Source organism: Coregonus clupeaformis, chromosome 35, assembly GCF_020615455.1.
Source record: "Coregonus clupeaformis isolate EN_2021a chromosome 35, ASM2061545v1, whole genome shotgun sequence".
In the NCBI taxonomy this organism is placed as follows: domain Eukaryota; kingdom Metazoa; phylum Chordata; class Actinopteri; order Salmoniformes; family Salmonidae; genus Coregonus; species Coregonus clupeaformis.
In genome coordinates this window covers 15383353-15505758 of record NC_059226.1, presented here as the reverse complement: position 1 = coordinate 15505758, position 122406 = coordinate 15383353, and the positions used below count along the sequence as shown (strand labels likewise).

Here is a 122406-nt window from a genome sequence, read left to right as displayed (position 1 = left end):
AGGGAGGGAATGGGAGGGTGGGGGATAGGGGCAGGGTGAGGGTGAGGAGATTTGATTTAAAAATATGGGTTTTTGACTGGTTTTCTCTGTTGACTTTTGAGAGGCGTGTTTCTCCGAGTGTGTGTGTGTGTGTGTGTGTGTCTGCTACTGTGTCACTCTCTTGTTGTATCAATTTAACATATTTTGTTTAACCGAATTGAACTTTTCCATTCCATGTCAGTTGATCTTGGAAACAATCCCAGTTGTCAAGATGTGACGGGATGTTGACACTAGCTGAGAGCGGCGACAATGCTTTGTATATTATGCAGCAGCTCTAGCGGGCTCAGATTGGATTCTGAAACCAAACGTCTGGCCTATCTGTCCATCAATGGAGAGGAAGTGCCGGTTATCTCACCTATTAGATATAGAAAGGAAAACCCCTCCTGGGACTCTATGGGGTTTGAGGTACAGTCTAGAGTTTACTTTTATGCTTTCAACTTGTGTTATCCACTATCTTGCCAATTCCAATGTCATCACTGTTGTCATTACCGTCACTGTGATCATTACCGACATTCGCACACAGTCGTCAGTGTTCCAGCATATGTATATCATCACAGCTTTGACCATAAACTATTTTACTGTAGGAACATCATCATCATGATTTATTGCGGTATTGATACAGCTCAATAACCCACAATTTGAAACAGGAAGTGGCTATTTAGCTAAGTGGAAAAGAGGGTCCATTCTATAATATGACTGAATGGGTGATCCACTGGGCAGGGCCTGGAGGTATTGAAGGGAAATAGAATAGTAATAAAATAGAAAATACGTCACTGCCAATCGATAAAGGATGCTATGAATTCGTTAGCTCAGTAGGTAGAGCATGGCACTTGCAATGCCAGGGTTGTGGGTTTGATTCCCACGGGGGGCCAGTATGAAAAAGATATGCACTCACTAACTGTAAGTCGCTCTGGATAAGAGCGTCTGCTAAATGACTAAAATGTAAATGTTGTGTCAAACATGTTACAGACAGGACAATCATTGCAAGAGGAGCATAGAAACCGGGGTGTAGTCTGATACATTACCCTCACCCAGGTACACTCTATCCCACACTCCCATTGTAACCGGTAACACTGGTGCATATTGGACATGACTGGAGAGGAAGTGGCTATTAAAGCACAGGTTACACTTTGTCTGTTAGTGTGTGTATGCATACATGTGGGTGGGGGTGTATTTGTGAGTCAGGTGTGTGTATGTGTGTGTGTAGGACAGAGGGTGGTGGTGGGGTTCTAATGGATGGCTCCCATCACTCACTGTGCCTCCTCCGCCGCCCTCGATAACGAGCGACTGGAGTGATGGGGTGGGCATGAAGAGAGGGAAGGAGGGATAGAGGGTTGGAGGGAAGCAGGAGGATGTAACGGTGCTTTGAGTGTCCTGCTTGAGAGACAGAGATAGAGAGAGAGAGAGAGAGAGAGAAGAGAGAGAGAGAGAGAGAGAGAGAGAGAGAGAGAGAGAGAGGGAGAGAGAGAGAGAGAGAGAGAGAGGAGGGGTGCTTTGAGGTGCTTTGAGTGTCCTGCTTGAGAGACAGCGAGAGAGAGAGAGAGAGAGAGAGAGAGAGAGAGAGAGAGAGAGAGAGAGAGAGAGAGAGAGAGAGAGAGAGAGAGAGAGAGAGGAGGGGTGCTTTGAGGTGCTTTGAGTGTCCTGCTTGAGAGACAGAGAGAGAGAGAGAGAGAGAGAGAGAGAGGGAGAGAGAGAGAGAGATAGAGAGAGACAGAGAGATAGAGAGAGAGAGAGAGAGAGAGAGAGAGGAGGGGTGCTTTGAGGTGCTTTGAGTGTCCTGCTTGAGAGACAGAGAGAGAGAGAGAGAGAGAGAGAGAGAGAGAGAGAGAGATAGAGAGAGAGAGAGAGAGAGAGGAGGGGAGCTACCTTTTGCTTAAGGGTACAGCCCTCCTTCAGACTCACATTTACAGAGCACCTCTCTCTCTCAATTCAATTCAAAGGGCTTTATATGTTAACATTTCCAAAGCAAGTGAAATAGATTATAAACAAAAGTGAAATAAAAAATAAAAAATGAACAGGAAAAATTATACTCACAAAAGTTTAAAAGGAATAGAGACATTTCAAATATCATATTATGGCTATATACAGTGCTGTAACGATGTGCAAATAGTTCAAGTACAAAAGGGAAAATAAATAAACATCACTCTCCCTCTCCTCTTTCTTTCACACTCCCTCTTCATTATTCTACCAATGATCAACCCCTTGTTCTTCACTGCTCTTTCCTCTGATTGAGTAGAATCATGTATTTCTAAACTGTGTGCCTGAATCCTAAAATATACAGAACATTCTCGATTGTTTTTATGAAATCATGAGGTTTTGAGAGTAAATAATGATGCTCAACTGCCACCTGGTGTCCTATCACCATACTACTGCAAACAAAGACAGTACAAAAACCTTTCAAACCATTGTACCAATCTGATCAGCTTCCCTGCAATGATAGGGTGAGACCACAGAGCGGCAGTGTTACTTAAGACTCTCTTTGAACTTCAACCAACTCGTGTGAGTAGACAACAGCTATTGGTAAGAAAAAAAACACCCAACATATTCAACCTGGCTCATCTCCTGACATCAGTCATTTCAGTGGCGTCGTGGTACAACAAGCCCCACTAGCAACCAGTGGGCTGTAGTCTGTAAGTCTGTAGGATGCTCCCCAGGACTTGGTGCAGGACCCAGAGTTTCTAGCTGTGCTGGACTGACCCAGTGGACCCACAGCCAACGTGCCACATGGAAGAGCAGCACGGAGGTGCCATGGAGGTTTCCTAGTGCCAGAGAGCAGGGCGGCCTAATCGCTTTAGAGGTCTGCCACCAGCAGGACAGCATGAGTGAAGTTACTGCCATGGCAGAGTGCCAGCCCGGTGTGTGATGGCAGAGAGCCCAGCAGTGCCCAGTGATGTCATGTAAAATGCAGGTGGATGCCCTCTGCCGGGTAATGTGAGTACTACATCAGGTGACATGCTATTTGATAGTCTCAATTGTTTTAAGGAATTATTTGACCCAAATGCCCTGACCTAAATGCCTAGTCTGGCATCAGTAGTAGATTATAAAGACTATTACAGTTTTTTTTAGAGAGGTCACATTGCTTTTAAATGGATGGCCAAGGTGATGGAATTCTTGCATGTCTCTTCTGTCATTTGGTGTATGTGCATTTCTAGTCTCTGTCCACAAGGGGGTACTGTTGCAAAAACCACTTCAACTCAATAAACTATATATACCCACTGGCTGATTATTGACAGACAACACCTAACAACATAATACATGCATAACCAACAACATTTCAAAATCAAAACACTACAGACACTCACACAAGCAAAACAACAATAATAACATCTATCTAGTGTAAAGCACAGTGCATATTGTGTTGACATGCCTTTACAGTGCGATGTGATAGTGCTAGTTTCTCTAGTAGATTGACAGGTAGATTATACTGTACTAGAATCAGTTTGACAGGAAATAATCTTCTATCTGGCTCGGTGGCACGGCTTTCCTTTATCTGCGAGCCAGTTGTGATTGATGCCGGGACATATTTGCTTATCTACGTCGCTACAGTTCTGTGTGGGGTGCCTGCTTTGAATGAACATTTCATTGCGTGTTTACTATATTTTTACATAGGGTTGATACTCCAGTCTCAGCAAACAGTCATGTCAAATTGCCATCAATGAACGGTAGCATTACTGTCGATTACAAACGATATTTAATCAGATCTTCTCTCACATGTGAATGATTTTGTGTCTACTTTTTCTCTCTCTCTGTTATCCACCAAGTAAACCAAACCAACTAATAATATAATATACTTATATTATTATAATTGTAATATACATATAATCAACTAGAACCCAGTCGTAGAGATACATTTCACTCCCATTTTCCCCACCCAGGTACAGACCAGAGCAGAAATGTTCGGTGCATTCTGTGATCGACCGTCAGAAACAAGGCTCCATTTGTAGGGCCACTTGCTGCTCTCTGTCTAAGGCCCGTCACCTTGAAGTTCAAATCAAATCAAATCAAATTGTATTTGTCACATGTGCCGAATACAACAGGTGTAGACCTTACCGTGAAATGCGTACTTACGAGCACTTAACCAACAATGCAGTTCAAGAAATAGAGTTAAGAAAATATTTACTAAATAAACTAAAGTAAAAAATAAAATAAAAAGTAACACAATAAAATAACAATAACGAGGCTATATACAGGGGGTGCCGGTACCGAGTCAATGTGCGGGGGTACAGGTTAGTCGAGGTAATTTGTATATATAAGTTGGGGTAAAGTGACTATGCATAGATAATAATTATCCTCCTCGCTGCCCCTCTCTGTCACACACTAACACACACGTGACCTTTGGCCCTTTCTCCTTCTCCACACCTATGTGTTTGAAGTACTGAAACACTCATTTGGGGTCAGAGGTCAGAAGGAACAGTATGTGTAGAGCCGTGTGAACTCTTGTGCATTGCTGGTAAAAGATAGCGTTGTTGGGTGTTGGATGGTGTGTCCCTTTCAATTGTGTTTGTTGTCCAGGCATCTGCCATGCATCTGCCAATAAAACACTCATGCTGAAACACACACGCCCAGCCTATCCCAGAAAGGGGGGGAGAGAGAGAGAGGGAGAGGGAGAGGGAGAGGGAGAGGGAGGGAGAGGGAGGGAGAGAGAGCGAGAGAGAGAGAGAGAGAGAGAGAGAGAGAGAGAGAGAGAGAGAGAGAGAGAGAGAGAGAGAGAGAGAGAGAGAGAGAGAGAGAGAGAGAGATGAGATGAGATCAGACAGAGGGAGGGAGGGAGGTATTATAGAGCTGAAGGCTTCACACAACATAGTTTGAAAGAGTTTGGTGCATGTGCTGATAAAAATGGCCTTAGCCTTTTAAATAAGGTTTACAAGCCATCCTGAACTATAATGTGTTTTAACTGTACTGTGCTGTCAAGCTTGCCCATCGGTCTCACTATAAAGCAGTGGCTCTTATTCCAACTCAGAGCTCATCACCAGATCAAATCTCACATGACCGCTTCTGCCCAGAACATGCAAACTGATATGAAGCTGAGATATGCTTGAGATATAAGGATGGCATTGTTGAGAGTTTTGTGCCTGTGGCAGAGATTGATAGGACAGGGGCGCTGCTCTGGCAGTTTCCTCCTTCTTCAATCTGATCTTTCATAATGCTCATAGCATTATATAAAATAAATGTATTATTATTATTATAGAGTTCAGATAGTCATAACATGATATTATGATATAGGACAATGGGTTCATATCTGTGTTAGTTAAAGTTGTAGCCTACATAATGTAGGTAGTCAGAAAAACTGTACGTGCCCACTGTCGCATGTTGCTTCAGGGAAAGTCACTGGCAAAACATGTATATGAAACAACAAAATGTTCACCCAAAAGACACGCCTTCACCATTTTCTGCTCGTTGATTGTGTTGTTTGTCCATATCACCCTTCTAGAGACACTTATCACATGATCACAGGTTTATAGGCCTTAGCAAACAGATGGTTGACTACTTGGGGCTGGACACAAGGAACCACGCTATCTAGACTTGTGGGGACAGGACCAATCTACAGGGAGAGATGAGCTGGGTTATATAGGCCTCTTTGGTTTTATGGCAGCCATTTTGGGTGATAAGGATTTTTTCAACTGACACGTGATCGGCCAGTTTTGGTTACATATTAACCAACGTCCTACTTCTGAGGGAGTATTAAAAACTATAACGCCAGGCGTGATGAAAATCAACATGAATACAACATGATATCTAATTGCACACAGATCTATAACCATAAATAATGTTAATCCTCTCTAACCACTAAAGGCTTTAGATAGCTGGTATTAACAACCCTGTCTGACTGAACCAATAGTGCATTTGCATTGCAGACACAGTGAAAGTGTTGTCAGAGTGATTTGTCAGAACATGTAATATGTTATTTATTATTATTATTATTATTAAGTTGAGCGGATCTATTGAGCGTCTATCTACGCTCTTCTCTCATCTCACTGTCACCCTGGTTATGTTTACCCAAGTCCCCGTGGGCGGAGTCTATAGTGTTCAACTCAGCTGAGTGTGTGTGTGACAGGAGGAGGGACAAAACTTGCACCTGTAGCTCTACACCTGACTATCAGAGAGAGAGAGAGAGAGAGGGAGAGAGAGAGAGACCTGTAGGTCTACACCTGACTATCAGAGAGAGAGAGAGAGAGAGAGAGAGAGAGAGAGAGAGAGAGACCTGTAGCTCTACACCTGACTATCAGAGAGAGAGAGAGAGAGAGAGAGAGAGAGAGAGACCTGTAGCTCTACACCTGACTATCAGAGAGAGAGAGAGAGAGAGAGAGAGAGAGAGAGAGAGAGAGAGAGAGAGAGAGAGAGAGAGAGAGAGAGAATAGACAGAACAGGGGAGAACGAAGAAGACGAAGGAAAGGATAGCAGTGGAAGAGGATTCTGGAGTGGATATTGGAGGAATGATCTGATATTTGAATCGATGAATTTGGCTTTCCTAGCAGGGTTTCTCCCATAAACTATTAAGCTTTGGGAGGAAGGTCGCCTCCAGATCTCTACACATACACAGGTGAGGTTATTGCACACGCAAACATGCACTCGCACACACACACATACACACACACAAGCAGACACGCAAACACAGACATGCATTCACGCACACACACACACACACACACACACACACAATCTTGTACAACTAACCTTGCGGGGACAGAGAATTCAGCCCCATTCAAAATCCTATTTTCCCTAACCCCTAACCCTAAACCTAACCCTAGCTCCTAACCCTTAAACTAACCCTAGCTCCTAACCCTAAACCTAATTCTAACCCTAACACTAATTCTAACCAACAAAATGTCCAAAGTTGGTCAAATATGTTGGGGACTTCTGGTGCCCACAAGTATTGTTAAACACGTCCACACACATACACACACACACACAAACACACAAAATACCGTACCTTGACAATGTACACTAAACAACATTTTGGCAGATGTATAGCAAGATAGTAATGATGAAATATGGATGATCAAAATGTAGGAGGTTTTTGTATCTTTCTCCACAATGTCAAATATTGTGCTTAGGTAACATACCTAATTCAGATGAACACCTCTTAAACTGACTGAAAGTGTACTTCAGACACAATGGGCTTCCTTGGGCCCCTCATACCAGTTAGCAATAAGGACCTTTGAACACTGAGCTTTTTGACCTTACACACACTGAGTCAACACTAAGCTGTTAGCACACACTGCACCTAACTGATTACACTGTACCTTGGTGACCGTATACGTCTACATTTATATGGATTCAATGTTAGCTGTAAAATACCAGCGTGACACCCTAATTAGTCACGACACCAATGTAACATATACCAAAACATGTATAGTATATCCTTAGAGGGAATGACCACTGCTCTAATGGCCAGCATATTGGCCTGCTTAATGCAATAGTTTGACAGATGCATGAGAAGTTAGGTTGTAATTTTAAAGGACTTTCCCCTCATATTTGACCATGCTCCACATTTCGTAAATATTTGATGCGTGAATTCCCAGATAAGAGTCTAACGTTACCATGGGAATGGGGCTATAGGCTTTACTGCAGACCGAGTTATCACCAAGGGTGACTTTTCTATCAGTGGTGGATGTTTACTATAGCATAGACTTTCCTATGGCTGGAAGGATTGCTACAGAGTGTACAGTGATATGGTCTCACTAGAAATCTGGGCTCTAAGTGCAGGTTTAGAGCCCAGAGCCCCTGTAGCTTAGTTGGTAGAGCATGGCGCTTGCAACGCCAGGGTTGTGGGTTCATTTCCCACGAGGGTTGTGGGTTCGTTTGCACTCACTAACTGTAAGTCGCTCTGGATAAGAGCGTCTGCTAAATGACGTAAATGTAATTTCAGAAATAATAATAATGTTGTGATTTTGATTGATTTACTGGATGAAGAATATGGACATTGTCATTGTTACCTTGAAGGGATGGCCTTTGGCCTTTCCGAATAGTCACACAACACAGCCACAGCCATAAAATGAATGATTCTCTCAAATTTAGATTTCATGTTTCCTTATGGCATTCCTAATGACATCATGTAAACCATCTCAGTACTTGGAGCTTTACTGGAAGTAACTTTTTCTGCTGACCGGGACAACTGTCTGTGCCAACGACTAGTCCAGGACATGGTCCAGCTACTTGACCGATGTTCTGCTCTGAGAAGGATGTGAAATGGTCAATCTAGGTTACTGATGACTAAAGGACAATAGGTAGATGGATGGAATGACAGACAGGCAGGCAGACAGACAGACAGGGTGGATGACCTGAGAATGAGCTATGTTGAATGTCACTGACTGACTGGCATTCCAATGGGCAATAGAACTAATAAGGAAAACCAAGAACTTCCGCTTTAGAAAGATCATAAAATGGGTTACATGTAAGATAACCAACCACAAGTATTACAAAGTCAGGTGACTGACCATTATGCTGAGGCAGATAAAAAGATGCCCAGACTAGCTTTGCCTCTGAACGTTTCACCCTGGCAGGAAACCAGTCAAAGGAAATCAAACGTTAACATGTTGGCCAAGCGTATCCGCTGTTTTGTCATGAGAGAAAAAAATCTGTCTTGGCTTCTGTTTGCTCATCTAAAAACCCAAACCCAACCCTCAGCTATCAGGCCAAAAGTCACTAGCACCCAAACAGATCATCAAAAGAACATTAGCATATTGTATGGAAATGTCCACAGCGTTGCTAGGCGACCGGCGGGTAACAGCCTACTCCCTTCTTCTGGGGGGAGAGTGGCACAAAGCCGAGGCTTTATCTGTTTGCAGCGAGAGCAGTGTGTGTGTGTGTGTGTGTGTGCGCACGTGTCTATTTTTTACGTTTACTACATGTGTTTGTTATATGTGTGTCCCTCCACCTGCAAGCGTGTGTTCGCCTTTGTCTGTGTATTACATAGGTAGTCTGGTCTTCATGTTCTAGATCTCCATTTGTATTGATATAGTATATGTGCTGGTAAATCAGTATATATTTGCTTATGTGAAAGGTTTACTTGTGTAGAAACCCACAGTACAGACAATACAACCTGCTCTGCCGGTATTACACAATGAGCAGCCAAACTCTCCCACGACTGTTACAGTCCGAGCAGGAGCACTTAAACCACGCTGACACACTACAGAACACATGATTTCCGGAAGTCCCTTTGATATTTGTTTGCAGAACGGTTTACCTGGAGTTTAAAAAGCTTCTGACTGTCTAACACTAGGGTACTTTTCTCTCTAGTCCTAATAGGGAAACTACCATTGTGGTGAAACACTAAACAGAAACTCCCAGTTTAATGAATTACTCTAATGAGTGGTTGGTTTTGAACCAAGGCCAGGGGATTTTCAGCTGGAAAAATAATTAAATTAATTCCCAGAAATGACTGCATCAGAATGGAACTAACCCCAAACTCAGGTTTGCATTAGCAGTAGTCATTGTTGTAGTAGTAGTAGTCATATCTATTGTGACAGTGGTGGCAACAATGGTAGAGGGATTGATAATGGCAGTAGTAGCAGACAAGTAGTGACAATGGTAGTTTGCAATTCAAAGAGCAGCATCTCAGTACCAGAGATTGGGCAACCCGTGAGTGTTATCCCCTCCTAGAAAGGGTTTGGCTGAAATAGGAGGCACTATATTAGCATCCAGCACGTTTAGCTTGGCCAACACACACTAGGAGTAACCCAATCACCAGTGGTGCCCTGTCATCCCTCCACCATATGGTGCCTATTGAGTTCCCCTGAAATATTCAGGAGGGCTCAGTCCCCCTGACACAGATCTATCTGACACAGATCTATCTGAGCTGGGCATTGTTGGGAGTCAGGTTACTGTGGTTAGGGCTTATGGTAAGAGGTGTGGCAGGAGTTTGAATGGGGAATGGGAAAGGAATAGTGGGGGGACTTATGTAACTCACCCTCTCTCTCCCACCATCATCTCTGAGAGGTCATGACTCATGTCTGATCCATCTTCATTGTAAACATTGTGGAGCTATAAAGCTACAGTTATTAACTAACTTATTACTAAACTTCTCTCGCTTTATCTCCCCTCTTTCTCTCCCTACATCAACCCAAAGCCCCTCCGGTCTTCCATCCCACCCTCCCTCCTCTCTGTGTGTGATGGCTGACCCATCGCCTGGCTGGTGGAAGTTGACCTTCCTACGTAAGAAGAAGTCGGAGCCCAAGGTTCTGTACGAGATCCCAGCGGAGTACGGCAGCAATACCACACCCCACAGTGGAGCCCCCGGGCCAGTAGAGGGCGCCACAGAGGACAGCCAGTTCAACGCCCGTCTGGAGAGGATAGTGGATAAGACGGCCACCAAGGGACGCCATGTTAAAGTGTCCCACTCGGGCCGTTTTAAAGAGAAGAAGAAGATCAGGCCCACGTTAGCAGAAACCCCCGATCTGTTCCCTGGTCACGAGCCTAGCGACGAAAACCTCCAAGCTGGGAAATGAGTTCATACACACATAGACCTACACACACACATACACACACACATACACACAAAATGCATGTCTTTCTCTTTCAAACAAATTCATGCACACTGAAACACAGAAGACATTCTTTGCCTTACCCTCAAACACATACATTGGTCACACCATTTCACACAGTCCCCCTATCACACTCAGTAACACACACAGAGATGAAAGGCAGTGCATCCCATTGGGACATGACATTTGTGTCAATCCAGCCAGAGATCTCTATTCTTTATTCCCTATAAGTGTGGGACTGACTGGGAGTCTTTGTATGCATCTTAGTTTCACATTCTCTCTCTTCCTATCATAATCAATGGAGCAGTGGAAGAATGGAACACCTGATTCTCCCCTGTCTGTCTGCTTCATACCTAGGCCATGGATACATAAACAGACTACCTTTAATAAGGTGCTATTAGTCATCTCAGACTTTAAACATTCAACAGATCACAGGAACAGGGAGGAATTTCAGTTCATGGATATTACACTGTACAGTCAGTGGATGGTACATAATGTGTACTTTACTGGTGTTGCTAAGTTTCTCATCTGTACAAAGCAAAAAGGTAATGTGTGAAGCAGACGTTGTTGTTTGAATAACAGCTTTATGACCTAGAGGGCATGGTTACCGACTGTTGGAGGTTGACAGGTTTCCATAGTGACAGACTGTGTCATGTGTCATTCATAAACATGTCACATCAAAAATCAATTGTTCTAAAATTAATTGTTCTAAAACTAACCTACGTTTTTAAAACCTGAGTATGTTTTATTCTTTTTTTGTTGCTTTTAAAAAAAAATACCGGTAGGCCTCTCTATCACTTGATAACTTAACCTCAAACTAGACATTTCTGTTATTTTGAGGAATTTTTCTTCCAATTGCACTTTCTAATGTAATAGTGAAGGACTGCTTCATAGACTGCAAGGTTTCAACATAACTTCTATGCATTTCTCCAGTGTTTTCAAGATATTAGAAGACACTGAAGCCAAACTAAAACCAGAAATGGAAGAGGAAGCAAGACACCCCACTCGCTGTTTTTTTCTAGTTCAATGAAAGTCAACGAAGAAAGGAGACCAGACCCAGCTGCTATTGCATTGGTGGCTATGGGAGACACACCCAGTTAAGTAGACCGGAACTGACTATTTATTTTAGATGAACGGCCTCAGTGAACTATCTTCATTTATCCACCATCTTCGCTAAAACTACACACCAGATCCCTCCTCTACAAAGACTGAAAAAGCATCTTTAATTTAATTTTCACCTTCTACTCTTAATGACAAAAATCCCTTTCATTGAAATTGTGCTGTACATTTTGAATAATTTTGTAAAATGCAGACTGGTTCAATTGGTTTATAAATAAAATATATGTGAGATTTTATTGAAATGCTTAAGGTTATTTATTGTGGACTCATTACATTGCCTCTTATAGGATGATGCCCTCTAGTGGGAACAAGCCCATTGTTTATCTCGAAGTTGGCACATTCAATCTAGGCAGCAGGGTTGGGGTCAATCCATTTGAATTCCAGTCAATCAAACTCAAATTCCAATTCGACATTTTCCTCATTGAAAATATTTTAAATTGGAATTTCAGTTTACTTCCTGAATTGACATGGAATTGAGCCCAACCCTGCCTATTATTCCACATTTTTAGTCATTTAGCAGACGCTTTTATCCAGAGCGATTTAGAGTTAGTGAATGCATACATGTTTTTGTTTTTTTCATACTGAAACGAATCCACATCCCTGCCAGCCAAACCCTCCCCTATCTTGGACGAATTGTGCGCCGGCCATGGGTCTCCCGGTCGCGCCCGGCTGCGACGGAGCCTGGACTCGAACCAGGATCTCTAGTGGCACGGCTAGCACTGCATATACATATACTCGGGAGTCATGGCAGTGGATCCCAAAATGTTTATTCCCATGACCCTTCAGGAACATGAAACAATACATAACATCCTATACGATTTATCAGTTATAAAATAATAATCCATGCCATTTGGATGATTATACTGTCCTTTGGACCTGCATATCCGGGTTTATCAGGTGTGCAGATAGGCCTAGTCCTACTGTGATTGAAATTGTATTTGTAAATCATATTAGGGATTATAAGGGATGGGATATCCTGTATATTAAAATATCATGTCATAAATTGAATACACTTACTTATACAATAAAATATCCCATGGCTATGATCCAACATTGAGGGTGTTTTGCAAGTCTGCAATGGCAATCGACTAACACCAGAGGGCAGTGATAAGGCAGGGAAATCAGAGCCATACGCAAAACTCATTTGACAGAGAGATAAAGAGAGAGAGAGAGAGAGAGAGAGAGAGAGAGAGAGAGAGAGAGAGAGAGAGAGAGAGAGAGAGAGAGAGAGAGAGAGAGAGAGAGAGAGAGAGAGAGAGAGAGAGAGAGAGAGAGAGAGAGAGAGAGATAAACAGAGATAAGGGGAGAAGTTAATTCGAGGAGAAGCAAGGGATGAAAAAATAGACTGAATGACACTGAAGAGGCACATTGACAAAACATAAAACGAACATGTACCTTTGTGAAAGAGGCTATGACAGAGGAGCAGAGGCACACAAGGTCTTATCTGATGACATGGAGTCTGCGCTTGTACTTCACCCTAATTGCGCCATGTTGATAATGGCAGACCCTGGCTGTGAACCCACTCTCCGGGGGTGTCTCAGGGAGAGTTGGGAAATGCAAAAAAACACATTTTCAATTCACACATCCATACACTCTTGTATATGTGTGAAAGAGGACAAATATAAGCACCCACTCCCCTGAATGTAATGTGGGGTAAATACACATAAATATTTCATTCCTGTGCCGTAATATGCCACCTGGTTTAAAGACGTGAGGTCCTCTGGTAAATAACTAAACAATTCTAAGGCAAAACAGGTTCATTAACATAAGGGGTAGAGCATGGGTATAAAACATGGGTATAAAAGGCAAAGATTCATAAGGCACAATAAACTCCAGGCCTACAGAAGGTCCATACACTATCTTCAGCTCCAGGAGCTCCATACAACTGTCCCATTGTTGTCTATTCCACGTTGTGTCTTTTTTGTGAAGCTGAAAACTGAAAATTAAATACTGTTGTTGCATCTTATCTTTGTCTTTTATTCCCATGCTCCACCCCTGATGTTTAAGAACCTGTTTTGCTCCATCCCTGATGTTTAAGAACCTGTTTTGCTCCATCTCTGATGTTTAAGAACCTGTTTTGCCCCACCCCTGATGTTTAAGAACCTGTTTTGCTCCATCCCTGATGTTTAAGAACCTGTTTTGCTCCACCCCTGATGTTTAAGAACCTGATTTGCTCCACCCCTGATGTTTAAGAACCTGATTTGCTCCATCCCTGATGTTTAAGAACCTGTTTTGCCCCACCCCTGATGTTTAAGAACCTGTTTTGCTCCATCCCTGATGTTTAAGAACCTGTTTTGCCCCACCCCGGATGTTTAATAACCTGTTTTGCTCCATCCCTGATGTTTAAGAACCTGTTTTGCTCCACCCCTGATGTTTAAGAACCTGATTTGCTCCATCCCTGATGTTTAAGAACCTGTTTTGCCCCACCCCTGATGTTTAAGAACCTGTTTTGCTCCATCCCTGATGTTTAAGAACCTGTTTTGCTCCACCCCTGATGTTTAAGAACCTGTTTTGCTCCACCCCTGATGTTTAAGAACCTGATTTGCCTTGGAATTGTTTAGTTGTATTTAGTTATTTACCAGAGGACCTCATATCTTTAAACCAGGTGGTATAGTCTGGCTACAGGAATTCCACGTTGGTGGAAACAGCGTTTATTCAACCAGTGTGTGCCCAGTGGGGTCTTACAAGACAGACTTCAACTGTTAGCAATATCAGATTTCTCTCACAACCAAACATTACTGTAAATACGTTTTTCATATAATACATGTATACAACTTCTAAGATCACCTCTTCTGAAATGTTTAACTCAGATGGGACTTTTACCTCACCTGTCCTGTTAAATTGGCTACTGTACACATGTGTGTGTATTTCTGTAAATGTGCTTTAAGTGTTTGTTTCCACATAATATATGTATGTCATTGAGTTGTAAATCTGTGTGTATTTCGATATAAAACTTAGCAAAAAAAAGTATATTTTCAGCAAACTTAACATGTGTAAATATTTGTATGAACATAAAAAGATTCAACAACTGAGACATAAACTGAACAAGTTCCACAGACATGTGACTAACAGAAATGGAATAATGTGTCCCTGAACAAAGGGGGGTCAAAATCAAAAGTAACAGTCAGTATCTGGTGTGGCCATCAGCTGCATTAAGTACTGCTGTGCATCTCCTCCTCATGGACTGCACCAGATTTGCCAGTTCTTGCTGTGAGATGTTACCCCACTCTTCCACCAAGGCACCTGCAAGTTCCCGGACATTTCTGGGGGTAATGGCCCTAGCCCTCACCCTCCGATCCAACAGGTCCCAGATGTGCTCAATGGGATTGAGATCCGGGCTCTTAACTGGCCATGGCAGAACACTGACATTCCTGTCTTGCAGGAAATCACGCACAGAACGAGCAGTATGGCTGGTGGCATTGTCATGCTGGAGGGTCATGTCAGGATGAGCCTGCAGGAAGGGTACCACATGTGGGAGGAGGAGGTCTTCCCTGTAACGCATACCGCTGAGATTGCCTGCAATGACAACAATCTCAGTCCGATGATGCTGTGACACACCGCCCCAGACCATGACGGACCCTCCACCTCCAAATCGATTCCACTCCAGAGTACAGGCCTCGGTGTAACGCTCATTCCTTCGACGATAAACGCGAATCCGACCATCACCCCTGGTGAGACAAAACCTTGACTCGTCAGTGAAGAGCACTTTTTGCCAGTCCTGTCTGGTCTAGCGACGGTGGGTTTGTGCCCATAGGTGACGTTGTTGCCGGTGATGTCTGGTGAGGACCTGCCTTACAACAGGTCTACAAGCCCTCAGTCCAGCCTCTCTCAGCCTATTGTGGACAGTCTGAGCACTGATGGAGGGATTGTGTGTTCCTGGTGAAACTTGGGCAGTTGTTGTTGCCATCCTGTACCTGTCCCGCAGGTGTGATGTTCGGATGTACCGATCCTGTGCAGGTGTTGTTACACGTGGTCTGCCACTGCGAGGACGAACAGCTGTCTGTCCTGTCTCCCTGTAGCGCTGTCTTAGGCGTCTCACAGTACGGACATTGCAATTTATTTCCCTGGCCACATCTGCAGTCCTCATGTCTCCTTGCAGCATGCCTAAGGCACGTTCACGCAGATGAACAGGGACCCTGGGCATCTTTCTTTTGGTGTTTTTCAGAGTCAGTAGAAAGGCCTCTTTATTGTCCTAAGTTTTCATAACTGTGACCTTAATTGCCTACCGTCTGTAAGCTGTTAGTGTCTTAACGACCGTTCCACAGGTGCATGTTCATTAATTGTTTATGGTTCATTGAACAAGCATTGGAAACAGTGTTTAAACCCTTTACCATGAAGATCTGTGAAGTTATTTGGATTTTTACGAATTATCTTTTTTTGCTGAGTTTATATACATACATTTTGTCCATGAATGTGTAAAGCCTGTGTGTATCAAACACGTGACCACATACTCAGCAGTACTACATGTTGTAGATTTTGCCAAAGAGCAGAGCGTGATCCTAAACATCGATACTCCTGTCAACGGCTGAGAGAGAGATGAGAGAGAGAATACCTCACATTCCTTCACATTGCTAGGGCAACTCTCATTGGCCCATTCTAGGCCCTGCGCTTGGTGGCAGTGACAGTGACATGGGCTTATGATTGAGGTGTCGGTCATACCGGTTTAGCAAGGCCCAGGCACCCTCTTAACAGTCATAGCCTCGGGAAGTAGTTTGTGGGTGTGGTTACTAGGTGAAGAGTCACTGCCTATCTTGTATGCAGATACATTTACATTTTAGTTCTTTAGCAGACGCTCTTATCCAGAGCGACTTACAGTTAGTGAGTGCATACATTTTCATACTGGCCCCCCGTGGGATACACACCCACAACCCTGGCGTTGCAAGCGCCATGCTCTACCAACTGAGCTACACGGGACATCATACAGATGTGATTGATGATAGGGTTGAAATGCTAATAACAAATAATAATAATAATAATAATAATAATAATAATAATAATAATAATAATAATAATAATAATAATAATAACACATTGGACTGTCTCCTCTATTTATTTATTTATTTATTTTTGTTTATAGGGAAAAGTTTGGTGGTTTATTTTCTCCATAAACAACACCAAACAAACGCTATCTTTTTACAAAAGAAAAAAATACTATTCTGTGTGTTACTTCATTTTGCTAACGTGGTTTATTAGGCCTACTCTTGTAAACAATTGTCATTTAAAACACATTACTAGTGAATATAACCTGCTGTACAATTCATAAAATTATTAGGCCAATAGCCTAATAGGCTAATTGTACTGGCTAATCGATGCAAAGCCAATCAAATAATGTTTCAAGTTTACAAATTAGTGCATTATGGCACAACATTGATGACCTATTCAGTTCCTGTCATCTTTCTCTGAAGCGTCAGGAGTTTGGAGTAGTGGGGGTGAACAACTAGTCCGCTTTGGCATCAGGGATTTTTTATTGATTTTTTAAACGAGGTCAGTGATCTTCATGTCGGAGCATTAGAAAAATGCCTGAATTTCCATCTTGAAATTCCCGAGTTGGATGACCGTTCAAAAGATTTTTCCCAGTCGGAGCTCGTTTTTTTTCTCGAATTCCCAGTTATCATGAACGCACTGAAGTCGGAGATTTCCGAGTTCTCAGTTGTTTTGAACGCTGCATATGGATCGGGCACACCTTTCTCAGCTGCGACACTCGGATTTTGACGATTGAGTGACGTGGTGCTACGATATGACAAATGGGAGGAAACAAATTGGAAGTTTGCTAGAGATTTGGCATGTGAAAAGTCACTCCTTTCACGCTGGCCACCGACTTGGATTATCCACGGTTTTCAGGTGAGTTGTTTGTTATTTTATTGACAATGGGGAATACATTAACATAATGCAAATAACTTCGATTGGTTGAAACGAATTAGTAGGATAATTGTTTGCTTTTTCTCGGCTACAGTAACGTTAGGTATGTTTGTTTTGAGTTTGATATTGCAGTAGGCTATGTTTGATCAATTACGGATCGAATTTCGAGTGTTTGTTTGTTTCCTTTGCTTTAAATTACTTAGGCCTATGTTTTAAAGTAAAACAATTAATATTTTGTTGGAGATTTGACACCTGGAACTTCAAATGTGCCGCCATATGAGATTGATCAAATTTAAGCGACTGCTACCTTTATCTTTCTCAACATTTGAGGCCAAACTTTTCCTATGGCACAAAAGTCACAACAGTACTGTAATTAGGGCTACTGTTCTGAGCACCAATTGGCCCCCGTGTCGTGACATTATTAGCCATCTGTGGCTTTGAAACGTTTGTGTGTTGACACGAGTGTGCACAAATCCAGGTGCCAAACTAGTTTTTCCATCAATGTGCGTAATACAGTGAGGATCTTGTGATCCAATGTTTGTTGTTCTTGCTATACATTGTTGCTTATTCTCGCGATACTCCTGAGATAGTGAAAATTAGGCTATGTTTATTTTCAAGACATCTCCATCACTGCTTTTCACTCACCTGTGTGTTTTCTGCTTACCATCTTTATAGAAATGTATGTATCCAGGGCCGTCTTAATGCAGGGGTTTAACGGGGCTTAAGCCCCTGGACCCAGGCCCATGGGAGGGGAGGGGAGGGGAGGGGAGGGGAGGGGGGGAAGAGATAGAAAAACGAGTGTAATCTAATAAATGAAAGGTGTGTGTGGGGGGGGTATATATATATATATATATAGATAGATAGATATCTAGATTTTTATTTTTTACTGCAATCACCAACCACAGGAGGATTCAGGAGCCCGCTCTTAATGAGTGTACATAAACAGCCTGCTGCTGCCGCACTGCTGCTCCTCAGATGAGAGGAGGTAGGGGCCCACGTGGGTAACTGGGGGGCCCTGCATTGATTGGGTAACTGATTAATACAAAATAAACTTCATAACTCTTTAGACCCCAATAAAATTCTAGAATGCTGCTGTAGATTACTGAGGATTTTCAAGATAAAGCTCATTTTCTCACATTTCAAAAGGACATAGCTCAAAAACAAAGAACAAATTACAACTACAAGTTAACTTAGTTTAAAAGAGCACAACCTCTTCTTTAATATGACACCACATTCATGTCAATAGGAATAACCCTCATTTTGTCTTCCATTGTGTAAAGACGCTCACTATCAAAAAACTAACACTAGTATTTAACATTTTCACGGGTATGTTCCAAATATCTCTAACGGTCGCCCCAGCCCATTTCACTGTTGCGGACAATTTATGTTTGAGGCTTTACTGAGCCGGACAAACTTCTCTCTGAGGAGAGCCCAAGTACTTTCCCAGTGTTTCCGCAGATCAAGTATGCAGACATTTGTGCAGTCTTGCGCAATCTTTTCCCCCTGGCACATTTCCTGTCTTGCGCTCGCATTGCCTTTGTTGTTTTCCTTACAAATAAAAACTTTGGACGTGTGTACGTTCCTATTACAGTAAGTGCCTTATTTTCTGTATATCGTGTTGTTTCCTACTGTAGCTTAATGTATTTGCAGTTTTATTCACACGTTTTCAAGTACTGGTGACAATTCATGCATTCCGATTATTGCATAGATTGATGTGTGTAAAATACATTTTTGAAGGTTGTACTGATTATGATGAGCTAAGCTGTGTGGTGCCATGTTTGTTGACATTATACAATGCATTCTGGGTATCACGTAAACGTCCGTCAGACCAAAGATGTTATAACAAAATGAGGTGACTGAATGGTTCACTCATCTTTCAAGTAAATTTACCGGTAATGAATGAAGGGAAGTGAATGATCGTAGACAACATACCCCCTTCATCATGCATACTGCAAACAGACCAAACTCATCTTGTCTCCTCTTATCTTTGGTTGAAGCGGGGGGGAAAAAATAAAACATGGTGGCGCGCACAAACTACACACCTTCGGATTACTTTCAATTTGTAGAAAGTGTTTTACTCTATTTAGATCAATGGTGAGTTCCCCCGTGATGTGATGAATTGTAAATAGTAATTGCTATTAGCTCATTCATATGAGTGGTTTCTGTCAATCTTTACTCAGTTAGCGCTAGGACTAATGTAACCTATGTTGTCGCTACTTCTGTGAATGTCTGAACAGTGCATCCAAAAATAAACTGGTCACATTCAGGACATAACTTTGTAAGGACGGTGTTTGTGCAGAATGTTTCTGTGAAAAAGTGTGGCCAGCTCAAACGCTGACTGTTGCGTCAATTGAAGCTGGACGTTCTAAATAAGCGTTCTAATCACACCGGTTTGAGTGTACACTTCAGGGACCACTGTAGAATGATCACACTTTTGTTGGTACGTGTCAAAAGGGTTCAATTGTAGTAAATGTTACTAAATTACTCTCAAAATATACCAAGTATAATATATTATACTTCTAAATATTTAAAAAACATGAATAAATAAAAGGATCCAAAATGTTACGAGGACAATTTTCAGAAAGTATTTCAAAACCCACACAAAGTAGGCTATTTGATCGACAACGATTCTTACTTCTGTAAAAATGCAAACAACTATTCAGAGACCATTTCAAAATTTAGATAACCCCTCTCAATAACATTTAGTACAGACTAAGCCTGACATAAAATGTAGAAATAGTAGGCTACTTTGACAACAATTCAGTGAATTGCCACGGGGGGCCAGTATGAAAAATTTATGCACTCACTAATTGTAAGTCGCTCTGGATAAGAGCGTCTGCTAAATGACTAAAATGTCAAAAAAGTGTGGGATGTGGTGGCGGACAGGTTGGTGTTAAACACCAGATTTAAAAAGAGTCTGTTACCACTTCTAAAAACAACTCCAAAACCCCTGCCACTGTCACTTTAGGCCCTGGCTGTGTGGTACAAGGGTGAATGGTGGGACTTGGCGCAGACGCACTCCATGGAAACGTAGGCTCCCCTCTCAGGTGTGCTCTCCCTCTTCCTCTCCATGTTCCTTTTTCCTCTCCCTCCACTCTCCTCTCCTCCTTGCGCCACATCTCTATGCCTCATATCATCTCTAACTATTCCTCCCTGCCTTCTGTTGCTGACCCTTGACCCTCCACATCACTTCCTTCACTTTCACTGACCTAGAGGAACAGACGGAGAGGGAGGAGTGGAGCAACAAAGAGGATCAAACTGTAGTCAGGAACATCTCACGCTCTCCCACTCTCTTTCATTCCTCTTGTTCTCAACCATACATACTCTCTAACTAATAATCCCCTATTTGGGGTTTCCATAATAGACTGAAATAGACTACATTTTCTTCATATTATGCTTCTTTAGACCTGTCTAAAATAAATAATAGATTTATTGTGAAGGTGTAGGCTATATTACATGGATTTATTACACTTTTTAAATGTAGATGTTCCAAAGGTCTGCATCAGTGGTTTGGAGGCTATGTGTGGAAGCCAGGAGATGCTAAATGTGTTTGTTAATTAACGGTCAATTACCGTGAGACCGACAGTTATTTGCTTGACAATCAATGGCTGAAGAAATGTCGTGACCGCCACAGACCTACATAACACAAACGTTGTATCCCTCATTTACTCAAGCGTTTCCTTTATTTTCTCGGTTGCCTACAGTCGGGAAGGCCGCAATTTGGATTATGGCCATAGACATATAATCCATAGAAGGGTTTTGGACCTCCAAGAGGTCACCTCTTACCATTGGCAATTTGAGTGTTAAACTCATGGGTACATACGCTAGCAATGGCTGCCAGTCCTGACATGAATGGAAACTGCCATCTATGGATTATATTTCTATGGTTGGTTGCGGCTGTCTGTCTTTTGCAAATAAAAAAATAAAATTGCGGGAAAAACGTACAGTTTCAAAAGCAAATGCCTACCGCTGAAAAGAGAAGACTAATCTGTCTGTAGAACCAATATATTTTTTTCCCCCCTCAACTCCCAATGTTTGGCGAACAGCAGCGCTGTTTTTCAAAGTAGCTAATCTTGAGATAGGCTAATGCCAAGAGTAGCGCATCGGCCGTCACCGTGAGTAGTAGCCTATGGCTTCATCTTCATCATTAGGTGAGTCAGTGTGCCACTGGAAACTGTATTCAGTAGCCTATAAAAAAAAAATATATATATATGGATAGAAAGGTGTGTGTGTGTGTGTGTGTGTGTGTAGATATATCTGTCCTCCTGATATTGTACAATCTGTGTCGCTTCATTGGCCTGAGCTATTGTTTTATTTTTATTCAAGACCAGATTGATCTGTCAGTTGCCACTCATTTCGGTCATTTGTGTGGTATTAAAATAGATTAAGCTAATGTATTCTGTCATGTAAATGACAGAATTGCATTTAAATGCATATTAAAAGGCCTCCCAAAAATGTTGACCCTTCTAACAAATGTTCCCCATGTGTGGAAATCCTAAAAACGCCTCTGGTCAACTGTAACCTCTGCCACATTGCAAATGTCATAATGGATTTATTATAAAGGGTATTTTTCTTCAACAGTCAATTTACCACGCATAGATTGGCTTCTTTGTGCACGGATCTGTTTACAGAAAATGATGCTGTGCACGGATTTGTTTACAGAAAATGGTGGTGTGCCGGGATGGGGGCTATAAAAAAAGTATTAATCCCCGGGGCCTATGATTTCTTAATCCAGCCCTGTATCTATCCTGTTACTCTCTCTGCACTGAAACAACTGATTTAGAACTTGAACTTCCATTGCCCATGTCCTAGTCTTAGTAACACTCTATGGTAACATTTGAATTGCACTCATATTTACTTTTAGAAATATGAACATGTTGGCTATTAACACATTTCTGGCTCTTTAGTGCATATTTAGTTCATTTTGTTTAGGAAGGTTGTCAGTCACTCTGTTATTGCCCTAGTAGGTGATAAAGGTGACAGTCCACACTTCCATCAGAATATATGATATGAGTGATGCTGAATGTCTGTGGTTTACACAATGGTTTACAGATGGCCAGCCAGGGTAAGCATTTAGGAGTGTTGCATCCCAGCCTTACTGAAGCTTAAACGCTTGGTTGCGCCAAACCCGAGTTGTAGACAAGGGAGTGAATATGGTATTCATGTGGGCCCATCAAATGTGATTTGTCCAATGCTACAATTATGTCCCACAGCCATAGATATAAAGTTTTGCAGTATGTCAGCTATGTTGTAATTCTCTTGGAACAGGCTTAGAACTTGCAATCCCAACATGGCTTACATTGGAAATCCGCCAAAAATGCATCCCTCCTTAAAGAACCATGGATTTCTAAACCTTGAACTCAGTTGGCAGCTAGATCTATGGCTCTAGAGTTAGTTGCGTTGTCTAGAAGATGGAAAATCCCAGGTGTCCCGGTAGCAGCAGCAGTGTCACTGAGGCCGTAAGGGGCCCTGCCTGGGCTCCCATGTGTTGGTGCAGCATGCAGCTCAGGCACATTCCTGTCGGAGCACAGAAACCTGTCCGATCACCCTACGCCTCCGGCACCTGATGCAGTCTTTCTCTCTCTCTCTCGTGACTTTCTTGAACTCTTCTGGAAGTTTCTCCTTGGTGTTCTCATAATCTCCTTCAGAGATCATTCTGATGTTAGGCCTTCCTCTTCCAACCAAGACTCAGATGTTATGATTGCTACTCTGGCCTGCATCAGGGGTAAGCAACAGCAGTTTTCAATATAAGGGAAGGTGTTCCTAATGTTTGGTATATTCAGTGTAGAGTACAAAGAGCTGTTCAGAACATTTGATCCAGATCCAAATTAATCAAACCTCCAGAACAAGATCATGTTTTGTTGGTGTCGGGTATGTGTCAATGGCTGAAAATTCTCTCATTCAAACCACAAGATATGCAGATATCAAGAGCCCATTATCATTGCTAACAGGAAGCTCTAGTTTTTCCCCAAGTGTTATGACCACATTTTCAGTCCGACTATTTTTAAAGGCCTGAGAAACATTGTTGACATCTTACTCAAAAGGAGTAACTTTGTCTCCTTATTTTCTGGTTGAACAACATATTCCACATCGTTATTGTATGCGTCAGTCACTGTAACATTCTTCATACTCCAGCCTAGTTATGACTTAACATTAAGCTGACCTGTATCATGATGACAAGCCACAAGTCATTTGGTCTGAGAGATTCCGGAATGCCATTGTTTGATGGGTGTATTTTAGTATATTGAAAAATTATTTCAAAGCCACCCAAGAGGGCTTGAGTGCAGTTTCAGTTGACTCACTGTAAACTGTGCTTAATTTGTCATGCCAAATTTGGTCTCTCAATTCAAAGCAGAATTATTGTAAATAATCAGCAACTCATTATACTCCTTGTAGAATGAGAAAATATAGTCTGAAAGTTACCTGGACAGTTGTTTGTGTGCACCACCAATTGATGGAGCGACTGATGGAGCTGCTGAATCTAATCTGATGGATATTAGAGTTTTTCTGGGGGGTTTTGTACTCCGATGCCCCCTCAGTCAATTTCGTCAACAATAACTTCCATGAAAAATACTCAACCTATTTTTCCTGACAAAAACTAATGACGATAACAAGAAGAGATGCCCTGGAAAAAAACTATTACAAATTACTTTTATTTTTAGTTGACATGTAACAAAATGAGAATTCCATGTGAAACTAATGTACATTACATTTGACATTAAGTGTCTTTTCATCTGTTTTGTCCAATCATAAGCATGCATGGTTTAGCAGACTATTTCATGCAATCCTCTTATTACCTATTTGCCTATAATGTATTTCTGTTGTGTGGGCTGCTTGATCAAAGCTGGCTCTCCCACACATACCTCCCGGGAGGTTACTTTATTCCTCTCTCTTTTGAACTGATGCGCAGCCAGGACACTAATTGTAACCTACTTCAATTAGAAACAACAATCATTTATTTGATCATCTTTCCTTTCCTATAGGCCATTTTTGCTCTTATCACATCAGAAGCTCTATTTTGCCATGTGTTATTCATCTGTTTTGCTGCAAATGCACGTTGTGCTTTCTTTTTCCCGATTGGAAAAACTAATGCTATTTTGCTGAATTTATGTTTGTGACTAAAATGACTGACTAAAACTATACTAAAATGTGGTTGTCACTCAAAATAACAACAATATGAAGTTGACACATGGTTGCTGTGGCAATCCTGTATGTATGGAATTGGGGTGTGTAATCTACTTTCCATCTTGGCTCCACCCACTCACCCACCTTTCTTTTGATATGCAACATAGCCCTGCTTGGTAATCAGATAATAGTCCCTTTAGCATCCAACACGAGTATCCAAGAGAACAGTGACGCATCAATGTTGATATATATTCATATAATTTACGTGTTTAATTGATTTAAATATGTAAACAAGAAAATAAAGACCTTTTACTATTAGAAATGTAGACAGAGGAGAAAAGCCGACCCCTGATATAATTTGGGATGCTTTTAAGGCTTACATTAGGGGAATGATGATGTCATACTTGGCAAAAGTTCAATCTGAGTTAGTGATTTATTTTTAATTTTATATCTTAAAAAAAGCACATAAAAAAAAATCTTTACAAGGTAAAGAACAAAATACAATTTCAGAACTTAAGCAGGGTGATCTTTTACTTTTGAAGAGAGCCAACAACTACAGGTTAAACTCAAATAAAGCATACTATTTAATGGCAAATAAACCTGGTAAACGCCTTGCAGCACTCACAAAACGAATACACGCCAAACCAGTTATCATTTTATAAACTTTAATTAAAAACCACAACTCTATAAATAACCATTTTAAAAGCTACAATGAAAATCTATTGGAAAGTTGGACTGATCCTACAGCCTTCTTGGACTCTAACCCTGAAGGAACTATCAGCAGATAAAGGAAAGTAGCGCCCCTATTTTTTACTCAAATGTCAAGACGTCACTCGACTCAACGCTTCCGAGTTCCATGTATCAAACAGTTATTTTAGTTATATTAAAACCAGAAAAATCTGGAGAGTCCCCTACAGATTACAGACCCGTACATTTTAATAAATGGTGACGACATAATAACAGAACTCATAAGCAACAGCATGGCAGAAGTCTTACCAGACTTGAAACATTTGTATTTATTATGGATCCCCATTATCTACTGCCAAGGCAGCAGCTACTCTTCCTTGGGTCCAGCAAAATTAAGGCAATTACATACAATTAAAAAACATTACATTACTTTTTACAACACATTAAGTGTGTGCCCTCAGGCCACTACTCTACTAACGCAAATCTACAACACAAAATCTGTGTGTTTGTAGTGCAGGGTTTCCCAAACTCGGTCCTCAGGACCCCAAGGGGTGCATGTTTTTTGCCCTAGCACTACACAGCTGTTTTTCATTTCTTCATAATCAACTAATCATCAAGCTTTGATCATTTGAATCCGCTGTGTAGTGTTGGGGGAAAAAACCAAAACGTGCACCCCTTGGGGTCACGAGGACCAGGTTTGGGAAATGCTGGTAAAGTGCATATGTTATCGTGTGCGTGTCTGTGCCTGTTTGTCTCCACAGTCCCCGCTGTTCCCTAAGGTGTATTTTGATCTGTTTTTTAAAATCTGATTTTACTGCTTGCATGAGTTACTTGATGTGGAATAGAGTTCCATGTAGTCATGTGCACCTCCCATAGTCTGTTCTGGACTTTGGGACTGTGAAGAGACCTCTGTTGGCATGTCTTGTGGGGTATACAAAGTTAAATCTAGAATCGGCTTCCTATTTCACAACAAAGCCTCCTTCACTCATGCTGCCAAACATGCCCTCGTAAAACTGACTATCCTACCGATCCTTGACTTCAGCGATGTCATTTACAAAATAGCCTCCAACACTCTACTCAGCAAATTGGATGTAGTCTCACAGTGCCATCCGTTTTGTAACCAAAGCCCCATATACTACCCACCACTGTGACCTGTACGCTCTTGTTGGCTGGTCCTCACTACATATTCGTCGCCAAACCCCAGGTCATCTATAAATCACTGCTAGGCAAATCCCCGCCTTATCTTAGCTCATTGGTCACCATAGCAACACTCACCCGTAGTATGCGCTCCAGCAGGTATATCTCACTGGTCATCCCCAAAGCCAACACCTCCTTTGGCCGCCATTCCTTCCAGTTCTCTGCTGCCAATGACTGGAACGAACTGCAAAAATCTCTGAAGCTGGAGACTCTTATCTCACTCATTAACTTTAAGCATCAGTTGTCAGAGCACCTTACCGATCACTGTACCTGTACACAGCCCATCTGAAATTAGCCCACCCAACTACCTCATCCCCATATTGTTATTTATTTTGCTCATTTACACCCCAGTATCTCTATTTGCACATCATCTCTTGCACATCTATCATTCCAGTGTTAATACTAAATTGTAATTATTATGCACTATGGCCTATTTATTGCCTTACCTCCATAACTTGCTACATTTGCACACACTGTATATATATTTTCTGTTGTATTTTTGACTATGTTTTGTTTACCCCATATGTAACTCTGTGTTGTTTTTATCGCACTGCTTTGCTTTATCTTGGCCAGGTCGCAGTTGTAAATGAGAACTTGTTCTCAACTGGCTTACCTGGTTAAATAAAGGTGAAATAAATAAAAAACAAATGTCAATACTTCTCACATGCAGCTTTGAGCCAGGAGAGATTGACATGCATATTATTAATTTTAGATCTCTGTGTACATTTAAGGGCCAGTCGTGCTGCCCTGTTCTGGGCCAATAGTAATTTTCCTAAGTCCCTCTTTGTGGTACCTGACCACACGACTAGACAGTAGTCCAGGTGTGACAAAACTAGGGGCTGTAGGACCTGCCTTGTTGATAACGTTGTTAAGAAGGCAGAGCAGTGCTTTATTATTAACAGACCTCTCCCCATCTTAGCTACTGTTGCATCAATATGTTTTGACCATGACAGTTTACAATCCAGGGTTTCTCCAAGCAGTTTAGTCTCCTCAACTTGATCAATTTCCACATTATTTATTACAAGATGTAGTTGAGGTTTAGTGAACGATTTGTCCCAAATACTATTGCTTTTAGTTTTTGAAATATTTAGGACTAACATATTTATTGCCACCCATTCTAAAACTGACTGCATCTCTAAGTGTTGCAGTGATTTAACTTGCTGTGGGAGCTGACGTGTATAGTATTGAGTCATCAGCATACATAGACGCACAGGCTTTACTCAGAGCTACTCAGAGCCAGTCATAGGTCATTAGTAAAGATTTTAAAAATTAAAGGGCCTATACAGCTGCCCTGGGGAATGCCTGACCTCCTGGATTATGTCAGAGAGGCTTCCATTGTGTTCTTTAATGGTAATGTCAAACGCTGTAATAGTCTAACAAAACAGCTCCCACAATCTTTATCAATTTCTCTCAGCCAATTATCAGTCATTTGTATAAGTGCCATACATGTTGAATGCCCTTCCCTATAAGCATGCTGAAAATCTGTGAATCTGGTCAAACACCCATTTTTTTCAAAAGTTTACTAAGGGTTGTTAACAGGCTGATTGGTCGGCTGTTTGATTTAATTACTTTTTCTTCCCTCCAGGCCTGAGGGCACACACTTTCCTGTTGGCTTAGATTGCAGAGAAGGCAAATAGAAGTGGCAATATCGTCTGCTATCATCCTCAGTAATTTTCCATCCAAGTTGTCAGACTCAGGTGGCTTGTCATTGTTGATAGACAACAATAATTCTCTCACCTCTTCCACACTCACTTTACAAAAAAAATGACAATACTTGTTTCATAATTTCGTCAGTTATGCATGGATGTGTAGGTTCAGAATTAGTTGTTGGCATGTCATGCCGAAGCTTGCTAACATATTAATCAAACAGGGTTTATTAAAAATAGACACAAACAAATACAAGAACATGTTTCAGTATAATACACCCCCAAAAAAGTAGACTTATCAATAATGGCTGTTGATGCCAAAGGCTTTCGACCATCTTGAGTGGCCTTTTCTGTTCAAAACTTTGAAAGCGTTAAACTTTCCAGCTTAAATAATACATTTCATAAAAATATTATATAAATATCCTAAAGCAAAAATATACACTAATATATTATCTGAAGAAATTGCTTTAGAAAGGGGCATGAGACATGGATGTCCTCTCTTCCACCTTCCTGTTTGCACTGGCAATTGAACTGCTTTCAGAAAGAATTAGACAGGACCCAAACGTAACAGCTATTGGTAAACATAAATATAAACAAAACTTATTTGCTGATTTCTCCTGATATACCTAGCTAATATTGATAATTCAATGCCCCCCTTGTTAAAAAATATTTTCGGAATACTCTAAAATCTCAGGATATAAAATGAACGTGGAAAAAATTGAACTAATGGCAATAGGAAAAATTATAACTCATGATCTACACCCATCCTTTAAGTGGACCACAAAATATTAAATACTTAGGATGCTTAAGTGACAACAAATATATAAAGATAACTTTATCCCATTTACTCAACAACATGAAAGCAGGTCTAATTAAATGGAACAATCTCCCCATAAATCTTACAGGTAGAATAAACCTCTTTTAGAATGGCATGACTCCCAAAGTTTTTTAAATATTTATTTTTGGTAATACCAATTACCCAACCGAAGACATTCTTTAAAAAAAAGTATACTCTGCCGTAAGACTTAAACAGCGAGTGCAGCAGTGTAAAAACAAAGAGGGGGGGTGTCAATGCAAATAGTCCGGGTGGCCGTTTTATTAATTGTTCAGCAGTCTTATGGCTTGGGGGTAGATGGTGTTAAGGAACCTTTTGGAACTAGACTTTGCGCTCCGGTACCGCTTCCCGTGTGGTAGCAGAGAGAACAGTCTGACTTGGGTGACTGGAGTCTTTGACCATTTTTTGGGCCTTCCTCTGACACCGCCTGGTATATAGGTCCTGGATGGCAGGAAGCTTGGCCCCAGTGATGTACTGGGCCGTACGCACTACCCTCTGTGGCGCCTTACGGTCGGATGCCGAGCAGTTGACATACCAGTCGGTGATGCAACCAGTCAGGATGCTCTCGATGGTACAGCTGTAGTACTTTTTGAGGGTCTGGGGACCCATGCCAAATCTTTTCAGTCTCCTAAGGGGGAAAAGGTGTTGTTGTGCCCTCTTCATGGCTGTCTTGGTGTGTTTGGACCATGATAGTTTGGTGATGTGGACACCAAGGAATTTGAAACTCTCTACCCGCTCCACTACAGCCCCGTCGATGTGAATGGGGGCGCGTTCGGCCCTCCTTTTCCTGTAGTCACTGTTGTGTTGGATGCTATCAAGGGACTGAAGACATTATTCCATGGAATAGGTTAACTCTGGAATACTAGTAGATAGATCCAATCATTATGTAAGTTGGTCTTTTTTTAAGTAAAAAGTTGTATCCGTTTGCTACTTTTCATAATCCCACATGCTGCTGGTTCGGTCTCTAATGTAAGCTTTTTTTTACAGGGAAATATAGTTTTGACCTTAATTAAAAACATGAGCGTGTTTTTGAAAATTGCTAGTAGTATTTGTGAATAATTTTGGATGTTGCGTTGTCATATTCTTTGGTCAGTATTCCTGGACCTTGTCTACTACCAGTTTTTCTACCGTGGTCTTTTATAAGGCCAAGCCAACCATAAAGTTGTGAGGGGGTTGGGGTGGATGATGTGAATGTTCTTCTCGTGCAGGGGCAGCAGTGTGTTCCTGACACTTGAATGTCAAGAATTGAAGGCTTCCTCCTTAAGTCTATATTTATCTGATTGCTCAGGGTTGAAAATGGGACAGTTAAAGCTTATGAAGCTGCCAAATGTTAAACCAGTAAAATGGCACCATGTTTTTTGATGTCTCCTCACATTACTGTTCCTTTGTCTCCACAGAGCTGTGTTTCCTCCAATGAGAGAGAACCTTTCCGAAAAGCAGACTTACTTTTAGCGACGTTGTTCATCCAATCGTAATTATGGACCCTCGGGTGTGCCCACCCTCACTCAACAGCAGCCAATCAGTGATGAGCAATCTGGACAAGTCTCCCGCTGGAGGATTCAAGGCCGGCCACTCACGGAACGGCAGCGCTGGGTCATCACGCAACTCCCGCCAGGTAGTTTCTGAGTCGTTCCTTTTTTATTAAAATGATCTTAAAGTGTGAGTTGGTGTGCCTGTCTTTTGTATCTGATGGGTCACCTCTCTACACCATAGTGTAACAAAAGATGTATATAAACATCACGAATATGTCTATGGATGGATGCATGAAACCCACATTGTGAGTATGAAGTTCTTTATTGCCTGAAACCCCCCCCGCCACTCCCACAGAACTCCAGGAACTGGGAGGTGTTGGAAGACCACATGGACATGGGTTCAGGGATCGGGTCAGGGCTGGACATGAGCATCCCTGGTATCTGTGAGGGTTTCTTGATGAAGAGGAGGAAATACCCTATGAAGGGCTGGCACAAGGTAATGTGAAGGCTGTACTTGGCAAGCCAATTGAAGCGCAGTTGGCAAGCCAATTGAAGCGCAGTTGGCAAACCAATTAGTTCTGTTTCACCATCACTTTTGACTTCCTGTGGTGTATTCACTAGTAACCAAACGGAAGTAATTGGCCGAAACTCGGCTGTAAGGGACTAATCAAGGGTTTCCCAAACTAATCTGAACCCCTCAAAAAATAAACTTGTTTTTGTTGTTTTACGTTGCACAATGTTTTGCTACTGGTGTGCACTTATGAATACACCCCTGTCTAATGTGGTTCTGTCTCTTCTTTCAGAGGTACTTCTTGTTGGAAAAAGGGATCCTCAAGTACTCCAAGACACAGCAGGATGTATGTATTCACAATACACTTCCAAAAACACAAATCCAAGTAACGAGTGCAATCTTTCTGAAATCGGTCAGCGCCATATTGTAAAAGTAACAGGCTACGGAATGCTTGTTTATATACATATTTGACAATAAAGTGAGGGGGTTTCATCCATTGTAATGTTCTACTCGTCAGATCCAAAGAGGAAAGCTCCATGGATCCCTGGATGTTAGCCTAGCTGTCATGTCCATCAACAAGAAGTCCAAGCGCATCGATCTGGACGGTGGAGACTATTTATACCATCTCAAGGTACACTGAGTGTACAAAACATTAAGAACACCTGCTCTTTCCATGACATAGACTGACCAGGTGAATCCAGGTGACAGTTATGATCCCTTATTGATGTCAATTGTTAAATCCACTTCAATCAGTGTAGGTGAAGGGGAGGAGACAGGTTAAAGAAGGATTTTTAAGCCTTGAGACAACTGAGACATGGATTGTGTATGTGCGCCATTCAGAGGGTGACTAGCAAGACAAAAGATTTAAGTGCCTTTGAACGGGGTATGATAGTAGGTGCCAGGCGCTGTAACGCTGCTGGGTTTTTCATGCTCAACGGTTTCCTTTTCACATCTGTTTCTTATCCATCTATATCAGTTTCACTGCCATTAAATCCATAAGAAGTAGCATATTTTATTTGTGTAAAAATGATTGATGTAAAATTCACTCTCCTGTTAGGCCAAGAGCAATGACTTGTTCTACATATGGCTGACCAAGCTGTGTGCCCATCGTGTCTTCAAGAAGAACGAGGCCCTGAGCGTCCACCACGGAGTCCTCCACGCCCTCACTATGGGCGACAGCACGTTGTTGCCAGCCATGGCCAGTCTAGCCCAGAGAAACCAAGCCGCAATGCCAGGCATGGTGAGTGAACAGAGAAACCGGGGCATGACTCAATGTGGTCTGCTACTTGCAGTGCTACAACCAAATACATTCTGGTCACCAAAATAGATTGCTATATTCTGAATAGAACGAGGACTTTATACAAATGGGCTTGGACTGACAGTTGACTACTCTTCTTTCTCTTTCCCTCTGTCCCCAAATCATGTTGTTCCAGTACCCTCACTACGCCAGCTCTGCCTCTGTCTACCAGGCTGAGATGGACGTTCCGCCCACAGCAGCCCCAGGGGTCAATGGCAAGGTGGCTGCATGGCTGCAGCAGACCCACCAGTCTGATACTTGCTCCCAAGGTAAGGTACTGCCATGGTGAAGCTAGGGAATCAAGGCTATCAATTTTCAGCTCGGCGTTAAATGAATATCCAATTACTTTCAGAGCCAAGCTTCCTATTCTTCTTAATAACCTTCTCTGACCCTTGACCCCCCACAGAGCTAGCTCGTTCTCAGGTGGACTTGACTGAGTTGGCCCAGCTCATTCAGAGGCTCAATTGGCTGGAGACTGGCCAGCAACCCATCTCCAACAGTGATCTAGAGCGACGAATCAACATGCAGGTAAGGTCACCACCCTAACCACTACTCCACAACCGCACATGCTGTATATGGTCAGTTCTCTATGGAAAAAAAAAAATAATGTCACACCTGTGATTCTGAGGTGAGCGAGACATTGGAAAATTAATTTAGTGGTTGCCTGTTCTTTATTCTGAACATGTATCTATTCTACCTGTCTTTCAGAATCTGACACTTAATATCCCCAAGGTCAAGAAGGAGAGGAAGACTACGAACAAGATATTTGGTCACTCTCGCACCCTGTCCGGTGTCGACGCCCGCGGCATGGTAAGTTCTCATGTCCTATACGGTTGGTATCATAAGTCTTTTTTTTCTTCCCATTTTGTTGTGTGAAAAAGTGGGATTGAAATGGATTTAATTAGATTTTTTTTGTCATTGATGTACACAAAAAATAAAATCAAACAATTTACAAATTAACTAAAATGTAAAGACTAAAATATAGTTGTTCCATAAGTATTCGCCCGTTTTGTTTAGGCAAGCCTAAATTAATTCAGGAGTAAAACGTAGCTTAACAAATCACATAAATTACATGGGGTTGAGATGATTTTTGAATGACTACCCCTTCCTCTGTCCCCAATACATGCAACATATGTAAGGTCCCTCAGTCAAGTACTGACTTTCAAGCACAGATTCAACTACAAAACCAGGGAGCTTTTTCGAAAGCCTCATAAAGAATGGCCGTGATTGGTAAATGGGTAACAATAACAAATCAGACATTGAATATAATTTATCTTTAAGCATGATCCAGTTAATAATTCAGCTGTGGATGATGCGTTATACCACCTAGACACATCAAAGATGCAGTCGTCCTTCTCTCACTGAATAAATAATAACCTGATGGTTGCACTATAGTATATTTATAGCTGACGAGATGCGTTTTTCTAAAGACGAGAATAAAACGTTAACTCAACAATAGAGATTGCGGAGATTCTACAAAGGAAGTAATGCTAGTAACCTACAATATATAAACTCATTTCCCTGCCGCGTCATGAAACATTGCGTGCACAGTTAGGCGTCAAAGGGGCTTGTTTAGATTGAAGTGAAGGACAACTTCCAACTTCAGATGCAAGTTAACAAACATGTAATTAGTTGGTTATCGTCTACAACATGGCAGATGTCGTCGGAGGACTGATTATCTAGCGAGCTAGCAACAGGCATGGTCAAATATCACAAATAGAGCTAGATAAAGCCAGGAGAATAATGTACTTGTTGAGCATAATTATAACCATCAGTCTTGTGTTCATGGTCATCACTCACTCACTCACTCACTATTACGTTTGTCAAGGTCCCGACATCAATGTAAAGCTATTCTTCTACAGGGCTTTTTGATGCTAGCGTGTGCGTGCACTCAAACGTGACCAAAAAAAATGGCTCTACACATCCTTTCCCCTCTTCCTCCTCCCCCCTACTTTCCTCCCCCCTCTCCTCCCTCAGTTTACCTCCAGCCACCTGAGCACCTCATCCAACCACCTGAGTGTGGGAGTCCCTTCGGTGCCGTCCATCCCAGACTATGTGTACTCTCAGCTCTCCAACCCTCTCATAACCTCCCCTGAAGCCAAGAAGATTCAGCAGGACATCTGTGCTGTGTCCCAAAGGGGTAAGCGAGGGGTGTTACAGGGTTTGGGGGCTCATTCGATGGGGTGTAAGGTTAAAAAAGTCCCACATAGGAATGTCATGTGTAGATCTGGCATAATGAGGCTGATTCTGCAACATAAATTACCTATGTAGACCACTGCAATTCAGTAATAATTTACTTACTTTAGTTACTTTGGGATTTATGTTGGTATGGATGAATGAAACATGAAATCAAATGAAAATGACATTTGTCTGCTGTAATCTTCTCAGTTCATGCGTCTCTCAAGTCCATCCACGAGGTGCTTGCGCTGGAACGTGAGCGGATCCGACAGGCTTGGACCGGTCCAGACCTACGATTATCCACCTCCAATCAACTGGCCACCCTGTGCAGCACACTGTCTGAGGTAAGAGGCCTGCCCTGGACACACACACACTGAAACATACATCCTACTATAAACTGAGAACATAACCGATTGTACATTTTTTACATTTTAGTCATTTAGCAGACACTCTTATCCAGAGTGACTTACAGTTAGTGAGTGCATGCATTTTCATACTGGCCCCCCGTGGGAAACGAACCCACAACCCTGGCGTTGCAAGCGACATGCTCTACCAACTGAGCTACAGGGGAATATAGTTAGCAGTAGCTAGCTATCGTTTACAGGAAGGGAGTTGTCTTACATTTTTACATTTTTGTCATTTAGCAGATGCACTTATCCAGAGCGACTTACAGTTAGTGAGTGCATACATTTTTCATACTGTTAATGACTCCAAAGGAGAGAGCTACATTTCTTTGAGTTTTTATTTTGGAAGTAACAAGAAGAACAGGTAGAGACCTAGCGAACAATAGACAAGGCTGATTTTACATTTTTAGTCAACACTGTGGTCTCTGTTTTAAAACACACACAGCAGAGGTTTCTATGGGCCACACCTCTTTTCACTCTCGCTCTCTCCTTCCAAAATATATTCCTGTCTCAGCCTGCTGTTGTTCAAGTGTGTGAAACCAGCCAGAACTGGTTTGGGCTGTTTGGGGTTGGGACATCTAGGAACTAGGTCTGAACTGCTCCTCCCGGTTTCCCTGTTTTGAGCCTGCCTGGATGCAACAACAAAAGCCTTTTCAAACTTGTTCAAACAGAGGGAAATTGTTAGATTTCTCTTGGTGAAACAACTAAAACCTCCCACAAACGAATCTATTTGATCAGAGTTACTAGATGTTCTTGAACTAAACAAATGACTATGAAACGGAACTAGGCTTGAACGCTGCATCAATTGTCTTGTGCTGGATGGATCTGACAAAGCTGACCGAGTTCTGAGGAAATCCGAGAGGGAAAACTTCCACCAAATGTTCATACTGTACATTTTGTCCAACTTACTTGCATGTGGGCCAAGGTTGATACATGATGTGACAATGGGAGGTTTCAGAAATGGGAAATAACTTCAATATTGTGCTTGCTTTTCATACAATTCTCTACAGTATACTAATAAGTCACACTTTTGTGTATCCAGCTGGAGGTGCAGTCTTGCCAGACCAAAGTTCATTCCCTGTCCCTTTCCTCTGGTTCCACGGGGGGTTCCAAGCAGTCCTACAGCACTGTGCGTCAGAACCAGGTGTGTCTCAGCTGCCAACCCCCACTCAACAAGAGGCAGGCTGCTACTTGTTTCTGAATGTCTGTGCGTGTCTGCCTGTTTCTGTGTTTGTGCCTGTATGCATGGGATTCTATATGAAATGAGCACAGTTTTCATCCTTAACTCTCTTTTGTAAGACATTACTGTCATTACTTTTATCCATTTTAAAGCATTGTTCATTATGTATGCTTCCTGTTAACTATAATCTTCCTCCTTCGGTCTCTCTTCCTCTTCCCCCTCTCCTCAGAATGCTGAGAAGACGCCCTCTACAGGTCACTCTGTGCAGCGCACCCCCTCGCTGGCCGACTCCATGGCCGAGTACTATGACGCCAGAGATGTCATCGTCTGTGAGAACTCCTCAGAAAACGGAGAAGAGGAGTCTGATGAGTCCGGGCTGAGTGACATCACCACCACCAGTAACTCTGAGCCAGACGAGGTCCATGGTGAGCGGCCATTCTTTGGATATTACTGTTCAACTGTGGTCATAGAAGTAGAATGACTAGAACGGACGCACTAAAGATGTCTTCTATAATATTGTGTTTGAGCAGTCCTAATATACCTTGAGAATGCAGTTTGGTCTATGTGGTCAATTTGAGTTTTTGTCTTAAAATAAATAACAATATGCATTTGATTTGTTTTAAATTCAGCAGTATCTAGTAAAGCTGGGACGATAAACCGAAAATTATCGATTCCGAACCGACCATTTATCAAGGACGTTTTACTGATATCGACTATAACGATAAGTAGCCTTTACTGGAGGAATGTGTAGTTTGAAATGAATTGATGGCCACATCATTCAAAGTAGTAGTTTTAAGGGTAATATAAAAAAGTAACTGGTCCCTATTAATATTGTTAACTTGTCGTTCAATTTATCGTTATCGTGATTATTCAGTAATTATATCGTAATATGGATTTTTGTCCATATCGCCCAGCTCTATCTAGGTAGTTATACTTATAAACTCGGCTGACACCAACGTTGGGTGTATATACAGTGGGGGAAAAAAGTATTTAGTCAGCCACCAATTGTGCAAGTTCTCCCACTTAAAAAGATGAGAGAGGCCTGTAATTTTCATCATAGGTACACGTCAACTATGACAGACAAAATGAGGGAAAAAAATCCAGAAAATCACATTGTAGGATTTTTAATGAATTTATTTGCAAATGATGGTGGAAAATAAGTATTTGGTCAATAACAAAAGTTTCTCAATACTTTGTTATATACCCTTTGTTGGCAATGACACAGGTCAAATGTTTTCTGTAAGTCTTCACAAGGTTTTCACACACTGTTGCTGGTATTTTGGCCCATTCCTCCATGCAGATCTCCTCTAGAGCAGTGATGTTTTGGGGCTGTCGCTGGGCAACACGGACTTTCAACTCCCTCCAAAGATTTTCTATGGGGTTGAGATCTGGAGACTGGCTAGGCCACTCCAGGACCTTGAAATGCTTCTTACGAAGCCACTCCTTCGTTGCCCGGGCGGTGTGTTCGGGATCATTGTCATGCTGAAAGACCCAGCCACGTTTCATCTTCAATGCCCTTGCTGATGGAAGGAGGTTTTCACTCAAAATCTCACGATACATGGCCCCATTCATTCTTTCCTTTACACGGATCAGTCGTCCTGGTCCCTTTGCAGAAAAACAGCCCCAAAGCATGATGTTTCCACCCCCATGCTTCACAGTAGGTATGGTGTTCTTTGGATGCAACTCAGCATTCTTTGTCCTCCAAACACGACGAGTTGAGTTTTTACCAAAAAGTTATATTTTGGTTTCATCTGACCATATAACATTCTCCCAATCCTCTTCTGGATCATCCAAATGCACTCTAGCAAACTTCAGACGGGCCTGGACATGTACTGGCTTAAGCAGGGGGACACGTCTGGCACTGCAGGATTTGAGTCCCTGGTGGTGGTGTGTTACTGATGGTATACTTTGTTACTTTGGTCCCAGCTCTCTGCAGGTCATTCACTAGGTCCCCCTGTGTGGTTCTGGGATTTTTGCTCACCGTTCTTGTGATCATTTTGACCCCACGGGGTGAGATCTTGCGTGGAGACCCAGATCGAGGGAGATTATCAGTTGTCTTGTATGTCTTCCATTTCCTAATAATTGCTCCCACAGTTGATTTCTTCAAACCCAGCTGCTTACCTATTGCAGATTCAGTCTTCCCAGCCTGGTGCAGGACTACACTTTTTGTTTCTGGTGTCCTTTGACAGCTCTTTGGTCTTGGCCATAGTGGAGTTTGGAGTGTGACTATTTGAGGTTGTGGACAGATGTATTTTATACTGATAACAAGTTCAAACAGGTGCCATTTAATACAGGTAACGAGTGGAGGACAGAGGAGCCTCTTAAAGAAGAAGTTACAGGTCTGTGAGAGCCAGAAATCTTGCTTGTTTGTAGGTGACCAAATACTTATTTTCCACCATAATTTGCAAATAAATTCATTAAAAATCCTACAATGTGATTTTTGGGAATTTTTTTTCTTCTCAATTTCTCTGTCATAGTTGACGTGTACCTATGATGAAAATTACAGGCCTCTCATCTTTTTAAGTGGGAGAACTTGCAAAATTGGTGTCTGACTAAATACTTTTTCCCCCACTGTATGTAATCTGTGTACAAATGTCATTTTATTACGTTTTGTGAATATAGCTTCCACTTTGCCTGCAGAGGCAGTATCACCGGACCAACCGCAAACAAAAGGTATTTTGGGACAGGTCAAACTGAAGTATCTGTGGAGTGGTGGTGAATTGCGGCCATATTGGAAGTCCCATATGGATCGTTTAATTAATTGATGCGCATAATTTATTTAAAAACGGTATATTTTTCAATGCTGTACATGCAACCATACTGATTGGACCCAGAAAACATCCCAATAGTCTACTCATTCTATTACTATGATTTTTATAATTACTCTCATTCTTGTTCCTCTTTGTCCTGCTGAGGTGTCTCTTGGGTTTTGTGGGACTGGTGCCACTTTAACAAATGTATTATTGTCTAATTTGTATAGATATTTTATTCTTTAAACTTCATACCCTCCACCTCAATCTAACATTAAACTATAATTTGGATGATTGAGAAATCGAGAGACTAATGTCATGTCTTTACTTAATTTAGCCTCCCCTTTCACCATCCTTTCCTTGACAGCTTTGGGCCTTCAGACATTTTAAAGGGACGCTTTGGCAATTTTTACATTTACATTTTAGTCATTTAGCAGACGCTCTTATCCAGAGCGACTTACAGTTAGTGAGTGCATACATTTTTCATACTGGCCCCCCCGTGGGAAACGAAACCATGCATAGAAAAACCACAACAGGCAACAAATGCATGTACCAAAAATTGCTGAGGATTATATGTCAAAAGATTTGTTTCCATTGTGTTCCTTTAATGGTAGCCAAGTGGCTGCAGGGCAAAACAAGAGACATTGGCACTCTGTGGTATACATTCAATCATACAAAATGTCTATTTTTTACCTTTTATCTACTTAAGATAAACTCGGATACCATTTTTATGTCTCGGAGTCCAGTATGAAGTTAACTGCCAAAGTAAAGGAAACTTAATAGGGCGCTGGGGCACCACGAGCCGGCGCTTCAGTGCACCTTGGCATAGATTCTACAAGTGTCTGGAACCCTATTGGACGGATGCGACACCATTCTTCCACGATAAATTCCATAATTTGGTGTTTTGTTGATTGTGGTATAAAACGCTGTCTCAGGTGCCGCTACAGAATCTACCATAAGTGTTCAATTCAACCTGGTCTCAGAGCATTTCGTATTATTCTGTATGTAAAACCAAGACACTCCATTTAGTATGATATGTTACGTTTCGTATGGTATGTATTCATTTGTGGAATCCATCACCCATTTCGTATGGTATGTTACGAATTTACAAAATGTATGAAGTTACGATTTCTATTTAGGTGGCTAACGTTATCTGTCTAATGTTAGCTTGCTGACTAATGTTAGCTAGGGGTTAGGGTTAAAGTTAAGTTTAGGAGTTAGGTGAAAGGGTTAGGAGAAGGGTTAGCTAACATACTAAGTAGTTGCAAAGTAGCTAAAAAGTAGCAAGTAGTTAAAGTCGCTAAAATGCTAAAGTTGTCTGTGATGAGATTTGAACTCGCAACCTTTTGAGTTGCTACACATTTGCATTATACGCCCACCCATCCAACCCCAACCACCACCCTACTTTTGTTTTTGCCTTAAGTAACCATCGGTCTTAGGTATGGTTACATAACATAACATACCAATTTCAGTGTCCCGGATGGTAGACCTCGTTTTTAATGCTCATCAAACCATTCAGTGACCACTCGTACCTTGTGGATGAGGGGATTGTCATCCTGGAAGAGGCCACTCCCATCAGGATAGAAATGCTTCCATAGGTTGAAGGTGATAACTTAGAATTGCTGTATATTTACTGGTTGTTACCTTGCCCTCTAAGGTGTTGAGTGGACCCAAACCATGCCAGGAAAATGCACCCCACACCATAAGAGCCGCCAGAATCCTTCACCCTTCAAGTGTTTCCTTTATTTTGGCAGTTACCTGTAGTTTCGCCAGCCAATTCTAACTAGCGTTAGCGCAATGACAAAGTCTACATAAACAGCTAGCATGCTAGCTATTCCCATAGACTTCCAGGCATTGCGCTAACGCGATTTGGCAACTTCCTTCAAACTGAATGCAGAGACATAAAAATGGTATCCACGAGTTAATCTGACCCTGGAGAAAATCCTGAACTCTCCCTTTAAGGGATGAATCTTGTGAATCATGTGTGTTTTTTTAAATATTCAAGCTTTCAAGTTGGGATTTGGCCCTAAGTGCTCGGGTGTAATCATAAAAAAAAAAACGTGAGATTCAATAGAAAATGTATAGAATTCCATCTAACCTTTGTCACATGCCCTCTCCCCCTGGCAGCCTCTGCCACCCTGAACTACCGCGCCAGCGTGTCCAGAGCCCCGGACATGGTTAGCACCGTGCCCACCAACACAGGCCGCCGCACCGTCCTGCCCGCCAACTGTGTCGACAACAGCCACATTGGCATCATGACCATCCTGTACAACAACATTGGCAAGGACCTGTCACGTGTGTCCATGCCCTGTGGCCTCAACGAACCTCTGAACCTGCTGCAGAGGGTGAGCGAAGAGCTGGAGTACTCTGAGCTTCTGGACATCGCCAACCGCACAGAGGACCCATTCGAGAGGATGGTAAGGCGGCCCGCCACATGCCTGACCTTAAAAAGAAGCAGCTCAAGTATAGGTTTGTGCTGCAATACCAGCATTGGTGCTGATTCAAGTGAATTGATACGCCTGTAGATTTGCATAGTTGAAATCAGAAGAACGGTCTTGGTCTCAAGGTCTGCTTTCTCAAATCAAATGTTATTGGTCACGTGCCGAATACAACCGGTGTAGACTTTATAGTGAAATGCTTACTTACGAGCCCATTCCCAACAATGTAGAGATGGATAGATAGCAGCAGCGTATGTGAAAGTGTGTGTGTGTGTTGTGTCAGTGTAGTGTGTGCATTAGAGCCAGTGCAAGAGAATCAGTGCAAAAAAAACTACAAACAATGAATGGGGTCAATGTAAGTTGCAGATTTACCATGTAAAATACTGTATATCATGGTTCTTACATATAGTAAGCCTTTTGTCGATTTTTGGAGTAGCAGTTTGCTTCCGGTGCCATTTGATATTGTTGATGGGTGCGATCTCACTCATCTGCTTTCCCATCCCTTATTTTTCATGAAGCTATACATTGGAGTTTTCTCTATCTCCGGCTATGCCTGGGCCACTTGGCGGAACCGCTACAAGCCCTTCAACCCCGTCCTGGGAGAGACATACGAGAGCCACTGCAAGGAACGTGGCTTCCGCTACGTCGCTGAGCAGGTAGGACTTGAATAATCCTGACCCGGAATCATCCTAGATACCATCTGCAAAGCAAGTAACCCCTAAAACTGCTCCAGGGTGACTTCCACTGAAGATTCAGTTATTTAACGGTTTCTTTCTGTTCCCAGGTCAGCCACCACCCGCCCTGCTCCGCCGTGCACGCCGAGTCTGAGAACTTCACATTCTGGCAAGACCAGCGATGGAAGAACAAGTTCTGGGGAAAGTCTTTGGAGATCATCTCCTCTGGTCCAGTGAATGTCAAGTTGCCTAAGTGAGTGTTATGCTAATTCCATCAAGATTATTTTGCCAAATAAAGAAGGAATGTAACCCTACTTTCACATCGTCGTTTTGAATGTCTTGATCCGTTGTTCAAAGTACAAGCTCAAGGAAAGTGTTTTCATTGAGCTGATTTGAAAAGGCATTAGCTTGCCAAATGAGCTCTACTACAGTGAGGGGAAAAAGTATTTGATCCCCTGCTGATTTTGTACGTTTGCCAACTGACAAAGAAATGATTAGTCTCTAATTTTAATGGTAGGTTTATTTGAACGGTGAGAGACAGAATAACAAAAAAATCCAGAAAAACGCATGTCAAAAATGTTATAAATTGATTTGCATTTTAATGAGGGAAATAAGCATTTGACCCCCTCTCAATCAGAAAGATTTCTGGCTCCCAGGTGTCTTTTATACAGGTAACGAGCTGAGATTAGGAGCACAGTCTTAAAGGGAGTGCTCCTAATCTCAGTTTGTTACCTGTGTAAAAGACACCTGTCCACAGAAGCAATCAATCAATCAATCAGATTCCAAACTCTCCATCATGGCCAAGACCAAAGAGCTCTCCAAGGATGTCAGGGACAAGATTGTAGACCTACACAAGGCTGGAATGGGCTACAAGACCATCGCCAAGCAGCTTGGTGAGAAGGTGACAACAGTTGGTGCGATTATTCACAAATGGAAGACACACAAAATAACTGTCAATCTCCCTCGGCCTGGGGCTCCATGCAATATCTCACCTCGTGGAGTTGCAATGATCATGAGAACGGTGAGGAATCAGCCCAGAACTACACGAGAGGATCTAGTCAATGATCTCAAGGCAGCTGGGACCATAGTCACCAAGAAAACAATTGGTAACCCACTACGCCGGGAAGGACTGAAATCCTGCAGCGCCCGCAAGGTCCCCCTGCTCAAGAAAGCACATATATACAGGGCCGTCTGAAGTTTGCCAATGAACATCTGAATGATTCAGATGAGAACTGGGTGTAAGTGTTGTGGTCTGATGAGACCAAAATTGAACTCTTTGGCATCAACTCAATTCGCCGTGTTTGGAGGAGGAGGAATGCTGCCTATGACCCCAAGAACACCATCCCCACCGTCAAACATGGAGGTGGAAACATTATGCTTTGGGGGTGTTTTTCTGCTAAGGGGACAGGACAACTTCACCGCATCAAAGGGACGATGGACGGGGCCATGTACCGTCAAATCATGGGTGAAAACCTCCTTCCCTCAGCCAGGGCATTGAAAATGGGTCGTGGATGGGTATTCCGGCATGACAATGACCCAAAACACACGGCCAAGGCAACAAAGGAGTGGCTCAAGAAGAAGCACATTAAGGTCCTGGAGTGGCCTAGCCAGTCTCCAGACCTTAATCCCATAGAATATCTGTGGAGGGAGCTGAAGGTTCGAGTTGCCAAACGTCAGCCTTGAAACCTTAATGACTTGGAGAAGATCTGCAAAGAGGAGTGGAACAAAATCCCTCCGGAGATGTGTGCAAACCTGGTGGCCAACTACAAGAAACGTCTGACCTCTGTGATTGCCAACAAGGGTTTTGCCACCAAGTACTAAGTCATGTTTTGCAGAGTGGTCAAATACTTATTTCTCTCATTAAAATGCAAATCAATTTATAACATTTTTGATGTGTTTTTCTGGATTTTTTTGGTTGTTATTCTGTCTCTCACTGTTCAAATAAACCTACCATTAAAATTATAGACTGATCATGTCTTTGTCAGTGGGCAAACGTACAAAATCAGCAGGGGATCAAAAACTGTTTTCCCTCACTGTAGCTGTAACATGTTTGAAAGTATAATTTACTGTGTGCTATTCAATGAAAGGTTCATAGTATTGAAACTGACTCCATTGTCCACAAATTTCAAGAGTGCTAAACCCATGTATGTCTCTCTCCCTCCACCCTCTAGGTATGGAGATCACTATGAGTGGAACAAGGCGGTGACCTGCGTCCACAACGTCCTGAGTCCGCAGAGGTGGCTGGAGCACTACGGAGAGGTGACCATCAGAAACACCAAGAGTGACATCTGCACCTGCAAGATCTCCTTCGTCAAGGTGAGACCCCTACCCGGTACCCACAGAACATAAAACTCAATTGAAGGGTGACCCCATAATGGGACCCACATTTAATCAAATAAACGGTCAACTGTTTGAATGGGGTCTAGACATTTTAGAAATCTTCAAAGCTTTACATATGGAAGTACCTACTAAGTTGCCATTGACACGTCCCCCTCTCTCTCTCTCCTCCAGTCCCGCTACTGGACCTCCGAGACCAGTAAGAACGAGGTGCAGGGCCAGGTTCTGAACCGAGCGGGAGAGGTGGTCCACCGTTTCGGTGGGCTGTGGCACGAGGGCATCTTCTGTGACACCCTGCCTAACCCACAGTGCATCTGGAAGCCCAGTGAGTACTGCTATTACCTGAATAATCTCTTATCCGCTATGTACGATAATCCTAATCTCTAATCCGATCTCAATATTATAGTTTATCCTATAAAATGGTGTAATCAACACCGTTGTGCCTATTATATTTTCCCTAATCCATATTAGTTCTGTGAATTCTATCTTGAGATCCACTTTGCAAGATTATGGATGTTTTCCTCAATCCGTGAGTCTGTAATCCACTCTATAGTACCAGCACTATGGCCTCATACAGTACCCTGTTTCTCCCATCTCCAGACACTCAGCCTGATGACCACTTCCAGTACTACGGCTTTGGTCGCTACGCCAGGGAGCTCAATGAGCTTACTCCTGAACTGAAGAAGGTCCTACCTCCCACAGACACTCGCTATAGGCCAGACCAGAGGTGAGACCACCGTCCAGCCTGCTCAGTAATGCATACATAGAGGATGTTTAGCCATGTACACATAATTCGATTTGTCAAATGCATTGTAAGTAGGGCTATGAGTATTTCTTGAACATGTGATGTAACCAGGAAAAACTCTGGGTCCTGTACAGTAGGTCATGTAGGTGGTATCATTCAGTAACATTAACTTCCTCAAATGCCAGAGAGCTGTGTTCTGCATTGAGTGTGATGCCACATCCAATGTAGTTGCGTGAGATGGAACTGTACACACAATTGATTGTGTTAACACATTTGAAGCTGTCATGCAGAGTGCAGCTGAATCTCTTATCTCTCCAGTATTCTTTCCCCATAGGATCCTGGAGGAGGGAGATGTAGCTGGGGCTGACAGAAAGAAGGAGGAAGTAGAGCAGAAACAGAGGGACCGACGAAAGGAGCTGGCCAAGAAGGGAGCGGAGCATGTGCCTCGTTTCTTCAGGTGAGTCTCACCAACCATCCCTTCCTGCCTCACGCAATCAAAGAGCATTTATTGTAGAAATGCCAAGGTAGTGGTCACCAACCCTGCTACTCAGGGTCTTTATGATTAGCAGATTAGCTGAATCGGGTGTGTTAGGACAGGGTTGGAATAAAAGCCTGCACCTGTAGCTTTTTCAGGACTTGAGTTGGTGACCACTGACATGACATGTGTATTCATGCACAGTGTCTGTACTTCCTTGAAGGCCTCTATTGATGCCCTTTTTAAAGGTTACCTTGCACTAGAAAATAAATATACTCTTCCCTCCTTCAGGAAAGAGATGGATGCGGCAGGGAATGAGATCTGGCTGAGCAACGGAACCTACTGGAAGATCCGCGAGCGACCAGGCTTCGCCAACACTGAGAACTTGGATCTGTGGTGTTGAGTAGAGCCTCCTGTCATTTTGGCTTCATCATAAACTATTACAGCCCAATGACTCTACTGAACGCAGACACTAACGTTCCACTGAGAGGGAATAGGAGAGGTGGGAAGGGAGTTTTGGCTGCATGGATGAATCATTCCAGGGTGACTGTCTGCCATGGAGGGAGGACATGTCAACGTGGAGTAGATGAGGACTACTTTGAATCTTTTCCTTCAAGTCTTTGATGTTTCCACATTGATGCTGATCCTCCACACCCCAGTAACCGCTCTGGTGTCCGCAAATGTGTAAACTGCTTTGAAAATAACCATATTGAAGTTGGTTCATGCATATTTAACTGCCAAGTTTACTGCATTAGTGGTCTGAGATCCAACATAGCGTTTTGAATAATGTTACCTTGCATGTTATAGAAATGCATGATGCTTTTGTCAATTTTAAGATGTGTGTGTATATATTTAAACACTTTTACTTATTGACTTTTTAGGTCTATATGCAAATGTATTTAAATAAATTAGTGATATCAAATGCTCACTCTATAAAGGGTAACTAACAGGGCAGGGGATTGTTTATAAGACTGCTGTGGATTAATTGGGTTTTATGGGTAAGAAGGGCTACCTCTTGCCCTCTCGATGGGTCTTACTGTGTTTTTGTATATTTAGTTGTCATGTCGAGTTGTACTGTACATCTTTGGACATTGGTATGAGTCACCGAATGCCTCACATCCTCCTCCTCCTCCCTCACCTGTTTTAAAGAGAACAGGGATCTATTTAGCACTAGCCCTTTCACTGCTTCCCTTCTAGAGTGAGTTTATAGATGTTTAATGCTTTTGATCGTTATCTTTTCAACCTTGATTTAGGTTGATACTATGAAGTATTTTTATGAATGTTTCAACAGGGGGTTTTGAGGAAAAGAGAACCATTGTTACATTTCAGTGAAAAAACAGTTGGAGGGCTATAGTGGGAATCGTCCAAAAATGAATTGTTTTCTAGTCAATTTTCAAATAAATACTGAACAAAAAAATGATTGTTTTTCTTTGACACTGCAATGAGTATCACAGCTATTTTAAGCTGTTGTTTAACTGGAAGGATATATTTTACTATTGCCCGATGCAGGGAATTTAAAATGCCTATAGGTATACAACATGTCCCCTTATGAGTTTAAGTCCATAATGAATTGAATCAAAGTGTGGAACCCAGTCCAACCAGTTGCTTTTTAACAGACTAGTCATTGAAGACTGAGTTAAGCTAAGGTTCAACCAGTTATATCATTTTTAAATTTAGTTTTTTATTATTTGCATTACAGAAAACCGAAAGATGACTATAAAGAGTAAACTAAGCTTCATGATTCTACGGAAGGAAAAAAAATATTCAGAAAAGGAATTCTTTAGTGTTGAAATGCAATGTGAACAGATGGGTTCATGTCCACTTTGAAATGTCATTCATGTATCCCAGTACTGTTGTCTCATTGGTGGAGTGTCTTGGTGTTCCCCCAGAAGCGATCCAGCAGTTTTATTGTGGTCGATTGCAGTGTTACTTTCTATGGTATCTATACTAATGGCATTGTCTTCCGACGGGTGGCGTCACTACTGCGCGACGCTTGTCCCTCAACCGACTGATGGTAGATCTGTCTTTGGATCATCTTGATTGTTGTGCAAATTTGAGAATTGGCTGAGTTGAATCAGCTGATGTTCTGGTAATGTTGTGTATCTGTCCAATTCATATCCGTTGGGATTTAAATGTGTTGCTGTGAATTGACAACCTGTAGGCATGTATCAGGGATAACTGCATATAAAGCTTCAGTATTCTGAGATTCACAAATCATCCATGGAGAACAGCCTGGAATCACTGTACAGCTCCTACAAACCAGAACATCTTCGGCCTGTTATTACCCTAGTTTTAATCACTGGTACAATATAAATCCCTGAATGTCAATATACAAAGGAGTTTCTTATGAGGTACCTATAGTGGTCCATCCTATCCCTGTTTTAAGGTCCTTGACACACTGCCATAGCTACAAATAGTTGAACTGAGCTATTATCACCGTCCACTTTGTCATCCTCGACTTCATTTCATTTCATTTTACAAAGACACGTGAGATACTATAATTCATCAATTTAAAGATTGTTCTTCAATCTTGATGAAAACCATTCTTCAAATTCCATTAGAACTCAATTCTAAAAGAAGTGCTGTGTACCTCAGTTATGAATATGCCCTTAAAGTCTGGGTGAAGGGTTCATTCTGGTTTGATGGAGAGTACATTTATGATCAAGCGTGTAGTTGGGGTGTGACCCATTATTGATGGTTTTAAAAACAGTGAGGTAACCATGTCAAAGACCAAACCTATATAAAAATATGGCAGTATATTAAAAATGTATGCACTCTAACTGTAAGTCGCTCTGGATAAGAGCGTCTGCTAAATGACTAAAATGTAAATACCTGATAACATGGGAGAGATGGGGAGCATTCAGAAACAGCACTGTCCCTGGTTATAGCCCTAAACTAACATTTTCATACAGAGGTAAGGAAACTTTCCAGTTTAGAAAACGACTAGGGGCTTGACAGTATAACCTCTACATTTAGATGGAATTATTCTGTGGATGCAGTCTGTTACCCTAGAGTGCCATATTGCAAAGGGGATACGCAATGGTGATGCTGTCATTTTGTATTGAGGGTGAGCCCATTGTAAATCCCATATTTTTCAGCAGGTGGATAGTCATGACTCAAAGCAGAAGCAGACTGGAGTAGGACGAAGTCGCCTCTGGACACTAAGGTCAGTGTTGTGTTTTCCTAGTAATGGTTTAGGTTCGAATTTGGCAGGGTAAGTTGATCTGTGTCTGGGTGGGAACGGTTAGATCTTGCTGTTCTCCAGGTGCGTGTCGATGTGTTTGATGAGGGCGTCGTCAGGGTAACCAGTGGGGAAGGTCAGCTGACACAGCGGGCAGCTCCGGGCGTCGTTCTCCTCCGTCTCCATCCACAACTGCAGGCAGCCAATCACAAAACAGCACCCGTTAGGATGTGTAAACACTCAACTCGAAGGTAAACCCATTGTAAATGTACTCATTGTAATGACTAAAGAGCCTGTTTTCTATTTGCATATCATGTAAGGAGGCTCTGATTATACACTACTGAGCTCTGAACTCTAGCAGCAACAACTCACATTGATGGAGGGCCAGGACTGGGCATGGTCTGCGTTCAGGTACCCTGGCAGGTGGCAGGTGAGGTTAGCCGGGCCCTTTGGGGCCAAGAAGGAGGGGCAGGGAGGGGGTTCCCGTGAGCTTACCCCCATGGCCCCCAGTGTCCTGGGAGGACTGGAGACCGGGGATGGGCACCTCCACTCCTCCTCATCGTCAGATGACTGGGGCGGGGTGACCAGTGGGGTGGGGGCCGGGGGATCCTCCAAATGACAGAAGTGGCGCCCCTTGGTGGATAAAAATGTTTATTTTAATGTTTTAAAATGTTACTCCCTAATAAAACTGTCATCCAAACGGGTCGTGGTGGTGGGTTTAAAAATGTATAAAATAAGGTTATATTATAAGATATTAAAATAAATATATACAAATGTGGTGTGTACCTCTGCAGCTAGAGGGAAGCCCAGCCCCAGGGCATGGTGGTGGGGACTACTGCTCAGGCTGTTTCCTCCTCCTCCTCCTCCTCCACCTCCACCTCCACCTCCACCTCCAGCTCCACGGGCCGAGGCCGGCCGGGGGAGCCCCACCAGGGAAACCCTGGGCGGGCGGGAGTAGGCCCCAGACTCCTCCATGTTCCTGGGCTTGGGCAGGGTGGAGACCGGGTCACGGAGCAGCCTAGGCGGGGGCCTCTGGTGGGCAGATGAGTCGGCTACCTCCGAGTAGCTGCGGCGCCCCTGGAAGCGGGCACGTAGCCGTTGGCTGGTTGGCCGGCAGGAGTAGGATGCTGGGCCGGTGGGTGAGTAAGAGAGGCCAGTGGGGGAGTAGGAAGCGGGGCCAGAAGGGGGTGAGGAAGGTGAGAGGGGAGGAGAAGGAGAGGGGTGAGGGTGGAGGCGGTCTGGGGAGGGGCGTTGGGAGGCCGGGGAGCGACGCTGGGGGGCTGGGGAGTGTCTTAGGACTGGAGGAGAGAGAATGAGATGATTATTATAGCCATTGGTGCCTCTGTAGCCCAGCGATAGAGTATGGCGCTTACAACAAGGATAGTGGGTTCAATTCCCGGGACCACCAGTACGTAAAATGTATGCACCCATGACTAAGTTGCTTTGGATAAAAGCATCCGCTAAATGGCAGTTATTGCATACTGCAATTCTACTTCATTCAACATCAATATGGAGCACAATCTTTAATATTCACATGTGTGTTCTACTGACCCATCTGCTCGTGGGATGCCTTCCTGAGGATCTCAGTCTGTTTGACAGCCAGACCTCTCACACGACCCAGCTCCTCTGTCAGCTCAGTGTAGGCCAACGCCAGGTTCACCCTGCGAAGGAGGGACAATCGTTGATCATCTTTCAATGGTAGGGTTTCGTCCAAAATGGCACCCTATTTCATATATAGGGCACTACACCCAATGGGCACTGGTCAAAAGTAGTGCACTAAATAGGGAATAGTGTGCCATTTGGGACTGTGCCATTTGGGACATACGCTTGGTTATTCTACTGACATAGCTACATTGCAGGAGTATTAGATGGGCAGCTGTCACTCACTGTTCATCTCCTGCCTTCTTGATCCACTCCACATCACAGTGCTCACAGGGTGTGGTCACCTCCTGCTGGACAGAGACAGACGTGTGTGTCAGTGGAGGCTGCTGAGGGGAGGACGGCTCATAATGGCTAAAACAGAGCAAATGGAATGCCATCAAACACATGGAAACCATCTGTTTGATACCATTCCACTGAATCCGCTCCAGCCATTACCACAAGCCCATCCTCCCAATGAAGGTCCCACCAACCTCCTGTGGTGTGTCATTATCTAACCTGTCTCTGTACTTCCTGCTGCAGCTCTCTGATCTCTGTCTGCAGCCTCTGTAGCTCCTCCTTCATCTCCTTCTCTCTCTGACATGCCCCCTGGGCCTGCTGCCGCGCCCCTTCTAGCTCCGCCTCCAACCGCTGCAGCTTCAGGTCGGACACGGCGTCCAGACTACGAGAGCTCTGCAGGGTCGGACCCCGCCCATTCCGCTCTGTAGTAGGCATCCAGGTACAGTGAGAAACATACACAGAAACACACGCCCACACTCACTCAAACATACATACACACACTCACCGCGAGGCACGTCCAGACTGGTGTGTAGCTGTAGGTAATGAATGTTCTTGCTGTGCAGCTGAGCACTGAGTTTCTGCAGGGACCCCTCCCTCTGCCTCAGAGCTGACTCCAGACCACAGATACGCCCCATGTGCTGCTCTGCTAGTGTCGTCTGATGGAGAGCACACACACGTGAATGCATAGTATATACACACACACTGATGTAGGGTATATATAAACACATGTGCGCGTATGCGGATAGCGGTATAATCTCTCTCTCACACACACACACACCTCTGAGGCACATTGTTGATGTTAAACTGATGGTCAAAATACTGTTTGATTCTATTTTTGATGGAAACCAAAGGGTTTGGATTTGATGTAAAGGATTCTATTTCATTATAATGCTTTAGCACATAATAATGTCACCTCCCCATCGTTCTACCAGTACTATTCATGGTGTCCAGAAGGAGGCACTGCTGTTTCTCACCATCTTGTCCAGGTCTCTCTGAACGTTACTCTTCTCCATGTGGATCTTCTCATAGGCCTGAATCACATCCTCCAGTCTCTCCTCTCGCTCTTTACTCTTCTGGAGCTGAGAGGGAGGGAAAGGTGTAGGAGAAAGGAAAATGTGTTGGATGTGCAGTTCCTCCCACCCCTCTCCCTCTCTCCCATATACCTATTTTCTCTTCTCCTCTCCTCCCTCTCCCCTCTCCTCTCCTCTCCTCTCCCCTCTCTTCTTCACTCCTCCCTCTCCCCTCTCTTCTTCACTCCACCCTCTCCCCTCTCTTCTCCTCTCCTCCCTCTCCTCTCCCACCCCTCTCTTCTTCGCTCCACCCTCTCTTCTCCTCTCCTCCCTCTCCCTTCTCTTCTCCTCCCTCTCCCCTCTCTTCTCCTCCCTCTCCCCTCTCTTCTCCTCTCCTCCCTCTCTTCTCCTATTCTCCCTCTCCCCTCTCTTCTCCTCTCCTCCCTCTCCCCGCTCTTCTCCTCTCCTCCCTCTCTTCTCTTCTTCTCCCACTCCCACCTCTTCTCGTCTCCTCCCTCTCCTCTCCACTCCCCTCCCTCTCCCCTCTCCACTCCTCCTCTCCCCTCTCTTCTCCTCCCTCTCCCCTATCCTCCCTCTCCTTCTCTCCTCCCTCTCCCCTCTCTTCTTCTCTCCTCCATCTCCCCTCTCCTCCCTCTCCTCTCCTCCCTCTCTTCTCCTCCCTCTCCCCTTCTCTCCTCCCTCTCTTCTCCTCCCTCTCCCCTCTCTTCTCTTCTCCTCTCCTCCCTCTCTTCTCTCCCTCTCTTCTTCTCTCCTCCCTCTCCCTCTCTTCTCCTACCTCTCCCCTCTCTTCCCTTTCCCCATCCTCTCCCCCTCTTCTCCTCCCTCTCTTCTCCCTCTCCCCTCCCTTCTTCTCTCCTCCCTCTCCCCTCTCTTCTCCTCCCTCTCCCCTCCCCTCCCTATCCCCTCTCCTCTCTTCTTCTCTCCTCCCTCTCCCCATCCTCTCCCCCTCTCTCCCCGCTCTTCTCTTCTCCTCTCCTCCCTCTCCCCTCTTCTCCTCTCCCCTCTCTTCTCCTCCCTCTCCCCTCTTCTTCTCTCCTCCCTCTCCCCTCTCTTCTCCTCTCCTCCCTCCTCCCTCGGTTCTTCTCTCCTCCCTCTCCCCTCTCTCCTCCCTCTCCCCTCGCTTCTTCTCTCCTCCCTCTCCCCTCGCTTCTTCTCTCCTCCCTCTCTTCTCCTCTCCCCTCTCTTCTCCTCCCTCTCCCCTCTCCTCCCTCTCCCCTCTCTTCTCTCCTCCCTATCCTCTGTTCTCCTCTCCTCTCTCTCCCCTCTCTTCTCCTCTCCTCCCTCTCCCCTCTCTTCTTCTCTCCTCCCTCTCCCTCTCTCTTCTCCTCCCCTCCCTCCTCCCTCTCCCCCTCCCTCCTCCCTCTCCCCTCTCTTCTTCTCTCCTCCCTCTCCCCTCTCCTCTCCCCATGCTCTCCTCTCCCCTCCCTCTCTTCTCCTCTCCCCTTCTCTCCTCCCTCCCCTTCTCTCCTCTCCCCTCTCCCCGCTCTTCTCCTCTCCCCTCTCTTCTCCTCCCTCTCCTCTCGACCGCTCTCTCTTCTCCTCTCTTCTTCTCTCCTCCCTCTCTTCTCCTCTCTCTCCCCTATTTTCTCCTCCCTCTCCCCTCTCTTCTTCTCTCCTCCCTCTCCCATCTCTTCTCTCCTCCCTCTCCCCTCGCTTCTTCTCTCCTCCCTCTCCCCTCGCTTCTTCTCTCCTCCCTCTCCCCTCGCTTCTTCTCTCCTCCCTCTCCCCTCGCTTCTTCTCTCCTCCCTCTCTTCTCCTCCCCTCTCTTCTCCTCTCCTCCCTATCCCCTCTCTCCTCTATCTTCTCCTCTCCTTCCTCTCCTCCCTATCCTCTGTTCTCCTCTCCGCTCTCTCCCCTCTCTTCTCCTCTCCCCTCTTCCCTCTCTTCTCCTGCCCCCTCCTCCCTCTCCCCTCTCTTCTTCTCTCCTCCCTCTCCCCTCGCTTCTTCTCTCCTCCCTCTCCTCTCTCTTCTCCTCCCCTCCCTCTCCCCTCCGCTCTCTCCTCCCCTCTCTTCTTCTCTCCTCCCTCTCCCCTCTCCCATATCTTCTCCTCTCCTCTCTCTCTTCTCCCCTTCTCTCCTCCCTATGCTCTCTTCTCTTCTCTCTCCCCTCTCTTCTCCTCTCCCCTTCTCTCCTCCCTCTCTTCTCCTCCCCTCTCATCCCTCTCCCCTTCTCTCCTCCTCTCCCCTCTCTTCTCCTCCCTCCTCTCTTCTCGACCGCTCTCTCTTCTCCTCTCTTCTTCTCTCCTCCCTCTCCCCTCCTCCCTCTCTCCTCTTCTCCTCCCTCTCCCCTTCTCTCCTCCCTCTTCTCCTCTCCTCCCTCTCTTCTCCTCTCCTCCCTCTCTTCTCCCCTCCTTCTCTTCTCCTCCCTCTCCTCTCTCTTCTCCTCCCTTTCTTCTCCTCCCTTCTCCTCTCCTCCCTCTCCCCTATCTTCTCCTCCCTCTCCCCTCCTCTCCTCTCCCTTCTCTCCTCCCTCTCTCCTCCCTATCCTCTCCCCCTCTCTTCTCCCTATCCTCTCCCCTCTCTTCTCCTCCCTCTCCCCTTCTCTCCTCCCTCCCCCCTCTCTTCTTCTCTCCTATCTTCTCCTCTCCCCTATCTTCTCCTCTCCCCCCTCTCCCCCTCTCTTCTCCTCTCCCTTCTCCTCCCTCTCCCCTATCCTCTCTTCTCCTCTCTCTTCTCTTCACCTCCCTCTCCTCTCCCCTCTCCTCTCTCTCCCCTCTTTTCTTCTCTCCTCCCTCTCCCCTCTCTTCTTCTCTCCTCCCTCTCGTCTCCTCTCCTCCCTCTCCCCTCTCTCCCCTCTCCCCCTCTCCCCTCCTCTCTCTCCACTCTCCTCTGTCTCCTTCCTCTCCCCTCCCCTCTCTTCCTCCGTGTCTTACCTCCTGTGTGAGTGAGTTGACTCTCTGTTGCAGGTTGGTGGTCTCCGACTGCAGTAGGCTGGTCTCCTTGGGTTCACAGGAGCAGCACTGTAGAGTCCTCTCCTCCTCAAACTCACTGATCATAGGGAACTGAGGGAGAGGAGGATGGGAGCAGTACAAAGAGGGCGAGAGAAGGATAGAGGAGGGAAATGAGATGAGTAGGTGAGAAAGAAATACAGTAGATCAAAGGAAGACAGTGAGAATAGGACAAGGAGTGTCACAGCACAAAAGATAGGAGATGAAAATAAGAGTACACCAGTGCATCGAGGTCAGATTATTACACCAGTGCATCGAGGTCAGATTATTATTAGAGGTTAGAAAATAACCTTCCTCTACATAACCTTTTCCACTGTACTCTGGTGAGTTTCAACTGAAGAATGGCCTCATTCAGGTATGCCTGAATGTTTCAATACTTTGAAAATCAAACCTTCCTTCCTCCTCTCCTGGAAGTAATCACTGATCTAACTCAATTACATAGGTGAAAGCACAGGTTCCATAGAATAGCTTTTAACAATTCAGTCTTGTAAATCAGTGATACCTTTAAAGGGATAGTTCATGATTTTGGCAATGAAGCTCTATCTACTTCCCCAGAGTCCGATGAACTTGTGGATACCATTTTTATGTATCTGCATGCAGTTTGAAGAAAGTTGCTATCTAGCATTTGCACAATTGCTAACTAGCATTAGCACAATGACTGGAAGTCTATGGAAATAACTAGCACTTCCAGTCTTTGTGCTAGGCTAGTTAGCATTTTCATTTCTTTCTTTCATACTGGACTCAGATACATAAATTGGTATCCAGAGTTAATCTGACTCTGGGGAAGTAGATAAAGGGCCAAAATCCTGAACTATCCCTTTAAGGGGGGATGCCTTTAAAAAATATTCAAAAAGGGACATTGGATGACTGATGTAGACCTACAACATCAGTGGTGTATACTCTCTGACCAATCAATGTCTGTGTAACCAAATGAAACACTATTCCCTATATAGTGCACTACTTTTGGCCAGACCCCATAGGAGTTCCCTTTAAAGTAGTACACTATAAAGGGAATAGGGTGCCATTTGGGATGTAGCCTCTGTCATGAATGGATCAGTCAACCTACCTTGACCTCATAGTTCTTCAGCTTCCTCTTGATGCTGCTGTTCTCTCGCTCCAGGCTGGCCAATCGTGTCTTGATGTCATGGTAGGCGGCGGCCAGGGCGAAGTGGGAGGGGTACATGTCATCTTGGATGGGTGAGGCCGACCAGTTGACCCCCGACCCCAAGCTGCAGCCATCATCCCTCAGCCCCTCGCCCCCGCCCAGGAGGCCTAGCTCGCCCCCGAAGAGAGACTCCATCCCTCAGGCAGGTCAGTGGCTACCTGAGGGGACACACAGGAAGAAGAAGGGTAAGTAATTAGAGCCAGTCATTCTGTAATAGTAATGTTATGAACTGCAGTACCCACAGTCAAAGCAGAACAATCTTTGTCTGTGTCCCAAATGGGTGCCATTTGGGAACTGTTTTTGATTTTTAATCAGAAAATGCTCTCTTTCCAATTAATGTGGGATTGAGACATATAGCTGGATCTACACAACAGATTGCGTTGACACATTTAAAGTATCAAAGTATCTTATAAAACTGGGATTATGGAGTGAAGAACAATCACTTCAACAACAACGTCAAACAACACTGTGACTAACGTTAGTTGACTTGTAAACAGACCTCAGCACCCTCTAGCATAGAATGCTAGGATAACAGGAAGGATATCACTTCATAACAGCATAGAGGCAACAGGGCAGCTGCGCCACCCATAAGGCCTCTTCCAGTTCAGTGAACACACACTACTGTCCCCAGGCCTTCTGAGAAAACAGAAGGCTGTGGTTGTTCCGGCGCTACCCTCCCTCTCTGCCAGCCACTCTCCTTCTCGCAGCAGGGGGCGCTAACGAGGCTCAAATGGCAGAGCGACGGGCCCTGGCGCGGCCCTGGCGTGAGTGAGAGCCATGGTCGACGGGGCATATAGAGGGGGCGTGTGCTAACCCTGCCCAGCAGAGTCTGTCCGCAGTCTATGCTAGGCTAGACATTGCCCGCTCCATCTGCCACTGGCTAAATCTGATTGGCTGTTGCCATGGTTGCTATACCATCCCACATCCCGAAACATAAAAAACAACTTATTTCTTCTAGTGCTCCTCCTCCCCACTCGGTTGGGTAATCTGGAATAGATATAGATGCGTCATTGGGTGCTGTAGCCTAGATGTGACAGTTGGTTTGGCCTACATGTACAGACAGCCAACGCTTGTGTATGTAGAAGGTTTCCCAGTCCATAACAAATTAAGGTGTCCAACACTGTAGAAATAATATATTCAATATAAAAGTATCCATACCACTCCATATAGAACATTTATGCATCTTCCCCTGAACTATAATACCCATCCCCTCTCCAGAAACAGACACAACACATATACATTATGCATACATCCATACATATAATCATGCTGAAATCCCCTGGCCTGCAAAGGCTGAATCATAGTCTGTTGTTACGCTCAGCTTGGCTCATATATTTACAATTACAGGAGACCCGAGAGAGCGGTGTTCTTTTAATGTTGTTTGTTCTACCAGCTGCATCTCTAATTTCTGATTCAACATCTCCATACCAGAGACATGAATAGATATGGAAACAGCCCAATGAAAGAAAGGCTCTCAAGCTTAGACCTCACACAGGTACCATAGTTTAAACGTTTCTGAGTCCCCACATGGTCAACATCCCTCCTCTAACATCAGTATACCCCAAAAAGAAAGAGACCACTAGAAACCAATCTGGGACCTTGTTATACAAAGTCTTACCCAGCACAATTGCCCCTTCTCGGATGAATAATACTAAAAGTTGTATTGGGTCGCATTGAAACTATGTTAACAGACATAAACCAGTTGCTTCCCCACCCAACCACCCTTGTTCCTGGAGTTCTGAACTGCAGCTGCCACAATGGTCTAGGTGGGCGGTGCTGTTGCGTCCTGTAACGCCCACGCAACTCACCCATTGGAGACATGCCACTTTTCGAGTTAAAGGGGCAATCTGCAATTGCAACATGCATTTTTGAACTAATTAATCAATGATATACACTCAGTGTACAAAACATTAGGAACACCTGCTCTTTCCATGACATAGACTGACCAAGTGAAAGCTATGATCCCTTATTGATGTCACTTGTTAAATCCACTTCAATCAGTGTAGATGAAGGGGAAGAACAGGTTAAAGAAGGATCTTTAAGCCATGAGACAACAGAGACATGGATTGTGTGTGTGCCATTCAGAGGGTGAATGGGCAAAACAAAAGATTTTAAGTGCCTTTGAACGGGGTATGGTAGTAGGTGCCAGGCGCACTGGTTTGAGTGTGTCAAGAACTGCAACGCTGCTGTGTTTTTCACACCCAACAGTTTCCCGTGTGTATCAAGAATGGTCCACCACCCAAAGGACATCCAGCCAATTGTTGGAAGCATTGGAGTCAACATGGGCCAGCATCCCTGTTGAATGCTTTCGACACCTTGTAGAGCATGCCCCAATGAATTGAGGCTGTTCTGAGGGCAAAAAGGGGTGCAACTCAATATTAGGAAGGTGTTCCTAATGTTTTGTACACTCAGTGTATACCCATTGATTCTTTAAGAAAATAACTTATAAATGCCTCATGAGCTTAGTTCAACTGTCGTACCCCATTAGCACCCAAAATATAAGCTTGTTTTAAGCCAATTTTACAATATAAATGTAAACAAATACTGTATAGCCCCAAAACATAGTTAAAACTATACATTTGCTATCACGGATGGTCAGTTTTGAGTGGTTACATTTCACCAGCCCCATCTTTCAGCTTTTTCCCAAAACAGAGGCGGGGTGTCCGCTTTGTTATTGTTTCAACAGAGGATTGGCCCCTATAACACAACGTATATGCAACCAAGCCGAAAACGCTCCCTGCCGACCCACCACTGTTTCAGTCTCTATCACGTATTCATCGCCGGAGGGAGGAGAGCTGGGTGGGTGCAAGACTGATGACAACTGGCGTAATGAGTTGGTTAGATCTACTGTACACCAGAGCATTACAATAACATCTGTTATGAATGGGGTTTTGTTGGTTGTTCAGGTTTTTCAACTGAGGCAGGAGCAAAGAGTTGTTTATAATACAGAATATCAAAACACTTGACAGTCAGGGATGTCCAAACTTTACTGTGGACCCATCCATCATGTATGTGCTTACATTTGTGGCTCTATGCATGTGAAACTATTTAAATATCCACCTCTAACAATTTTCTAAGTCTCCTTTGGTTGCATGTGGTTTGTATTTCTACCTCGACTGTATCCTAGCCTAAAGACAGTTTATACTTCTGCCGAGAAGGGTCAAGCATCGTTCCTTTAGTCACACCTACACACACACCCACACATGCATCAACTCACTGACACACACAGCACACACAGTACAAACACAGTACACACACACACATGCATTTACTAACACCTACACACCCACCCACACATGAATCAACTCACTGACTCACACACACCTCTGTTGAGAAAGCAGAGGACAAAGTAGCAACAGTGGAACAGGAGCTGCTAGCGGGCCCATTCACCCCAGGGCCAATCATAACAAGCCCATATGTCAACATCACATGGCTAATTCATATTTTAATGTTCCGGATATCAGCCAGAATGGATGCCCCGAGCAAACACTAGCTCAATGTACTGTAGTGATTCAATATGCTTCTACGCTTTGGTTCAGTGTTAGTTTAGCACGATGCTTCTGTAAGCTAGTTACTGCAGTGGTTTGGCATTATAGTATGCTTCGATGCTGCATTTGTTTGTTATATGCAAGTAAGTAGACTTGCACGAGCGAGCCAGAACGGCTCATAGGAGCAGGAGCCTATCTCCTGTTTCTGTAGCGTGAGGCAGCTTGATGGACAAGTAAACCCCCTGGACAGGGCGCTAGTGTATTGCAGGGCCTTACCCCCAATCTATCTCCTTAATGCTGAGTGCCAAGCAGAGACGCAGAGATCGGGTCCTATTTTTACATTCTTTCAATCTCAGGGTGGACACTCTAACCACAAGTCGATCTTCAGGTAGGGCTGCACGTAATCCCCAGAAGAACATTGAACTCTGCTCTAGTAAATTGGTTATATCCTTGCTGCTTATAATCTTGCACTTTATAGATGGATGGCTGCATACAGCATAATGGCCACTTCAGTGTATGTAGAATTTTACCAAAGGTTGACACTTAAAAAAAGGTACATGACTGGCACTGGACACTTTAAAGCTGGAATCCTTAATTGAAACAATAACAAAGCAGTTACCCCACCTCTGATTTGGTAAAAAGCTGATGGATGGGCCTGGAGGAATGTAACCACTATCAAATACATACACAGAGCTATGGATGCAAGTACTGACCATCCATGATATCAGAATGATAGTTTTAACCAAGTTTTGAGGTTATAGAGTGTTTGTTTACATTTACATTGTTTACAAACATTGGAGTAAAACAAGCTTATATTTGGGGTTCTGATGGGGTATGACAGTTGAACTAAGCTCATGAGGCATTTATATGTTATATTCTTCAAGAATCTATGGGTATATATCATTAATTTATAAGTCAAAAAATGGATGTATCAACTAGCTTTAAAAGTAATTTCCGATTGAGCCGACTTCTGCAGCATTTACCATGAATGCAGTCTCCGCCAACGCAGAAACATAGCCTTTACATTTCTATTGCGCTGTAGCGCAGGACTTCAGCGCTACGGATTGAATCGAGACTTAGAACGGTGCATAGTCCTTGCAAAGACAAACCAATGGAAGGAAAACAATATGTCTTAAGAAAGGAATGTATTGCCTTCTTTGAATATCATTTGAGGGAGGGGTGAGAGGACAAAGAGATGAAGCAACAAAAGGAAAGGGGGAGAGAGAGGAAGAGGATGGAGGGATAGAGGGGGTCCTTGAGGATTGGCACCAGCCTATATGTGAGGGGACAACTGATGCCAGTACTCGGGGGAGGGGTCACACACGCACACACACACACGCACACGGTCAACAGCTTAAATAGATGTTGCCTATGCACTTTGCGAGTGGGAGATGGGTAACGTAGTTCTGACAGGACAGAAAAACTGAGCGAGGGAGAGAGAGGGAAAGAGAGAGATGATAGTTGGACAGAGAGAGAGAGAGAGAGAGAGAGACAGAAAGATTGAGAGAGAAAGAAAGAGAGGGGGTGGAGAGAGAGCGAGAGAGAGTCATATCCCAGAGTTGTCCCAGTGGGGTGCAGCGAGCCAGCGACCTACTCCACAGTAGCCCTGTTCAGAAAAGCATCTATACGTCAGATACACTCACGCACGCACACACACACACTGGTGACGTACCGAAAGCCACCAATGGGAAAGGGTGGGAAGGGGAAAACAGTTTGACTTGAGTCCTAACCTTTCCCATCAACCTTCACATTACACCAAGGCCCAATTGAATGCCGTGCTCCAAACCAAATAAACCCAATACACTCATACAGCCAAAAGGCACAACAAATAATGTAGTATTTGGACATTGTTTCACATTAGGGTGTAATTGGTGGTGGGTGAGGTGTCTCACCTTCACATAACATACGTTGCATTCCAAATGGCACCCTTTTCACTATATAGTGCACTACTTTTGACCAGAGCACCCCCTTAACCTCTCTTACAGTAGACCTGGTGGAACATGTTACATAATAGACTACATTATAATCATTATCAATGTCAACGGCCCACAAGCATGCTTCATCAAGCCTCAAGTGCTGTACAGGCCTATCTGTACGGTCTTCTCCAGTAATGGATTTGACTTACACACTGAAAAGCAATGGGTGAAAATGCATTCAGAAAGCTGTAGGTTTGAAAGATCAATGAGGAATGTTCAATATCCCTATGTGCACATGTTTAAATCATCATTGTGGCATTGTTGCTGCTGGAATGGAAGGTTTTAATGGTCTGAGAACAGAAGGTTCCAAAGCCTACTTGATTCCAGGTGGGACAGTAAGTGATGTTAGTTAGACCTTAAGCAAGACACCAGACATTTAACCTTGAACGTTTCCATAAACAGCTGTATCAAAATACATAATTGAAATCCATCGAATAAATGAATAGGCCTACAAAAATCAAGCCATGACTTTTAGTCAAACCTGATTTCTTACTAAAATAGACTTAAGACGATTAGCATAACCTTTACTAGTATCATAACTGAGTAAAACTTTCATACCGACACGTCACTCTCCAATTCACCAGTACCCCCAGATAGTGTAGTTACCGGTAGGCTATGCCCCAAAGCCGAATGTCAAGCATCTGGAGATGCTATTCGCTGCGGGTTCGGTAGCTATTCCTCTCGCTAACAGCCTCTGACTGTTTCGCTGGGTGGATTAATGGACAGTCAATTACTCACCGTGGCCGGTGAACCGCGCTTTAGTGCCATGCACAGAAGGATCGATTCCTCTGATTTAACGGATTCTGTCTGTTTGTGTCCACAAATGCACGTCCAGTTTTTATTTTTATTTGTTAATGGCACATATACGATGGTTATGGTCTGTCATAGTAGAGACATTTCAATGTAAAAACAGGACAACTTAGGTCATTGAAAGACCTACGCATGGTGTTTACAAAACTTAACAAAAATGTCAAGCATCATGTTTGATCAAGGACATTTTCATTTTAATAAACTTCCGTTGACCTACCTGTGCATAATGCATTTAGTGCCTGTTATCATATAGTGGTGGTTCATAGACATAGTTACCAAGGTAACTTCGTTTTTAGCATGTAGGCTACGTTTGTATTTCTAAATAAATGTATAAGTGAGACAACCATTTTGGACTGAAGCTTTGTCAACATGAGCATTCAGCACCACTAGCAAGTGAACAACGCAAGTTTGTCTACGTCGCTAAACCAGTCCGGAACTGTCCAATGTACGGTAGTGCTGATCTCTCAAAGCCACATGCATCAACATTAGGACAATAATATAGTTATATAAAGACAGTTACCAAAACACAACAATCAATCACGTGCATGAATATCTCCGTTGGCAACAACCACGTCGTATGCTATTCGTGGTTGTGTAGACTACCTTTTTCCTGTGATTACTCACAATCGAGCATCTATATCGTTGCTGTCCTTGCCGCAAGACACTAGGGCTCGTTGCCATTCTCACTTTGTAGTGCAATCAGTAGCTAGCCTAGTCTACAACATGGCTGTATACAGCGACGCTGCTCTCTCCATCTCGCCTGACGAAAACATATCTAGCTCTTTCTTTCATAAAAAATAAATAAATAAAACGTTGCCGTGAGCGTTACTTAACACCTGTTTAATTAAAAAAAGTATCTACAAAGGTACAACAATAAACACTGTCAAACAAATACCACGATATACTTACGTTTCCTCGTGAGATGCTGTGAAAAACCCATAACGAGAAAGGGGGTCAAAACGCCACTGTTCATTTGCAGTTTACATCGACAATGGTTGGATTGTGAATGCTTGTGACGCCCTCCACCAACCCCTCTTTACACTCCCATTCTGTGATGAACTGAGCAGTTTTGACCAATGGAAGACGGTGAAATGGGTTGGAGGGGCGTTCAGATATGGCCAAGGAGTAACACATCAGAAGATCACCGACATTTGAGAGTTTATGGTCAAGAATATAACAAGATGATAGGAAACAATAAGCACGACATATCATATAGGTAGTGTTCAATTGTCACATTCTTCGCCGCATGGATCTCTTTGCGTCCCTGGTTGCATAACTGCCTGCATCAGAAAAACTATATATATATATATATTCTGACACAAAGTGCTGACGTCGAAGCTTGATTAGATTGTTGTATAAATAGATTGATGATTAATTTTATCTCAATTATGGCAAAGACATTTTTTTGAATGCTGTCCCCATTGAGTGATGGAGTTTGCTTCTTTTTATGAGAATAAATTCTCTCTGATCCAGATATGCAGTTATGAGGTCTTGAAATGAAAGGTGTTCTAGACCTTCTTTATGTGTCAATTGTCCTCCTATTGCTCAGTTGGTAGAGCATGGCGCTTGCAACGCCATGGTTGTGGGTTCGATTCCCACGGGGGCCAGTATGGAAAATGTATGCACTCACTAACTGTAAATGGCTAAAATGTCAACTGTTGGAAAAATAGATATGGACTTTTGTAGAAAATGTATTACACGCTACAGTGTCCCTAATGTATCTGCTCACAGGGCATAAACCAATTGGAACTTCTAACAGAATGCAATCATTGCAGATGGTGGCTTTTGTTGACTGCACAGTGTCGCCATGGTTTGTTGACTAGTTTCCCTTCCACCTCTGACTCCATTCAGGCCATAGATCACCTTGACTTAATATCTCTCTCTCTCTCTCTCTCTCTCTCTCTCTCTCTCTCTCTCTCTCTCTCTCTCTCTCTCTCTCTCTCTCTCTCTCTCTCTCTCTCTCTCTCTCTCTCTCCCCCCCACCCAAGCGCCAGCACTACAAAGTTTCAGCCGCTCAGTGCTATATGTCCTGCATGCGAAATATAATATAGCCAGCAGATGGCGACCTTGTTTTATCCACTGAACAAAAACATAAACGCAACATGTAAAGTGTTGGTTTCATGAGCTGAAATAAAAGATCCCAGAAATGTTCCATATGCACAAAAAGCTTATTTCTCTCAAATTGTGTGCACAAATGTGTTTACATCTCTGTTAGTGAGCATTTCTCCTTTGCCAAGATAGTCCATCCACCTGACAGGTGTGGCATATCAAGAAGCTGATTAAACGACATGATCATTACACAGGTGCACCTTGTGCTGGGGACAATAAAAGGCCACTCTAAAATGTGCAGTTTTGTCACAACACAATGCCACAGATGTCTCATGCTTTGAGGGAGCGTGCAATTGGCATGCTGACTGCAGGAATGTCCACCAGAGCTGTTGCCAGAGAATTGAATGTTCATTTCTCTACCATAATGTCGTTTTAGAGAATTTTGCAGTACAACCAACTGGCCTCACAACCGCAGACCATGTTTATGGCGTCGTGTGGGTGAGCGGTTTGCTGATGTCAATGTTGTGAACAGTGCTCCATGGTGGTGATGGGGTTATGGTATGGGCAGGCATAAACTATGGACAATGAACACGATTGCATTTTATCAATGGCAATTTGAATGCACAAAAATACCACGAAGGCCCATTGTGAAGCCCATTTTTTAAAAGGTGTCTGTGACCAACAGATGCATATCTGTATTCCCAGTCATGTGAAATCCAGAGATTTATTTCAATTGACTGATTTCCTCCTATGACCTGTAACTCTGTAAAATCTTTGAAATTGTTTCATGTTGCGTTTATATTTTTGTTCAGTATAATTCACAGACCTGTCATCAATGATGTTGATAGTACCCTTGCATATATTGTACATAATCTGAATACTGTATAGTCCAGTGTTAAGGTCATTGTTTAGCTGGTTAGGCTAGTACTGGAGAGATTGTCTCACAAGCACAGACGCTCAAAGCGGAGAACCTCAATAACGCAGGAACTTGAGGCTAAGCTGATCCTAAATCAGTTCTTACATGCAGAAGGTCACTAGAGCAGAGTTCAACATTCATATGGGGTTTACATGCAGGCCTAACAGAAGATCAACTTAGTGGCCTTATGATTAGAGAGTTCGCCCTTAAGAGTCGAAGGTTTGGAGTTCGATCCCCTGCCGAGCCATACCAAAGATTGTTAAAACAGGACCCGATGCGTCTCTGCTTTGCACTAAGCATTAAGGAGATAGATTGGGGGTAAGGCTAGTGTCCTGTCCAGGGGGTGTACTTGTACAGGCTCCTGCTGCTATGAGGCATTCCGGCTCGCACAAACCTGCTACTTACTTACTACTAGAAGATCAAAACCCCATGAAGAGCAAAACTAATGACACACATATAGAAGTAGCATGTAAATTACATGTATGTTAACTTAATACACGGACTCCACCGCAGTCTGTTAATGTCATGTTAAAAACAGGAAACGCAATTGATATAGCAGACACTAGGTTCCTCTCCACATGATAGAGCACGGTATGTCAATTCTATGTTTGGCCAACTGTTAAAAACTGTTATAAATGCCACCTCACCTTAATGTTTCACCCAGATCTGCCCTCTCCTGCAGTTGAGCCTGTGCCACACACACAGACCTCACCTTACGCTTTACAAGCATGTCTCTCACACTATCTAATTCCATCGTAATCAAGAAGGTCTCATCCACTAATATGAAACCATAGCCTATCTCACAGTCATACAATCTATTTACAAGATATGGGTATTTAGACTGTCAGTGTCTAAATTTAGTCTCAGCTTCCTCCATCTAGGACATATGGAATATTACTAGTCTGAGCTGTTGAGTCTATAGTCAGTAGCTAGGCCTACAGTCACTGTGGAGGCAGGATATATATGTGATTTCAGATTGTCTATACAGAAGAGGGTAATGTGGGCACTCCCAAAGAATCAGGTGCTAATAAATATACCATACAATCCTGACACATAAATAACAAGTTGAATACAGTGTCTATAGACTCTATTCACCTCAGTTTCACAGTTTCCACAGTGTTGCTTTGAGTCTGCAATTCTAAAGATGTTTTTGATTTTCTACAGAAATAAATCAATAATGGTAAATCAATATGTAATGACTTTGCCATTTTAAAAAACAGATGTTTACTAGGTACCAGGTAAACATGTTTACCAGGCAAACATACGTTGATTGATATATTGATTGATGATGTTTATTGTCCTCAAGAGGAAATTCTTTCCACAGCTCACCACAAGCCTACATACACAACAAGAAATAACATCCCTGACTCCTTCCATGTAAACATGTGTAACGGTACCCTGTCACTGCTTGGGTTTCACTGGGTGCTGAATGCTTGGCATCCCAATGTCTATTACCATGGCGCTCCCCACTTGACCACAACTAGTATTTTCCACGTCAACAAACTATATTGGGCTGGGTAGGGGGGAGAGGGGGTTGTTTTTACTGGGTGAGAGGTCGAGGGAGAGGGGCTTTCTAAGAAGAGAGATCAGGATACTGGGCCAATCTTTCCCAAGCAAGATGTGATTAATAAGTGTGCACCATTTACAGTCTATTAATACATGGCTATTCATATTGTATTAATATATGAATACAGGTTATTAATACCTGTTTCTGTTCGTCACCTAATTTGACGATTAAACGTGTTGAAATGTGTGCTCTAGAGTGCTGAGTGATGCACTGTGAGAAGGAGATTTCATAGGAACAGACGTTTGGACAAATTGGGCAAGACCTGTCTCATCTCATTTGACATTATTTACAGTTAACCCTGGTCCAGTACAAAACTGTTTATATAGCAAGAGGATAAGGGTGGTGTTCAATGATGAAGGACCAGGAAGATGATTTTCATGTGGATTTTTTAAAACATTCATGACTAATAAAGTAATCTAATCTAACGGTGGTCATCAATCGTCCATAGTATTAGCTATTACTACTCAAAACAGTTAACATAATACAGAATACATATATAAATGTTATGTCTTTAAAAAGTGGTTGAAATAACCATCTACAAAATGTTATTTCGATACTGTATATAGCATAGAATGTCTAATGTCCATGCACATAATCATTGCTTCTCCTGAATGCTGTGTGGTCTGTGGTGTAATGCATAGTGATCTAATCAGTCTAATGCTAGCTAAATGCTAGTTAATACACCCAACCTTGTTTACCAATCGACTGTTCACTCAGATCTAATGTTTTTGTCATTTTCCCCGCAGGCCACAGGGAAAGCAACAGGTTGGTGCATTGCTTATTGGCCTGGAAAAGTGAGTATTCATTGACTGGCAGTGGGCCATTGTGCTATGTGCTTGTAAAGCAATTCAGTCTGAGGACATTCTGAGGACATTAGGCAGCTAGTGCTCTCCATACTGATATATACTGTATTACGTAATCAACATATTCCTATCGCTCTCTCTTGTTTGGGCCCACAACATTTCTAACCTATTGAGCAAAATTGTGTAGATTGCACTGTATATGAACTTCCTTTTTTCCCACTTTAGTGTATATATGACAACACTGGTGAACTTTAGATGGTTAGGACACTATTGTAGGCCAGGCTATATGGTTAGCACACTAGTAGACTATACAGCTAATACTGTCAAAGCAGCGGGGCAGTATTTTTTTTATTATTTATTTCACCTATATTTAACCAGGTAAGCCAGTTGAGAACAAGTTCTCATTTACAACTGCGACCTGGCCAAGATAAAGCAAAGCAGTGCGATAAAAACAACACAGAGTTACATATGGGATAAAACAAAACATAAAGTCAAAAAAATACAACAGAAAATATATATACAGTGTGTGCAAATGTAGCAAGTTATGGAGGTAAGGCAATACATAGGCTATAGTGCAAAATAATTACAATTAGTATTAACACTGGAATGCTAGATGTGCAAGAGATTATGTGCAAATAGAGATACTGGGGTGCAAAAGAGCAAAATAAATAACAATATAGGGATGAGGTAGTTGGATGGGCTAATTACAGATGGGCTGTGTACAGGTGCAGTGATCGGTAAGGTGCTCTGACAGCTGATGCTTAAAGTTAGTGAGGGAGATAAGAGTCTCCAGCTTCAGAGATTTTTGCAATTCGTTCCAGTCATTGGCAGCAGAGAACTGGAAGGAATGGCGGCCAAAGGAGGTGTTGGCTTTGGGGATGACCAGTGAGATATACCTGTTGGAGCGCAGACTACGGGTGGGTGCTGCTATGGTGACCAATGAGCTAAGATAAGGCGGGGATTTGCCTAGCAGTGATTTATAGATGGCCTGGAGCCAGTGGGTTTGACGACGAACATGTATTGAGGACCAGCCAACAAGAGCGTACAGGTCACAGTGGTGGGTAGTGTATGGGGCTTTGGAGACAAAACGGATGGCACTGTGATAGACTACATCCAATTTGCTGAGTAGAGTGTTGGAGGCTATTTTGTAAATGACATCGCCGAAGTCAAGGATCGGTAGGATAGTCAGTTTTACGAGGGCATATTTGGCAGCATGAGTGAAGGAGGCTTTGTTGTGAAATAGGAAGCCGATTCTAGATTTAACTTTGGATTGGAGATTCTTAATGTGAGTCTGGAAGGAGAGTTTACAGTCTAACCAGACACCTAGGTATACTATGACCTGCACAGGGTGCACTGACCCCACCAATACCAGGATGGAATCCAACTGATTGTTATATAATCCTGAGCATGGCCCCTCATGTCTACTGGTCAGATTAACTGGATCACTGTCCTGTGTTTATATTCACTACCACAACAACTAATCATTCTAAATTACACATCCCTTTAACCCAGACTCTCCTTGTCTCTCGGTCTCGTCACGTCCCTTCACAAGCTAGCCAATGAGTAAACATAGCTATGTAGCTTCATCAAAAGACAAGTGCTGGTCAACTGGATTAACTGTGTCCTGATGTCTACATGCCGTATTAGGATTAATCATCACCATCTCCTTGGACGATCATGCCCACACCCTGTCTGATAAGAGGGTAGAATCCCCAGACTCACTGTCTTTCTCTATCTCTCTATCTCTTACTTGCACTAACTCTCTCTCTCTCTCTCGCTCACTCACACACTGTAGTGGAATTTGGCTGGTGATAATTAATGATAATGTATTACATTTCTATAGCGCTTTTCATAGAATCTCAAAGCGCATCAAGAGCAAAAAAACAAACAAGCAATAATTCATGACAGGTCAACCAATAGAGGCCAAACCTTTGAAAGCCGCATCCTCCGAAGATTGAGAGGGTCAGTTCATGGCTTGAGCGGAGGGCGCTAGACAGAGGATGGTAGATGATGGTGATCAAGTCTGCTTGTAGAGGGCAAGTCTGGGAACCATCCTGTCTTATAGCTACTAGACTTCTCCTCTTCCACTCTGTGAAGCACCCACTTGGGTGATGCCTCAGCAGCTCTGGGCGCCAGAAAGCTCGCCACACAAAGTTCTGAATAGTAGCCAGTAGTCCTCATTATGAGCCCTCTGCCTCTGGTATAAGCAGCCCACTCTAACCAATAGAATACTGTCCCTCACTGCTGCTGTTGTCATTGATCATAGACCCAAGCCTGTTCTCTCTCTCTCTCTATCTCACTCTCCCTATCTATTCTCTCTATCTACAGTGCATTCGGAAAGTATTCAGACCCCGTGACTTTTTCCACATTTTGTTACGTTAAAGCCTTATTCTAAAATGGATTCAATCATTTTTCCCCCTCATCAATCTACACACAACACCCCATAATGACAAAGCAAAAACAGGTTTTTATATTTTTTGGCTAATTAATTAAATATAGAGAACTGAAATATCACATTTACATAAGTATTCAGACCCTTTACTCAGTACTTTGTTGAAGCATCTTTGGCTGCGATTACAGCCTCGAGTCTTCTTGGGTATAACGCTACAAGCTTGAAACACCTGTATTTGGGGAGTATCTCCAATTTCTTCTCTGCAGATCCTCTCAAGCTCTGTCAGGTTGGATGGGGAGCGTCGCTGTACAGCTATTTTGAGGTCTCTCCAGAGATGTTCGATCGGGTTCAGGTCCGGGCTCTGGCTGGGCCACTCAAGGACATTCAGAGACTTGTCCTGAAGCCACTCCTGCATTGTCTTGGCTGTGTGCTTAGGGTCGTTGTCCTGTTGGAAAGTGAACCTTCGCTCCAGTCTGAGGTCCTGAGCGCTCTGGAGCCGGTTTTCATCAAGGATCTCTCTGTACTTTACTCTGTTCATCTTTCCCTCAATCCTGATTAGTCTCCCAGTCCCTGCCGCTGAAAACATCCCCACAGCATGATGCTGCCACCAACGTGCTTCACCGTAGGGATGGTGCCAGGTTTCCTCCAGATGTGACGCTTGGCATTCAGGCCAAAGAGTTCAATCTTGGTTTCATCAGACCAGAGAATCTTGTTTCTCATGGCCTGAGAGTCTTTAGGTGACTTTTGGCAAACTCCAAGCGGGCTGTCATGTCTGTCTGGCCACTCTACCATAAATGCCTGAATGGTGGAGTACTGCAGAGATGGTTGTCCTTCTGGAAGGTTCTCCCATCTCCACAGAGGAACTCTGGAGCTCTGTCAGAGTGACCATCGGGTTCTTGGTCAACTCCCTGACCAAGGCTCTTCTCCCCGACGCTCTTAACCACTAAGCTACCTGCCGCCCCCATGACATGCACTGTCAACTGTGGGACCTTATATAGACAGGTGTGTGCCTTGTCCAATCAATTGACTTTACCACAGGTGGACTCCAATCAAGTTTTAGAAACATCTCAAGGATGATCAATGGAAACAGGATGCACCGGAGCTCAATTTCGAGTCTCATAGCAAAGGGTCTGAGTACTTATGTAAATAAGGTATTTCTGGTTTGTATTTTTAATAAATGTGCAAAGAATTCTAAAAACCTGTTTTTGCTTTGTCATTATGGGGTATTGTGTGTAGATTGATTAAGATATAAAAAATAAATAATGTAGTATAAGGTTGAAAAAGTCAAGGGGTCTTAATACTTTCAGAATGCACTGTATGTTCTGTACTGTACCTCACCTTGTTGATGGAAACACATGCTCTGTCATTTCTATATTGTGTTCTTAACCTTGTTATGGAAACACAGTGCCATGCCCGCTCCATAAACTCTCACCTTGTTGAGAATGAACACCATAAAAGGATTATGGTGGCGTGTTTACTACTATAAATACAACGGCACCACTTGATTTTACAGTTTTAGATGATATTTGCCTGGTATTGTCTAAGGGAATATATGTTATATTTCTAGATGGTAACAAGCAGAAAAAGAAAAGGAAAAAATAATCGTTATGTACTTAATTTCTTTTGCAAATCACTCAATTTCCTTAGGATTTTTTTACATAGCCTAGTTCAGCAAACATGTAAGCTTCATGGTCTTGACATTTTTTTACCCCTCCCTGACTGGAATGGAGGTGTGAATGGAGGGTGTGTGAAGTTCAGTGCTCCTTGACCAAGTATTGATACCATTACTGTAAACATGTAAAGTATTTTTGTCTGTAATGTCTATTTCAGTGTGTCGGACCCCATGAAAACTAGTTGTTGCTAATAGGGATCCAAATCAAATCCAAATCAAACAAGTTACCCTGTTTTGATGGGTTGATGCCATGGTGACCATGCTTCCAAATAAAATTAACACAGGAATGTGAAAATATTGAAATAAGCTATCAATTATAATGCAATGACCTGTGCTCTGCATTCACAGTAACATTCAAATTGAGCCCTTGTTTTCTGGACAGCAGTAGGCTACCATCCCTGAACGTCACCTTTTTGAGGTTGTCATCAGCATAACAGAGATTATTTCCAGACAGGCGACAGACGTAGGCTACCAGTGGATTAATTGTCTGTGAACAGAGGTTATGTAAATTAGAAGTGGCAGACAATCTGTCAACACCATCATCATGTCCCTGTTGGGTTGTTGACAGGGCGTTGTGGGGTGGGTTTTTCAAGCACGGCGCACCCACCGCCCACTCTCATTGGCCAGTCCTGCGCATAACGCAATGCTATTGGCTGGAGAAGTCTACTTCATGACAACTCCGACTATCGCAATCTTCAGAAAATCAACATTGGTACCTAAACACTCGAGACAGACCTAAACTGACAGGAGCTACACATCTTGTATTGTGAACGGACATTTCTATTTTTCTTTAATATCGGAGGACTTTTATTTGCCTTGCACAATGAAGTTTGTCAGATTCCTCATGAAGAACGCTGCTTTGGCCAACGTGCCAAATCATATTGACCATTTCTCCAAATTCTCACCATCACCTTTGTCTATGAAGCAATTCTTGGATTTCGGTGAGTAGAATACAAACTCAACAGCATCATTTTGAATACCAATGTTATAATGTTGCTCTGCAAAGATTTCGAGCGACACAATGTTTCAATATTAATTTCAGTATCGTGCACACTGATAAAGAGGGACGTCATTGTATATTTTGCTGGCTTGCAGAATAACACTTGGTAGCAAATGTAAAGAAAATGGTCATTAAACCATAAACGACATAGGGGTGTAATCTAAATCTAAGGTACAACACTGAAAATGGTAATTAGATATCATTTTTCAATATGTTTACACTGACTTGTCTCATGTGCAAACAATACTACCTACGGATGAAGGCTGGTTCAAGTTTGACCACAAGCAGCAGACACATGTTTACTGAACATGTTTACATAAGGAGCGTGGTTGTTCCATCTAGCCAATCATAATGTTTAAATGTAGGCTACAACGTTACCATTGTTTTCAGTAACAATATGAGATACTGAAGGAATAGGCAGAAGCCTGTCTGCATAGGCCATAGTTTGGCATGCACCGATGATGATGAGGATAAATAATAATTATAATAATTATAGCTATTATTATTACACAATTGCTTTGATATATCCTCAAACACTTTTGCTCTAGCCTATCTAACTTTGACACCCACCATCTCCAGGTTCAACAAATGCCTGCGAGAAGACATCCTTCGCCTTCCTCAGACAAGAACTCCCTGTCCGGTTGTCCAACATCATGAAAGAGCTCAACCTCTTGCCGAACCGGTTGTTGACCACACCATCCGTGCAGCTCGTGCAACGCTGGTAAGAGCCAGCTAGAGCAATCAGGAACCTATCCGGAAATGTTTCACAAAACTCGCTTTGTGTGAGAAAACGTAAACCTTTAACGCGACAGTAGCCTATAATGTCGCCCTATAATGTACTATAATCAGGATATATCGTGCCACAGTGTCAGCACAAAAGTGTTTATTGTTTTCAGCATAGTGTACATACCTGCGGTTTGACTGAGCAACATTGTTATGGCCATTTGGCCAATGCACAGGACAGGCCAGCATAGCTCTAGTGTCGCAGCTGTGCGCCACTCACTCGCGCTGTGATCTTTGTCCCAGTTCCCTCCCCTCCCCTCGTTGTTTTCGACGAACGGCTGTCTTGCCATGAACAGTTGAAACGGGGGTAAACTGTACAATTGCACTTGTGTAATAGCCAATGAAAGTATATTGCACTTTTGGTTTTGATTAAGGAATTCACAAAATACCTTTACAGAAAACAATTAACGGCAGAAATCTGATGTTTTAGAATGTGCATTGGAATGCCTTAACTCAATTTGATCATGTTATTTTATTGCACTTCTTTGTTATAACATGATTTGACTCTGTATGGTATTCTTTGGTGTATTTTCTTGGTATGACTGAATTTTATGATCAGAAGTGTCAACTGATCAACACAACGAGCACATCGAGCGCGTGCGCAGCTCTGTAGCATGTTGATGATATGGGCTCAATTATTAAACGTATATCTCCAGTTTGCGCGCCCCCGCTATAAACGGGAAGATGTTTTTCTTGCCATCGCTGCGGGAGAACATAGCGTTCCAAAAGTATCTGTGTACTGCTGTGTAATTGTAACGTTCTGCCTCTGCTGGAGCCGGATGACTTTAAATTAACTTTGCTTGGAATAGGGAATATCACACTGAAACCTGAGAAATACTTTCTAACAAAGAAAAACATTAAAAACAAACTTCCCAGATTCCTGAGGTGAACAATTTGATTTAGTGTCCATAGTTAGATCACCATTACAATGCACATGTACACATAGCTGTAAATACACATCTAGTCAATGGGATTGATCATCTAATAATCTAACAGCTCTAGTAAACAGGTATTATAATTGATTATGTCAACTTGAACTGCCATCATCAAGATGATAACTGGCATATGATAGATAGTAGGTTCCCATTATATAAAGAAGACAGTGCACTGCCCTGATATGTAATCTTGTTTTCCCTGTAGGGGGGTAAAGGGAGTGGCTGGAGCTGGGGGTGGAATGTTCTTGGCATACTGCCCTCTGATTGGTGGAGGAGAGGGGCTGGGACTGCTGGGTTCCCATCTCTTGTTGTGTGGAGGTTGGATAGGGGTAGCTAGAATGGGAAGGGTGATTTAATTTTTTACCTGGACACACAAACAGGAGTGAGCCACACCCAAAGTGAGAATAACATGTAATGAATCTGATGTTCAAAATGGATGGTTGACAACAAGCCTTCATAGGAATCGATAGAAATTGAATATAGATTAAACAAAGCACTACATTGTTATGTTCTCTTATTCATGGATGCCTGTAGCAGTTACACATCGAGTAAAATGTAAACATACATCTTAAGGTTACCCTAGGTTCCATTTGCTAATAGACTGATTTAAACCAAATAAGGCTCATGTGCTTTCTTGCAGATTACTATTGGCTTGTTATTGTTGAATGATAATGAGTTTCGCCATCTTATTGATTAGCATGCAGCTCCTGTCCTAATGTGGACTGGCAGGCTGGAAGGAAAGCCTTGTGCAGAGCTTTGCAGAAATGAAGGCTCACGTCAAATTGGTTTAGTTGAACAGAAGAGGCTCACAGTGCTGTCCTAAGCAGCGAATGAGAATGTCAGTGGAGTAGATATACTGCTACTGTGTGTATAGGAATCACATGGACATATTGAGACACACACACAATGTGCCCAGCAATGCGAGATGGATGAGGGGTGTCCTGGTATCAGAGCAATGCAGGGACAGGGATGCAGGAATGGCACCTAGCTGGTCCAAAAGCCAACTGGAAAATGACCAGTGCAAAAGTACCTTCCCTATCTACTAACAGTCTCCATTGACAGAGCCTGAGACCCAATAGCCTTTTGCTTTACTATTGAGAATCAATGTTATTTTTTTTTATCTCAGTATGTAAACAAATGTTAACAAGATGCCTGTTTGATTGTAACGTGGCAATAGTAAGGTCACTAAATGAACTCTTCCTTCCCTCTCTTCTAGGTACATCCAAAGCCTTATGGAGATCTTGGACTTCCTTGACAAGAGCCCAGAGGACCACAGTGTCTTGCAATCGTAAGTTTGCACCAGCTTCGGCTAACTCCTCCAAATTGTGGTCCTGTGTGGCTCAGTTGGTGGAGCATGGTGTTTGGAATGCCAAGGGTTGTGGGTTTGATTCCCGCTGGGGCTACCGTACGTGAAACGTATGCACGACTGTAAGTCGCTTTGGATAAAAGCGTCTTCTAAATGGCATATATTAATCATCCAATACTAACTCTGAAAAACTAGCAGGCTATTGACATGTTTGTGGGGAGATTGACAGCCCCCTTTCTCTCATTCTCTCCAGGTTTGTTGAGTCCCTGGAGACCATTAGGAACAGGCACAATGATGTGGTACCCACTATGGCGCAGGGCGTCATCGAGTACAAAGACAACTTCGGCCAGGACCCGGTCACTAGCCAGAACATCCAGTACTTCCTGGACCGATTCTACATGAGCCGTATCTCCATCCGCATGCTCATCAACCAGCACAGTAAGTCCCGCCTCTGAGGTCACAGGCATTCCTCATTGATCAGTTCAAAATAAGCTTGTCAGTTAAAGCTATCTGTTTATTTTCAAACATAGTTTAGGGGAAGTGCTTTTGGGACTTGCCAACCTCTCACCAATTCCAGAGGAGCAATTCTTAGAAAATAGCTGTTCCTGATGGTTGACAGGGATTCACCTAAATCAGTTTGGCCTTGACCAATCCAATTCAATTCCCCTTAACTGAACCTGCAACTCAAGCAGAATGCAATGCAACAATTTGGCCCTGGCATTGAGCAAGCCGTTTGAAGCTGAGAGTAATGCTTACACTGTTAGTCTTGACACACATCCAAGTACTGTTCTAATTGTGCTGGCAACCAGTTATACAAGAGTTGGCATGGAAAGACTGACAGAGGTACTTGCACATGCTGAGGTAGACTTTTTTGACAGTCTCAGCCCGGAGGCCTGACTATAGGACAGGAAAATAGGGTTGTTAAGAGAATAAAGATCTCACTTTACTTGTTTTGCATCTAGAATGTTCCGACTATAGTAGGATAAGTAGTGTCCATGCTGTGCTATGGGTACAGTATTTTGTGTTGTCAGCTCTTGTGAAACCAATAAAAAACAGGTTCAAACTGCTCTTAGGGTTTGGACTACTTTTTTTCCCCCCACCCACCTCAGCACTATTTGTCCAAGGCCATTCAAACAGAACTGGGCCTTGCCGGCCCTCTCCTGCCCAGTCTTGGCTTTTTCAATCATTCACCAAAACATTTTGGACTTGGTCCACCACACGTAACATTCTAACTCTCCCCCATTTTCCTCTCCTCCTCCCCTTGTCCCCTTTTTCTCTGCAGCTCTTGTTTTCAACGGGAACACCAACCCAGCCCACCCCAACACCATCGGGTGCATTGACTCCCTGTGTGATGTCACTGAAGTGATTCGAGGTAAGATAACCAGTCTTTGGGGCTTACTCATTCAATTGGTCTGAGGTGAAAATGAGGTGGTAGGGGGATAGAAATACCCAGTTTGATGTGCTTATTCTGTTTATTTGAAGCTGATAACTCACAAAGAGGGGCTCTACCTCCGCTATCATCAAATCAAATCAAATCATGTTTGTTTGCAGAGTGAGAGCTGGAAACAGCTAATTACATTTATTTCTTTCCTTCTTGTCTCTTTCTCTACAGATGCGTTTGAGAGTGCCAAGATGCTCTGTGAGCAGTACTACCTCGGGGCCCCTGAGCTGGAGCTAAGGGAGATGAACGGTAAGCAGAGCAGGCCTCTGCACACACCCTCACCCTTAATGTGAATTTGAAAAAAAAAACTAACACATTATCTTAAAAGCTAAATAGCATCACATGCAGTACATTAGTAGCTATTAATAGGGAACTAAACGGATGCAATTATGTGGACTTCATAGTCTGTTATCATTTCCTTTTCAGCCAACAATGTCAGAGAGCCAATCCAGATCTCTTATATCCCCTCCCATCTCTACCACATGCTGTTTGAGCTCTTCAAGGTGAGTCCATATAATGATATCTTAAAACTCAAAGTGTATGACTCTCCTGAGTGGCGCAGTGGTCTAAGGCACTGCATCGCAGTGCTAACTGTGCCACTAGAGATCCTGGTTCGAATCCAGGCTCTGTCGCAGCCGGCCGCGACTGGGAGACTCATGGGCGGCGCACAAGTCGTCCAGGGTAGGGGAGGGAATGGCCGGCAGGGATGTAGCTCAGTTGATAGAGCATGGCGTTTCAACGCCAGGGGTGTGGGTTCGTTTCCCACGGGGGGCCAGTAAAAAAAATATATATATATGTATTCACTAACTGTAAGTTGCTCTGGATAAGAGCGTCTGCTAAATGACTAAAAATGTAAAAAAATATGATAGGGAGGACATTGGCTGCATGACTTAGTACAGTAATATCAAAGTATGATGGTGTGTGGTCAGATTTGATGTGTTGCCAAATACCTGAACGTTCTCTTTTGATGTCACCCAGAATGCCATGAGAGCTACAATTGAGACCCATGAAGTCAGCCACAACCTCCCACCCATCAGAGTCATGGTGGCCCTTGGTGGAGAGGACCTGTCAATCAAGGTGAGTGACAGGGCAGACTACCAATCACAGTGCTCATATAGCCTTGCAGGAATTAGAATTGCGATAATGAGAGAATTGGGGCAAAGTGTAGAACTGTTGGAAACTTGGTGAACCAATATCTAAAACTGAACGTTTCTAATACAGTTAAACTCCTTGAAACAACAAACCCAAAATAGAACCAACACATGTAACCTCTAACCTTAAACACAATCCTGTTATTCATTGAAACTCCCTCATTGCATAACCACTACAAATCCTTAGCTGAAACAACCCAACGGTTTGTAAGAGAAAGATGATTCTGGCTGTAATGTTGTGCCATATCCTGTGCCATATCCTACCTCTATTGTGCCCTCTGCCTAGTTCACCCCCTAGTACAGCCTTGATTGAGTTATCCAAGGCTTCATTCTTATCAGTGATTAATAGAGCCACTGAGCCATGCTCTCATTAACAGGATTGGACAAAGTACAGGTATCTAAAGCCATATTTAGTAAGGGATTAACTAAAGCTGCTTTTTGATATCGTTAACCTTTCCCCCAATTAGAATCTTAGTAGTGGTGAATGTGAAACTATGGCTGTCTCAATGAATTGAGCTAAATCCCCTCATAATCCACCTCCACCACCAGGTCCATCTCCTCACCTCTGCACTAGATGCCTTGATTATCCCTAATGACCTCAGCATTTTCTTCTCTCTGGCCCAATGTTCTAATCCCAGGTTTATATCATAGGAATTTTTTAATGTGTTCTTGCACAATATGTAGAGTGTTAATCAGTGATAGCCCTACTTAAATAGACCCAGATTGAAAAATACAACATTTGAGATAAACGGGTTTGAGCTGAAGTTTAATCTCTCTCTCTCTCTCTCTCTCTCTCTCTCTCTCTCTCTCTCTCTCTCTCTCTCTCTCTCTCTCTCGCTATCTCTCTCGCTCTCTCTCTCTCTCTCTCTCTCTCTCTCTCTCTCTTTTAGGTGATGGATAGGGGTGGTGGTGTCCCCTTAAGAAAGATCGAGACGCTCTTCAGCTACATGTACTCCACAGCTCCCAGACCGGACTTCGGCGACAATCACCGGGCCCCACTGGTGAGTGATACACACACATCTACTTATATAACCTCACAGAACCTGAAACCGCACAGAAGCCATACTTACAACTAGATAACCTTGTTTTCTTTAGCAGTATTTCTGTACCTTGAGGCCAAATATCCTATTTTTAACAGTGCTAATAGTTCCAACTAGGTCAATGTATTTTCATTAGCCATAACATTTCCCCTATTGTGTGTCCCTCCAGGCTGGTTTTGGCTATGGGCTTCCCATTTCGCGCCTCTACGCGCGTTACTTCCAGGGAGACCTGCAGTTATACTCAATGGAGGGTCATGGTACCGACGCTGTCATTCACATGAAGGTAAGAGGCAACTATCTAGTACCTCCTTATACACATCAGATACTAATAACCTGTCAAGTTGTCACATCCCTAGACATGCTAATCGCTAACTCTATCTTCTATCCCCCCTACTCTCTCCCTCAGGCATTGTCCACAGATTCAGTGGAGAGGCTTCCTGTGTTCAACAAGACAGCTCTGAAACACTACAAAGTCAACCTGGAGGCAGATGACTGGTGTGTTCCCAGTAAGGAACCACTAGACCTGGCTATATACAGAGTCGCCAAGTGAACTTTGACCTTTCAATTACCTTAAGCCCTAAGGAGAGAGAAAAAGGGCCAAATCTAAATGGGACCTAATGCTGACGTGGTGGTGGGGGAAAGACGTCGCAACCAATCCTGGAGGAAGTCAAGAAGGGAAGAAGCCTCTGATTGCACAGCTTTAAAGCCCCTAGTGGTTTCCTGTTTCAGGAAATGGGAAACCCACTCACTTCCTGTCCCCACTAAAGTTGTGTTCCTAGAAGGGGGGTTCAGGGAGAGAGGACTGAACCAGTGCCTTAGAAAGGCCATCTTCCAAATTGCAAGTGATTGTAGATCTAAAACTACCCTGCTCCCCAAATTGCTATACAGTATTATGAGTGGTTTGATCAGTATGTTCCATCCCACACCAAGACCCTTAGCAGGAGCCTCCTGCCCCACTTAGAACAGTTGGATTTGGGGTTGACAGTAAAGGAGGGGAGCCTAAAGGTGAAGGAGGGGAGGTGTGAAAAATAGATCCTGGCAAAGATAGATGGTCAGAGAAGGAGAAAAATGAAGGCGCAAATGGGAGATCTTGTCATTCCAGTAGAACATGGGATCGACAATTTCAGAGTTCTGAAGGTTTAGATGAAGTACGTAGTCATGATGGTATTCACTGTGAAGAATAGCCACTTCATTTGAGGATCGTTTCAGTGGAGGTCGTATCATTTCAAATCCTTATCAGAGTATGGAGGACACACAAAGGGGGTATTACTTAGCAGTTATCAGTGTTGTAAAGCATGGTGACAGCCAGCGTCTGGTTAGCCTTGTTGGCAACTCCCTTTGTTAGTCAGAGCAGCTATGTCCGGTTATAACCTGTTATGAAGGTTGAAGTTGTAGCATCATAAGTATTCGACTGTATCACATAGTATGTCAAACGTGTATGCCAAGTGGCCCACATTTCAAACATTAAACGTTCTAATGTCCTTCTAATGTCCCTGATAAGTGCCTATGCATGCAGACAACAGATTGTTCACAAATATTAGCCAATTAGTCATTGTTTGTCTGGTATAAAAATCCTTTATTGTATATGGACCTACTTTTGTGTGGATTGGTCAGTGAGGAAAATGTATACGCAACATTGTTTTCTTTCCATTAGCTTCAACAAAATGTCCGAAACGTGAGCAAGTACAGACAGCCGAATGTATAGTTTGTAATTGTGTGGGATGGAATTCCTTGCATGTGTGAATAGCTTGATGTAGCATGTAGAATAAAATGTGGAGATGCATTTCCTAAGATGGACGACTGCATAATAGAAGTTTGTTAGTGACAGTTTGTCCAGCTTTGCAATAGTATGAACACTATTGGTCCAGGTGTGCGCATACCTAGTTATAGTTCACCCAGTCAACTGAGTATCTTCTAATCAAGCCAGAAGGCTAGTTTGGTTTGTATTATACTTGAATTGAACAAAATGTACATTTCGAATGTCTTATTTTTATGAAGGAAGTGATTATGTAAAATACATCATGTCAAATAATGAAGTTATTTGTCTTTGTTGTCTTGATTAAAAAACGAACACATGAATGAACAACTGTGGCAGTAGTTTGATACTGTAAGGTCAAAGGTCAGTCATAACTATTCGCTGCTCTGGCACCCCAATGGTGGAACAAGCTCCCCTACGACGCCAGGACAGCGGAGTCACTGACCACCTTCCGGAGACACTTGAAACCCTACCTCTTTAAGGAATACCTGGAATAGTATAAAAGTAATCCTTATACCCCCCCCCTTCCCCCAGCCCCCCATAAAAAAAGTATATATATATACAGTGGGGAAAAAAAGTATTTAGTCAGCCACCAATTGTGCAAGTTCTCCCACTTAAAAAGATGAGAGAGACCTGTAATTTTCATCATAGGTACACGTTAACTATGACAGACAAAATGAGAAAATTTTTCCAGAAAATCACATTGTAGGATTTTTAATGAATTTATTTGCAAATTATGGTGGAAAATAAGTATTTGGTCAATAAAAAAAGTTTCTCAATACTTTGTTATATACCCTTTGTTGGCAATGACACAGGTCAAACGTTTTCTGTAAGTCTTCACAAGGTTTTTCACACACTGTTGCTGGTATTTTGGCCCATTCCTCCATGCAGATCTCCTCTAGAGCAGTGATGTTTTGGGGCTGTCGCTGGGCAACACAGACTTTCAACTCCCTCCAAAGATTTTCTATGGGGTTGAGATCTGGAGACTGGCTAGGCCACTCCAGGACCTTGAAATGCTTCTTACGAAGCCACTCCTTCGTTGCCCGGCGGTGTGTTTGGGATCATTGTCATGCTGAAAGACCCAGCCACGTTTCATCTTCAATGCCCTTGCTGATGGAAGGAGGTTTTCACTCAAATTCTCACGTTACATGGCCCCATTCATTCTTTCCTTTACACGGATCAGTCGTCCTGGTCCCTTTGCAGAAAAACAGCCCCAAAGCATGATGTTTTCACCCCCATGCTTCACAGTAGGTATGGTGTTCTTTGGATGCAACTCAGCATTCTTTGTCCTCCAAACACGATAGTTGAGTTTTTACCAAAAAGTTCTATTTTGGTTTCATCTGACCATATGACATTTTCCCAATCCTCTTCTGGATGCACTCTAGCAAACTTCAGACGGGCCTGGACATGTACTGGCTTAAGCAGGGGGACACGTCTAGCACTGCAGGATTTGAGTCCCTGGCGCGTAGTGTGTTACTGATGATAGGCTTTGTTACTTTGGTCCCAGCTCTATGCAGGTCATTCACTAGGTCCCCCCGTGTGGTTCTGGGATTTCTGCTCACCGTTCTTGTGATCTTTTTGACCCCACGGGGTGAGATCTTGCATGGAGCTCCCAGATCGAGGGAGATTATCAGTGGTCTTGTATGTCTTCCATTTCCTAATAATTTCTCCCACAGTTGATTTCTTCAAACCAAGCTGCTTACCTATTGCAGATGCAGTCTTCCCAGCCTGGTGCAGGTCTACAATTTTGTTTCTGGTGTCCTTTGACAGCTCTTTGGTCTTGGCCATAGTGGAGTTTGGAGTGTGACTGTTTGAGGTTGTGGACAGGTGTCTTTTATACTGATAACAAGTTCAAACAGGTGCCATTAATACAGGTAATGAGTGGAGGACAGAGGAGCCTCTTAAAGAAGAAGTTACAGGTCTGTGAGAGCCAGAAATCTTGCTTGTTTGTAGGTGACCAAATACTTATTTTCCACCATAATTTGCAAATAAATTCATTAAAAATCCTACAATGTGATTTTCTGTAAAAATAAATCTCAATTTGTCTGTCATAGTTGACGTGTACCTATGATGAAAATTACAGGCCTCTCTCATCTTTTTAAGTGGGAGAACTTGCACAATTGGTGGCTGACTAAATACTTTTTTTCCCCACTGTATATATATAAATAAAAATACAAAGTGGTTGTCCCACTGGCTATCATAAGTTGAATGCACCAATTTGTAAGTCGCTCTGGATAAGAGTGTCTGCTAAATGACGTAAATGTAAATGTAAATAATTGCTAAATAAGCAGCCTTCTGGACAGCGTAAGCATTTATGACTGAGTTAAGGTCAACGCTGCAACTTGCTGTGCTGATCCAGAGTCAGTCTCAGCATTTCAGCTCTACAGTCTGCTCTTCCTAGAACAGTTAAACATATACATACTATCAGAGAACATAGGGGCGGGATGGAGAGAGCCTGCTGCAGGAAGCAATCAATCTCGACCCGTCAGGCGGCGCCCTTGTAACCAATCAGAGAGGAGAGCACGGCCCAGCTTTATGTAACTGTCTCTTCAAGTGAGAAAAACAAGTGTAGGAGCCAGGAGCCAGCCATGCATTGAGATATAGACCTGAGTTATGTCAAGTACTGTTTCTCTGATGCGGCCACTGCCTTCAAAGGCACCTCATGAGTGTTGAATTAGGGTCTTTGTAGGACTCACTACAAATCTACAGAATTTGAATTTTGTGCCTTCAGTTGTTGCTAATACACTGTACAGTTATATGTACAGTATGTACAGTACAAAATGAAATCGCCATTCCATATTTTTTTTTATGTTTCCCGTTGCTTTTTTTTATTTCAACAACAGGTAACTTGGGATGGTTTCATAATGTGTTTCTTCTGCAGATGTGTATTCCATCACTGTCAAACTGATTTTCCCTTCTTGGAAAGGGTATATTCCTGGAAAGTGTGTTTGGGAGTGCCTGCGTCTGTGTCTGTGTGTGAGTGTGAGTGCGAGTCTGCGCACTGAGTCAAACTGCTGCGCTCCTCTCATTTTAGAACATTTTGTACAGCAGCTGTTTGTGGATGTGGTTGGTTAGGCCTATATGTTATATGAAGCGGTGAACATAATGTCTGCGCCAGCCATGACGCCCGATCAGAGAAGTGATGATTAACCTCTGCAGTCTTAGAAAAAAAAGGTACTATCTAGAACCTAAAAGGGTTCTTTGGCTGTCCCCATAGGAGAACCCTTGTTGGTTCCAGTTTAGACCCCTTTTGGTTCCAAGTAAAAACCATTTTGGGTTCCATGTAGAACCCTTTCCACAGAGGGTTCTACATGGGGACAGCCAAAGAACCCTTTTGGAACCCTTTTCTCTAAGTGTGGGGAACTATCTTCTCCCACAGATGGTCATCAGAGTAAGATTGATGAGTAGACATTAAATTCTGATTACATTCACTTTTTTATGCTTTTACAGCACAATAGTTCTACATTTTCTAATGACAATGATAAAAGAAATCCAAACAAAAAATATGGGTCAATACAACTTAGTGTAAAAAAAACAGTTGTACATAGAAACCTATACTCATGCATAGTATAACTAGGCTAATGTGTTCTAACATAGCTAAAAACAACAATACACAACCTAATCATCTTCCTCACTGTATTTATGACCAGTGGTGGAAAAAGTACCCAATTGTCATACTTGAGTAAAAGTAAAGATACCTTAATAGAAAATTACTCAAGTAAATGTGAAAATCACCCAGTAAAATACTACTTGAGTAAAAGTACGAAATTATTTAGTTTTAAATATACTTAAGTATCGAAAGTAAATGTAAATGCCAAAATATTCTTAAGTATCAAAAGTAAAAGTATAAATTATTTCAAATTCCCTATATTAAGCAAACCAGACGGCACCATTTTCTTGTTTTTTAAATTTACAGATAGCCAGGGGAACACTCCAACACTCAGACATATTTTACAAACAAAGCATTTGTGTTTAGTGATTCCGCCAGATCAGAGGCATTAGGGATGACCAGGGATGTTCTCTTGATAAATGTGTGAATTTGACAATTTTCATGTCCTGCTAAGCATTCAAAATGTAATGAGTACTTGTGGGTGTCAGGGAAAAATGGGTGGAGTAAAAAGTACATTATTTTCTTTAGGAATGTATTGAAGTAAAAGTAAAAGTTGTCGAAAATATAAATAGTAAAGTAAAGTACAGATACCACATAAAACTACTTAAGTAGTACTTTAAAGTATTTTTGCTTAAGTACTTTACACCACAGTTTACGACCTGCTATAGGAAAATGAATGAGGTAGCACACTAGAGAGGTGGGGTGCATAGGGGACATTCTGGAGACTTTGCCCACCATGCAGGTTGTGTGTGGGGACTTTGGCAGCATTAGGTCTTTATGACTACAAACATCCACCCGTGTCCATGTCTGGTACACTGACACACCTCAGTGAGATAAGAGCCGTGTGGGCAGACTGGAAACGAGGGAAAAATTAACAGACGGGTAGAGGTAGAGGAACTCTGACGCACAGACAGACAGGTTACATAAAGCCCTGGTGAATCTAGTGTGGGCAGACTGGTGGGGGTGAAGGTTGGATATGCGAAGCACCCGTGTCTTTGCCAATGGTTGAAAGCACCACTGTGTTAATGTTATTTCCCCTGGCTCCTGTTCATCAAGATGACAGTACTGTATGAATGGACCAAGCACCTGTCTAGAGAATGACTGAGTGGCGGGTGTCCCAAAGTAGTGAACCATATCTGGACAGTAAAGGCCCCACATTTACATAGATAATCCGTATTCCATGCAGGTTGAGTTTCATAAGGTTATTTAAATGGGTTGATAACATCTTGACTAACTTCTGATGACAAAACGCCAAAATGACATATATGACCTTTCAGCTGTATGCCATGTAAAATCTAATTGAATGCTTTATATGAATATACAAACCATACTGCAGTAGGACTCTAAAGTGAGGACATAGCCGCGGGAAGTAGAGGGTGCTGCACCAACTGATATTTTTTTTAAATATACAGTGCATTCGGAAAGTATTCAGATCCCATGACTTTTTCCACATTTTGTTTACGATACTGCCTTATTCTAAAATTGATTAAATTAAAAATTTTCCTCATCTACACATAATACCCCATAATGACAAAGCAAAAACAGGTTTTTAGAAATTTTTGCAAATGTATTAAACATATAAAACAGAAATACCTTCTTTACATAAGTATTCAGACCCTTTGCTTTGAAACTCGAAATTGAGCTCAGGTGCATCATGTTTCCATTGATCATCCTTGTGATGTTTCTACAACTTGATTGGAGTCCACCTGTGGTAAATTCAACTGATTAGACATGATTTGGAAAGGCACACACCTGTCTATATAAGGTCCCACAGTTGACAGTGTGTCAAAGCAAAAACCAAGCCATGAGGTCGAAGGAATTATCCGTAGAGCTCCGAGAAAGGATTGGGTCGAGGCACAGATCTGGGGAAGGGTACCAAAAAATGTCTGCTGCATTGAAGGTCCCCAAGAACACAGTGGTCTTCATCATTCTTAAATGGAAGAAATGTAGAACCACCAAGTCTCATCCTAGAGCTGGCCACCCGGCCAAACTGAGCCATCAGGGGAGAAGGGCCTTGGTCAGGGAGATGAACAAGAACCCTATGGTCACTCTGATTGAGCTCCAGAGTTCCTCTGTGGAGATGAGATAACCTTCCAGAAGGACAACCATCTCTGCAGCACTCCACCAATCAGGCCTTTATGGTAGATTGGCCAGACGGAACCACTCCTCAGTAAAAGGCACATGACAGACCGCTTGGAGTTTGCCAAAAGGCACCTAAAGGACTGGTGGTGGCAGCATCATGCTGTGGTGATATTTTTCAGCAGCAGGGACTGGGAGACTAGTCAGGATCGAGGGAAAGATGAACGGAGCAAAGTACAGAGAGATCCTTGATGAAAACCTGCTCCAGAGCGCTTAGGACCTCAGACTGGGGCGAAGGTTCACTTTCCAACAGGACAACGACCCTAAGCACACAGCCAAGACAACGCAGGAGTGGCTTCTGGACAAGTCTCTGAATGTCCTTGAGTGGCCCAGCCAGAGCCCGGACTTGAACCCGATCTAACATCTCTGGAGAGACCTGAAAATAGCTGTGCAGCAACACTCCCCATCCAACCTGACAGAGCTTGAGAGGATCTGCAGAGAAGAATGGGAGAAACTCCCCAAATACAGGTGTGCCAAGCTTGTAGCGTCATACCCAAGAAGACTCGAGGCTGTAATCGCTGCCAAAGGTAAATGTGATATTTCAGGTCTTTATTTTTAATAAATTAACAAGAATGTCTAAAAACCAGTTTTTGCTTTGTCATTATGGGGTATTGTGTGTAGATTAATGAGGGGGAAAAAACAATTCAATCAATTTTAGAATAAGGCTGTAACGTAACAAAATGTTGAAAATGTCAAGGGATCTGAATACTTTCCGAATGCACTGTATATAGGCCTAATAATTTTGTTTTTGTTTTTCTCCACAAAATGTGTGAACTAGACCTATATCACTCCTGTATTAGCAGAGAAAAATGCTCCTCAGCACCCATTAAGGTTAGGGTTCGTCATTAGGGTTAGTAGTGTGGTTAAAATAAGATTTGATGACTTTGTGGCTGTGCCAGCTAGTACCACTCTGAAGAACTGCCTCCAAAACAAGATTCATGACGAAAAATGCTGAATTGAATCAATAATACAAAAATATAATATACATATATGTAACAATTATAAATGTCCATTGAGGGGTGGGGGCAGGGTAAATGTGCATGAAGGGGGGGGGCCTTCCTGCAACACCTGGTGTTGTAGGTGTCCTGGAGGACAGGCAGTGAGCACTCAATGGTGCGTTTGGCTGAGCGTACCACCCTCTGTACAGTCTTGCGGTCAGCGGTGGTGGAGTTGCCGTACCTGGCCGTGATGCAGCCAGGTACGGCAACTCAGTATGCTCTCGATGGTGCTCCTGTAGAACACCGTGAGGGCCCTTGGGGACAGGCCAAACTTCTTCAGCCTCCTGAGGTTGAAGAGTTGCTGCCGTGCCTTCTTAACCATGGTGTCCGACCCGCTTGATGAGAATGAGGGCATGCCCAACCTGGTTCATCCTGAAGTCCACAATCAGCTCCTTTGTTTTGCTGACGTTGAGGTAGAGGTTGTTTACCTGACACCACACAGTCAGAATGCCTACCTCCTCTCTGTAGGCCGTCTCGTCGTTGTTGGTAATCAGGCCTACTACTGTCGTCAACGAACTTGATGATGGAGTTGCAACTGTGTGAGGCCACGCAGTCGTGGGTATACAGGGAGTACAGGAGGGGACTAAGGACGCACCCTTGTGGAGCCCCCGTGTTGCGGATCATTGTGGAGGAGGTAATGAACTCCCTTGAACCTGTTGGTGTTGATAAGTAAGCCAACAGTAGAGCAAGCTAACCCTTCTTAGTTAAACCTAGCCAGATGGGTTTAAACTGTACATGCTTGTTGTTGGCTTTAAACTGTTCATGCTTGTTGTTCTTGTATTGACTTTGATAAGTAAGCCAATTACTCTTCTTACCCTAGTTTGACCAAGTGGAATTGCTTTAAACTTCAATATTTTATATTGTTTTATGTATGTACTGATTAGATTTATATGGTTTTACATCTTGAATATATACCTTGAAATCCTTTTTACGATTGTGTTATTCAAAAGTTATGCCAATTGATGCTGCAATGGTACATCTACCTCTCCCTTTTCAGGGTGATCGGGCACCTTATCTCTATCAAAAGATAACAGCTATGTCAGAGGGGAGGATGAATCCCTTTTTGTCTGCAAAGAGATTGTGTAGCGTCATTGCTAGGTGCAGTCCTCCGACCTACTAACCGTAATAGAGCCCAAATTGATTAAGGGATTGATTGGAGGAATCTTTGCATTAGACTAGAACAACATTTAATGATTATCCAATGGTATTCAATGCAAGCTCAGTGAAAGAAAGGAGGGCTGTTTAGGTGATATCTGTTGAGTGTAATGGCATGTCTCACCTGCCTATTATTTAGCTATAAAGTGATGATTTTAAATAAAGGCTAACACTTCCCTTTGGGCCCTGTGCTAAAAAGGATAGCTGTTTTTTAAGAGATTAGTCTGGTTAATTACACTGGCTGTCACAGTTTTACATATCAATTAAATGAGAAGTATCTATTAAAGTATCTATTCCTGCTTGATGTTGTCACTGTCATATTATTGTATGCAGCCATTTCATCTGGGAATTTGCTGACATAGAATATTTAAGTAACACTTAGGGTGGATTCAAAGATAGAGTGCCATTAATATCACTTCCTTGACAGGTTGACAGGAAAAGCAAAGGGTTTCCAGGAATACAGCATTGTGTCCCATACTTGCCTCTTGACATAAGAAAATCTCCGGAAACTACCAGATCTGTGCTGTCAATAAGGGGACATTCTATGAGATATCTTTCCATTGCTACTGGGAGGACGTAGTGCACTGAATAGATGTTCCCTGATTCTTTCTACCACTCTCCATAAGGCTTGTCGTGAAGTGTTTATAGCAATGCGCTACCAACTTGCCAAGGGAATTTTTCGGAAGGCCCCATGAGGTGTGCCAACGGTGTGCTCATGCTGCCCGAAATACAAAGCTTGTGTCCCTTTCACCCAGTGGGCTGGGACACTGATGACTTCAAAGATGCACGTCACTTTGTCACTATGCCGACAGCTACCCTGTAACAGAATACCAGTACCAGACCACTCCACGTGGAGTCATGTGCAGGATGTGTTGAGTATTTGACCCCTCTGCAAAACATGACTTAGTACTTGGTGGCAAAACCCTTGTTGGCAATCACAGAGGTCAGATGTTTCTTGTAGTTGGCCACCATGTTTGCACACATCTCAGGAGGGATTTTGTCACACTGCTCTTTGCAGATCTTCTCCAAGTCATTAAGGTTTAGAGGCTGACGTTTGGCAACTCGAACGTTCAGCTCCCTCCAAAGATTTTCTATGGGATTAAGGTCTGGAGATTGGCTAAGCCACTCCAGGACCTTAATGTGCTTCTTCTTGAGCCACTCCTTTATTGCCTTGGCCTTGTGTTTTGGTCATTGTCACGCTGGAATACCCATCCACAACCCATTTTCAATGCCCTGGCTGAGGGAAGGAGGTTCTCACCCAAGATTTGACAGTACATGGCCCCGTCCATCGTCCCTTTGATGCGGTGAAGTTGTCCTGTCCCCTTAGCAGAAAAACACCCCCAAAGCATAATGTTTCCACCTCCATGTTTGACGGTGAGGATGGTGTTCTTGGGGTCATAGGCAGAATTCCTCCTCCTCCAAACATGGCGAGTTGAGTTCATGCCAAAGAGCTTGATTTTGGTCTCATCTGACCACAACACTTTCATCCAGTTCTCCTCTGAATCATTCAGATGTTCATTGGCAAACTTCAGACGGGCCTGTATATGTGCTTTCTTGAGCAGGGGGTCATTGCGGGCGCTGCAGGATTTCAGTCCTTCACGGCGTAGTGTGTTACCAATTGTTTTCTTGGTGACTATGGTCCCAGCTGCCTTGAGATCATTGACAAGATCCTCCCGTGTAGTTCTGGGCTGATTCCTCACCGTTCTCATGATCATTGCAACTCCACGAGGTGAGATCTTGCATGGAGCCCCAGGCCGAGGGAGATTGACAGTTATTTTGTGTTTCTTCCATTTGCAAATAATCACACCAACTGTTGTCACCTTCTCACCAAGCTGCTTGGCGATGGTCTTGTAGTCCATTCCAGCCTTGTGTAGGTCTACAATCTTGTCCCTGACATCCTTGGAGAGCTCTTTGGTCTTGGGCATTGTGGAGAGTTTGGAATCTGATTGATTGATTGCTTCTGTGGACAGGTGTCTTTTATACAGGTAACAAGCTGAGATTAGGAGCACTCCCTTTAAGAGTGTGCTCCTAATCTCAGCTCGTTACCTGTATAAATGACACCTGGGAGCCAGAAATCTTTCTGATTGAGAGGGGGTCAAATACTTATTTCCCTCAATAAAATGCAAATCAATTTATAACATTTTTGACATACGTTTTTCTGGATTTTTTGGTTGTTATTCTGTCTCTCACTGTTCAAATAAACCTACCATTAAAATTATAGACTGATAATTTCTTTGTCAGTGGGCAAACGTCAAAATCAGTAGGGGATCAAATACTTTTTTCCCTCACTGTAATTGTTATTTTGCCTTCTCAACATGTTGCAGGGAGAGACAGGAGCAGGTTGTTAGTAGGTGGGAACAGTCAGTGCTGTTGACTTGTTTTGGGTGTTAATAAGAATTCTGATTTCAGATAGATTTTAATTACATTTTCACCATTCATGGGAATGGAGTATGAACAGCACCCATAATTAAATCCAATACCTTCAACACATACGCTTCATACTGTACATTGTACTTTCAATCAGGTCCTATGGGTAATTTATTACTAAGTACGTTTTTTTATGTTTCTAGTGATTTACACTTAATTGACAGCAAACGTAAATCTGAGCATAAGTATTGTAAGCATTGATTATCAAAAGTGTTTATTATTAAAGTTGTTACTCAAAGTTAATCAACTCATCCCTGGTCATGCAAAGGGTAAATCATGTTTAGTCTTACCTTTACAGTAAGAGGGAAAGAGTAAAGTGGAAGTACTATACGCAATTGTTGACCCCTCACCTTTCACAATACTTTGTACTGTATTAGAGAGGTTTCCATTGACCCACTGTCACCTAGTGGTGAGAAAATGTAGATATTATTTTCACCTGCAATGCATGGACCCTGACAATTATGAGGGGGTGGCCCCCTCGTGTGGCTGTGATCTATAATTACAGAAACATTTTCTCATTGGCACTATTATTTAGCTTTAAAGTGATGATTTTAAATAAAGGCTAACACTTCCCTTTGGGCCCTGTGCTAAAAAGGATAGCTGTTTTTTAAGAGATTAGTCTGGTTAATTACACTGGCTGTCACAGTTTTACATATCAATTAAATATATATTCCTGCTTGATGTTGTCATTGTCATATAATTGTATGCAGCCATTTCATCTGGGAATTTGCTGACATAGAATTTTTAAGTAACACTTAGGGTGGATTCAAAGATAGAGTGCCATTAATATCACTTCCTTGACAGGTTGATAGGAAAAGCAAAGGGTTTCCAGGAATACAGCATTGTGTCCCATACTTGCCTCTTGACATAAGAAAATCTTCGGAAACTACCAGATCTGTGCTGTCAATAAGGGGACATTCTATGAGGTATCTTTCCATTGCTACTGGGAGGACGTAGTGCACTGAATAGATGTTCCCTGATTCTTTCTACCACTCTCCATAAGGCTTGTCGTGAAGTGTTTATAGCAATGCGCTACCAACTTGCCAAGGGAATTTTTCGGAAGGCCCCATGAGGTGTGCCAACGGTGTGCTCACGCTGCCCGAAATACAAAGCTTGTGTCCCTTTCACCCAGTGGGCCGGGACACCGATGACTTCAAAGATGCACGTCACTTTGTCACTATGCCGACAGCTACCCTGTAACAGAATACCAGTACCAGACCACTCCACGTGGAGTCATGTGCAGGATGTGTTGAGTATTTGACCCCTCTGCAAAACATGACTTAGTACTTGGTGGCAAAACCCTTGTTGGCAATCACAGAGGTCAGACGTTTCTTGTAGTTGGCCACCATGTTTGCACACATCTCAGGAGGGATTTTGTCACACTGCTCTTTGCAGATCTTCTCCAAGTCATTAAGGTTTAGAGGCTGACGTTTGGCAACTCGAACGTTCAGCTCCCTCCAAAGATGTTCTATGGGATTAAGGTCTGGAGACTGGCTAAGCCACTCCAGGACCTTAATGTGCTTCTTCTTGAGCCACTCCTTTATTGCCTTGGCCGTGTGTTTTGGTCATTGTCAGGCTGGAATACCCATCCACAACCCATTTTCAATGCCCTGGCTGAGGGAAGGAGGTTCTCACCCAAGATTTGACAGTACATGGCCCCGTCCATCGTCCCTTTGATGCGGTGAAGTTGTCCTGTCCCCTTAGCAGAAAAACACCCCCAAAGCATAATGTTTCCACCTCCATGTTTGACGGTGAGGATGGTGTTCTTGGGGTCATAGGCAGAATTCCTCCTCCTCCAAACATGGCGAGTTGAGTTCATGCCAAAGAGCTTGATTTTGGTCTCATCTGACCACAACACTTTCATCCAGTTCTCCTCTGAATCATTCAGATGTTCATTGGCAAACTTCAGACGGGCCTGTATATGTGCTTTCTTGAGCAGGGGGTCATTGCGGGCGCTGCAGGATTTCAGTCCTTCACGGCGTAGTGTTACCAATTGTTTTCTTGGTGACTATGGTCCCAGCTGCCTTGAGATCATTGACAAGATCCTCCCGTGTAGTTCTGGGCTGATTCCTCACCGTTCTCATGATCATTGCAACTCCACGAGGTGAGATCTTGCATGGAGCCCCAGGCCGAGGGAGATTGACAGTTATTTTGTGTTTCTTCCATTTGCAAATAATCACACCAACTGTTGTCACCTTCTCACCAAGCTGCTTGGCGATGGTCTTGTAGTCCATTCCAGCCTTGTGTAGGTCTACAATCTTGTCCCTGACATCCTTGGAGAGCTCTTTGGTCTTGGGCATTGTGGAGAGTTTGGAATCTGATTGATTGATTGCTTCTGTGGACAGGTGTCTTTTATACAGGTAACAAGCTGAGATTAGGAGCACTCCCTTTAAGAGTGTGCTCCTAATCTCAGCTCGTTACCTGTATAAAAGACACCTGGGAGCCAGAAATCTTTCTGATTGAGAGGGGGTCAAATACTTATTTCCCTCAATAAAATGCAAATCAATTTATTACATTTTTGACATGCGTTTTTCTGGATTTTTTGGTTGTTATTCTGTCTCTCACTGTTCAAATAAACCTACCATTAAAATTATAGACGGATAATTTCTTTGTCAGTGGGCAAACGTACAAAATCAGCAGGGGATCAAATACTTTTTTCCCTCACTGTAATTGTTATTTTGCCTTCTCAACATGTTGCAGGGAGAGACAGGAGCAGGTTGTTAGTAGGTGGGAACAGTCAGTGCTGTTGACTTGTTTTGGGTGTTAATAACAATTCTGATTTCAGATAGATTTTAATTACATTTTCACCATTCATGGGAATGCAGTATGAACAGCACCCATAATTAAATCCAATACCTTCAACACATACGCTTCATACTGTACATTGTACTTTCAATCAGGTCCTATGGGTAATTTATTACTAAGTACGTTTTTTAATGTTTCTAGTGATTTACACTTAATTGACAGCAAACGTAAATCTGAGCATAAGTATTGTAAGCATTGATTATCAAAAGTGTTTATTATTAAAGTTGTTACTCAAAGTTAATCAACTCATCCCTGGTCATGCAAAGGGTAAATCATGTTTAGTCTTACCTTTACAGTAAGAGGGAAAGAGTAAAGTGGAAGTACTATACGCAATTGTTGACCCCTCACCTTTCACAATACTTTGTACTGTATTAGAGAGGTTTCCATTGACCCACTGTCACCTAGTGGTGAGAAAATGTAGATATTATTTTCACCTGCAATGCATGGACCCTGACAATTATGAGGGGTGGCCCCTCGTGTGGCTGTGATCTATAATTACAGAAACATTTTCTCATTGGCACTATTATTTAGCTTTAAAGTGATGATTTTAAATAAAGGCTAACACTTCCCTTTGGGCCCTGTGCTAAAAAGGATAGCTGTTTTTAAAGAGATTAGTCTGGTTAATTACACTGGCTGTCACAGTTTTACATATCAATTCAATATCTATTCCTGCTTGATGTTGTCACTGTCATATTATTGTATTCAGCCATTTCATCTGGGAATTTGCTGACATAGAATATTTAAGTAACACTTAGGGTGGATTCAAAGATAGAGTGCCATTAATATCACTTCCTTGACAGGTTGACAGGAAAAGCAAAGGGTTTCCAGGAATACAGCATTGTGTCCCATACTTGCCTCTTGACATAAGAAAATCTCCGGAAACTACCATATCTGTGCTGTCAATAAGGGGACATTCTATGAGATATCTTTCCATTGCTACTGGGAGGACGTAGTGCACTGAATAGATGTTCCCTGATTATTTCTACCACTCTCCATAAGGCTTGTCGTGAAGTGTTTATAGCAATGCGCTACCAACTTGCCAAGGGAATTTTTCGGAAGGCCCCATGAGGTGTGCCAACGTTGTGCTCATGCTGCCCGAAACACAAAGCTTGTGTCCCTTTCACCCAGTGGGCTGGGACACTGATGACTTCAAAGATGCACGTCACTTTGCCACTATGCCGACAGCTACCCTGTAACAGAATACCAGTACCAGACAACTCCACATGGAGTCATGTGCAGGATGTGTTGTGTGCTAAAAGTGGCATCTGAGCCTTGTAGCCTATCGTAGTTAGCCAGGCAAAGAAAACACACAAGATTTAGATTCAGATCAACTTTATTATTCCACCAGGGGGAAATTAATTTGGTAATGTGCTTATACCAACAGGGATAGGAAAAACAATGTACTACATGTCTACTCTTCATATGACATCATTGCATACAGTGAGGGAAAAAAGTAGTTGATCCCCTGCTGATTTTCTACGTTTGCCCACTGACAAAGACATGATCAGTCTATAATTTTAATGGTAAGTTTATTTGAACAGAGAGACAGAATAACAACAACAAAATCCAGATGTTATATATTGATTTGCATTTTAATTAGGGAAATAAGTATTTGACCCCTCTGCAAAACATGACTTAGTACTTGGTGGCAAAACCCTTGTTGGCAATCACAGAGGTCAGACGTTTCTTGTAGTTGGCCACCATGTTTGCACACATCTCAGGAGGGATTTTGTCGCACTGCTCTTTGCAGATCTTCTCCAAGTCATTAAGGTTTAGAGGCTGACGTTTGGCAACTCGAACGTTCAGCTCCCTCCAAAGATTTTCTATGGGATTAAGGTCTGGAGACTGGCTAAGCCACTCCAGGACCTTAATGTGCTTCTTCTTGAGCCACTCCTTTGTTGCCTTGGCCGTGTGTTTTGGTCATTGTCACGCTGGAATACCCATCCACAACCCATTTTCAATGCCCTGGCTGAGGGAAGGAGGTTCTCACCCAAGATTTGACAGTACATGGCCCCGTCCATCGTCCCTTTGATGCGGTGAAGTTGTCCTGTCCCCTTAGCAGAAAAACACCCCCAAAGCATAATGTTTCCACCTCCATGTTTGACGGTGGGGATGGTGTTCTTGGGGTCATAGGCAGAATTCCTCCTCCTCCAAACATGGCGAGTTGAGTTCATGCCAAAGAGCTCGATTTTGGTCTCATCTGACCACAACACTTTCATCCAGTTCTCCTCTGAATCATTCAGATGTTCATTGGCAAACTTCAGACGGGCCTGTATATGTGCTTTCTTGAGCAGGGGGGCCTTGTGGGCACTGCAGGATTTCAGTCCTTCATGGCGTAGTGTGTTACCAATTGTTTTCTTGGTGACTATGGTCCCAGCTGCCTTGAGATCATTGACAAGATCCTCCCGTGTAGTTCTGGGCTGATTCCTCACCGTTCTCATGATCATTGCAACTCCACGAGGTGAGATCTTGCATGGAGCCCCAGGCCGAGGGAGATTGACAGTTATTTTGTGTTTCTTCCATTTGCAAATAATCACACCAACTGTTGTCACCTTCTCACCAAGCTGCTTGGCGATGGTCTTGTAGTCCATTCCAGCCTTGTGTAGGTCTACAATCTTGTCCCTGACATCCTTGGAGAGCTCTTTGGTCTTGGGCATTGTGGAGAGTTTGGAATCTGATTGATTGATTGCTTCTGTGGACAGGTGTCTTTTATACAGGTAACAAGCTGAGATTAGGAGCACTCCCTTTAAGAGTGTGCTCCTAATCTCAGCTCGTTACCTGTATAAAAGACACCTGGGAGCCAGAAATCTTTCTGATTGAGAGGGGGTCAAATACTTATTTCCCTCAATAAAATGAAAATCAATTTATAACATTTTTGACATGCGTTTTTCTGGATTTTTTGGTTGTTATTCTTTCTCTCACTGTTCAAATAAACCTACCATTAAAATTATAGACTGATAATTTCTTTGTCAGTGGGCAAACGTCAAAATCAGCAGGGGATCAAATACTTTTTTCCCTCACTTTAATTGTTATTTTGCCTTCTCAACATGTTGCAGGGAGAGACAGGAGCAGGTTGTTAGTAGGTGGGAACAGTCAGTGCTGTTGACTTGTTTTGGGTGTTAATAAGAATTCTGATTTCAGATAGATTTTAATTACATTTTCACCATTCATGGGAATGCAGTATGAACAGCACCCATAATTAAATCCAATACCTTCAACACATACGCTTCATACTGTACATTGTACTTTCAATCAGGTCCTATGGGTAATTTATTACTAAGTACGTTTTTTTTATGTTTCTAGTGATTTACACTTAATTGACAGCAAACGTAAATCTGAACATAAGTATTGTAAGCATTGATTATCAAAAGTGTTTATTATTAAAGTTGTTACTCAAAGTTAATCAACTCATCCCTGGTCATGCAAAGGGTAAATCATGTTTAGTCTTACCTTTACAGTAAGAGGGAAAGAGTAAAGTGGAAGTACTACACGCAATTGTTGACCCCTCACCTTTCACAATACTTTGTACTGTATTGTAGAGGTTTCCATTGACCCACTGTCACCTAGTGGTGAGAAAATGTAGATATTATTTTCACCTGCAATGCATGGACCCTGACAATTATGAGGGGGTGGCCCCCTCGTGTGGCTGTTATCTATAATTGCAGAAACATTTTCTCATTGGCACTATTATTTAGCTTTAAAGTGATGATTTTAAATAAAGGCTAACACTTCCCTTTGGGCCCTGTGCTAAAAAGGATAGCTGTTTTTTAAGAGATTAGTCTGGTTAATTACACTGGCTGTCACAGTTTTACATATCAATTAAATATATATTCCTGCTTGATGTTGTCATTGTCATATAATTGTATGCAGCCATTTCATCTGGGAATTTGCTGACATAGAATTTTTAAGTAACACTTAGGGTGGATTCAAAGATAGAGTGCCATTAATATCACTTCCTTGACAGGTTGACAGGAAAAGCAAAGGGTTTCCAGGAATACAGCATTGTGTCCCATACTTGCCTCTTGACATAAGAAAATCTCCGGAAACTACTAGATCTGTGCTGTCAATAAGGGGACATTCTATGAGGTATCTTTCCATTGCTACTGGGAGGACGTAGTGCACTGAATAGATGTTCCCTGATTCTTTCTACCACTCTCCATAAGGCTTGTCGTGAAGTGTTTATAGCAATGCGCTACCAACTTGCCAAGGGGATTTTTCGGAAGGCCCCATGAGGTGTGCCAACGGTGTGCTCACGCTGCCCGAAATACAAAGCTTGTGTCCCTTTCACCCAGTGGGCTGAGACACTGATGACTTCAAAGATGCACGTCACTTTGTCACTATGCCGACAGCTACCCTGTAACAGAATACCAGTACCAGACCACTCCACGTGGAGTCATGTGCAGGATGTGATGTGTGCTAAAAGTGGCATCTGAGCCTTGTAGCCTATCGTAGTTAGCCAGGCAAAGAAAACACACAAGATTTAGATTCAGATCAACTTTATTATTCCACCAGGGGGAAATTAATTTGGTAATGTGCTTATACCAACAGGGATAGGAAAAACAATGTACTACATGTCTACTCTTCATATGACATCATTGCATACAGTGAGGGAAAAAAGTATTTGATCCCCTACTGATTTTGTACGTTTGCCCACTGACAAAGACATGATCAGTCTATAATTTTAATGGTAGGTTTATTTGAACAGAGAGACAGAATAACAACAACAAAATCCAGATGTTATATATTGATTTGCATTTTAATGAGGGAAATAAGTATTTGACCTCTCTGCAAAACATGACTTAGTACTTGGTGGCAAAACCCTTGTTGGCAATCACAGAGGTCAGACGTTTCTTGTAGTTGGCCACTAGGTTTGCACACATCTCAGGAGGGATTTTGTCGCACTGCTCTTTGCAGATCTTCTCCAAGTCATTAAGGTTTCGAGGCTGACGTTTGGCAACTCGAACGTTCAGCTCCCTCCAAAGATTTTCTATGGGATTAAGGTCTGGAGACTGGCTAAGCCACTCCAGGACCTTAATGTGCTTCTTCTTGAGCCACTCCTTTGTTGCCTTGGCCGTGTGTTTTGGTCATTGTCACGCTGGAATACCCATCCACAACCCATTTTCAATGCCCTGGCTGAGGGAAGGAGGTTCTCACCCAAGATTTGACGGTACATGGCCCCGTCCATCGTCCCTTTGATGCGGTGAAGTTGTCCTGTCCCCTTAGCAGAAAAACACCCCCAAAGCATAATGTTTCCACCTCCATGTTTGACGGTGGGGATGGTGTTCTTGGGGTCATAGGCAGAATTCCTCCTCCTCCAAACATGGCAGTTGAGTTGATGCCAAAGAACTCGATTTTGGTCTCATCTGACCACAACACTTTCATCCAGTTCTCCTCTGAATCATTCAGATGTTCATTGGCAAACTTCAGACGGGCCTGTATATGTGCTTTCTTGAGCAGGGGGTCATTGCGGGCGCTGCAGGATTTCAGTCCTTCACGGCGTAGTGTGTTACCAATTGTTTTCTTGGTGACTATGGTCCCAGCTGCCTTGAGATCATTGACAAGATCCTCCCGTGTAGTTCTGGGCTGATTCCTCACCGTTCTCATGATCATTGCAACTCCACGAGGTGAGATCTTGCATGGAGCCCCAGACCGAGGGAGATTGACAGTTATTTTGTGTTTCTTCCATTTGCAAATAATTACACCAACTGTTGTCACCTTCTCACCAAGCTGCTTGGCGATGGTCTTGTAGTCCATTCCAGCCTTGTGTAGGTCTACAATCTTGTCCCTGACATCCTTGGAGAGCTCTTTGGTCTTGGGCATTGTGGAGAGTTTGGAATCTGATTGATTGATTGCTTCTGTGGACAGGTGTCTTTTATACAGGTAACAAGCTGAGATTAGGAGCACTCCCTTTAAGAGTGTGCTCCTAATCTCAGCTCGTTACCTGTATAAAATACACCTGGGAGCCAGAAATCTTTCTGATTGAGAGGGGGTCAAATACTTATTTCCCTCAATAAAATGAAAATCAATTTATAACATTTTTGACATGCGTTTTTCTGGATTTTTTGGTTGTTATTCTTTCTCTCACTGTTCAAATAAACCTACCATTAAAATTATAGACTGATAATTTCTTTGTCAGTGGGCAAACGTACAAAATCAGCAGGGGATCAAATACTTTTTTCCCTCACTGTAATTGTTCTTTTGCCTTCTCAACATGTTGCAGGGAGAGACAGGAGCAGGTTGTTAGTAGGTGGGAACAGTCAGTGCTGTTGACTTGTTTTGGGTGTTAATAAGAATTCTGATTTCAGATAGATTCTAATTACATTTTCACCATTCATGAGAATGCAGTATGAACAGCACCCATAATTAAATCCAATACCTTCAACACATACGCTTCATACTGTACATTGTACTTTCAATCAGGTCCTATGGGTAATTTATTACTAAGTACGTTTTTTAATGTTTCTAGTGATTTACACTTAATTGACAGCAAACGTAATTCTGAGCATAAAGTATTGTAAGCATTGATTATCAAAAGTGTTTATTATTAAAGTTGTTACTCAAAGTTAATCAACTCATCCCTGGTCATGCAAAGGGTAAATCATGTTTAGTCTTACCTTTACAGTAAGAGGGAAAGAGTAAAGTGGAAGTACTATACGCAATTGTTGACCCCTCACCTTTCACAATACTTTGTACTGTATTAGAGAGGTTTCCATTGACCCACTGTCACCTAGTGGTGAGAAAATGTAGATATTATTTTCACCTGCAATGCATGGACCCTGACAATTATGAGGGGTGGCCCCTCGTGTGGCTGTGATCTATAATTACAGAAACATTTTCTCATTGGCACTATTATTTAGCTTTAAAGTGATGATTTTAAATAAAGGCTAACACTTCCCTTTGGGCCCTGTGCTAAAAAGGATAGCTGTTTTTTAAGAGATTAGTCTGGTTAATTACACTGGCTGTCACAGTTTTACATATCAATTAAATATCTATTCCTGCTTGATGTTGTCACTGTCATATTATTGTATGCAGCCATTTCATCTGGGAATTTGCTGACATAGAATATTTAAGTAACACTTAGGGTGGATTCAAAGATAGAGTGCCATTAATATCACTTCCTTGACAGGTTGACAGGAAAAACAAAGGGTTTCCAGGAATACAGCATTGTGTCCCATACTTGCCTCTTGACATAAGAAAATCTCCGGAAACGACCAGATCTGTGCTGTCAATAAGGGGACATTCTATGAGGTATCTTTCTTGCTACTGGGAGGACGTAGTGCACTGAATAGATGTTCCCTGATTCTTTCTACCACTCTCCATAAGGCTTGTCGTGAAGTGTTTATAGCAATGCGCTACCAACTTGCCAAGGGAATTTTTCGGAAGGCCCCATGAGGTGTGCCAACGGTGTGCTCATGCTGCCTGAAACACAAAGCTTGTGTCCCTTTCACCCAGTGGGCTGGGACACTGATGACTTCAAAGATGCACGTCACTTTGCCACTATGCCGACAGCTACCCTGTAACAGAATACCAGTACCAGACCACTCCACGTGGAGTCATGTGCAGGATGTGATGTGTGCTAAAAGTGGCATCTGAGCCTTGTAGCCTATCGTAGTTAGCCAGGCAAAGAAAACACACAAGATTTAGATTCAGAGATCAACTTTATTATTCCACCAGGGGGAAATTAATTTGGTAATGTGCTTATACCAACAGGGATAGGAAAAACAATGTACAATGTAGATATTATTTTCACCTGCAATGCATGGACCCTGACAATTATGAGGGGGTGGCCCCCTCGTGTGGCTGTGATCTATAATTGCAGGAACATTTTCTCATTGGCACTAAACAATACTTTCCAGGGGCCATGGCTAAGGCATTATATTAAGAAACAGTAGTGAGGATATGGTGATATTATGGGGACATTATGGGAATATTAGATATTAGGAGGACGTTATACTGATATTAAGGGGAGGTTATTCCCAAGGTAAAACGCCCCACGAGCACTCATATATGCAGTCTTAACTTATTACATTTAAGACACATGTTGTTGAGTCCATGTCTAAGATATTGGAAAGAATCACAATGAAATGGAATGCAATAAAATGACCTTTAAGTAAAGAGTCAAGTGAATTACATGGTCTTGTTGGAGAACTGTTTGAAGGTGTTCCACAGGCCTTAGTTGATGGCTGAAAACATCCTCACAAAGCGGGAGCATTTGTGTGGTTTCTTCTGTGGTTGAGAGATACATGTAGGTGGAAGATCATCCTCTAGTGGAGACATGGCAGCTTGATGAACGATGCAGGGTGCTAAAGACAGAACAGTGAGATTGACATGAACATGATCTTGTGTTAATCAAACATTTTTCATTTCAACTTTTCTAATTAATGTATTGACTATCCATATTGAGGCATTGGATATACACAATGAAGTGCAGTCAGGATAGGCAGGGTAGACAGTGCATACCCTGTAATAATTCAATTCAATTCAATTCAAATGTCAATGATTCTGGTGGTTTTTATGCTCAAAATCAAAACATTTGCTAAAACTGCATCAAAGACCTCAGGAAAGGCGCCAGGGTATGCATGCTCATCCATTCAAATCATTGACGCGCGCGACCGTCCCTGACTCCAGTCACTGGCTATGGACACGGTCAGCATAAGCTTCGCTGGTTTGCCTAGCATCATTTGTTGCATTGAGACGATTTCATATTTTGCGCATGCGTATTGCCTAAACATATTGTGTGGGTAAACTCTGCACATTTGGACGTGTCTATAAATACTGAACAAAAATATAAAGCAACATGTAAAGTGTTGGTCCCATGTTTCATGAGCTGAAATAAAAGATCCCAGAAATGTTCCATGTCCACAAAAACCTTATTTCTCTCAAATTTTGTGCACAAATTAGTTTACATCCCTTTTAGTGAGCATTTCTCCTTTGTCAACATAATCCATCCACCTGACAGGTGTGGCATATCAAGAAGCTTATTAAACAGCATGATCATTACACAGGTGCACCTTGCAATAAAAGGCCACTAAAATGTGCAGTTTTGTCACACAACACACTGCCACAGATGTCTCAAGTTTTGAGAGAGCGTGCAATTGACATGCTGAGTGCAGGAATGTCCACCAGAGCTGTTGCCACATAATTGAAAGTTCATTTCGCTACCATAAGCCGCCTCCAACATCGTTTTAGAGAATTTAGCAGTACGTCAAACCGGCCTCACAACCACAGACCACGTGTAACCATGCCAGCCCAAGACCTCATTCTGATTGGCTGGCCCTGGTTCCCCAGTGGAGAGGCCTATGCCCTCCCAGGCCCACCCATTGCTGCGCCCCTGCCCAGTCATGTGAAATCCATAGATTAGGGCCTAGTGAATTTATTTCAATTGACCGATTTCATTAGATGAACTGTAACTCAGTAAAATCTTTGAAATTGTTGCAGGTTGCGTTTATATTTTGTTCAGTATAATTTGGGTCTCGCATCCCTTGAACTGAATTAAACTAGCTAGCTAGCAAAAACAACCTGACAAATGGACTGCACCTCAAACAATATTCCAAGTTGGATTTCCAAGGAAAACTTGGTATAATTCAGAGAGGGAGACCAACACCTGCCCTTCCTGACCATCAGAGGAAGGGACAGGAAATCATCCGATCGGGACAACGACACGCTGCTGATGGCCTCCGGACATGATACCTGACTGTCAAATGCTTCGACCGGCATTCTGCTGGGGATGTTTTCAGAGAAAATGATGTACTCTTTCGTGTTCTGCAGAATAACATAATGGACATGGGGTTCTGCTGTGTACATATCAACAACACAATAACATCTGTGGATGCCCTGAGACAAGAGTTTGACACATTCTATGATTGGTTTGAGGAGAAATGCACCACACTCGGACTGACAGACACAGCAACCCAGAGGAGACAGCTGATGAGAGGAATGTTATACAACATTTTGGACAATCTCCAATGTTCAAATGAAAGCCAGGTTTGATTATTTTGTCATCCTTGGCCCTCATGTCAATTCGAGACAGAGACTTTTCAAACTCAAAAGGAATAAAGAAGACTTCTACAACGTTGTCACCGAGAGGTTCACCCTGAACGACAGATTAATGGACTTCATTTACAAGTAAAGGTAGGCCTAAATGCAATTTCATTAGAACCTTATTTATTATATACAGTGCATTCGGAAAATATTCAGACCCCTTGACTTTTTCCACATTTTGTTATGTTACAGCCTTATTCTAAAATGGATTCAATAATTTTTTCCCCTCATCAATCTACACACAACACCCCATAATGACAAAGCAAAAACGTTTTTTTTTTAAGTTTTGCAAACGTTTTACGCTACAAGCTGTATTTGGGGAATTTATCACATTCTTCTCTGCAGATCCTCTAAAGCTTTGTGAGGTTGGATGGGTTGTGTCGCTGCACAGCTGCATAGCTATTTTCAGGTCTCTCCAGAGATGTTAGATCGGGCTCAAGTCCGGGCTCTGGCTGGGCCACTCAAGGACATTCAGAGTCTTGTCTCGAAGCCATTCCTGCGTTGTCTTGGCTGTGTGCTTAGGGTCGTTGTCCTCTATGAAGGTGAATCTTCGCCCCAGTCTGAGGTTCTGAGCTCTCTGGAGTAGGTTTTCATCAAGGATCTCTCTGTACTTTGCTCCGTTCATCTTTCCTTCAATCCTGGCTAGTCACCCAGTCCCTGCCGCTGAAAAACATCCCCACAGCATGATGCTGTCAGCACCATGCTTCACCGTAGGGATGGTGCCAGGTTTCCTCCAGACGTGACGTTTGGCATTCAGGCCAAGGAGTTCAATCTTGGTTTCATCAGACCAGAGTATCTTGTTTCTCATGGCCTGAGAGTCCTTTAGGTGCCTTTTGGCAAACTCCAAGCGACTGTCATGTGCCTTTTACTGAGGAGTGGCTTCCGTCTGGCCACTCTACCAAAAAGGCCAGATTGGTGGAGTGCTGCAGAGATGGTTGTCCTTCTGGAAGGTTCTCCCATCTCCACGGAGGAACCCTGGAGCTCTGTCAGAGTGACCATAGGGTTCTTGGTCACCTCCCTGACCAAGGCCCTTCTCACCCGACTGCTCAGTTTGGCCGGGGCGGCCAACTCTAAGAAGAGTCTAGGAGGTGGTTCCAAACTTCTTCCATTTAAGAATGATGGAGGCCACTGTGTTCTTGGGGACCTTCAATGCTGCAGACATGTTTTGCCATTATGGGGTATTGCGTGTAGATTGATGAGGGAAAAAAATAATTTCATCAATTTGATAATAAGGCGGTAACATAACAAAATGTGGAAAAAGGGAAGGGGTCTAAATACTTTCCGAATGCACTATACACTGAGTATACCAAACATTAGGAACACCTTCCTAATATTGAGTTGTAAATCCATTTTGAAATGCTATGGAGTTTGCGTCGCAAACTCCCTCCAGAGCTTTTGTCTGGATTCTCTGACTGGATAGTAGGGTTGGGCGTTATGCAGATGTTCATATTTTCATTCTGTCCTTCTCTCATCCCGGCCTTTACGGTATTACCGGCTTAGTACACAAGGGGGTGCTAAAAACACAAAAGAATCTCATTCGGCGTCTATTGCCAGAATGCTAACAAAATTAGCTCAAGTAATAGCATATTTCCATGGAGGCTGCTAGCTAAATATGCTAATGAGCGCAAACTAAAATAAACTAATTGCAAAGACAGGCAATCCAACTCATAAAGTTATACATATATAGGTAGGAGCTACCGAATGTCATTTTTGGTGAGTTTGGACATTTACAAGTGAATGTGAATGAGAGACATTGTGCAAATGTATAAAGTTTTGACGCATGCTTGTCTGAAGGAAGAACAGTACTGGCTCTGGTGCAGCATGTGTACACGCTGTGTCTGTGTGGAGTCTGGAGTCGCTAGGGCAAGGGGCCAGTCTGCTCTGCTCGGAGAAGAGGTGAGGAGGAGCAGACAGGCCAAGAACGGAGACAAGAAAAAACACAAGGAAATCAAGATAGCAGTGGCAGCTGTACAGTTTTCTCAAACACGGCAGAAAGCTAACACCAAAGCTAACGCGTCTCCTTATAAATTCAGCCACTTACTTAGATAACTAGCAAGTTAAACTTAGGGGTTGCGTTAACACAGAATTATGCATTTCTCACGCAGAAAAAAATGAAAAAATGCTCGGCATCAGACACATTTTGTCAGCAGACAGCGCTCTGACTGATGTGTAGCTACTTTTCTCTGGTACTTTTCGGTGTAGCCTACGTTTCTCCGGTAAAATGCAAGATTAACTTTAAGCAAAACATTAGGAAATGTAGCTGGCTACATTCTTTCTATGGCAAACATTATAGATATTATGGCCATGCATCGTTTTTGCAAAAACTACCTTGCTTTTTCATTGTAAGCTCATATACTTATATGGCTGCCAGCCAAATAACATTGCACTTCTGTTGTCATCTGATTAAAATTAAGCTATTTTCTGCTGAATGTGTTGCACTAATGCATTTTCTGTGATGCAAATGAATACAGTTGACTTTCAATATAAAATGCTACCCGTCAATACACAGTTTGAGTCGACTGCTCCCACTTTCTCTTGTTGTGCTATTTACAAGCAAACACGTGACTGGCACAACTGTTCTGGGGAACTACCGTAAGCTTCCTAATGTAAAATAATGTGACAGGTGAAATGAAGACCTCAATCTGCTTTTTGAGCGGCCTGACCAAATTCACATAGAAATGTGAGTTATAGATCTGTGATTCTCATTGAAAGCAAGTCTAAAAAGCAGTAGATCTGTTCTATGTGCAATATTTTTATGTTTAACCTTCTTAAGTTTCGTTTTTGCATATTTTACTTTCAGTTTTATCCACCAGCTTCAAACAGATGAAAATACAATATTTTCGGTTATGGAAAATATATTTCACAGCGGTTTTGATGGTACAACGATTCTCTACACTATACTTGCTTGTTTTGTCGCATTAAACTGAAATTAGGCTAAATATTTAAATATTTGCAGCAAGGAAATGGTGGAGCGATTTCTGCATATTGCACCTTTAAAAAGTATCTACAAATATAAACATTTATGGAAAAACTTCAAATAAATAGTTTCAACGGTATTGAAAAACCATCCCGTGGCTATTTTCAAATACCCTGGTATACGGTATATACTGTATTACATTTAACATTTTAGTCATTTAGCAGACGCTCTTATCCAGAGCGACTTACAGTTAGTAAATACATATTTTTTTATACTGGCCCCCCGTGGGAATCGAACCCACAACCCTGGCGTTGCAAACGCCATGCTCTATCATCTGAGCTACATCCCTGCCGGCCATTCCCTCCCCTACCCTGGACAACGCTGGGCCAATTGTGCGCCGCCCATGAGTCACCCGGTCGCGGCCGGCTGCGACAGAGCCTGGATTCGAACCAGGATCTCTAGTGGCACAGTTAGCACTGCGATGCAGTGCCTAAGACCACTCAGGAGCCACTGCCAAAGCCTATTGGATAGTTTCTTGATGCTTGGGATTGGAAGACCTGATGAAGATTTAAGGGCTTTGGTGCTGGTTACGCTTTCCCGTGGACCCACATCGGATGACGACTCACAAGCAGAAAGGGAAAAGTAGTGAAGTCATCCAGTTGGGAGATGACACTATCCAGATACTGGATGGCACTGGGGACTGATGATGCTTCTCTACTCATGACAGGAGAGCATTCTTCCTCTTGGTCCTCAGATTTATAGGAAGTCAGGATCATACTGAGAACTTCCTTGGTGCAGGCGTCAATCTCTACATCCTCCACTGGGCTGACCTCTGACAACTGGACCTCACTCTGGCTAGGTTCTGGTAGATCATGGATGGATGTTGCAACCATTTCAGCGGATTGCAAATTATCCTGTGGCTGTTCAGGGATGACAGATTTGCTCACACCTTTACCATGAGATAAGAGAAGCTAACTTAAAAATAAATAAATATGTCAGCCTTCAACCGGAGACAAACTTCAGAGTATACGTTTTTCCTAGAAGACTTCAGACCAGGTTAGGGGGCATTGGGTGGATTTACATTGACCTCTTAAGTGCATTGAATGGATTCTACAAAATCCTGTATAATCCACAGCGGCTGTAAAATGAACACACTGCAGAGAGGTAGGGGCTGATGGGGAAGCCGCAGAGTCACGCACATTTGTTAAGCTAGTAGCAGAACTCAACGGCTTAAAGGAATGAAGAGAGCCAGAGTATTGTAATGTTTTGGCGCACCACAGAGTCAGAGCCTACATTATTACTGATGTCTTCTGCTGCAGATGTATCTTCCAGATGTATACTTTTTATGCAAGTTCTTGAAGCACGTCCATTGCCCCCTGTCCATTTCCAGGTGTGTCGCTGCATCCTCCCATTGTGTCAACAACGACTGACAGGACCTTACCTGTCACTGATCCAAGGAATGTCTCAATGTCTGGATCGGATTCACATGGAGTGATCTTGCCTTTTGGCACTGCCTCTTCAATCTTCTGCATTGTGTCAGAGATCACACACATCAACTTCTCAGCAGTCTCCATGGCATACTGCCCATCACTCATCAGTGGGGAAGATTTCCCTGAAGGTGAATTGGAGACTACTATTGAGAGGGAAGAGTTAAGTTGATGCACAGCCTCCCCCACGAGAGCTCTGGTCAATTCAGGTGACCTACAGGAAGAGTCACCCAATGACTGCAGAATTGTATCTTCTGTAATCCCAAATATGTATTTTAGGGGCTCAGTGATGGGAGCCTCTCCTTCATGCGCCCTTTTCAACAAGCAAACACAAACATTGATAACTTGTGTATTGATCTCTTATGAATTTTCCCATTTAACAATTCATTTTAATTTCCAAATGGTGTTAATATTTCTGGTTACTATCTCCTTTTCTGGATGTAATAATCATGAAAATGAGGATAGTTTTCTTTCTTTCGGAATTTGTCTACGGTGAGTATTTGTCTATGATATAGGATGATTTTGAAAAAACATTTTACTCAGTAGAAAACTTGGGCTAATCAGTACATTTAATAAAAAATGTACACTACCGTTCAAAAGTTTGGGGTCATTTAGAAATGTCCTTGTTTTCGGAAGAAAAGCAATTTTTTTGTCCATTAAAATCAAATTGATCAGAAATACAGTGTAGACATTATTAATGTTGTAAATGGTTATTGTAGCTGGAAATGGCTGATTTTTTATGGAATATCTACATAGGCGTACAGAGGCCCATTATCAGCAACCATCAGTCCTGTGTTCCAATGGCACGTTGTGTTTGCTAATCCAAGTTGATCATTTTAAAAGGCTAATTGATCATTAGAAAACCCTTTTGCAATTATGTTAGCACAGCTAAAAACTGTTGTGCTGATTAAAGAAGCAATAAAACGGGCCTTCTTGAGACTAGTTGAGTATCTGGAGCATCAGCAATTGTGGGTTTGATTACAGAATCAAAATGGCCAGAAACAAATAACTTTCTTCTGAAACTCGTCAGTCTATTCTTGTTCTGAGAAATGAAGGCTATTCCATGCGAGAAATTGCCAAGAAACTGAAGATCTCGTACAACGCTGTGTACTACTCTCTTCATAGAACAGCGCAAACTGGCTCTAACCAGAATGGAAAGAGGAGTGGGAGGCCCCGGTGCACAACTGAGCAAGATGACAAATACATTAGAGTGTCTAGTTTGAGAAACAGACGCCTCACATGTCCTCAACTGGCAGCTTCATTAAATAGTGCCCACAAAACACCAGTCTCAATGTCAACAGTGAAGAGGCGACTCCGGGATGCTGACCTTCTAGGCAGAGTTGCAAAGAAAAAGCCATATCTCAGACTGGCCAATAAAAATAAAAGATTAAGATGGGCAGTCTGAGATTTGGCTTTTTCTTCGCAACTCTGCCTAGAAGGTCAGCATCCCGGAGTCGCCTCTTCACTGTTGAAGTTGAGACTGGTGTTTTTTTCATCCATATTTGATCACTTGAATGTCTTGTCCATGTCTGTCTCAGTTACATGCAAGCGCAGTTAATGTATGATGACTGATGAAAAACAGCCTAAGCACGGTTATGATGACTGATGAAAAGTAGCTTAACACAGAGGATTTAAAATGTATTCACTCACTTACTGTAAGTCGCTCTGGATAAGAGCATCTGCTAAATTGCTAAAATGTAAATGTACTTGAGGTATTATGTCATGCAGCCTATGTTGCGTGACTTCATAAAGGCACAGTCCATAGTAGCGTGGGAGAAGGGGCTGGGGGCATCTGTGTGGTGCTGAGACTATTAGCACAATTCAACCATGTGTTGGCCATGTGCTGCTCTGGCTTAGAGACCATTGCATTGACCTATATATATGTACAAGATTCAGGACAGCTTATTTTTCAGATATATAGGATCCCCTGTAAGGGATTGATTTAGATGATAAGTGACATCTAATCTTTCAGAACTAAATTGAGTGCATAAAACTGAAACAGAAACAATTTATGAAAGTAATGCCACTTGCAGTGATGGTTTGGTGCTAGGCCTACTGTAGTACATTACCATTTCCCCTCACCCCACCAAAGAGTAGAACAAAATCATACATCAAGTAATTCATACCTTATTATCATGCTTGTCATACAGGTTGGGTCAGAATAGCAAAGGTCTGGTCCTTGATCTCTCCATCAAACCGAAATAACAGCTTTAGGCTAGATGCAGGGATTCAGGTACTGTATGAGGAAAGGGATACAAAAGAGTTGCAAATCAATATGTAGATCTAGAGGATTGGTTAGATGTTGGCCTATCCAATATGGCAAAACAACCTAACTCTCCAACCTGTGTGTTTGTGTCTTTCTGAGGGGTGGGCATTAAAGAAGAAGATGGATTTCTGTGGACTGCAAGGAATATGGATCAATAAAGTATTATTCCTCTTCTATTACCATATTCCTTCAACCTATTAAATATTTTTTCAGACCTGCATGACAGTCTAAGGGTAGGATAGAGGTGCTAGTAAACATTAGGGGGCTATGAGGTGCAATTTGGAGCTCAGTAAATTAGTTTAATAAAATTAAATGATTATTTTCAAATTAGTTTAAGGGCACTTTTCAATCTGTATCGCTGAAGCATTACAGATAGCGCGCTAGAAATGTAAAGGTAGTTTCCTATTGAGTCAACATCTGCAGCGTTTACCGTGAATGCAGTCTCCACTAACAGGGAAAACTGCCTTTAAATTTCAATCACAATAACCACGTTTCCATCCACAGTTTTTATGCAAGTAAATTCATGTCAGATATATTTATTTTTATCACAACCGCTGTGATGGAAACAGGACGTTTCGGTGTGATTTTTGACATGCCAACAGATAATTTGTTCGTTCGACATGGTAGGATCTTTTTGTGTCGGTAAAATTAATTATGCAGGTAATGGCGGGGGAAACGCCTTAATGCACAAATATTGATATAATAACCATCATATCGAAATACACTTGGAGTCACCCAACGATATGGTGTTTGGTCCTCCTATTACAACTCGGGAAACCATGCAAGTTATTAGGCTACAGATTAAATACGTTTTGATTCACTTTACAGGGTGGTGAAAGTGCATTGTGAGGAGCTTGATGCTGCTTTCCAATAAATATCGCACTGTACTTATATGCGAGCTGTTGGCTAGAGTACAGGTGCCACGACCAGAGAAGGCACATTTGCTATTTAATGCAACAGTTTTTGTTACAAAACTATCAGTAGAGTTGAAAATGCGATGGAAACACATTGAACTTTAGATTTGTATTTGGTACATGAAAATGTAAGCGAAAAAGTACATTTTGTGTTCACTACTTCATCACGCACTGATTTTTTCCCACAACAAGTCCTTTTGGTGGAAACAGAGGCCCTAACACTGCTGGGAAAATGCGCATAATTTCTTTATTCGGATTCTAGAATATTTGCATGAAAATCTTTCGCCAATTAGATGGAAACCTAGCTAATAACCACGTTTCCATCCACAGTTTTCTATGCGAGTAAAGTCATACAGTACAATAAAAAAAGTTTCGGTACAATTTTATAAATGCCTGCAGTTCATTTGACATGGTGGGATCTTTTTGTGTTGTTAAAATTAATTATGTGAGAAATGGCAGTGGACACGCCTTTAGGCACAAATATTTATATAATAACCATCATATCGAAGTAAACTTGATGTCACGAGATGATATGGTGTGTGGTACTCCCACTACAACTCGAGAAACCATGCAGTTCATTAGGCTACATATTAAATAATTTATGATGGGTGGTGAAAGTGCACTGTGATCTTGATGCTACTTTTCAATAAATATCGAGGGTCTGATTCTGGTGACATGATGGTCGATGCTTGACTGCCATTTGACAAATACAAATATTCTCGCTCTTATCCATAATAATATCATCATGAAGAATAGCCTACCTGCACTGTATCTGCGAGCTGTTGGCTAGAGTGCACTCGCCAAGACCAGAATTTTAGATTTTTAATCGGTATATGAAAACTTACATTTTGTGTGCACTATGTCATCATGCAAATAATTTTATCAGCAACAAGTCCGTTTGGTGGAAACATACCACTGGTGGGAAAATGTGCATATTTTCTTTATGCCAATTTTAGAATATTGGCATGGAAATCTTTCGCCAGCTACTGTAAGGCTGAATTTCCGCGATAAGGTTTGAATAAAGCCTTTATTTTGTATGAGGCAGACATAGGCTACTAGGCTAGTTTTTTTGACGCATTTTATTTAACATTTAAATGTGTAGCCTACTCTCCTGTTTGGGAATAACGCTGCTGTAACAAAATTTCATAATTTCGTAAATATCAGCATAAATGGGAAAAATCCACTTCAAATCCTCCAACTGGTAATTACTAGTGGGTAACTCGTATATCATTCCCATGCTCCCAAGTTTCTCACTTACACCTCTCTGACGTCATTTGTCAACAAAAAAGACAGCAAGCATTTTAAATCTCTTGTTCCCAATATTTTTTATCATTGATTGTCATAGAAATATCAAAACAGCTGCAAATTATTCTAAAAAGGTCCAGCCTACTTTTACAACCTATGATTTGAATAAAAAGTCAAGTTTTGATTTGATAGAAATAATCAAACCATGTCAAAATGCATTTAAATATCTTGTTCCCAATAACTTTTTCATAGATTCTCATTGAAACATCAAAACAAGTGCCAATTATCTAAAAATGTCGGGCCTACTTTTACAACCTTTAACTTGCATAAAAAGTCAAGTTTTGATTTTATATAAATAATAAAATCATATAGAAATGCATTTACAGTGGCTATAGACCCTTTACAAGTCTACACACCCTTACATTTTTTTGACATTTTGTTGCATTACGAAGTGGGATTAAAATTGATTTAACTGTCATTTTTTGGTCAACGATCTAAACAAAATACTCTAATGTCAAAGTGGAAGATTTATTTTTATTTTTAAGATGAATTAAAAATAAAACACAAATATACCTTGATTAGATAAGTAGTCACCCCCTGAGTCAATACACCTTCGGCTAGACAGCAATTTTCAAGTCTTGACATAGATTTTCAAGCAGATTGAAGTCAAAACTGTAACTTGGCCACTTAGGAACATTCACTGTCTTCTTGGTAAGCAAGTCCAGTGTAGATTTGGCTTTGCGTTGTAGATTGTCCTGCTGAAAGGTCAATTCCTCTCTAAGTGTCTGGTGTAAAGCAGACTGAATCAGGTTTTCCTCTAGGATTTTGCCTGTGCAAGCATACCCATAACATGATGCAGCCACCACCATGCTTGAAAATAAGGAGGAAGTTACTCAGTGATGTGTTGTGTTGGATTTGCCCCAAACATAAGGCTTTGCATTTAGGCCAAAAAGTGTATTCCTTTCCTGTGTTTTTTTTTCATTATTACTTCAGTGCCTTGTTGCATACATATGCATGTTTTGGAATATTTGTATTCTGTATATTTGTATTATTCTTTTTACTCTGTCATTTAGGTCAATATTGTTGAGTCACTACTATGTTGTTGTTCCATCTTCAGTTTTCTCCTATCACAGCCATTAAACTCTTTAGCTATTTTAAAATCACCAATCCCTAAGCAGTTTCCTTCCTGTCCTGCAGCTCAGTTCAGAAGGACGACTGTATCTTTGATGTGTCTGGGTGGTTTAATACATCATCCGTAGCATAATTATTAACTTTACCTTGCTTAAAGACATATTCAATGTCTGATTTGTTATTGTTACCCATCTACCAATCACTGCCCTTCTTTATGAGGAATTTCAAAAAGCTCCCTGGTCTTTGTAGTTGAATCTGTGCTTGAAATTCAGTACTTGACTGAGCGACCTTACAGATGATATATGTATGGGGGACAGGGGAAGGTGTAGACATTCAAAAATCATGTCAACCCCTATTATTTCACACAGAGTGAGTCTATATAACGTATTATGTGATTTTTATTACAATTAAATCTATTTCAATCCCACTTTGTAACACAACAAAATGTGAAAGGCACTGTATGTGAATGACTCCAGTTGTGTTGGGCAGGGCAGAGGTGTAGGATCTTGATGCTCTCTCTGCAACTGCTTGGAGAAGACTGAAAAATTGGGGATCTGGAACCCAAGTTGACTGCCTGTGATTGGCTGACCCCACGGTGTGATAAGGCATCTGGCAACCTGGTCCCTAGCAACCAATCTACAGAGTGTGTCTCTGAGAGAGGGCTGTGAGATGGTGTGCTAAGAGTCACCGGCAGGTAATTCTGTACCACCCTTTGTATGGCCGAAACTTGTATGGTGGTGATGCCTTGGATCAGTTCCATTGAGTGTCTGGTTTTAATAATATGGATTTAGTTTGATGTTTCTATGACAATCCATAAAAAAGTTATAGCAGATAAGAGATTTAAATGCAATTGTATATGATTGATTATTTCCATTAAATTAACACTTTACTTTTTATGCAAATCAAAGGTTGTAGAAGTAGGCCAGATGTTTTTAGAATAATCTGCACTTGTTTTGATGTTTCTATGACAATCAATGCTAAAGTTATTGTGAACAAGAGATTTAAATGGATTTTTATATGCTTTTTATGCAAATCAAAGGTTGTAAAAGTAGGCTGGACCTTTTCAGAATAATTTGCACTTGTTTTGATGTTTCTATAATCAGGTTTCCATCCAACAATTTCATGCTGATACATTACTTGATGCATGAAAAAAGTCACGACTGTCCTGATGGAAACAGGATATGCCGGTACAATTTGATGAATGCAGAAAGACAACTTGTTCATTCGACGGTGGGATCTTTTTGTGTCTGTAAAAATAATTATGCAATAAATTGGAGTGTGCAAAGCTGTCATCAAGGCAAAGGGTGGCTACTTTGAAGAATCTCAAATATAAAATATATTTTTATTTGTTTAACACTTTTTTTTGTTACTACATGATTCCATCTGTGTTATTTCATAGTTTTGATGTCTTCACTATTATTCTACAATGTAGAAAATATTTAGAATAAAGAAAAACCCTGGAATGAGTAGGTGTGTCCAAACTTTTTACTGGTACTGTAAATGTAAATGTACTGTATATATATATATATATTATTTTTTGCTAAAAATGTGGGGCTCAAAACAGGTTGGGCTCTATGATGAACTTCACAGGGTGGTGGTTATTGCAGTTAAAAGGTTATAATTGTTTTAAAATAGAAAATATAAACAATTTAATTGGTGGAATTAACCACACTGGGAAACTCAAGGGCTCTTATAGCGATTGCACTTTCACCTTAGTCAAAATAAATTAATGAAATAGTAATCAGAGATGAATGGAAATTGTCAACGTTTAAATAGGCTAACGGTGAATGTCTGATATAAAACGTACTTTACAGCGGTTAATCACCGTTACAACTGGAGTTGGAGTGAAAACCTACAGGAGGGGTAGCTCTCCAGGAACATTGTTGGAGACAAGAGCCCTGGGCCCGTATCCACAAAGCATCTTAGAGTAGAAGTGCTGATCTATGATCAGTTTTGCCTTTTAGTTCATATTGAATTAGATTGTATGGACAGATCCTTGATCAGCACTCCTACTCTGAGACACTTTGTGGATACGGGCCCAGGTCTACAATGTAGTTCTACATGAATAATAATAATGTAGATGTAGGGGTTAATTGTTTTGAATTTACCTGAAAGCAATAACTAGGCAATTACCTAAATTGTATTGATTGTACAGGCGCTGGCTGCAATAATCCATAAATACAACTGATAGAATGGACCCTCTTTTTATGAAGCTGAGTGGTGTCCATGGCAACCACACGGGCGAGAGTAACCACGCCTTTTGAGTACCCTCCTTCGGTTGTCTACGCTAGTTAAAATCCAAGCCCCCCTGGGCCTGCCTGAAACCTGTCTGTCTGTCAGTAATATTTTGAGGCGTGTTGGAGGGGAAAGAAGAGTGCACGAGGTGTAGAAGCAGTTTAGTTACTTAGCTAGTTATTAAACTACCTGTATTAGCCAGCAAACATGGCTACAGTCAATAGTGGTACCTCCAGTTACAGAGTCGTGATAATGGCTGGCAAATACTTGACGAACCCCTCACCGCGGCTTGTCCCGAGCACAAGTCACTGGCGAATGTTAAAACTTCAGCGCCGCTTGGCGAGTTCAAAGGCGGCCGGCCAGGGAGGCAAAACCCCGGCTTTGGCCCAGCAAGAGTTCCCTAACTCTTTCTCAGCCTCTGACCGCTACGTTCTGTCAAACCGCACATTAATTTATCGGGATGTGAAGGCTTTTCTCAATGAAATTGGTGGAGACCCTCGAGAGGCTCGGTACTGGTTGACCCAATTTCAGAGAGCCAGTTTGGCACAAGCGCCAGCATTTGCAGTGCTCGAGGTAAGAGGCTAGCTAGCTAGCCAGCGTAATTTGCTAATTTATAGGGAACGAATGAACTGTCAAACGGAATAGCTCGTTTGTTTGCTAGTGATTGAAGCGAAATAATAATCGCTGTGTACAGCTGTCAGAGAATAATCTTTATAGCTAAATTAGCTACTGGTATCAGTCCAACAAGCTTGGCTGTATAGCTCATATGATAACCTATTACGTATTGTAATTATATGTTATAGCTAACTATAGTTAGCGTGTGGTTCATAGGCAAAAATATGAGCTCCTCCGTTTAACGTTCTGCGCAATGCTCAGGTGCTACACACAAACCTTAGAAAAAATTGCCGCTACCAAAAATCGCTGTAGCTGCATAGATTTATGGCCAGGAGGAGTGTAGCGCTTGTCTAATTCTTGACATTGTGAAAGGTGACTGTAAATCAAGACCAGGGGATGGGTTCACCAGTCACAGACACTTTTACAGCAGGCGTGGCCAACCCTCCTGAATAATTACTGGGTGTACTGTGTGCAGGCTTTTATTCTAGCCCTGCTTAAACACCTGATTCTAATCAGCCAGTCATCAGGACCTTGATTACAGAATCAGGTCTGTTAGAGTATATCTGGAATAAAAGACTGCATGCCAGGGCCGGTCCTGGCCATTCTGCCTCCCTAGGCAACAATAAACAATGTTTGCCTCCCCAAATAGAATAGAATAGTCTCAGTAAGCAAAATTACTTAAAATACGTATTTTCTAGACGTTCAAGTTAGGTTCTTTTTCGGTTCTGAATAAAAGGTGAAAATATGTATTTTTTGGACTTTGAAAATACGTATTTTCTGGATGTTGAAATCACGTCTATTTACAGCTCTGAATGAATGTTGAAAATACGTAAATTATAGACATTTTTGTTTGGGCCAAATCAAGGCTGGTCCAGACTGGACAAAATCTGAACCAAACATATGATTGGTTCAGATTTGGTCCGGACCGGACCAAAAACCAACGTCCGTGGACGTAGAAATCAAGGCCGGTCTGGACTGCACCAAAAAAATACCTCCAGTCCAGACGGGACCAAAAAAAGATGTCCAAAAGATGTCGGCGTCGGTTCGTGCTTACTGGGGTATAGCCTACAATGTCGGCCCACAATGAAATTGTATGAATGCCCATCTATGTGGTAAGCCCACCGTTTTGTAAAAGAGGCCGTTGCTTTATTAGTCCTGATTCCTGTGACTAATCAATTTGGCTATTTAAGCTCTCAAAATCAGCTACCCAACTTTATCAGGAGGAGTTATCCTGAGCCTATTTGCAATGTGTTTACACAGCGGGAAATGCAGGAGTATTTTATTTTTTGCTCTGATCAGCTCGTAAAAAATGTACGGATACAAAGTTGAAACCACTGATCGTGACAATTTAGCCCAGGGGATGAAACTCCTGGACAGCAGTTGTGAGTAGCCTGATTGTCAATTCCATATTGTTCATTTTACTTTGACCTGTCCTGTTTTTAGGATATGTTTGTTAACATGTCAGTGCATTTTTTATTTGATTGGGCGCCATTTAGGTTAGGCTATTTGATCGGAGAAACTCATACATTTTATTTCCAGCCTCTAGGCTACAGAAAAGGCCACATGCTCTTTCTACCACAGGCTATATCTGTTAAATGATTTGTGTTAGAAATTTCTTTTTGGTGGAAAGTTGGTGGAGTGCTGCAGCAATGCATCTCTCCAACAGCACCCTGGAGAGGCGTGCTCGGAATGGACAAGACAAATATTTTGCTTCCCTGTCTTTGACAAAGTGGGCACTGCTTATCACAGGGCGGCATCAGCGCTCACCTAAAAAGCCGCTAGTTGAGAGAAATTGTCATTGTTTTGGGGCAGAATTATGTGAGGTTTTATGTGTTGTTGGAGGTACAGTTGAAGTCGTAAGTTTACATACACTTAGGTTGGAGTCATTAAAACTCGTTTTTCAACCACTCCACAAATTTCTTGTTAACAAACTATAGTTTTGGCAAGTCGGTTAGGACATCTACTTTGTGCATGACACAAGTAATTTTTCCAACAATTGTTTACAGACAGATTATTTCACTTATAATTCACTGTATCACAATTCCAGTGGGTCAGAAGTTTACATAAACTAAGTTGACTGTGCCTTTAAACAGCTTGGAAAATTCCAGAATTTTCAGCCAAGACCTCAGAAAAAAATGGTAGACCTCCACAAGTCTGGTTCATCCTTGGGAGCAATTTCCAAAAGCCTGAAGGTACCATGTTCATCTGTACAAACAATTGTACGCAAGTATAAACACCATGGGACCACACAGCCGTCATACCGCTCAGGAAGGAGACGCGTTCTGTCTCCTAGAGATGAACGTACTTTGGTGCGAAAAGAGCAAATCAATCCCAGAACAACAGCAAAGGACCTTGTGAAGATGCTGGAGGAAACAGGTACAAAAGTATCTATATCCACAGTAAAACAAGTCCTATATCGACATAACCTGAAAGGCTGCTCAACAAGGAAGAATTCACTGCTCCAAAACCGCCATAAAAAAGCCAGACTACGGTTTGCAACTGCACATGGGGACAAAGATCGTATTTTTTGGAGAAATGTCCTCTGGTCTGATGAAACAAAAATAGAACTGTTTGGCCATAATGACCATCGTTATGTTTGGAGGAAAAAGGGGTAGGCTTGCAAGCCGAAGAACACCATCCCAACCGTGAAGCACGGGGGTGGCTTGCTGCAGGAGGGACTGGTGCACTTCACAAAATAGATGGCATCATGAGGAAGGAAAATTATGTGGATATATTGAAGCAACATTTCAAGACATTAGTCAGGAAGTTAAAGCTTGGTCGCAAATGGGTCTTCCAAATGGACAATGACCCCAAGCATACTTCCAAAGTTGTGGCAAAATGGCTTAAGGACAACAAAGTCAAGGGATTGGAGTGGCCATCACAAAGCCCTGACCTCAATCCTATAGAAAATGTGTGGGCAGAACTGAAAAAGTGTCTGCGAGCAAGGAGGCCTACAAACCTGACTCAGTTACACCAGCTCTGTCAGGAGGAATGGGCCAAAATTCACCCAACTTATTGTGGGAACCTTGTGGACGGCTACCCGAAACGTTTGAGCCAAGTTAAACTATTTAAAGGCAATGCTACCAAATACTAATTGAGTGTATCAACTTCTGACCCACTGGGAATGTGATGAAAGAAATAAAAGCATAAAGAAATCATTCTCTCTACTATTATTCTGACATTTCACATTCTTAAAATAAAGTGGTGATCCTATCTGACCTAAGACAGGGAATTTTTACTAGGATTAAATGTCAGGAATTGTGAAAAACTGAGTTTAAATGTATTTGGGTAAAGTGTATGTAAACTTCTGATTTCAACTGTACGTCTTGGTCAGTTTAGCTCTGTAAATGCCGCACTCGTCAATCTGCCACCATAGGAGGCCGTCTAATCTAATGAGCGCCCCGGCCCTGCTGCACGCCCAGTAGCTCTCATCATGAAAGGTTTTGGGACAGTGCAATAGCCAGATTATAACTTCTTTCTACTTCTTTATTTTATTTGTAACTGTTTTTTTGGGGGGGGGCAGACAAGCAAACGCTTGGTAATCCTTCCGTGGGAAGATGGCAGACATAAATAAGGAAGAAAGTGGAGCATATTATGAATAAATATGGAGTGGGCCTTCTGGAAGATCTGGTGAAGGAGAAGATGGCGGATAAGGAGAAAAGTGGAATGGAGGATAGCACAGAAGCTTTGGAAGAGCTAGAGACGGAAAGTGAACGTGAAGAGAGTGAGGGTGGATTAATTGTGGTGGAGTGTAGAGGGAAGCGGTGTGGTGAGGCAGGTTGCCGTGCTCTAGTAGCCCAGAGATGGAACCTGATGAGAGTATGGATGTAGTACCTGCGGTGAGGACCGCAGAGTTCGTGCCTCATCCCGAGGATGAAAAGGATGATTCTGGTCCAGTGGGAGTGAGATTTGTGAAGATAATGGTATCAGGTTGGGTGGAGAAGAGGTTGGGGACTGTTGTGTTGGTGAGAGTAACTCTGAGTGAACTAGTGATTATTTGTGTTGTTTCAGTCCAGAGGGAGCGGGTGCTCTGGATCACGTGATTAGGGACAAGAAATGTGACTTGCTTTATTCTCCGGAGCAAGCCGCCGTTGAAAGGAGGGATAACGGGGTGGCATTAAGTGTTGAGGATCAGTTGAAATTGAAGATTCCTGGTGTCTATGACGCCTGCCGTTTGGTGCGACGCAGATCCGGAGGAGAGCGTCGCAAGGTCAAGTCAGGAAGTGTAAGTTATCCCGTGAGAGCTTTTGTTCTGAAAATGCTACAGTGTTTTAGGTGTTACGTTTATGGGCATGTTGCAGCAGTGTGTAGGAGGTAGATTCCTAGATGTGAGAAGTGTGCAGGAGGAATGTGTAGTATCAGTGGAGAAAGTTGTGTGTGTAAGCTGTGGGGGTGCCCATGGGGCTGTAGATCGGAGGTGTCTGGTGAGAGAAAGGCAGGTTGAGGTTGTCAGGGTCAGAGTACTACAGAAAACGTTGTCTGCTGAAGTAGTGAAGAGAGTGGTAGAGGAAAATGGGTACAGGGTGAGGGATACTGAGAGGATTCCTGTGTGTAGGCAGAGACCAATAGAGTGATGGGAAGAATATGTGCTTCAGTAAGGTGGGTTTCTTAGCATTCATAGCCATGGTTGTCAATTGTACTGCAAAAATGGATTGGAAGTGTGGAGGAAATTAATTAATCACATACTATGCTGTTTAATTAGACATACTATGCTGTTTTTTACTTAGAGAATTGTCCATTGATTGATGCTAGTGTTTCTTACTGATACAAACTTGTCTTGTGTGACTTAGTCATAAATCTGAGCGTACATATTTATGAGCCGCTTGAGTTCGACCCCAGTATGTGACCTCCTGTGTTTACCATCGGTAGGAATTTAGCTATGTGGGAAGTGCAGAGAGGAACAGAGGATGGTGGCGATATCAGCTATCTTGATCTACACAGACTAGCTAAATTACTGTTCCCAGGGCCTGTTTCTGCACACCTGTTAACTGTCACAAAGATAAAAGGATGTACTTTCTATAAAAGGAGACAGCCAGCTCTGTTCGTTGAGCTTTTTCAACCATGAACCATTTGAGTGGTTGTTGATTGCTTCATTTTTGCTAATCTTATAATAAAAAGTTGTTTTGAAGAATACAGTCTCTCTCCTTTTGGTTAGAATTACCCCCACAGAAGTCACAGAAAATAGAGGTTGTGGTGGCAGCAGGAGAGAAATACTTGGGATTGCGAGGATTTAGTGCAGAACAGTTGCAGGGGGTGTTGAGTGGTAGTAGTTGGCAGGTTAATTTTTATTTTACCAAATGATGTATTACCTGAATTTAATGTAGGTAGGCTGTGAATGGCCTCACACACCAGTACAGTAGGTGGCAGTGTATGCGCCTAAAAGTTGGATGTGATCCGCCAACCAAATCCAAATTAAGAAGAAACTCTCGTCATGGTTGGCCCCTGATGAGTTTTGATAAATTATTGATATCTAGCACTTGTTCACTGTCATTTGAAATCTATCCTCATGTCAGGTGGACAAATCTGTATTCGAGAGCCGAGAGATGGTGCAGAGTCTGGCGTTTGGGCTCTCTTTCCTGCAGCGGATGGACATGAAGCCAGTGGTGGTGATGGGACTGTCA

At 42.7% G+C, this 122406-nt stretch overlaps 5 protein-coding genes across 9 annotated transcripts in view; 4 read left to right on the top strand and 1 right to left on the bottom strand.

Moving 5' to 3' along the window:
• Positions 1-2616: 2616 nt before the first annotated feature.
• LOC121550644 (proline-rich protein 15-like protein A) lies at positions 2617-11878 on the top strand. Of its 2 annotated transcripts, none has more exons than XM_041862981.2 (2): positions 2617-2970; positions 10109-11878. In XM_041862981.2, exons 1-2 carry the CDS (start codon positions 2930-2932, stop codon positions 10485-10487), a joined length of 420 nt encoding a protein of 139 aa, XP_041718915.1. In that variant the 5' UTR covers positions 2617-2929; the 3' UTR covers positions 10488-11878. The 2 variants fall into 2 exon arrangements, with proteins under 2 accessions (XP_041718915.1, XP_041718916.1); XM_041862982.2 differs by lacking the exon at positions 2617-2970 and adding an exon at positions 6334-6580.
• A 5500-nt stretch (positions 11879-17378) lies between these two features.
• On the top strand, positions 17379-46861 carry LOC121550930 (oxysterol-binding protein-related protein 7-like). Of its 4 annotated transcripts, none has more exons than XM_045210648.1 (22): positions 17379-17483; positions 30389-30606; positions 30819-30959; positions 31267-31320; positions 31492-31605; positions 32032-32214; positions 32408-32540; positions 32678-32799; positions 32980-33081; positions 34249-34411; positions 34660-34793; positions 35896-35997; positions 36263-36458; positions 38656-38706; positions 40911-41200; positions 41740-41877; positions 42006-42148; positions 44067-44211; positions 44407-44557; positions 44833-44959; positions 45312-45434; positions 45744-46861. In XM_045210648.1, the coding sequence occupies exons 2-22, from the start codon at positions 30469-30471 to the stop codon at positions 45853-45855; spliced, it is 2862 nt and encodes a 953-aa protein (XP_045066583.1). In that variant the 5' UTR covers positions 17379-17483; positions 30389-30468; the 3' UTR covers positions 45856-46861. The 4 variants fall into 4 exon arrangements, with proteins under 4 accessions (XP_045066583.1, XP_045066582.1, XP_045066585.1 ...); XM_045210647.1 differs by having other exon boundaries at positions 30389-30609; XM_045210650.1 differs by lacking the exon at positions 38656-38706.
• A 287-nt stretch (positions 46862-47148) lies between these two features.
• LOC121551732 (TANK-binding kinase 1-binding protein 1-like) lies at positions 47149-62982 on the bottom strand. The gene is made up of 12 exons (XM_045211151.1): positions 62899-62982; positions 55617-55873; positions 54476-54604; positions 51546-51650; positions 51077-51227; positions 50791-50993; positions 50521-50585; positions 50185-50294; positions 49564-49931; positions 49420-49500; positions 49006-49266; positions 47149-48825 (listed from the first exon to the last, which is right to left on the bottom strand). Exons 2-12 carry the CDS (start codon positions 55848-55850, stop codon positions 48697-48699), a joined length of 1836 nt encoding a protein of 611 aa, XP_045067086.1. The 5' UTR covers positions 55851-55873; positions 62899-62982; the 3' UTR covers positions 47149-48696.
• A 9099-nt stretch (positions 62983-72081) lies between these two features.
• Positions 72082-81080, top strand: LOC121550494 (pyruvate dehydrogenase (acetyl-transferring) kinase isozyme 2, mitochondrial). Its single transcript, XM_041862767.2, has 11 exons — positions 72082-72329; positions 72968-73109; positions 75323-75394; positions 75666-75850; positions 76695-76784; positions 77025-77102; positions 77280-77356; positions 77832-77930; positions 78895-79005; positions 79214-79327; positions 79451-81080. Exons 1-11 carry the CDS (start codon positions 72212-72214, stop codon positions 79592-79594), a joined length of 1230 nt encoding a protein of 409 aa, XP_041718701.2. The 5' UTR covers positions 72082-72211; the 3' UTR covers positions 79595-81080.
• A 35132-nt stretch (positions 81081-116212) lies between these two features.
• The window catches only part of LOC121550493 (N-acetylglutamate synthase, mitochondrial), a 19013-nt gene continuing 12819 nt past the window's right edge, over positions 116213-122406 (top strand). Inside the window, exons 1-2 of the mRNA XM_041862766.1 lie at positions 116213-116743; positions 122299-122406. The exon at positions 122299-122406 is cut by the window's right edge and continues 170 nt beyond it. Of these exons, the coding sequence (XP_041718700.1) occupies positions 116378-116743; positions 122299-122406 (474 nt within the window). The 5' untranslated portion in view covers positions 116213-116377. The remainder of the gene's footprint in view (positions 116744-122298) is intronic.

Bases quoted from the DNA above. Each gene is read 5' to 3' on its own strand.
- LOC121550930 (XM_045210647.1), top strand. From the start codon at position 30,469: ATGGACCCTCGGGTGTGCCCACCCTCACTCAACAGCAGCCAATCAGTG. The intron at 38,707-40,910 runs GTATTTTGGGAC...TCCCCCTGGCAG, and splicing joins GGACCAACCGCAAACAAAAG to CCTCTGCCACCCTGAACTAC. The intron at 44,212-44,406 runs GTGAGACCCCTA...TCTCTCCTCCAG, and splicing joins GCAAGATCTCCTTCGTCAAG to TCCCGCTACTGGACCTCCGA.
- LOC121551732 (XM_045211151.1), bottom strand. From the start codon at position 55,850: ATGGAGTCTCTCTTCGGGGGCGAGCTAGGCCTCCTGGGCGGGGGCGAG. The intron at 50,586-50,790 runs GTTAGATAATGA...GTCTCTGTCCAG, and splicing joins AGCAGGAAGTACAGAGACAG to CAGGAGGTGACCACACCCTG. The intron at 48,826-49,005 runs GTGAGTTGTTGC...GGCTGCCTGCAG, and splicing joins AGTCCTGGCCCTCCATCAAT to TTGTGGATGGAGACGGAGGA.
- LOC121550494 (XM_041862767.2), top strand. From the start codon at position 72,212: ATGAAGTTTGTCAGATTCCTCATGAAGAACGCTGCTTTGGCCAACGTG. The intron at 75,395-75,665 runs GTAAGTTTGCAC...CATTCTCTCCAG, and splicing joins GACCACAGTGTCTTGCAATC to GTTTGTTGAGTCCCTGGAGA. The intron at 77,103-77,279 runs GTAAGCAGAGCA...TTTCCTTTTCAG, and splicing joins GGAGCTAAGGGAGATGAACG to CCAACAATGTCAGAGAGCCA.
- LOC121550644 (XM_041862981.2), top strand. From the start codon at position 2,930: ATGTCATGTAAAATGCAGGTGGATGCCCTCTGCCGGGTAAT. The intron at 2,971-10,108 runs GTGAGTACTACA...ATCAACCCAAAG, and splicing joins GATGCCCTCTGCCGGGTAAT to CCCCTCCGGTCTTCCATCCC.